Source organism: Trifolium pratense, linkage group LG1, assembly GCF_020283565.1.
Source record: "Trifolium pratense cultivar HEN17-A07 linkage group LG1, ARS_RC_1.1, whole genome shotgun sequence".
NCBI lineage: Eukaryota > Viridiplantae > Streptophyta > Magnoliopsida > Fabales > Fabaceae > Trifolium > Trifolium pratense.
This window is the reverse complement of record NC_060059.1, coordinates 11,539,343-11,654,502: the sequence shown is the minus strand read 5'-3', so window position 1 is coordinate 11,654,502 and position 115,160 is coordinate 11,539,343. Positions and strand designations below refer to the sequence as shown.

The 115,160-nt window shown below is 32.9% G+C and overlaps 13 protein-coding genes across 23 annotated transcripts; 6 read left to right on the top strand and 7 right to left on the bottom strand.

Annotated features, from left to right (window-relative positions):
• Positions 1 to 3,281: 3,281 nt before the first annotated feature.
• LOC123923192 (hydroxyisourate hydrolase-like) lies at positions 3,282 to 7,598 on the top strand. The gene is made up of 12 exons (XM_045975899.1): positions 3,282 to 3,642; positions 4,225 to 4,280; positions 4,360 to 4,435; positions 4,549 to 4,620; positions 4,746 to 4,833; positions 5,182 to 5,440; positions 5,648 to 5,763; positions 5,941 to 6,161; positions 6,415 to 6,443; positions 6,542 to 6,629; positions 6,893 to 6,983; positions 7,129 to 7,598. The coding sequence occupies exons 1-12, from the start codon at positions 3,423 to 3,425 to the stop codon at positions 7,373 to 7,375; spliced, it is 1,563 nt and encodes a 520-aa protein (XP_045831855.1). The 5' UTR covers positions 3,282 to 3,422; the 3' UTR covers positions 7,376 to 7,598.
• On the top strand, positions 3,314 to 12,538 carry LOC123922979 (hydroxyisourate hydrolase-like). 4 transcript variants are annotated; one of them, XM_045975686.1, is made up of 13 exons: positions 3,314 to 3,378; positions 8,620 to 8,889; positions 9,403 to 9,458; positions 9,528 to 9,603; positions 9,721 to 9,792; positions 9,899 to 9,986; positions 10,323 to 10,581; positions 10,771 to 10,886; positions 10,974 to 11,194; positions 11,438 to 11,466; positions 11,564 to 11,651; positions 11,918 to 12,008; positions 12,140 to 12,538. In XM_045975686.1, the coding sequence occupies exons 2-13, from the start codon at positions 8,670 to 8,672 to the stop codon at positions 12,384 to 12,386; spliced, it is 1,563 nt and encodes a 520-aa protein (XP_045831642.1). In that variant the 5' UTR covers positions 3,314 to 3,378; positions 8,620 to 8,669; the 3' UTR covers positions 12,387 to 12,538. The 4 variants fall into 4 exon arrangements, with proteins under 4 accessions (XP_045831642.1, XP_045831603.1, XP_045831691.1 ...); XM_045975807.1 differs by lacking the exon at positions 3,314 to 3,378 and adding an exon at positions 9,268 to 9,322 and having other exon boundaries at positions 8,749 to 8,889; XM_045975647.1 differs by lacking the exon at positions 3,314 to 3,378 and having other exon boundaries at positions 8,526 to 8,889.
• A 27-nt stretch (positions 12,539 to 12,565) lies between these two features.
• On the bottom strand, positions 12,566 to 14,802 carry LOC123923558 (universal stress protein PHOS34-like). Of its 2 annotated transcripts, none has more exons than XM_045976285.1 (4): positions 14,416 to 14,802; positions 14,220 to 14,323; positions 13,398 to 13,519; positions 12,566 to 12,947 (listed from the first exon to the last, which is right to left on the bottom strand). In XM_045976285.1, the coding sequence occupies exons 1-4, from the start codon at positions 14,630 to 14,632 to the stop codon at positions 12,860 to 12,862; spliced, it is 531 nt and encodes a 176-aa protein (XP_045832241.1). In that variant the 5' UTR covers positions 14,633 to 14,802; the 3' UTR covers positions 12,566 to 12,859. The 2 variants fall into 2 exon arrangements, with proteins under 2 accessions (XP_045832241.1, XP_045832302.1); XM_045976346.1 differs by having other exon boundaries at positions 14,220 to 14,314; positions 14,416 to 14,690.
• A 1,796-nt stretch (positions 14,803 to 16,598) lies between these two features.
• On the top strand, positions 16,599 to 20,856 carry LOC123922642 (probable E3 ubiquitin-protein ligase BAH1-like 1). Its single transcript, XM_045975361.1, has 6 exons — positions 16,599 to 17,153; positions 18,244 to 18,488; positions 18,602 to 18,859; positions 19,281 to 19,418; positions 20,137 to 20,195; positions 20,355 to 20,856. The coding sequence occupies exons 1-6, from the start codon at positions 17,000 to 17,002 to the stop codon at positions 20,458 to 20,460; spliced, it is 960 nt and encodes a 319-aa protein (XP_045831317.1). The 5' UTR covers positions 16,599 to 16,999; the 3' UTR covers positions 20,461 to 20,856.
• Positions 20,857 to 22,371: 1,515 nt separating this feature from the next.
• On the bottom strand, positions 22,372 to 23,775 carry LOC123922569. Its single transcript, XM_045975295.1, has 3 exons — positions 23,374 to 23,775; positions 23,156 to 23,277; positions 22,372 to 22,694 (listed from the first exon to the last, which is right to left on the bottom strand). The coding sequence occupies exons 1-3, from the start codon at positions 23,648 to 23,650 to the stop codon at positions 22,578 to 22,580; spliced, it is 516 nt and encodes a 171-aa protein (XP_045831251.1). The 5' UTR covers positions 23,651 to 23,775; the 3' UTR covers positions 22,372 to 22,577.
• Positions 23,776 to 25,872: 2,097 nt separating this feature from the next.
• Positions 25,873 to 32,879, bottom strand: LOC123922500 (ABC transporter C family member 14-like). The gene is made up of 12 exons (XM_045975234.1): positions 32,534 to 32,879; positions 29,960 to 32,167; positions 29,472 to 29,792; positions 29,258 to 29,344; positions 28,536 to 29,165; positions 28,222 to 28,386; positions 27,812 to 28,106; positions 27,410 to 27,624; positions 27,019 to 27,324; positions 26,843 to 26,906; positions 26,503 to 26,742; positions 25,873 to 26,393 (listed from the first exon to the last, which is right to left on the bottom strand). The coding sequence occupies exons 2-12, from the start codon at positions 32,075 to 32,077 to the stop codon at positions 26,293 to 26,295; spliced, it is 4,542 nt and encodes a 1,513-aa protein (XP_045831190.1). The 5' UTR covers positions 32,078 to 32,167; positions 32,534 to 32,879; the 3' UTR covers positions 25,873 to 26,292.
• Positions 32,880 to 46,593: 13,714 nt separating this feature from the next.
• LOC123922436 (uncharacterized protein OsI_027940-like) lies at positions 46,594 to 49,877 on the top strand. The gene is made up of 6 exons (XM_045975172.1): positions 46,594 to 46,756; positions 47,683 to 47,869; positions 48,187 to 48,340; positions 48,435 to 48,469; positions 48,554 to 48,605; positions 49,541 to 49,877. The coding sequence occupies exons 1-6, from the start codon at positions 46,752 to 46,754 to the stop codon at positions 49,642 to 49,644; spliced, it is 537 nt and encodes a 178-aa protein (XP_045831128.1). The 5' UTR covers positions 46,594 to 46,751; the 3' UTR covers positions 49,645 to 49,877.
• Positions 49,878 to 50,986: 1,109 nt separating this feature from the next.
• Positions 50,987 to 54,240, bottom strand: LOC123922368 (sm-like protein LSM4). Its single transcript, XM_045975108.1, has 7 exons — positions 54,046 to 54,240; positions 53,758 to 53,799; positions 53,559 to 53,657; positions 53,369 to 53,446; positions 52,923 to 52,962; positions 52,056 to 52,217; positions 50,987 to 51,527 (listed from the first exon to the last, which is right to left on the bottom strand). The coding sequence occupies exons 1-7, from the start codon at positions 54,046 to 54,048 to the stop codon at positions 51,505 to 51,507; spliced, it is 447 nt and encodes a 148-aa protein (XP_045831064.1). The 5' UTR covers positions 54,049 to 54,240; the 3' UTR covers positions 50,987 to 51,504.
• Positions 54,241 to 56,193: 1,953 nt separating this feature from the next.
• LOC123922295 (DNA mismatch repair protein PMS1) lies at positions 56,194 to 63,670 on the bottom strand. The gene is made up of 11 exons (XM_045975041.1): positions 63,308 to 63,670; positions 62,890 to 63,213; positions 61,136 to 62,389; positions 60,448 to 60,716; positions 60,244 to 60,370; positions 59,912 to 59,980; positions 59,684 to 59,757; positions 59,274 to 59,339; positions 58,082 to 58,185; positions 56,713 to 56,900; positions 56,194 to 56,571 (listed from the first exon to the last, which is right to left on the bottom strand). The coding sequence occupies exons 1-11, from the start codon at positions 63,527 to 63,529 to the stop codon at positions 56,449 to 56,451; spliced, it is 2,820 nt and encodes a 939-aa protein (XP_045830997.1). The 5' UTR covers positions 63,530 to 63,670; the 3' UTR covers positions 56,194 to 56,448.
• Positions 63,671 to 64,705: 1,035 nt separating this feature from the next.
• LOC123922129 lies at positions 64,706 to 77,344 on the bottom strand. 3 transcript variants are annotated; one of them, XM_045974983.1, is made up of 27 exons: positions 77,116 to 77,344; positions 76,874 to 77,027; positions 76,627 to 76,748; positions 73,379 to 73,495; positions 72,990 to 73,136; positions 72,138 to 72,814; positions 71,787 to 71,920; positions 71,608 to 71,699; positions 71,181 to 71,406; positions 70,994 to 71,060; positions 70,548 to 70,696; positions 70,368 to 70,441; positions 70,109 to 70,273; positions 69,932 to 70,003; positions 69,613 to 69,714; positions 69,436 to 69,525; positions 68,721 to 68,796; positions 68,517 to 68,613; positions 68,324 to 68,393; positions 68,053 to 68,232; positions 67,821 to 67,943; positions 67,647 to 67,730; positions 66,430 to 66,614; positions 66,175 to 66,313; positions 66,019 to 66,078; positions 65,611 to 65,715; positions 64,706 to 65,320 (listed from the first exon to the last, which is right to left on the bottom strand). In XM_045974983.1, the coding sequence occupies exons 1-27, from the start codon at positions 77,200 to 77,202 to the stop codon at positions 65,207 to 65,209; spliced, it is 3,708 nt and encodes a 1,235-aa protein (XP_045830939.1). In that variant the 5' UTR covers positions 77,203 to 77,344; the 3' UTR covers positions 64,706 to 65,206. The 3 variants fall into 3 exon arrangements, with proteins under 3 accessions (XP_045830939.1, XP_045830855.1, XP_045830898.1); XM_045974899.1 differs by having other exon boundaries at positions 69,932 to 70,273; positions 77,116 to 77,327; XM_045974942.1 differs by having other exon boundaries at positions 66,019 to 66,313; positions 77,116 to 77,327.
• A 2,915-nt stretch (positions 77,345 to 80,259) lies between these two features.
• LOC123921896 lies at positions 80,260 to 90,628 on the bottom strand. Of its 4 annotated transcripts, none has more exons than XM_045974777.1 (27): positions 90,339 to 90,628; positions 90,031 to 90,250; positions 89,802 to 89,923; positions 88,542 to 88,658; positions 88,204 to 88,356; positions 87,325 to 87,986; positions 86,767 to 86,888; positions 86,591 to 86,682; positions 86,186 to 86,405; positions 86,000 to 86,066; positions 85,334 to 85,482; positions 85,157 to 85,227; positions 84,907 to 85,071; positions 84,751 to 84,822; positions 84,516 to 84,617; positions 84,302 to 84,391; positions 83,777 to 83,852; positions 83,591 to 83,687; positions 83,399 to 83,468; positions 83,081 to 83,260; positions 82,838 to 82,960; positions 82,669 to 82,752; positions 82,127 to 82,311; positions 81,893 to 82,031; positions 81,737 to 81,796; positions 81,458 to 81,562; positions 80,260 to 80,743 (listed from the first exon to the last, which is right to left on the bottom strand). In XM_045974777.1, the coding sequence occupies exons 1-27, from the start codon at positions 90,420 to 90,422 to the stop codon at positions 80,630 to 80,632; spliced, it is 3,741 nt and encodes a 1,246-aa protein (XP_045830733.1). In that variant the 5' UTR covers positions 90,423 to 90,628; the 3' UTR covers positions 80,260 to 80,629. The 4 variants fall into 4 exon arrangements, with proteins under 4 accessions (XP_045830733.1, XP_045830782.1, XP_045830600.1 ...); XM_045974826.1 differs by having other exon boundaries at positions 88,204 to 88,353; positions 90,339 to 90,571; XM_045974644.1 differs by having other exon boundaries at positions 84,751 to 85,071; positions 90,339 to 90,535.
• Positions 90,629 to 94,658: 4,030 nt separating this feature from the next.
• LOC123921809 (heat shock factor-binding protein-like) lies at positions 94,659 to 96,922 on the top strand. Its single transcript, XM_045974528.1, has 5 exons — positions 94,659 to 94,761; positions 94,927 to 94,980; positions 95,628 to 95,651; positions 95,746 to 95,788; positions 96,551 to 96,922. Exons 1-5 carry the CDS (start codon positions 94,759 to 94,761, stop codon positions 96,694 to 96,696), a joined length of 270 nt encoding a protein of 89 aa, XP_045830484.1. The 5' UTR covers positions 94,659 to 94,758; the 3' UTR covers positions 96,697 to 96,922.
• An 8,146-nt stretch (positions 96,923 to 105,068) lies between these two features.
• LOC123921672 (putative indole-3-acetic acid-amido synthetase GH3.9) lies at positions 105,069 to 109,370 on the top strand. Of its 2 annotated transcripts, XM_045974414.1 has the most exons (5): positions 105,069 to 105,442; positions 105,723 to 106,023; positions 106,187 to 106,288; positions 107,025 to 107,848; positions 108,535 to 109,370. In XM_045974414.1, the coding sequence occupies exons 2-5, from the start codon at positions 105,725 to 105,727 to the stop codon at positions 109,101 to 109,103; spliced, it is 1,794 nt and encodes a 597-aa protein (XP_045830370.1). In that variant the 5' UTR covers positions 105,069 to 105,442; positions 105,723 to 105,724; the 3' UTR covers positions 109,104 to 109,370. The 2 variants fall into 2 exon arrangements, with proteins under 2 accessions (XP_045830370.1, XP_045830303.1); XM_045974347.1 differs by lacking the exon at positions 105,069 to 105,442 and having other exon boundaries at positions 105,608 to 106,023.
• The last annotated feature ends 5,790 nt before the right edge of the window (positions 109,371 to 115,160 follow it).

Genomic DNA, 115,160 nt, shown 5'->3' with positions numbered 1-115,160 from the left:
ATTAACTTTTGGTATTAGTCCCTGCACTCTTTTTTGTTTGCTTTTAGTCCCTGCAATTTGATAATAGTTTGCTTTTGGTTCCTCTGTTACTCAAAATGTTAAAAAAATGTTAGAAATAAATGGAGTGCCACATGGCCCAATCAATATAGGCCATGTGGCACTGTAAAAAACTCACTTTTATGAATTTTTTTTTACAAACTTTTATGATTTTTATTTTAAAGAAAAATAAATAAGTGAAAATTTAATATTAATATTTTATTAATAAAAATAAATAATTAAAATAAAATTGTGTTTTTCACAACTTCATCTTCTTCATTAACCACACAACCACCACTACCACCATGAACATCACCATTCACCACTACCACCACCAAAACTGTGTTATTAACCCATGTCACACAACTTTACCTGCCTGCTCAGCCAATTAAAGTCTTTATTACTTTTAAATTTTTATTTTATTAAAATTCCGAAAACACACCTTAAAAAAAAATCACGCCTGTTCGATCGGGTTCTGTGAAACTGAAAAAATATAGTAATCCTTTATTTGTGCTTTCTTCCCAAACAAATTCACAAGACCTTTAATTTCATTCGAGAAAAAAAAAAGTTTAATTTTTGAATCTAAATCTCTCACTTTCCTTGGTGGAAGCTGGTGTTATAATTATCTTCTTATGCTTTGTGCGTCGTCGTTAACCTTTGATAAAATTGCTATATCAAAATTCTAATTTGTTGTGAGTATGAGATCTGCGGGTTGTTATTTTGGATAAATTAGAAATCTTTATTTTTGTTTGATGTGGTAGACCAGAAAAGAACATCAAAGTTATGGCGTGTGAAGTGGTAAGAAATCTCGGTTGTGAATTTTTTATAATTTTATATTAATAAATCTTTACTTATTTATTTTTATTTAAATTTTTTAAAAAAATATCATAAAGTGTGTCTTTTTACTGTGCCACGTGGCCTATATTGATCGGGCCACGTGGCACTCTGTTTATTTCTAACATTTTTTTAACGTTTTGAGTAACAGAAGGACCAAAAGCAAACTGCTATCAAACTGCAGGGACCAAAAGCAAACAAAAAAAAGTGCAGGGACTAATACCAAAAGTTGATGTAATTGCAGGGACTGATCACATATTTAAGCCTAAAGTTTACATATTTAAGGTATATATGGGTGAAATATAAGTTGAGAATTAGATATGATTATAATTTTTTTTAGATACATAAATGATATTTGTACACAATTTTTTGGACAACAATCAGCGACAACATATAAGGAGGGCACTTTTGTAACAACACCATATTCATAAGGGCAATTTCGTAAATATAAATGTGAAACATTCTCAAATTCACGCTTCATTTTCTTCTTCCTCGCTACATCTCTCTCCACTGCAACTTTTTCATTCTCTCGAACCACCAATCCGGTCAGATCCGACAACACCACCACAACTGTCGCCGACCTCACCACCACTATGTCTATCGGTCGTTCTCTCTCTCTCTCTCTCACTGTTCTCTCTCCACCAGATCTCTTTCTCTCACTGCTAACTCTGTCATCGTGGTGGTTGTTGTGGTGAGGACGGATGGCGGCGACGAGTGGTGAATGGTCGAGAAACACAGTGGAGAGAGACGGAAACCAATTGTGGGACAGGTTCCAAACTTCGCCGTGTTCATCGCCCTTTTCTGGGTTTGATTTGAAGTTGGGATTTTTTTGACAAAATAAAAAGGAATTAAAATAAACAGAGAAAGAAAATAATATTTTTTATTCATTGTTTGAAATTGTTGTCAATTGTTGTCGAAAATGTGATGTTAGAATATCACTGCTCTTTTAGATATGATTTTAAATTTTTACTATATATGTAATTTTTACTATATATTGATATTTGTATTGATATGTAATTTGTAAATGTGAGTCCATACTTGAAGGATGATGGTTCTTTTATATGTCTAATTCTTCTTTAAAGAATTCATATGTTAATCATATAGAGGAATTCTTATTTGGGCACCGATTAAAGAAAAAATTATTTAGTCATATACACATGAGTAAACTAAATAAAGAAAAAATGACTAAATGATGTGACAATATTAAATTTTTTTTAATTTGTGAGTGTGTGCCTAAATAATTTGTTCTTGGGTTTGTGACCAAGTAAGTATTTTCAATATATATATATATATAGGAACTTTCAAGTGAGAAATGTTTTAAAATGAGAGGGTTAGAGGGATGAATAATAACCATTAGATTGAAACAAACGGTTGAGAAATTTTCCCTTAATCTTTGTGTCATTGTTTATTGTATTTCCAAGCTATTTTTCATAAACTTAAAAATAAATAATCCAAACGGGCCTTAAAAGAAACATATCTAATTAAATTCAAACTTCAGTGCAAGTGGTTAATGTACTTTATATAAAGGAGTAGATTTGGTGTATCTAAGTTCGATTTTTGACAATGGAAAAATTGAAGTCAGGTCCGGATTATTCACTTTGGTCATCATACAATAGTTCACTTTATTGTATATTGAGTTTAAAAAATGTTGAAGTAATAAAAAAAGAACACTAAAAGAATTAAATTAGTTTTAATATTTGCTTCCGTAATTTCTTAGAACTTTATATGTTTATTTTAAAATGATTAATTTCATAGTGACAATCTTTTTCTTTTATAAGGTTAAAAGGATATATTAAGAATGTTTAAGAATATTTTTTGACTTGTCAACGCATATAGAAGATTTTCTTGACAAGTCAAATGATATGGGATTGGTAAATAGACAAAACATGGAAACAACAATAAACCAGCCATCCTAGAAAGACTTGACACTGTGCTAAACCTTAATTGGAGGATTTGGTTGCCCGAGGTGGAAGTTCATGACCTTCCTTTCTACAAATTTGATCACACACCTTTATTGACTGAATTTGAAGCCCATCCAGATCTAATAGGCATAGAAAAAATTTATATATAAGTAAAAATATAGGTCATCATAAAAATTATAAAAATATAAAAAAATAAAATAAGTACGCGCATCAATATATGAAAAAAGTAGGTACATATATTAATGTATGATTAAAAATATATGTCTTCGTAAAAATTACAACTATAAAAAAAAATATAAACTAATATATTATTTTAGTTGATTATTCTAATATTTTATTGATTTGAAATATTGTAAAAATACAATTATGCCCCTTAATTTAAATATGTGTCTAAAAATAAAAAAATTGAGAAGGGGTTGATAAGTAAATTCATTAGTATCTTCATTTAATAAATTTAAAATTTAAAATGATATTATAAAAATATAAATTAAGGTAATATTCAAACCAGTTAAGTGCTCGACTGTTTATTTCTTATCCTCTATGGGAATGAAGTTCGGTATTGTCTTTTTTTCCACACACCTAAAAAATGGAACCACACAATTGTTTGAGGAATACCAGAAAACATAGAAGATGGAACAAGCAAAATATTTGATCCTTGTTTTCTTTTTGCTTCTAAACTTGGCTGTAGCTTTAGGAGTGTTGTTGAGTAATAATGATGATGATAACTATAGCAGATATGATTTCCCAAATGAGTTTGTTTTTGGGTCAGGCACATCTGCTTATCAGGTAGAAGGAGCTGCTAATGAAGATGGAAGAACTCCTAGCATTTGGGATACCTTTGCTCATGCTGGTTAGTTCTTTTCTTCTTGTTTTTCTTGTTATCATTTTTGGAATTTTTTATGATATGTATTTTAATTTTTTTTATGATATGTATTTAATATTTTTGAGAAAAAACTCAAGTTTCACATTAAGGCCTAAAAAGGTTTGTCTGAATATATGTTTATAAAATAAAGACAATTTTCACCTTACAGACCGATTTTGTATGGTTGACTTAGGCCTAACTCTCAATTCTAAGATGGTATTAGAACCTCTTCCACAATCCGCTAACCCGTTGCAATCAGGTTTCTGATCAGGTCATCCACCATTTATATCCGCAACCCCAATGGTGTTAAGTGGGAAGAGTTTATAAAGAGTGACACTCATTTGTATGTTTAAAAATGTCAGTGAGAAATTAAACTATCATTATATGAAATGAAACTATAATTGTTGATGCAAAACCATTGATATGTCTTAAGTTATAAGCTTTTGGAATAGTCCAAAACCAATTCACATTAATTGAGCATAGTAATGTACAATTTAACTATATCATTCACATTAATTGAGCATTATAAACCAATTCTCATACTTTCATCTAAAATTTTCTTATAAAAAGGGTTTGCGCACGGAGGAAACGGAGATGTAGCATGTGACGTGTACCACAAATACAAGGTAAACAATACACAAAGCTTCTATCTGTCTAATTTTTCCCAGTGATACATTTTTTAATATGATTCATCTGTTCATGCAGGAAGATGTGCAGCTCATGGTTGAAACAGGCCTTGAAGCCTTTCGATTTTCCATTTCTTGGTCGAGATTGATACCAAGTATTCTGCTCAACTTAAACTTTATAGTATAAGTGCGGTGAATTTTAGATTACTTTTATTTCTTTCTGGAGTAAAGAATGAATGTCTTTGAAAATGCTTTTATTTAAACTCAGATGGGAGAGGACCTGTCAACCCGAAGGGATTGCAGTACTACAACAATCTCATCAATGAACTCATTAACAATGGTTAGATACGAGTTTTCTTAATTCAATTTAAGTTAAAGCATGCCTTAATTAAGATTTCATTCAAAATTTATAAACATGAAAAGAATTATATTTTTTTAAGTAATACAAGTCTTTCCCTTATGCAGGAATCGAACCACATGTCACTCTACACAACTATGATCTCCCACAAGCACTTGAGGATGAATATGGAGGATGGCTTAGTCGTGATGTCATGTATGTTCTGTGCAACTATAGTGTATTCCCTCCGTGACACTTTATAAGCAAAATTATGCATTATAATGTATAAAATTATGTGTGGTACTATGTGATTGATGCTTGAAATAAGACTCTTTTCGTTAATCATTAGTTCCCTAAAGTTGGTCACTATGTGGTTAATTATCTTAATTCGAGTTTATAGTTAATATTATGATTCTCCTTGCCTCACTTGCTTGTATGATATTTTGTCAAACACACTTCAATGCTTTGAAGATTTCTTATTCTAAAAAATGTATTTATTATGAAGAAATATCCTTATATTGCAACATTTGACAAATGATAATTATGACTTGAATGTCAATGCAGAAAAGACTTCACAAACTACGCAGATGTGTGTTTTAGAGAGTTCGGCGATAGAGTCAAGTATTGGACTACTGTGAACGAGCCCAATATCTTTGCCTTAGGTAGTTATGATCAAGGAATCACCCCACCTCAGCGATGTTCTCCTCCATTTTGTATTATAGAGAGCACTAAGGGCAACTCAACATTTGAACCATACTTGGTAGTTCATCATATTTTGTTAGCACATTCTTCAGCTGTGAGATTGTATAGAAGAGAGTACACGGTATATCGCCTAATCTTTTTTCACACCAGTACTTTTCTTGTGGATTTGTCACTCTCTAGATGTTTTGATTGGAAAAGGCTTCAAATTATATACTTAACCCTTATTGGGTTCTGAACCTTTTATACTGGATTTTTAATATTTTTCGACATACAGAAACCTTGTAGGAAAATAATGTTCATGATTCCTTAGAGACTAATTACATTGCAGGAGGAACAACATGGATTTGTTGGTATATCTGTCTATACATTTGGGATAGTTCCTCATACAAATACAGAGAAAGACAAGGCAGCTTGTCAACGTTTCCGCGATTTTTATCTCGGTTGGTGAGTTTCTGATTCTAAAATTGATTGAAATATTTTTTCTACTTACTTTAAATATTTAAGTACTCTCGGTTCCTTATATCATTTAAGATCAATTTTGAGGCTTATAATATTTTTTGTTGCTGTTTATGACTATATTGTATAAGGATATGACATTCTCATGTGCCTATTTTATGGCAGGATTATGGAACCCTTGATTCGCGGAGATTATCCCAAAATTATGAAGGCAAATGCAGGTGCAAGAATTCCGGCATTTACAAGTCGTGAATCCGAACAAGTTAAGGGTTCCTACGACTTTATTGGCATAATTCACTACACCAAATTAAATGTCACAGACAATTCTGATGCGCTGAAGACAAAACTGAGAGATTTCTATGCAGACACGGCTGCAAAGCTACTCGGTATGTATTGTCTGTTTAAGCATTGTGGATTTTAAAGATTAAAGCTATATAACCTTGCTGTACTAATTGCTTTTGTCATTATGATTATGTTGTGTTCAACTAGCTGAACCCTAACATCGTTTAGCTTAGCATCTGATTCCCCTTTCCGCAGCGCGCACGTATCACTTGTTGAATAATTGGTGGAGCAAAATAAATCATTTTTCTTTAAACAGAGCAAAAATGAATAATTCCTTTGTTTTCCGTGGTTTTGCAGGTCAAGAGGGTATACTTACAGAGGACGAGGTAACAGTTAAAAAACTAATTATAATGATCATCGTAATTAATTGGTTCAATCACTAGATTACTTCGCTATACCAACCATCTTTATTGACTTGACTCAGTACCCTGTCGCACCATGGGCTTTACGAGAAGTGCTGGATATATTCAAGATTTTTTATGGCAATCCAACTATATTCATTCATGAAAATGGTATGTGTATCTCTCATTCAAGATTTCATTGATTACAACACTCTTTTAGGAAAATCGTATATGGATGTTGATAGATGTATAATAAATTGCATTCTCTGATAGAAGTATAATATACTAACAACTAACATTTGCATGAAATTGTAAACAATGATTTAACAATGATTTTGCGAAACATTTGTTATCATTGTTTAAACTAATGCTGCATAAATAATATCAGTTCCAATGGATTGAATTATTGATGAAAATCGGGTTTGTCTTGTTAGGCCAACGGACAGCAAGCAATGCATCGCTCAATGACGTATCAAGGGTGAAATATTTGCATGCATACATCGGTAGTGTGCTTGATTCCTTGAGGTATATGATTGCAACTCCATCTTACTATCTGTTGAACAATTATATCTCAAAGTTGTCTTTGAAGCAAGTTATCGTCTAATAAATGATACGCGATGCTTTGATACATTATCTGATAAATTTCGTTGTCATGTCTTATTTTCTTCAGAAATGGATCAAATATAAAGGGATATTTTGCGTGGTCTTTCATTGATTCATTTGAGTTGCTGGATGGATATAAATCAATCTATGGGCTGTACTATGTCGATAGGAATGATCAAGAGTTGAGAAGATATCGAAAGCTCTCTGCAAAATGGTACAGCCAATTTTTAAAGGGTACAAGATCCGCTCTAGTTGGTGCTATTGAACTCAAGAACGATCCATTGCTTGTTTCTGTTGAACTCAAGAATGAATAATTTGTATGCTTTAGTGTGGTGCTACATAGTGGTGTTTCTTTTTAAAGTGTTTCAGTTTCTTAAGTTAGTTGGTAGTTGGTTGGGTGGTTAAGAAATCTGTTAGTAAGCAGTTACTCATTATTAGAAGCAATGTGCCGTCTATTTGGGCAATGTAGTACTAGTACAATTTTCCAACTCAAAACTTAATCAATCACAACTTGAGCAACACCTAAAATTTATGGCATAGGATTGAATTAGATAGAACAAAATGTTTAACATAGTATTACATTCTCTTCAAGATTTGGTGAACCACATGCTATGAAGTCATGCATCTATTGACGCACTAAACTTGTGACGGGTGTCTTAAAGAGTACCATATAGTTCTCATCTTACGGATTGATTTTGTAAAATTGAGTTAGGCTTGACCAAAATTTTAATATTTTTTTATTTGTGACACATCAACTTGCCATCTCTATATTTTATGTAATTTTTTCTTTTTCTATCTAGACAATCTCACATCCTATGAAGCACGAACACTTTTATGATTAGGCGTGTCGCGGTGTCCGACACGTGTCGGTGGGTTGTTTAAAAGAATTAAAAAAAATCGCTATTTTAATCTTCGAAATAAAATTTTGGTTCTTCAATTTTTTTAAAGAATTAGAAATTAACCCTTAAAAATCAGTTTCTAAAATATTCTTGTACCATACATATATTTTTACCATTAAATTTATACACTCGTTCCATCATATCTTATTTAATTAATGATGTGATTTATTAATTTAAGGAGAATGTTAACTTGTGCTCTTAAGGTACATGTTAAGGAAGCAAAAATAGAAATTATTAAATGTTAATTGGTCCATTTTAACTTTTGAAGCATTAAATTTCTTGTATCATTAAATGTTGAATTTCTATTTTGGTATATCTTAACATGTGCCCTAAGGGCACATGTTAACAAGACCCTTAATTTAATGATAAAAACATTTGTTTTATGAAAAAAAAAGTTGTCCGAGACATAATCTTATAGCATCTCTAATACATTTCACAAAAAAAAAAAAAAAAATGATATTTATTGAATACTTCCATTGAGAAAAAGAAAGAAAAAAAGAACAGCTATTATATATATATTATTAAAAATATATAAATTAATGTTAAAAAAATTATAAATTAAGGAAATATACAAACCACTTAAGTGCTCCGGTGTTTATTTCTTATCCTCAGGGGCAAGAAATTTGGTGTTGTCTTTTTTTTTTTCTCACACTTAAAAAATGGAACCACACAATTGTTTGAGTTTGAGGAATACCAGAAAACATAGAAGATGGAACAAGCAAAATGTTTGATCCTTGTTTTCTTTTTGCTTCTAAACTTGGCTGTAGCTGTAGGGGTGTTGTTGAGTAATGATGATGATTATAACTATAGCAGATATGATTTTCCAGATGAGTTTGTTTTTGGGTCAGGTACCTCTGCTTATCAGGTAGAAGGAGCTGCTAATGAAGATGGAAGAACTCCTAGCATTTGGGATACCTTTGCTCATGCTGGTTAGTTCTTTTCTTGTTTTTTTCTTATCATTTTTGGAAATTTTTTATATGTATTTTAATATTATTGAGAAAAAACTCAAGTTTCACACCAAGGCCTAAAAAGTAAAAAGTTCGTTAAGAAGTTGACATCGGTTGTTCCGAGATGACTTGAATATACCTTTATAAAAAGGTTGGTTAAGTGAAGATTGTCCTTAATAATAAACACACGTTATAGGACTTTTTAACATCCCGATGGTATTAGAGCCTCTCCACGATCCGCTGCTATCAGGCATCTGATCGGGTCATCCACTATTTATATTTGCACCGCAAGCCCCCAATAGTGTTGGGGGCGAAGAGTTTATAGTGACTGACAATCATTTGTATGTTTCAAAATGTCAGTGAGGTATCAAACTATCATTGCATGTGAAATGAAACAAACTGGGAATATGATATAGTATGTACAATTTAACTATATCATTCACTTTAATTGAGCATTATAAACCAATTCTCATACTATAATTTTCTTACAAAAAGGGTTTGCGCACGGAGAAAACGGAGATGTAGCATGTGATGTGTACCACAAATACAAGGTAAACAGTACACAAAGCTTCTATCTGTCTAATTTTTCCTAGTGATACATTCTTTATCTGTTGATGCAGGAAGATGTGCAGCTCATGGTTGAAACCGGCCTTGAAGCTTATAGATTTTCCATTTCTTGGTCAAGATTAATACCGAGTATTCTACTCAACTTAAAACTTTAGTACACAGTGATAAACAATGAAATTTAATGTTCTTTATGTACTTTTGCAGTAAAGACTGAATGTGTTTGAAAATGCTTTTATTTCTCCTCAGATGGTAGAGGACCTGTCAACCCCAAGGGATTGCAGTATTACAACAATCTCATCAATGAACTCATTAACAATGGTTAGTTACGAGTTTCTTAATTTCATTCAAGATAAAACATGCCTTAATTAAGATTTCATTCAAAATTTATGTTTGTTCAAGTAATACAAGTCTTTCGCTTATGCAGGAATCGAACCACATGTCACACTACACAACTATGATCTCCCACAGGCACTTGAGGATGAATATGAAGGATGGCTTAGTCGTGATGTCATGTATGTTCGGTGCTCCTATAGTGTATACATTATAATGAATAAAATATAGCGCGGTACCCTCAAATCTAGGAAAAACCTTCATCTTAAGGAATAAAATAAGACTATTCGTTACTCGTTAGTTCCCTAAAGTCGGTCACTATGTGATTAATCATCTTAATTCGAGTTTATAGTTAATATTATGATTTTCCTCGCCTCACTTGCTCATATGATCTTTCGTCAAACACACTTCAATGTTTTGAAGATTTCTTATCCTAAATAATGTGTTTATTAGGAAGAAATATCCTTATATTGCAACTTTTGACAGAAATGAGAATTATGACTTGAATGTTGATGCAGAAAAGACTTCACAAACTATGCAGATGTGTGTTTTAGAGAGTTCGGCGATAGAGTCAAGTATTGGACTACTGTGAACGAGCCCAATATCTTTGCCATAGGTAGTTATGATCAAGCAATCACCCCACCTCAGCGATGTTCTCCTCCATTTTGTGTTATAGAGAGCACTAAGGGCAACTCAACATTTGAACCGTACTTGGTAGTTCATCACGTTTTGTTAGCGCATTCTTCAGCTGTGAGATTGTATAGAAGAAAGTACAGGGTATATAACCTAATCTTTTTTCGTACCGTGTACTTTTCTTTGTGAATTTCTTTTGTTATGGTTACTCTACTCTCAAGATTATAGATTCGCAATGGCTTCAAATTATATATACTAGATTTTTAATATTTACCGATATATAGAAACTTTGTAAGAAAATAATGTTGATCATAGAGACTAAATACATTTCAGGAGGAACAACATGGATTTGTTGGTATTTCTCTCTATACATTTGGGATAGTTCCTCTGAAAAATACAGAGAAAGACAAGGCGGCATGTGAACGAATCCGTGATTTTTATTTTGGTTGGTGAGTTACTAACTCTAAAATTGGTTGAAATATTTTCTCTTCTTCCTAATTTAAACATGCAAGTCTTATGTGCCTATTTTATTGCAGGATTATGGAACCTTTGTTGCACGGAGACTATCCCAAAATTATGAAGGCAAATGCAGGTGCAAGGATTCCGGCCTTCACAAGTCTTGAATCCAAACAAGTTAAGGGTTCCTATGACTTTATTGGCATAATTCACTACACCAAATTTAATGGAACAGACATTCCTGATGCACTGAAGATAGAACTGAGAGATTTTAGTTTAGACTCCGCTGCACAGCTACTTGGTACGCGTTTTATTATGTTTAAGCATAGTGAATTTCAAAGATTAAAGAGATATAAACTTGCTGTACTAATTGCATTCACCTCATCTTTTTCATTGTGGTTCTGATGTTTTCAACTTGTGAAACACTAACATCATTTATCATCTGATTCACTTTTTCATTAGTGCACACAACCATGTTTATCACTTGTTAAATAGTAATTGGTAGAGTAAAATGAATTATTCCCCTTTTTCCGTGGTTTTGCAGCTCTACAGGATATACTTGCTGAGGAAGAGGTAACAGTTAAAAAGCTAATTATAATTTTTATCTTAATTAATTTGTTCAATCACGAGATTACTTCGCTATACAACTATCTGACTTGACCTGACTCAGTACCCTATGGCACCACTGGCTTTACGAGAAGTGCTGGATACATTCAAGATACTTTATGGCAATCCTCCTATATTCATCCATGAAAATGGTATGTTTACCTCTCATTCAAGATTACATTTGATTGCAATGAGTCTCTTTTAAGAAATTGTCTTTGGATGTTGATTAAGTTATTGCATATTATGATTTTCAAGTATTTTCCATCTTCAATTGTATGGAAATGTAATTAAGTCTCCAAGGGTTCAACAATGATTTGCTGAACCGTTCATAACGCTTGTTATCGCTGTTAAACTAATGCTTCATAAGCAGAGTTCCAATGGATTGAATTATTGATGAAAATCGTGATTGTCTTGTTAGGCCAACGGACAGCAAGCAATGCATCACTCCATGACGTATCAAGGGTGGAATACTTGCATGCATACATTGGTACCATGCTTGATTCCTTGAGGTATGTGGTTACTTATATCCAATAAATGAAAACAATGTCGAAAAACACAGATATAAAAACAAACACAACTGACATAAACATCTATGCTTTGAAACATTATCTGATCTTTTTTCTCATATTTTTCCCTACAGAAATGGATCAAATGTAAAGGGGTATTTCGCGTGGTCTTTCATTGATGCACTTGAGTTGCTGGATGGATATAAATCAAGCTTTGGTCTGTACTATGTTGATAGGAATGATCCAGAGTTGACAAGATATCCAAAGCTCTCTGCAAAATGGTACAGCCAATTTTTGAAAGGTGGGAGATCCTCTCAAGTTGGTGCAATTGAACTGAAGAACGATTCATCACTTGTTTCTGTTGGACACTTATTCCAGTAGTTGTTTTATAATTTGTACGCATTAAAGTGTTGTTACACAAAGGAGCTGACGATTGTGGCTTACCTCTCTTTCCAGTATTTCCTCGTGTTTTACCAAAATAATGTCAGCAATCAAACTTTCCAATAAGAAATGAAGAGAGAAATATTAGCACATATACGATTCCTCTATTTTGCTTATGTTTAAGACTCGGGGAGTATTATATTTTTCATTCATTCAATTTATCAAGGCAAACAACAGTCAGTTTGCGGGGGGGACAGTTTTTAGATACACATTAATCTAAGAAATTTTCATATACAAAATAAAATAAGGCCCCGGGTAAGGGGGCAACAACAATCCAACACTTACATACTTTCTATCATAAACTGCAAAGCCAAATGCCATAGGATAAACTAAGTCACAAACTTTCTGAGAACATTACTATTTTGCTTTTGCTGAAAGTATATATTTATTTTTGTAGGATATGCCAATATAGATCAGTGCTTGGTTTTTGGCTTCTTCACAATCATCACACTGCAATGAGCATGATGAGCACAATAGTCACTCACACTACCTAAAACTGCCCTGCAAATTCAAAGTATAACTGAATTAGGAGATTATGATGAAAAAGTCAAATGAACTTACAAAACAAAACGTGTTATCGTTGGTTAAAATCGAAATGATCATATGGAGTTTATAAAAAATTATAATTGGTAACATTTCGTAGAAAACTGTATGTGAAAAGTTTATACATATAATATGCAGGTGACACACAAAAACTACTGCTGCCTATCTGATCTGCAGATTATATTAAGTGTGGCAAATTACATTTAATCAAGTTTTTGGCAACATAATTTTGTGTTTGTGACAATATTGTGACGATATATCGGCTTAATTGGAAATGTTAGAACTAAATTCAGCAAAATCAGAGTATAAGCCATTCACAAGTTTCAGAAAAGTGCTTATTATACTTCAATCAAAATCACCTATCATTGCAAACCAAGTACGATAACTGTGACCAGAATGAAACCGTACCTTTTTATAGCCCCATAACCGTGACTTCCGACAACCAAGATTGAAGCATGGTACTTGTCGACTGTATCACAAAGGACATTTCTAGGATCACCTTCCACAACCTCCACTATTACATTATTTACCTGAGAAAATTAAGTTATCAGCTAATGATTGTGCGGTGCAGGTGTATAAAGTAAGAGACATGAATATGGAAACTCAATAATGCCACTCCAAAAGCAAAATATATAAATACAAGATTATACATGTATGTTTGGCTCCGCTTTTAGAGGGGTTCAAATTGATTTAGAGATGTAGATTTTTTTTGAACGGCAAATATATTATTAACTCAGTCTCTGCACCAGACGGACAAAGACTGGTGAAAAAGGAACAACATAACAGTCACAGAGGCGCCATGTATATGACACCGAAAATAAACACCAAAACAAACATCATCTAATCGAGATCCACATCCTAATCCCATAATCAGAAAGACACCCCTCAGCTTCCAGGCCACCAGAGAAGACATCAACCCGACCCAAAAAGTTGTTAATGTAGAATTGATTTCGACATGTTTGGTTTCTCTAGAGTTTGAAGCTAGAAATTGTAAATTTTGATTCCAAAAGTGATTTCTACACTCAAATATGAGTATATTCAAACATAAATCACTTTATCTTCAACTCACTTTTAATTAGAATCACCTTTACATAATCAATTCACTCAAAATCAATTTTTCTCACCGCATCAAACATGTTGTTGCTTCATAGTTCATATGATTAAATAAACAGAGATTGAAAAGCATCAAATTGAAGAAAGTTGAGAAGAAACAAAAATAGAAATGATTACCGATTTCTTAATGCAAAGTTGTTTAGCACTATCAGCAACTCTAGCAGCAATTTTTCTCAAATCAGAATCCACAATTGGTAAAACCTCAGCAGCTCCTGTGTACACTAACCACAAAATCATTCATTCAATTACCTAAACTAAACAACATCAACAATACAAAAGTATAATGAAATTGAAATAGAAGAAATAATTATACCAGGACCAGCGAGACCAACAGAAGAAGTAGCGGAAGGTCTAGCATGAACAAGAACAAGCTTGAAAACAGAATTGTTGCCGGCGGTGAAGAAATGATCAAGAGTCCATTTGAGAGCGTAAGCACTGTGATCGCTCTCGTCGATTGCAACAACCATCACTGGTTGTGGTTGTGGTTGTGGTTGTGCTTTCTCTGATGATTCATCTTTGCTCGTTGCCATAACAGAATTTTTACCAATTACTCTCTCTCTCTACTTCACTTTGCTTATAGACGCAATGCAACACAAACGGCCATATATTATATATACACGTGTTATTTATTTTTAATGATTTATTTATTTGTATTATGTTATTGTTACTTGTGGGAAACGAAAACAGGGTGCTGATTCTGTGAATGAATTGGAAACCGGATGATATGATAATAAAGTAATGATTGTATTGTTATTGAATTGGCTGAAAAGGACGTTGCCAGTTTCTAGATTCTGGTAGAAAGGGTAAGATCAAATGCAAACGCAATGTGTATTTTTGTTGGAAAACCTCTCTTTTGTCTGCTTGCGGTTGATCAAACGGTTCAGATTACAACATAGTTTTTTATTTTAATTTAATATAAAATTTTGAGATAAAATCTAGACTATTCGATCAACATTGAGTGATCTAAAACTCGCTAACTACAAGTACAAGACTGCATCATTTTTTGAATGCACAGAATCTAAATCTCAATTCCACCAACGTGGACTATTTTTTATTTTGGTAATAAGATTTTTATTTTTTCGAATTGAGTCAAGAACTAATACATAAAAAGCTCACAAATAATTTTATGGTTGTGTCCAACAATGCAAAGGATAGATTCGGTATTGTGATTGGATCAAGACGCAATCAAATTGTGTTCTATGATTCATGTTGAGTATCTGTATCTTACAACCGCATATCTATTTCAAACTTAAATCCTTCACATGTCACTCACTTGCAAGGTTGTCAGAACCGGACCGGTCATCGAACCGGCAAGCTCACCGGTTCAAGGTTCAATTGGTCGGACCGGGTTCAACCGGGGTCGAACCGTTTTTAATTAAATATATATTTTAATTAATATATAAATAAAAAATATGAATAATTGTTCAATATTTCATAATTTCACACATTAAAAAGATAAAATATCAAATGTCAAAATAAAATAAAATTTATAATTCAAACCAAATTAGAAATTATATAATAAACTAAGTTCAATAACACAAAATAGCACCATAACATCAATTGACAACATACTGCTTTCAAAAAAAATCAATTGACAACATACTACCAAAACCAAGTGCCAAGTGAAAAAGCAAAAACTAAATGTTCATCAAGTTCATAAAGACTAGTGTCCAAATGCATAGCTAAATGCAACGTAATAATCATTATAATGTTCATCTAGACATAAAAAGTTAAAAACTAATAATCATTATAGTCTTCAAGGTAATAGTAGTACCGCCGGCGCCGGAGCAAGAGGAGGAAGGGGAAGGGTTTGTGGCAAGGTTGAAGAGGGTGGAGGAGAGAAGAGAAAAAAAATTAAGCGTTTTTACGTGATGACTAATGAGAGAAGAGAAAAAAGATGAAAAACAACTTTTCCTATTCCTACGTTATTTCAGATTTTTTTTTTTTTAAAAAAAAAAGAAAAAGATTTTGCCTTGTTTTTTAAAAAAAAAAAAAAAAAAAATTGCAAAATCGTTTGGACCGGCCGGCCGGTTCGCCGGTTCAACCCGGTTCAACCCGGTTCGCCACGGTTTTTTCCCGGTTGGTTTCCTGTCCGGTTTTCGATCATAACCGAGCCGGTTTCATGGCCGGTTCACGGTCCGACCGGTCCGACCGGCCGGTCCGGTCCGGTTCTGACAACCTTGCTCACTTGAATTATACATTTATTCATTGAATTAAACCTCTAGTCTTTGTGTTCCGAATACACAAAAATAGTTTCACATGTTTGATAATTGAGACTAAATGTAGTTTATATACAACACTTACATTTTTTAAACCACCGAGGCGCCTACAAAACCGTGACAGGTTAACCCAAAACGGACAATCTCTCGAATTGTGAACTTGAGGTTGGATCATAGCACCTTGCATAAAATACATCACGTAGCAGCTGTCGTTCTCTGCTGTAGTTTTGGTAAACCCTCTGATTTATATAAGATAAAGCATTTTTTTAACTACATTTTTCCAAAATTAAAAGTTTCAAATATCTTTTTGTTTTTATTATTTTAATTTAATGAAAAGAGGAGTAAGTAGTTTTTGATTGTCGAAACATAAAAAAGGTAGTTTAAAAATTGTGTACCGCAAAAGATATCGTATCTGATCATCCTGGTCGTTCTCCACGCGAATTTGACTTTTTCATTGCAATTTACAACTGTACTCTTTAAAACTTAATCACACGCTAAACCATACCATTTCCGAACTTGTAGGACTTTCAGATAATTACGGGAATCAATCTCACTGTAAAAGCAACAATAAAACTCCTCCCAACAACAACAACTTCAAATTCAAATTCAAATCCATCTTGATCGTGTGAAATTGTATTGTGATTACTGATTACTCCTCCATGTTCGTACCAAAAGAAGATGAAGTTCTGCAAAAAATATCAGAAGTATATGCGAGATCATGAGCAGGAGCAGAACAAGCTCCCTGCCGTTGGATTCAAAAACCTCAAAAAAATCATCAAAAAATGTAGACGATCTTCTCAATTGCACAAAAACTGCCCCGATCAATGCCCAGGTTAGTAGCTTCACCATCCGATTTAGGTCTATTCACTTCTCATTCATCTCTATTCGTGATCGATCATTTAGAATAGTTGTATGATCATAGGTTATAAGATGATATATGAATAATTAAGACTAATGTTGTATTTATCTAGTGTCATGACCAATTTTATTCATGAATCTGTGAAGGTTGAGCTATTTAGGCTCAGTTTGAATAAACAACTTATCTGCAGCTTACAACACAAATGCTTATCGTAAGCTATCATGATAAGCGCTTATGTATTACATAAGCTATTTTTATTTTTTTTGCTTTCACCACGGTTTAATTTGGTTTCTGGCATCAAGTGGTTCCAGCCCCTCCCGATCGCAGTTGCGGGGGATCGAACTTGGTCCTCCTCCTCCCTACCAAGTTCAGCGTCAATGACCACTAAACCAACTAACGATTGGTATTACATAAGCTATTTTTAAATTAAAGCAAAAGATAAATTGTTTCTATACATGCTACAAGCTCTTTTCATAAGTTATATTGGAGAACTTGTGAAAATAAGTTGAAAAAAACTTATGAAAATTATCATAAGGTGTTGTTTTTATAAGTTCTCCCAAACGGTCTCACAAAACTTATGTCGGTAGATAAACTCAAATGAGTCAATCCAAACAGACCCTTAGTATCTAAAATCAAAGAAATTTCAAAACCATTTAAGAAATTAAAAATCCCCAATCACATTACTCATTTTGGTATGTTAATTTGTAAAATTGTCAAGGTGAAATATTAATAGAGTGGAATGGAATAGAATAAAATAACATTCAGTTTTTTAAATCTAACTATCATATTTCATTACATTCCACTTAATTCAGCCCATTCAAATATACTCGAAGGAGGGGCAGGGATATGATCAAGAACTATTATTTTGTGGATCATTTTTGGAGTTAGTTTAAGGAATCAAACCCTAATATTATTTGGAAGACGAAGTTGATGATTCACTAGTATTATGTTATGAGAATTTTTAAGCTGCATGATGAAGTGTCTTATATATGATGAGAATTTTCAATATTCATGCATTTGTCACTACCTCTGAGCTAACTTTGGTGTAATATTTTATTTTCAGTGTGTGATGGGACCTTTTTCCCTTCGCTTCACAATGAAATGTCAGAAATAGTGGGATGCTTTAATCAGCGTGCACAGAAATTGCTGGAAAAACATCTTGCATCTGGATTCAGAAAGTACATTCTCATGTTGAAAGGAAAATCAAAAGGAAATCATACTACTTTAATTCATGAAGGCGGAGATCTAGTTACCTATGCACTGATAAACGCTGTTGCAATTCGCAAAATACTAAAGAAATATGATAAGGTGTTTAAATTCTTCCTTATTTCTTTGGCATGCTAGTTTAAGTATTGACATTACATGTTTTGATTATACGTTATGTTCTTTATATATGACCACCACTACTACTATGACTACAGATTCATTATTCCAAGCAAGGGCAATTATTCAAGTCACAAGCTCAGACTATGCACAAGGAAATTCTTCAGAGTCCTTGGCTTATTGAGCTTATGGCATTACATATCAACTTAAGGGAAACTAAAGTCAACAACTTACGGGAAACTGAAGACAACTCAAGGAAGGCACCTGCATTATTTCAGGAAGATAAACCATCACTTGTTTGTGAGCCCTTTGATTCTATCAAAGTAGACATTGACTTGACATGCTCTATATGCTTGGTAAGTTTCTTGGTTTCTTTTGTTGGATGAATTTCTCTTTTCTGTGCATCACTCCGATTTTGGATGTTTTCATTTGGATTGTAACATATGCAAGACTAGATCAACTTACAGATCTTGAATTGAAATTTTAAAATCAGTCTAGTTTTATGTTTCCACCAAAAATCATATTTACGCTCAAAACTATTTAATTTTTAAAAGGTTTCAAATATTTCATGTATGTCACATGGTTTATTGAATCCATTCCAGATATCCTTGTATTGTCCTAGATTTTCCTAAGCAATTGGTCCAAAGCACTTGACTTTTGGTTTTGTATTACAATGGCAATATCTCCTTAGTTTCAACAGTATCAATATACTTTTCTATGTGAAAGCATCTCTCATAATTTTCTATTGATATTTTTCATCTGGCTCTTCCATGACAGGACACCGTGTTTGATCCAGTTTCTCTAACTTGTGGCCACATATTCTGCTACAGTTGTGCTTGCTCAGCTGCCTCTGTTAGTATTGTTGATGGACTTAAGGCAGCACATTCAAAAAAGAAATGTCCTCTATGCCGAGAGGTAAGCCATAAGCTAACGCATATAGCAAGCTCTCCTATAACTTTGTTTACTTTAATGGGAATGTACATCAGGGTGGATTTCCATACTTACATCTATAACTTTTACTAATTCGTGTATATGATACATGTTAAAACTAGTAATTTCATTCTTTACTGGCCATTCGAGTCAATGAACCGTCATTGAGTCGTGACTGACATTGTCATAATTGAAATGTGGGCATATACTTAATTACTTATGATGCAAATACAATGGCCAAACAAACTTTTAATGTCTAAAAACTGCTAAAATTTAAATAACATTATCTGCGCATGAAACCAGGAACCGGGATTCTGTCCTAAGCTTCATTGTTCCTACAGTTGATGACTACGTTGTATATAAAGTTTGCTTGAAACTTTAGATCTTCTAGAATAAGCTTAATAGCCCTTCTGTTGTAACTGTTTAGCTTCATATTTTAATATTGTGATGATTGATAAATGGCAGTTTCCAGTAAGATCTGTTTACTTATTCTAGGCATCTTAATATAATACAAAATAAGTATGATTGATCGCTTGTTCAAAAAAAAGTATGATTGATCAGTTATTCTCTTTCACTATTAAAGACTTGGGCTGCTAAGAATTGGCGAATCATTATTGATAAATGTCAATCTTTTTATGTTCAAATAACATCACTCTTATTAAACTGATTGACAACACACATACTTTTATACTGTTGATTACAGGCAGGGGTTTACAAAGGTGCTGTGCACTTGGACGAATTAAATATTCTGTTAGGACGAAGGTATGCTTTTTTACTCCATTGGCAAATGAATGAAATTAAAATGAGATGGTAACAAAATCCATTTAAACTCTGTTTTCATTCATCTTAACTGTGATGTTATAGTGTTATTAATATATTATTTCCAAGTATGTTAACCTAATAATTTCAATATGTATACAGATGCAAGGACTATTGGGAGGAAAGGCTTCAGATGGAAAGGGTGGAGAGGGTCAAGCAAGCAAAGGAGCACTGGGAAACACAGTGTAGTGCGTTCATGGGCATCTAAGTAGAATAACTTCTACCAACATAGTGTGACACAAGTGGCAGATACTTGGGACCTTAGCTATTCGATCCTCGGCCGGTGCATATGGAAAAACATTTGTTGAAAGAGGTCAACCTCTTGGATGGATCTCAGTTACCGCGAGGGGATTAGTCTCCGCGGAGGATACCTTTGGTTTACAAAAAAAAATGTAGAATAACTTCTCACGGATTCAATGGTGTAGTTGTAGGATGAAACATCAGTATCCATTTTATACTTTGGCTTTTATGAAAATGTTTGAAGAAAGAAAAATTTATACTTTGGCTTTTATGAAAATGTTTGAAGAAAGAAAAATTTATACTTTGGCTTATGTATCTACTAAAGGACATTTATTTGCTTTTATATAAATAAAGTATCACACTATCGAGATAGACTGTAAACTCCAGCTTATCAGAACCTTGATTAAGAGATTGTTCTATTCCACCATTTGTTTGAGAAATTGTTCTATTATGATAAATATTTAATTACAAATTAAGTTGTCTGATGAAACTAAAGGGGCACATTAATTCATTGTTGTTTAGAGGATAGAACTAACAAGGTAGAAGTCTGTGTTGATTCCAAGACTGTCTGGGCAAGTCTACAAGCTGGGGCGAGATGTACTGTGACAGGAAATACACTGGTGCAGCGTATCCGTCAAATGATTGAGCTTAATTGGGAGGTGAAGGTGAGGCATATTTATCGCCAAGAAAACGGCTGCGCTGACAGCCTTGCTGATATGGCTATTGATTTAGCAACTAATAAGTATATATCCTGAACAAATTAAGGATCGTTTTATTGCTGATTTAACCGGAGTCTCGTACTCCGCTTCTAGTTGTAGTGTAATCTTTTTGGGCTTTTGCCCTCTGCAGTTCCAAAAAAAATAACAAAAAACCTCATGGGGTCAATTGTTGATCCTGACATGACATGAACCATAACAGGGAAAAGTGAAAACCACAAGACAGAACATGTATGATCACAAATTATCTAAGCCATTCCAAACACGTTCCATTCAAAATTACTGTTCTCTTGAATACTTTTGTTTTGTCCACAGCAAGTTAAGAAGACCAGATTACTTCATCTTCCCCAACAAAACTGAAGCATAAACTGAAAACACTTTGTTGTTACAGAAAATGAAAAACCAAATCGAACCGCAAACTGAACCAAAAAAATACAAAACAAACTATTTATCTCAGAAACAGTTCGTTCACCAAACTGTACTTAATTTCCAAACAGAACTGTGTATCATATCATCGAACCATGGGTGTTAAAAACCATTGGTCAACCAAACCTAACAAGCCTCTATTTCATTGTACTATCTCCATACTCTAAGACATTAAAATTGACCTGAAACAACACTATTCATGGATGAGAAGCATCACTAGATTCATCAACATCAAATTCAAATGAAAAATTGAACAAAATTTGGCAGCCCCAAAGCAGAGACAATCTCGTGAACAGGAGAACCAGATAGACTGTTTAGAAGGTGGTTGTGGTGAGGAAGAAGAGCCACTAGCATGAGTGTCATAGTCACGGCAGGGACATTGCACTAGGTTATCAGTGAAACACAAACTGAAAAGGCGTCATTTTTGCAATTTTTATTGTTTTAGATTGGGGGGTGAACAGATTGATTTGTTAAGTTGAATAATTCCCTTTGCAAAGAAACACCACAGTTGGTTCGAAAAACAGTTTCAAGTGAACGGGACCATAAAAGAAGTTCAGCACGAACGATTCAATTCAGTCATACTAAACTATTTTGACAGTCTTGTTCAGTTCATTTTGGTTTCCTTTAAAAACAAAACTATCAACAGTCCTAATCTAAACAGTTCCAAACACATTCCATTCCATCCAAAATTACTTTAATCTACTAATTTCTTACCCAACAAAAAGCCATACAAAAAATTCAAAAGCAACAACAAATTTTATAATGACATTCATATTACATGAGTAACATCCGATGTGTTAAAACACAACTCATCGCAACAAAATTTTATCCATATGAACCCAAATAACAAGAGAAAGCTAGCCATAGATCAACCATTACAACGCACAACCGCACCAAATTTGTAATCTAGGATAGCACCGCACTTGCTCATAGGCAACACATTTCATTTGCCAACAATGAGCGGATTCTTATCTTTATGTATGTAATAGCTCATACACAATTTCTCTAACGTTGCAACCGAATGCTGCATAGGATTTAGCTTTATATCCATCATCATCCTCTGCAAAAGAACCGATAAAACATTAAACATCAGATCAAACAGTCACATAAAATCCTAAAAACTAGTAGAGAACAGAATAATAATGCAACATTTGTGATATATTGTCAACAAATTGCAACCACTCATGTGTGTGGTCAAATGTTCCGCAGATTATTGTATCATTGATTTACACTATAAAAAAATAATCTTCATACTAATCACATGTTTGGATCGACTTATTTTTAAGCTTATAAAAAACAACTTATACAAATAAATAAGCTTTTATGTATTATTTATAAGTTTGTTATTTTATGAAATAATAGCTTATGAAGCTACAATTTTTACTAGCTAAAAATTATGAATTAACATAAAAACTTATTTACGCTGATGATTAAAAGCTTAATCAACACTAGTAGAAACAGAAAATTAAAAAAGTTTAATCAAACCAAATGTCCTAGAAAATCAATAGTGAAAAACCAAACCTGAAAATCAGCTCCATATTTCTCCACTAGCCGACTAATATGAAGACGTTGAATTGAAGTCAAAGGTTGAGGAAGCGAACATTTACCATCTCTACGCCTCTTTCCCAATGCCGATTTCAAATCTACACCACAAAACCAAAATCAATCAAATTATTCAAACAATTCACAAATTCATTCAAATTTCAACTAAATATGAACAATTTCTGATAAGAACATACCGTCTTCTTCGAGATCGCTTCCGGGATCATTGAGGTCATCGGAAACAGACGGAGCTTGAAGTGAATCAGTGAGGGAGTTAGGGTCTGAGACGACGCCGAATGAGGAATAGTTTTTAGTGACGGTGCCTTGGTCGTCCCAATTAGGATCCTCCGTAAGGGATTGTAAGAGTTTTGGAGGAATGGTGAAAGCGGGTTTGTGAAGTTTAGGGTTCTTCTTTGGAAGACCAACACGTACCTTTGTTCGAGATTGCTTGTATTTTCTTCGAGATCTTCCCATTCTGGTTCTCTGTTTGAGTCTGCAATGGGTTCAGCAAAGGTGAAAGGGTTTTTCGAGATTGAATTTAGGGTTTAGGGTATCAAATCAAATGTGTTTATCTCTCACACAGTACTCAAGCCTAAACGCTGTCGTTTCGTTTGGGATTTTAGGGCTTCAATGGGCTCATCTGGCCCATTTATATTTAATTGTAAATTTAAATTTTATATTTATTTCTGCTTGTTACACCGCTCTGATACGTATTATTTAACAATTGTAACAGTAGTTGACAAAAAAAAATGTACTACTTAAAATACATATTAACTTTGTCACTAAATATAAGACATCTTTGAGAATTGAGAAAATCACGAACATTAAGAAAGTCGATTGTGTATTAAATTTGTTAACAATTGCCCAAGAGTATTTAGACGAGATGACGTGAGTTTTTTCTAGTTTAACTAAGGTCCTGAGTTCGATCTCTGACTTAGGTATGTAGTAGTGCTAAAATTCTTAGGAAAAGTTTGCCACTCATTTGAGTCTCGAATGATTAGTCTCTGCAATTGTGCGCAGAAGATACTCGGTTTACACCAAAAAATTGTGGAAATTTAAAAATGGTCTTATAAAAATGGGAAGAAAAAAAAACTCAAGAATATCTTATATTTAAGGACGGATGGAGTATTTTAAGTTAGGGTAATCATCCATTTAGAGGTTTGGAATGTACTTAATTAGGTGAATTGAATTAAAGTACAGGTACGCATGTAGGTTTGGAATGTACTTGGGTGAATTGAATTAAAGTACAGGTACATGTATATTTTTTGAAAACTAAGTTATGTGAGTATATGTGAACTCAGATCATGTATACCCCCTACTTGAATGAAAAGTATATCACATAAAATTTGTCCTCATTTGTTAGATATCCTTATTATTGTTGTTGTTTGCCCTAGCAAGCAATTAGTAATGAATGACAGATCTAACCTACTACTAGTACCGTACGGAAGTAATGGGGTTGCTTACCTGTAAGTGAAGCTCCTAGGAAAAGCAATAAAGAACAGTAGTTAGAAGATGATGGTCAGTACTTAGAAGATTAGTGTATTATCTAAGTATGAGTAGGAATTACACTTTGAAGAAGTTGATTAAGTGTGTGTTTGGTTTGGCGGCGAAGAGAATTGAGTTTGACAGAATTGAGTTTGAGAGAATTGATTTTGGCTAAAAGTGAGTTGAACAGAATTGATTTATGTTTGGATACATTTACTAAAAGTGATTTTCACCAATTTATATTGTTTGGATAGTTTAGATCAAAATTACTTTTGGGATGGCTAATTACCAAAATAGGTTTTAATTTAACTGACAACTAATAGTTAAAAACCACAATTAAATAATTATGAAAAATAAAAAATACTCCATCTTCATTTCTCTAGAACGTTCCCTTTACCATTTCCATTCTCTTCTTCCTTCATCTCTTAGTATTCTTCTGTTCATGTCTCACCATCACAAAATATCACTCTCATCAAACAACTATTCTTCAACGATGATTAATTTCTCAACTTCTTTTTTCTTCACCACAAACCCTCAATCTCCTTTCCAAATCAATGAATGATATTTCTCAATAAATTACCATTTTCACTCTCACAATTCTCTAATTTCAAGTTACAATATCGCCGCCTTGCCGCAAGCACCCTCTCCTCTGCCTTGTCATTTCATCCTTCTTAGTAAATCTATTGATCTTGGGTGAACAACCTCTTATTTTCTCTTCCATCACCGATGGACTTCAAAAGGGCAAAAGAGGCAAAATTGACAAATTAACGGTGACGTAATACATGTGGTGGAGACGCGATTTCCAGAAGCTAGGATTTGGAGCTTCTCCTAGAATTGATTTTGGAGCACAGAATCGATTTGAAAACAGAAAGCCAAACATATTCAAAAAGTGAAAAATCACGTTTATAGCTAAAAACGTGCGTCTGTTGGTTGCAAACGCCTAACCAAACAGACACTAAATCCAAACAATTCATGAACCTTGGAGTAAAGAGTGACTCAGTGAACACATATGTGGGATTGTCTTTTGATGCAATCTTATCATTGTTAACTTTCATAGAATTTTAACATAGGTGTGATGAGATTAAGAGATTTTGATAGGAAAAATAATATTCAAAATTGTCAAATGTGCTTTTATCCAATCAAAAACTCACTCAAGACTTTATCAGTAAAAAATACAGTTTATAGAGAAAAGTACATGGTATGCTTGTGGATGGTGCAAAATTCAAATTATTCAATAATAGATAATCCAAATGCAAATTTGCAACTTATTAGTCATAACAATTTGGTGCAGAAAATCAGGATCTGTTATCCCTACATTTTTTACTACTACTACTACTAACATTACTTTAACCGAGTGCAATTACAATACCATCTCAAAGCGTCGTTACTCACACACTTCGTTCATGGTCAAAATACACCGGCAATGAATCAGCTCATCTTTAAATGATTTTGCAATGGTGCCTGAACTGAACGTTTCTACAAAAGTTGTGTCAACTTTCTACAACAAATAGCCATCTTTTTCCACGCAATATACTCGAGGAACATGTGTTGTTTTCTTGTTATTGTCTTGCTATAAATATTGATGGTGGAGAAGCAAACAGATATATGTGAAGAGGAGCTGAAGTTTTTTTTTACAGTCCGGTAGAACGGTTGGCATACTCTTGAACCAAAGCTGCAAACAGTGATTGCCTCTGGAGCAAGTTTGAAGGTGTGTCAAATTCTTTCGCGCGACCTATTAACAAAAAGCGAACAAAATTTAAGCTACTATACATGATCAAAATAGTATTCAAGATTAATATATATGCACCGACAGTGTAAAAAGAATAAAAATAGATATATACCTGCATCTACAACTAACACTCGATCGCAGTCCATGACTGTTGGTATCCTGTGAGCAATGCTGATGATGGTACGTTGCGCAAAATCCTCTCGGATGATCTTCTGAATTACAGCATCGGTTTGAGAATCGACTGAAGCAGTAGCTTCGTCCATAAATAACAGTCTGCTTTGCTTAAGCATAACTCTCCCTAAACAAAGCAACTGCCTCTGCCCCACACTCCAGTTATCTCCATTGTCAACCACTGTAAATAACATTGCCATGGCATTAGCATAAAGAGAAAGCGAATAATATCGGAAGTGGAATTCAGGTAGTTCAAATAAAATGGTAAGAGTCTTCAATACCTAATGAGTCAAGTTTCTCAGGCTTTGAAGCCACTGCATCTTTCAGTTGACACCGATCCAAACTCTACAATACAAAGCTTATAATTAAGACTATTTGCCGATGATAGCATATATGTATCAATGAAGTTAAACAAAGTTTTAGACCTTACAAAGACAGTGATGGAATTTTTAATTACCTTCCATATATCATCATCTGTATACTGTCCAGTTGGATCAATGTTACTTCTAACGGTTCCTTCGAAAAGGACAGGCTCCTGAGGGATGATACCGAATCGAGATCTGAGATCATGAAGTCCTAAGGCACATATGTCAATGCCATCAATGATTATTTTCCCTCCAGTTGGTTCCACCAGTCTGAAGAAAACTTGAATCAAAGTCGATTTTCCACTCCCCGTTCGACCAACAACACCAACCTTTTCTCCTCCGTTAATGCTTAGAGTAATTCCTTTAAGAACCAAAGGAGTGTTTGGACGATATCTAACCTGTTTTCCAGAAGTTTAATTTATTACCATAAGCAACTAGTGTGTTTCTCAATACAAGATTTCTAACAGGAAATAATATTGGTACCTGCAAGTCTTTGATATCAACATGGCCATGACCGGGCCAATTTGGAGGAGGTGAGCGATCCTTAATGATCCATGCTGCTTCTGATGGGATATTTGAGAACTGTTTTATCCTTTCAACTGATACCATTTTGTTTTCAATGAAACAGCTCATGTATATAGCCCAGAACAGCACCGAATTTAACGACAATCCATATGAGAGAGACAAACCAACATTTTCTACATCAAACACAACAATCCAAGTCAGTTCATCATCTCAATAAAAGAATATTATTGCAATATAGAAAAAGCAATATCATTGTTCATTCATGAACAAATTTTAGTGTTACTTGGCTTGTGAAAAAGTGCGAGCCTCACGGCTTATGACAATGTAACCATTTCACAAATCTCTTTTAAGTAAGCTTACCTGGCTTTATGATATTGCTGGGTAGCGTGACCATGAACAAAGCAGACATGCAGAAAATTAAGCTTCCAAGCAATTCTAAGCGGAAACCCAACCATGCGTTGGAACTGAAGTTGTGAAAATCCATTCGCAAATTAGAATTCACTCGTTTAATGTTTTCTAAACCAAATTCCTTCTGCTTTCTGAATGCGCGAACTGTCATGACTCCGGATATGCTTTCGGAGAAATGAACAATCACCGGTGCTTTTGTAATTGAATCCAGACGTGTTAATTCACGAGATGTAGAAAGAAAATAGCCCTGCAAAACCAAAAGGAAAAAAAAAAAATACATGAAGTTTTAGCATAATGTGCATAAGATATATTTATTGAGTACTATAATGGATTTAATCTGTCAAACAAGTGAGTATTCGTACCCGATACCAAATGTTCAACCAAACAAGAGGAATCAGCAAGAAAGCTGTTGGCCATGAATTCTGGCATGTGACTATGAAGATACTGATCACTGTGATATACATGGCTACCACAAAATTGATAAACAAAGGGATGAAGATATCAACATTGGTCTGATCAGTTGATGCCTGTGGAAATTGAAGAAAAAATAAAATGTTATAATTATACATGCATATTTGAAATATGAAACTAATGTAAAAGTTTATATTAATATGAATTAGTTTATTCCATGTAAACATTAAATTAAAAACAGCATACTTGAGCCTTAAAATCTTACCCTGCTTAGAATCCTTCCAGATGGAGTAGTGTCGTAGAATGCCATTGGAGCATGCAAGATGCTATTAAGAATTTGAGTGAAGAAAATTTGTGCTGTCTTTAATCCAAAGATTGTTACAGAATAGGATCTCAGCACTATCAGTAAAACTGAAACTACAGTGATAATTGCATAGACGGAAATAAACAAAGAAGGATTAAAAAATTCAGCACGTTCGACCGAAGTTTCATATGCCAACCAATAATCACTAGCCATCATAGATGCTTGCCACAAAAATGAAAGAAAGAGTACTGCTGAAATTCCCATCCATCCAAAAGCCTCAGTGCAGTAGAGTTTATAGATATTAAGGCTAACTTTTCCGGTTTCTCTTTCCTCATCTTTGACAAGTTTAGAACTTCCCTTATCAGATTTAGGCTGATCAAGAGAATTACTTTCGCCATTGGCTTCTCTGCTGTTATTAGACGCTGACTTAGATATGATCGGTTTGTTCGCGTTACTTTCGCCATTGGCTGCCCCTTGTTCTACTAGTTCCATAGATGTCTCATGTGCAGCTACCAGAATACCAAAATCCAATCCAGAATCAAGTAGGTCATTGTACCGGCCTGATTGAACTATCATTCCGTCCCTCATCACCTTTTTACAAGCAAATATATATATACATGTTAGAATAACTCGCTATTCACCAAGGATCACATGCGATTAGAAAAATGAAAAAAGAGACTTACCACAATACGATCCACATTATGTAGGAAGTCTACTTGGTGTGTTACAAGAACAATGGTCTTGCCTTTCAATGCCCCCCTCACGCATTCCTGAATAAAAGATAAACGATATGATTGAAGTCAAATATTTTCAGTACACAAACGATTATGATTGATTAACAGTAAACTTAATACTGAGAAGAGGAATCATTAGCACAGAGGATGAGAGGATAAGCACCTTAAATATTTCAGTGCCGGTATGTGCATCGACTGCACTGAAGACATCATCAAGAAGATATATATCACAGTCTTGGTATACAGCCCTAGCAAGTTGTATACGCTGCTTCTGACCTCCACTGAGGTTGATGCCACGCTCTCCGATCTCTGTCTGATCCCCAAATTCCATCATCTCTAAATCTTTCTCCAAGCAACAAACCCTGATAACTTCATTGTATTTTTGTCTGTTCATTGGTAAACCAAACAGAATGTTTTCTTCAATTGTTCCGTTTTGAATCCAAGACGTTTGTGCAACATAAGCAACAGTCCCACAAACTTGAACCTGTGAACAAAATAAATAATCATGGTACAAATTAGTATGCTCATTTTTTGGTAGAGGAAAGAACCCATAAAGTCTGACAAAAAATTATTTCAGTCAGAATGGAAACTTTGGTTCTACAAATTAGTATACTCATAGTAAAGAAATTAATGGCCTTAAAATGAAGATACCTTTCCAGAAGTTTTGTGCATTTCACCAAGAATTGATGCAAGAAGAGAAGACTTTCCAGACCCAACAGTACCGACAATAGCTGTGAGCTCTCCCTTATTAACCTTCAAATTAATTTTTTTCAAGTCTTGTTCTAGGCCATCATCATCCCAAGTAAAGGTACCGTCTTGAACATCCACAGCAGTTACTCCATCACACCCTTCACTTCTCTCAACTGAATCATCCCTCAGTTCCCTGCTAGACATGTACCTATCTAATCTCCCAAGTGATACCAATGCTTGTGAAAGAGCTATCATGGACTGAGGAAAAGTCCTAATAGGCTCCTGCAGGATCTTAAACACAGTTGTTGTAGTGAAAACAGTTCCTGCATCAAGTGGAACTCTAAGCAAAAGTGCGGTACCAAAAGTGAGTGTTGATATCAACATAGGAGAGCTCCACAGCACAATAATGTTTCCACAAATCGAGTACATAAACTTTGAAAGCCACCCAAATTCCGCCTGACGGAAACTCAAGATTCTACTGTTGAAATGATCTTCCCATGCCTGAAACTTGATCACGCGCATGTAATTAAGCATCTCATTCACAGCTTTCATTCTCGAATCACGGCTTATCATAGCTTGAAACTGGTAGCCTTTGTTCTGTCGAGTTGTCACTATGATAAACACAATAACAAGAAGAAGGCAAACAAGTGCTGTAAGCGCGGAAACACCTAGAGAATTGTAAAGCAAAAACAAACCAATACCAACTTGAAACGGCATCATCCAGATGGCATGTAACTGAAGCATCATATCGGATAATTGTTGAGTATCAACAGCCATGTAATTCACAATAGAACCAACACCGTGATCCTGTCTTGCAGAACCAGACAGCCTCAAACCCTTTTTATACAAAGAAGTAATGAGAGTGCTTCTTATAAGCATACCAAGTTTCTGTGAGTTGAAGTTGAAATGATGAGTTGTTAAAACTTCAATAAACTTGGCTACAAGAAGAATCAGCACCAAATAGTAACCTTCATACACAGAACTACCTTTTCCAGAAGTGAAATCAACAAAGTCTTGAATTAAAACAGGTCCAACAAACATAACAGATAGCCTAATAATAGCAAGAACTGCAGTGAAGATTATATCTTTCCAGAAACACCGAATCAACGTGGTTCTAACCGGATGCTTCGATCTCTCATCCGATTTAGGCCATTTTGATTCAAAGATAATAGACATCCTCTCAGCTCTATGTTGTGGAGAAACATGGGGAACGTCATTGAGATTAAGCGGCGACTCATACCCTTTACTCAACAAAGGGTTTAACCAAATCCAAAAGGTCTTAGAAAATTGAGAAGCTGTGGCAAAACCAGTAGTAACAGTTGGTTTATACAAACCATGATCATCATGACCATTTAGTTTTGTTTCTTCACCATTATCATTAACCAATTCAGATTGTTCTCTTGCCTTAATAACACCAGTGGTACCTTTAACACCAACAAAAAGCAAAAAAAGCGAAAAAGGTAGCGAAACGAAAGACACGACATCATCTACCATAAAGCTAAAGAAGTAATTATCTCCCACCAAAGACACCAAACGTATAACACCAGAAGCAGTGAACAAAGAAACAACAACAAAACTGGCAATCCAATAAATTCGAAGTGATAAAGGATAAACAACAGCTTCAAATCTTTTAACATGGATGATTAAAATCACAAGGACTAATTGAGTTATTGCTTGAACAACCCAAAATAGTCCATCAAGTTGTTTCCATGATAATTCAATATTAGAACTGCTAAATACTAAAATGCAAGCGATCGTGTATAACATCGATACAAAAATCGTTGCAATTAGAGTTAGCTTGTACCATAGAGTTGTTCTTGTTCTTAAAGATCTTATGTTACTGATTAAAGGTTTATTGATTTCTTCTGAATTAGTTCCATTGGAACTAGTAAACCTTGGATAGAGCTTTATGATTGCAAAGACTAATAGAGTAAACAAGAGTAAAACATCAACGGCTGAAAGAATAGCTCTTTGAGGACATGGTGAGAGGAAAATGAATCTCAACCATTGAGGTAATGCATCACCTGAAGAAGATGAACATGAAAAGGATGTGATCCAAGTTGAATCTAAAGAAGACATGTTTATGTTTTTTGTGCAATCAATGAATCAATCCCTTGAAGAATATTCAATACTCCTTACTTCAATAATCTTGTTTCTCTACTACATACCCTGAAAGAATCACCAACAATAACAACATCATTAACATTTTTTTGACAGAAATAACATCATTAACATGGTTGTAACAAATTTTTTAAAGGAAATCAAAACAAGTACTAAGGGAAATAAACAATAATGAATATGTAACACAAAATAATGATGATGGTGCAAAAGTAATGAATACAAAAGTACAAGTTGTGAAAACATAAAGGGCCAATTGATTAAAATGATGAGATGAAAATAATGATAAAGTATATGAATATGAATATATGAAAAGTAGAAAGACCAACTGGCAAAAAAACACGTTCTCTCTTTAAGACACAGCATAGTACATATCATATACTGACACATAGCTAGCATAGCTGAAAAAATGATTACCTTTTAGTTTTTTTGGAGATTGTTTTATGGCTTTAATAGAGAAAGAACAAAGGTAGGACTATGCAACGATGTGTAGTTGCTATGGCCTCTGGTTTTTTGAGGAGGTCAAGTTCCTCTCTCTGACCAGATTTTCTTCTCTTAAGGCCTAAACTGCTTAGGACCTCTTCTTCTTCATCTCTTAAGAACTAGATAGCTTTATTATTTGATACAATCTTAATGTTCATTTAATAAAATTATTTATTAGTCTTCAAATTGGACAAAGACATATTTATGAGACAATATTATAGTATTTTTTTATAATGACAATATTATAGTACTCATCGTCAACAAAAAAAAAAATTACTCCCTCCGGTCCTTTTTATAAGGAACAATTTGGAAAAAACAATTGGTCCTTTTTATAAGAAACAATCATTAAATTTATTCTTACAATTCCATTTTTACCCTTATTAAATTGTATTCATTCCAAAGTTATGCATTAATTAGAGTGATATATTCCCTAATGATAAATTAATACACCAAGGTTAGTTTTGGAATAGATTGTAAAATTTTAGAATTTTTATTAAGAAAGATAAGGTTTCTTGGTATGTGTGTTTTTTCCAAATTGTTCCTTATAATAAGAACCGGAGGGAGTATTACAGTACTCGGCTCCCGATCCTGTATATATAATATGATATCTCTATCGATCTAAGTTCAAGCGGACACATGTAATAGATATTATAAAATGGTTTATACAATGTAAGAATTTTTTTATACTAAAACGAATTGTTTGAAAAAGAATTTATAGATGAATTGATAAATATCATTGAAACTTATTCAAACCTAAATAAGGAGTCAAGATTCTCTATATTTTTTATTCACTCCATTTTTACCATTACTTATATTTTGGAAATATAGATGTAATAATATACTCTCTCCGGTCCTTTTTATAAGGAACACTTTGAAAAAATTACACAATCAAGAAAACTCATTTTATTAATAGAAAGTCAGTTGACTGTTTCACGTATGTTAATATTTATGTTTATTTATTAATAGAAAAATATGATTAAAATAATATGTGTGAATAGTACACAATACAGTAGTTAACTGGTTCATTCATCGTGAGACGGAAGGAGTAGTACTTGGGAGAAAAAATGGAGAAAACAAATTCCAACTCCTAAATAAGTCAATCCGTCAAAATAAGTTATGTACATTTATTTTGTAGGCCAATGCTTCCATGTACCAACATATGGTTCATCAAGGACCATGATTTATTTCAACCTAACATTGATATTTTTAATTAATTTAAGACTAAATATAAAAACATATAAAATTGGCTATTAAAAGGAGTATAAAATTTGAGTAAACAAAAATGGGAGTATAAACTTCAACCATAATTAGTAAAAAAAAAAAAAAAAAGCAATCAGAAGTTTCTGAATAGAAAATCAGAGAGGTTATTTAAATACTAAATATTTCATTAATCATTTTAGTAAACGAAACATAAATTAAGAATAATAGTCAATTTTTTTAAAGTTTTTTTGTAGCCCTCTAATTCACAATAGAAAAAGATTCCAATAAACTAAAATTTGGAATAAATAATTAAAATCTGACCTATAATTATTGCATCCATGAATCAAATTTGAATTCTACTCATTATTCCAGTGAAGTTTATTACTAATAACTTGAGTTTAAATACATGATTTTTTTTCTTTTTTTTATAATTTGAATAATACTTCCTTTTTTTAAAATGCCCTTCTTTTGACTAAACAATTAGAAGAATAAAAAAATATTATAAAATAGTTTATACAATATAAAAAATTATATTAAATTTTTTTTTCCTTAAGTTTAGAGACGAAATGATAAATACTAAATAACACATTCATGCATGTATATATATATATATATATATATATATATATATATATATATATATATATATGTGTATAAATAATATTGTAGGACAGGGTGAGCAAAATAATTGTAGGACAGGGTGAGCAAAATAATTGATTCAATTGTCAAACTGCTTGTTAAAATATCTACCTATAAAAAACAAAGAAATGTGATGAAAAATAAAAATAGAGATAAAAAAATACTGGTGTGTTCACTCTTCCACACTTATAAAATCAACCGTATTATATAAAAATATATTACGAGAGAAAATTTAAAAATAAGTAAATTAGTTGAATAAAGAGTAATTAAATAAGGATATATATGAAATAAATTTAAATTTATAAAAGTATTAAATGAAAATAATTATGTTAAATATGATTCCTTGATTTGTGTGATTTTTTTAAATTATTCTTTATAAAAAGGACAGGAGGGAGTAGTAAATTAACTACACACATATACTCCATACTAGTATATGATGCAAGACAAATTGTCAAGTGGAACACATTAACTGGAGAGATTAGTTAACAAATGCCCATTTATCAAGAGAAGAATTAATTAATGTTTTCAAACAAATCAAACAATATTTAAATCTTGATGCATTAGATCTTCAAAATCAAAGTAGAAAATTATTTTATGTATTCCTAGAGTTTTCATATAAAGACAAAGTCCAATGTCCCCATACTGTAGTAGTTCTTTTTCCACGGTTCCACCTACCCATATCTAATCAGTTCTACTCTCTCCCCTTTTTTTTATAGAAGAAAAAACAAATTGTTTCTACATTTTTTTTATCTTAATGCTCAAATTTTAGACATATTTTTTAGAATGTAGGACGGACGCCCTTTTTGAGTACCTCAAATATGACCCTGGATCCGTTCTAAAATATAATAGTTAGTTTGACTAGCGTATGTATGTCAACACACCATTTTGATCATTAATATATTTAACTTTCTATTAGTAAAAATTATAAAAATTTGATATTTTTAAAATACTAATCAAAACAAATCAAACAAAATTTTATATGTTAATATTTATATATATTATTAAAAAATATGATCAAAGCAAATTTAGTTAAAGTATCTCTTATAAAATGGGACGGAGGGAGTAAAATAAAATTTGTGTGATACTACCATTGATCAAATCAAAAGAAAAGTTGTGATGCATATTAGTCAACTAGAAAATCGTGCCATGATCTGGACAGAAACTGAGATAGGAAAAATAAACCAAAAAACTAAAATTCAATTAAATTAAATTTAAAGAAGTTACATGTGAGTTTCCCGTTTTCAGTCAGATTCAATGCCCACGACTAAGAAAGAAATATTCAAAGAAAATACTCATTTGTTATTGCCGACGACGGAACAATAATATATTCAAAATTAAAATTCGGTATTTTAAATTATAAATTAAAAACTTAGTAGTATATCTTTTATATTATAAGCTTGTATATACAAGTAAACCCTAAACTCTAATTTGTTTTCCCAGTTTTTTCTCCATTTTATCATGGAATTTTTATTAAAAAATAATATAATTTTGTCTTGACTAGGATTCAAACCCGCAACCTTTCAATGGGGGGCAATATTTCCAACCACTATGGCAAGTATACCAATTGCGATTAAAATTATGTGCAATAATTGATAAGCACCATCAATTTTAAAAGTATATCGTATCAAAATTATTGTTGATTATATTATTCATCACAAAATATTTTTATGTCTTTCCTGATCAATGATTTTTTTCTACCGGATCATAAATTTAGAGAATAATTGTCATGTGAGATTTGGAAAGTTATTATCACGTGTGATTTGAAAAGTTATATATATATTCTCATACTATGACACCTTCAACAATATTGAAATCTATTAAAAAAAAAACATCTTTCACATTTCAATGTCTCATGTAACATTGTTTATATCACTTTTTAAATTATTTATTATGCAGTTTATTAAATTGTAGTTTTTTAAAATTGGAAAAAGAATTTTGTCAAAAAAATATAATGGAAAAAGAATTGATATTTTTTATAAATACCCTTTATTTTTACGTTAATGTATCCAAACATAAATCAATTCTGTTTAACTCACTTTTAACCAAAATCAAATCTATCAAACTCAATTCTGCTAAATTAATTTTTTTTGCAACCAAACACAACCATAGTCATGTCACTAATCACATTCATTATTTTGATTTTAACATTGCAGATTTAATATTAACCGATGATCAATTGATACGATATGCACTAGCAGATATTGAGATTATGTTACGTAGTTGTGGGAAGAGTTTAAAAGATTATCCTCCAATGCTTAGAGCAGACACATCATTAGTTCCTGATATACAAAATAGTTTAATACACGACGAATTGAATTATAACAAACAATCATTAGCTGAGAAACATGTTAGATTGATGTCAACTATGACTTCAGAGCAACGTAAAGTATATGACACAATCATGACAAGAGTTAACGAAAACAAACATGGTGTGTTTTTTCTTTATGGTTATGGCGGTACAGGGAAGACATTTATCTGGAGGGCCATGTCATCCGCATTACGCTCAAAAGGTGAGATAGTTTTAATAGTTGCCTCAAGTGGGATCGCTGCATTGCTTATACCTGACGGTAGAACAGCACATTCAAGGTTTTGTATTTCTCTAAATGTTGACGAGTTTTCAACATGTACCATAGTTCCTAAAAGCCCTTTGGCGCTATTAATACAAAAAGCAAAACTCATTATATGGGATGAAGTACCAATGATGCACAAACACTGTTTCGAAGCTGTTGATCGAACTTTAAAAGTTATTCTCAAGTATGTTGATGAAAAAATAAACACATTCCTTTCGGTGGAAAAATTGTTGTTTTTGGCAGAGATTTTAGACAAATTATACCAGTATACCCAAAGGTACAAGGCCAGAAGTTGTTCATGCTACTATTAATTCTTCGGTTCTTTGAAATTTTTGTGAAGTTTTAACATTGAGTAAAAACTTGAGACTTCTCGGTGGTGCTTCGAGTGCAGACGTTGAACAAAGAAGATTGTTATCGAAATGGGTTTTTGGTGTTGGCGATGGAGAAATTGGAGATGACAACGATGATGATTTAGAACTTAACATTCCATCAGATTTATTGATTCCAAATTCATGTGATCCTCTTGCTTATATCTTTGAAAGCACTTATCCCCAACTTTTACAAAACATGAACGATATAACGTATTTTCAAAAGAGAGCTATATTAGCTCTAAAAATTCAATAGTCGACACAATAAATGATTATATGTTGGATTTAATTTCTGGCGAAGAAAAAACATATTTGAGTTATGATACTCCACTCACACAAAATGTAGACGGTCAAACAGTGGATGATGTTCATACTCCCGAATTTTTGAACATGATTTCTACGTCGGGGCTTCCAAATCACAAGTTGAGACTCAAAGTTGGAGTTCCAGTTATGCTACTAAGGAATTTGAATAAAAAATTAGGATTATGCAATGGAACAAGACTTATTATTACGAGATTGAGAAAATGTGCTCTTGAAGGAAAAATTATTTCAGGAAGTGATATTGGTGATCAGGTTTTCATACCTAGATTTTCTCTGACACCATCCGACGTAAGAATTCCTTTTAAATTTCAGCGGAGACAATTTCCTATCATGATTTCTTTTGCGATGATTATTAATAAGAGTGAGGGACAATCTTTAAAGCATGTTGGGATATATCTTCCGTCGCCAGTGTTTTCACATGGTCAGTTTGTATGTTACAATTTCAAGAGTTACTTCTAGAAAAAAAATTAAAAATATTGATCATCGATGACGACGGTGAAGATACGACTAAGACTTCAAATGTTGTCTATAAGGAAGTCTTCCGTAATATAACATAATTTTCTTTGTATGAATATTTATCCAAAATTATTGTTGAACTATCGTTCAATATTACTCCACTTTTTTCATATACCTTACATTATTGGAATTATCATATCTTATTTAATCATTATATATCTTACAGCTAATCAGACCCGTGTGCACGGGTCGATGTTCTAGTTTTTATGAACAGTCGAATCAAGATGAATTATGACCAATGTTGTGATGTGAATATGAGATTCTCTAACGCAAAAAATTCACATTCATACAAATGGTATAAAAACAATTAATATGTGAGATTCGGTATATTCTCCTTCTAGACAAAATATATAATAATTCATGAATTGAATTGATGTTTTATAAAATAAAAATGCGTGGCAACCAAGAAAAAGAAAAGTAAACGGTAGAAGGATTAGAGTGGCCGAATGGTATACAACAAGCCAACAAAAAGTAGCTCCAAAATCAACCTGTTTTGGAGCAAAATTGTCATGTAAATTCTACTACTACTAAAAATAATAATATTCCAGTAATGTATTTTTGTATAATACATCCAATTAAAATCAGAGTTGTCAGTAAACCAAAAAAAAATAAATCAGAGTCGTCAGTTGCCTGCGCATATAGTACATTTTTCTGTGAATATACATATATATCAACAACAAAGCATTATTATTTTCTTAAAAAAAAATAAAAAATCCAAAGCATTGTTATTAAAATCTGGCCACACAACACTACACATGTTAAAACTGTGGTAGGTGATAAAATTAGTAGCTACCACCTTTCAAAAAAAAAAAAAAAAAAAAAAAGCTACCAGCTGTGGTAGGTGTGTGACCATGCACTGCACGAGGCAAATATTCTTGTTAAAAAAAAAATTGATTCTGTAAAATAAAAGTATATTTTAATAATTACATATATTAGACAATAAGCTACGCTGCTATAATTTTTTTTAGATGCAAATTCACTACGTAGTTTAGTCTAACTAGGAAATGCGATCATTTGATGCACATTCTTTAAGTTGTTACACCGTCAATTGTCCGTTGCTATACTTACTTGTAATCCTACTTAATAAGAGTTGGTACTTTGCTTGTGATATGTGTGCAACGTTAACTAAGGCCATCAAGGAATGACTAAATACGATGATAATTAATTGACTTATGAAGAAAAAAGTTTTTTTTAAGAATTTAAATAGAAACCAACAATTTCCAAACGTGGTGCTTTCCTTGAAAACAAACTTACACCAATAAATTTAATCTTTATGTTAAATATACTTGGATTTTATTCCTCAAAAAATAACTCATAGAGTGAGGTTGCCCTTACATGTTTATAGTTGGATTTTAAGTACTTCTTGTACTTGGGGTCAGAGGCGGAACTAGGGGTGGCTGCGGGTGGCTACGACCACCTCCAGAAAAATAATAAATTACTAGTATACCCTTGGTAGTTATATAAAATTACAAAGTTATATTTTATATATATATATATATATATATATTTTGGTTTCAGAGTGAAAACATGAGTATTGCAGTCTGACCGAGCGGATAAAGTGGTGCTCACTCACCAAGAGTATCTGGGTTCAACTCTTGTTGAATAGTTTTCTGTTCATATTTTTTCTTTTATGTTTTTATATTTTCTTTTTTTTAAAATAAAATCAATTATGGTGCCAAAATTTTGTCTTAAGCCATAGCAAGGACATTTTTCTAAAAAAAATTAATTTTCATTATATATCAATACAAAAAATGCACAATTTTTTTTCTTCTAAAAAAGACAACTATTTTCAATTAAAAACACAGATTTTCTTTTCAGTATATATGTAACATAATAATAAAGCATATGATTTTCTAATGATAAACTTTGTGTAAGTATTAGTTCAAAATCAATTATTGATTATTTTAAGTCACTTGACACATATGGAATATTATTTTTAAGTATGTAATTTGGTTTTTTGATAATCAAAGTTTTGTACACAATATAAATTTTGTATTTAATTTTTATACTATAACTTTTTTAGTGGCCCCCCGAAAAAAAATTCTCAGTTCCGCCACTGCTTGGGGTTGTTTGCTTTTATAATAATTTCCTTTTGCTTCAAAATATATATATATATATATTCAACATTCACCCTCACGCCTAGTGTGGGCTCGAGTCAAATGCACACATTGCAGTCATTAATCCGACTCTGATACCATATTAGAATTTGGGAGGCCTACAACACTATTTGATTTGGTGCGTAGATATAAATGAGAAAAAAATTTCCTTCCACCCCCAACAATTAACCCTTCACCCATACATTTTTTATGATATAACCCTTCACTCATACATTTTTTATGATATTCCAATTTTACACTTTACTATATTATTATTTTTTTTACCTGAACACTCATGCAGAGTGGTTAGGTATGAATATTCATAACAAAACACTCATACAAAGTGGTTAGATATGAATATTTATACTAGAACACTCATGCAAAGTGGTTAGGTATGAATATTCACACCAGAACAGTACTCGTACAAAGTGGTTAAGTATGAATATTCATATCAGAACACTCATGCAAAGTGTTTAAGTATGAATATTCATACCAAAACAAAGTGGTTAGATATGAATATTTATATCGTCAGAACGAAGTGGTTAGGTATGAATATTCATACCATAACACTCATGCAAAGTGGTTAGATATTAATATTCATTATGAAAAAGTTGAATAGAATTAAGTAAAAAAAAATATTGTAAGAAATAATATAATAAAGGGTAAAATTGAAAACTCGTAAAAAATATAGGGGTAAAAGGTTAATTGCATGGGTGGAAGGAAATTTTTTCTATAAACAGTGGGTGGCTTGATAACAGGTGGTCCAATAAATCTTGGAGAAGCTTTGATACCCTTTTAGAATTGAATATTAAATTTAATTCATTCTTATAAAATCGGCTTGCAAGATGAGAATTACCTCTTAATCATAAATCGTAGTCCGAGCCAACTCACACATTATATAGTGCCTTAGTCATCTAGTGTGTCTATTTTCCATGCATTGATAGTCTCAAATATGTTTATTATTGAAAAAAATCGGTTGAAATCTGCAAGAGTTGCGCAATATTGTAAGTAATTTTTTAGTTTAATGTGATGGTGCCTCCGGTTGTGGTAGTGGTAAATTCAAGATAATATTACCCTTTAATTTGTTTGGGAGCAGCTACGTGAAGTACTCCTTCCGGTCCTTATTATAAGAAATAATTTGGAAAAAACACACATATCAAGAAACCTTATCTTTCTTAATAAAAATTCTAAAATTTTACAATCTATTCCAAAATTAACCTTGGTGTATTAATTTATCCTTAGGGAATATATCACTCTAATTAATGCATAACTTTGGAATGGATACAATTTAATAAGGGTAAAAATGGAATTGTAAGAATAAATTTAATGATTGTTTCTTATAAAAAGGACCAAATTTTTTTTCCAAATTGTTTCTTATAAAAAGGACCGGAGGGAGTATTTCATTTTTAGGCACGGTACTAATATATTTTATAGTTTCATTTTGTAATAAAACTTTTTTTTTGACAATCAAAAACTTAATTCATTTCATCTAACAATAAAAGAGTAATACAAGGAGGTAACAAATCGAAATTATAGCGGCTAGGCCAAGAAACGACCGCCCTAACAAGTGTGTGAGTAACCATGCTTACTTGTCGCTTGATAAACTTAACCACAAAGTTCAAATTTAAAGACATTACATTATCAATGTTACAAATAAAACTTTTATTTAAACTCTTCATTATGCGTACCTTGTACTTTATGTTGAGTTGTTTTATTTTAATATATTGAGTTTATTTTTTTTTTTGTTACAATATATTGGACTCATTGGTTGATTAGAAAAATCTAATATGTGATGAAACAATATCAAAAGTGGCGGCGCTATATTTGGTAATAATAAAAGGGTGTTGTTAACATGTGCATATAGGGCACATGTTAAGGTATCTTAATATAGAAAATTAACATTTAATGATACAAAAATTTAATGCTTAAAAAGTTAAAATTTAATGCTTCAACATTTAATACTTTCTATTTTTGTTTTCTTAACATGTGCCCTTGGTGCACATGTTAACATTCTCCATAATAAAAAATGGTGGGACTACTGCAGGTCGTAAGGAATGACCTCAGCATCTTTTTAAGACTCAGTAATTTGATACGAATTTTCAATGTCAAACAATGCTTCCTTTATTTCCTTATTCGTGAAAAAAATAATAATTTAGAGAACTAAGTGACTAACGTTCAAAAGAAAATTTTATAGGTAACCAAAAGAAATTTAGATGAATTAAAAATAAAAGTTGATATACTTAGAAGTACTTAAACTGTATTTAATTGTATATTTAGGTTTAATTCAATTGGTAGAAATATCATATAGATCGGATATATTAGTTATTCGATGAACTTTACAAGTAAAAATTTACTTATATATAATACTATGAGAGTATAACAGTTGTCAAAAAAATAGCATAAAGAGTATAACAATTGTCTGTGATTATTTTTTAAGAATTTTTTCATTAGAAATACTTTATAACAGGAGGAAATTAAAAAGGAAAATGTTAAAAGTTAGAGCATATGTTATGGATTCTACAAATATTACTTGTTTTCTTAGACAAACAATCTTTTACTTTTAAAAAAAAAATACTAAAATATATATAATTATCAATACAAATTTTTTATTTTTTGTACATTAACATGTGCCGTAAAAGTATATCCATAATGATGAGTATCTTTTCTTCAAGCATAGGTATTTTTATCGGAGGAAAACAAATTTGAGTATCTAATAAATCAAGATATTGAACTTAAGTTGCTAATGAGCTCTTCATATGATGAATTGTTTGAGAGAATCCGAGTTCGATTCTTGGTGGGAACAATTATTATTCAGACTTTACTTATATCGCGGCCATTTTTATTTTTTTTAAGGGTTTTTCACCACTAGTTGAATTTGGTTCGGGGTCAGTTCTGGCATCAAGTGGTCCCAGCCCCCTCCCAATCGCAGTTGCGAGGGATCGAACCGCAGTCCTCCCTACCAAGTTCAGCGTCAATCACCACTGAACCAACTAACGATTGGTATATCGCGGCCAAACTTTAGATTACTAGTGACCCATCCCGGATGCTAATGCACACCCACTTTTTTTTATGAAGATGTGCATTAGCAACATACACCTTAAGGTGTATTTAACTACTTTTTAGTTATCATTTGCTAACACACACCTACTAAAAATTAAGTAGGTGTATTATAGCAAATGCCTATAGGAGTTGCTAACGTACACCCACTCATTTTTAAGAAGGTGTGTGTTAGCAAGTTATAACTAAAAAGTAGTTAAATACACCCTAAGGTGCATGTTTCTAATGCACACCTTCTAAAAAATAAGTTGGTGTACGTTAGCAACTCCTATAGGCATTTGCTATAATACACCTACTTAATTTTTAGTAGGTGTGTGTTAGCAAGTTATAACTAAAAAGTAGTTAAATACACCCTAAGGTGCATGTTTCTAATGCACACCTTCTAAAAAATAAATTGGTGTACGTTAGCAACTCCTATAGGCATTTGCTATAATACACCTACTTAATTTTTAGTAGGTGTGTGTTAGCAAATGATAACTAAAAAGTAGTTAAATACACCTTAAGGTGTATGTTGCTAATGCACATCTTCATAAAAAACAGTGGGTGTGCATTAGCAACCCTATGTATATACATAGGAGTGCTAGCAACACACTCTAACACACTCTCTTCTATTGGTTAAAATTTATATGGGTCCCATAAAAGTTATATGGGTCCACATTTTTTTATGGGACCCATGTGAATTTCAACCAATAAAAGAGAGTGTGTTGGAGTGTGTTTGTTAAAGAGTGTGTTGCTAGCATTATTCATATATACAAATTGGGGGGACATATACTTAACCCATGCGTCCAAAACAATAAAATATACCAACTTCTAGTTAATCCTAAAGGACAAAATAGAAGTACTAGAAAAATGAGGCAAATGAACTGACCGCCAACACGGAAATGGTCCACGTACCCACTACTCCCTGCAGCAATGATGCTTTTTCAAGCAATACAGTCCGAAATCAATCAGTGATACAAATATTAAAATATCAATCCCTGACGAAACAAATCTTGTACTTCTTTCATTGTAACTCTAATACACGTTAATTTAAATTGTAACTTCTTACTCGTTGTGTTAATAGCAAATAAGATCGCATACCAAATCATCATGCCAAGTAAAAATTCAAAAGTCTCAAGTGAATTTGCCTACTTAGCTTCACTTTTTGTTTTAGCATCATCACCACTTGAATTATACAGTTCTAACAAAGCTAACCTTGATTTAATTGTTGTTTTATTACCACTTTTTACTCGACTCTCCCATCAAAGTATTACGCACAGACTTTAACACCTAAGAATTTTGGTATTTATTTATTTATTTTATTTTTTGCCATATATATATATATCCTAATTTTTGGGACCTAGAGCGGTCGTCCTTTTTGTCCTCCTCAAATACGCCCCTGTTCTCATGCATATTTTTAATGAATTTGTTTCTCTTTGCTGTTGAAAAAAATCCTAACAAACACCGAATACAAAGAGAAAAGTTGTGCCACTAATTAATTCCTCTCCATACCAACCAATAATAAATCGACTCATTCATGTTTTGATTAAGCGCACCTCTCTCTTACATTACGCACTACGTAGTTATATATTTTCCCATAAAACATCATCAATGATAGTAACAAGCATATACTCAAACGTGTAGAGTTCGTAGTCATTATTATTCATCCAACTAGTCACTTTTTGTATTTTTATTTATGTCGATTCGTATTGGAATGATACTATATGTTAATCTCCATTTCATTTATGATGTTTATGGTTCACATTCATTGGAAGTGTTCTACAAACAATCACTATTTTTCTTCTTCTTTATTATTATTATTATTATTATTGGGTACAAAACAATGACTACACCCAAACTTAAGTCGCATTCTAATCTAGCGTGCGTGGACCAGTTTATTTATAAGATTCGGTATGAAAACAAAGCATGTGGGAGCCCTCCAAATTAAGTTAACCATTATTTTGAGGGATTTGAATCTTTAAGTTGAGGCAAATAGTGTAACGTGGACAGTGACTGACCGATAATTTCAATTAGTGAAGACAAAATTATACCACAAATAAATATGTACATAAAAAATATACTTTAGTATAAGTGATAAAATAGTTAGATGAGTTAAGATGCACTGGACCACTATTATATTTCTCACGTGTTTTCTTGTTTTAAAGTTATTGTGTTTTATTTTTTACTTTTAAATTCAACGTTAACAAATACTAGTATATATTGTTTTGGATGAATAAAAAATATTCATATTATTTTAGGCTTAAATATAAGCAAACCTAAAAAATACATTTCATTCTATCTACTGATGTATATTTTAAATTTAAAGTACCCTTCAATTAATAGTTTTGCATTATGTCCCAGTTTAAAAATGTTAAGTCATACATTTTATATAAAATAAACAAGCTAACCACAGTCTTAGAAAGCTTTGCCTATATTATAAAAAATTAAGAAGGCTCTGCTTGTTATAAAAAAAAAACCTAGTAAGAGATAGATGAGACAACAAACATTTAGGCATTAGCATTAAAAAGACTACAAAGGTATTCCAGGCCGACTACAATACAAGTCATGAGCGATAGCGAAGCCGGATAGGCTTTTTTTATTTATGTTGAAAGCCCCAAAACTAGCTATCTTATAGCAGACAACTCACGCAAGCCTACTCAATGAATCTCATAGCATTTTCTCTTATCTAGCTATCGTGGTTCTTAAAAACCGCTCTTATTATGTTTTGCTTATTTAGATGAGAAAAATAAATAAAGAAACATACAATTCATTAATGTATTAATTCATCAAGCCGTGAGAACAAATTGTGATTTTTCTATTGATAAATTTAGAGAAGCGTATTTTTCTTAAAACTATACTGAAGGTAAAAGCAACTCTATAAACTAGGCTAGATTTCTAAAAACTCCAATTCAACATGACATGTGCTTTAAATTTGATCTTTTAAACTTAATTTCTGCCTCTGTTATTATTCGCAAACATGGTAACCGAATTTAGTTGAAGAGCACAATTTAATTTCGTTTGGTCAGAAGGACATAAACTGAGGATTTCTGAAAAATAAAATAAAAATTTGGATCTGAAAATCAAATTTCATAAAGAAATATTTTGAAAAAATAAATAAAAAGAATGTGTGGTGTATGAAGTAAAAAGGGTGGCGTAGTTAGCATTTATAAATCCTTAATAATGGAATGGGCCATGGATCACATAATCTTAGTTAGGAATGTTCTTCAATATATATAAAAAAAAAAAGAACATTCCAGAGACAACACAGGTTTTGTTTTGCATCATCATCATCATCAAAATCCGAAACGACGAGGTACAACCTTAAACTCAGAGTGGTGTTTCTACTGTCTTTGTCACTCAGTTACCGAAGAATCTAGGGTTTCACAGCTTCTTCTCTCAAACAAATATGAGGTAGTAATTTTACATAATTCATGTTTCTCGTTTCTTTTCACATTCATGTGTGTGATGCTGCATTATTCATCAATTTATGCAATAACATTTTCTGAGTAGTGCATGCAATTATTTTTCCCCTTAATATGATGTTTCACGTTTGATGTTTAGTTGTAAATTTGTAATGTTGTATTGGATGTTTGTTTCATATGGTTGAACAGAAAACAGTGTATTATTATTATTGTTGCATGTCTTGTATGATTCTTAAATCCTAATCCTGAATAGTTTAATTGCAATGGCTGTTTGTATAGATGAAATTAAGTGCATGTTTAGATTCGTGGTGAGTTTGTCATCGTGATTTTGCAAAAGCTACACTTTTGAGCTTCAACAAATCACGGCGGGCAACCTTGATGCCAAACACACTATGTTTGATTTAGCGGTGAGAAGATTTTGAGTGAATTGATTCCGACTAAAATTGAGTTGAAAGTAAAGTGATTTATGTTTGGATACATTCATGTAAAGTGAGTTGAACAATAAATTTGAGTATAAAAATCAATTATATAATCAAAAGCTACAATTTTTAGCTTCAAGTAGAATTAATTTTGGAGGCAAAGAGAAATCAAACATGTCAAAATCAATTTTGGCCTCTCTAGAAGTGGAATCAAACATACTTATATGCCTTCGGTGGTCCTATTTTCTAGTAGTGTCTATTCAAAGGTGCCCTTTACATAATTGAATGAATAGTTTTAGTTGGTTAAAGTTGTTCATTTTAAAATTAAAAATAGGCATGGTTGGTAGTACAAAAAAAATATGTCAACACAGTTTATGATAAAAGATTTGGTGGGTCGACTAGTTTCGTATCTGATTTTCAATTCCTTGAATGCATGTCAAAAACCTCCGTGTTCTATATGTTCCCCTCGTTATTTATTTATCGTATTGTGATGCAGTCGTCATCCAGAGATCAAGTGGGCGCAAAGGTTTGACAAGGTCTATATCACGGTTCAGTTGCCAGATTCCAAAAATGCAAAAGTGGACCTTACTCCTGATGGTGTTTTTACTTTTTCTGCCACTGCTGGTGCTGAAGGTCACCTGTATGAGCTCACGTTACCACTCTTTGACAAGGTTAATGTAGAGGTGAGAAGACATTACCAATTATTCGATAGCATTGGCACATTCACATAATTTTAAGAATGTTTATACTTCTTTTCCAATGAATTAAATAATGGCATTGTCTGATATATGCACGATGTTACGGGCATTATTTAACGGCCCTTACCTTCATATTCATATTCATTCTCATTTCTATAGTCTTTGTGCCTATGTTTATTGTTAATTGTTTAATATTTTTTCTATAACTAACGTTTTATGTTATGCTTCGTTTGCAGCGTATTTTTTTATTTCTTTGATATTTTTCAACGTGTTTCATTTATCAATCTCTGCTGCTGTTTCAGGAGAGCAAAATTAATGTAGGGGTGAGAGGCATATTCTGTGTAGTTCAGAAGGCAGAGAGTGAATGGTGGAAAAGGTTACTGAAAGCCGAAGGGAAGACTCCACATTATGTGAAGGTTGATTGGGATAAGTGGGTGGATGAAGATGAAGATGCTGGTATGTACACGTTTAAACCATACTGTTCTACTTAGTTTTCGATGTTATAAAGGGTGTTTTTATTTTATGCATTAACTGATTGCCTGTTTGTTAGGTGGTGATGTGGACTTGGGAGGGATGGATTTCTCGGTATGTAATGTGTTCATGTTATTATCAGTTTCAACCCCTCTATTTGAGTATAGTTGTTTATCCTAATTATTTTTTGTGCTGCAGCAATTTGGTGGTGATGATGCAGTGGGTGATGATTTTGATGACTTTGATGATGGTAAGTATGCCGCACAAGTTATGTTCATCAATTTGACAATTTTTGTGTCTTAAGTACCCGACTATTAAAACAAGGTTGATGGTACTTGCCTAAGTTGTCGGCTTGTGGCATGTACTTCTTGCATTTGTAGATCACATTGGGTGGTATATTGTTTAAAATACTCTTGGAAAAACTTTCATTAGTTTCCTGTTCCATCTTTCATGTCTTGCTGACACTATATCTAATGGTTTTAGGAGTAGCTATAAGTTATATTAATATTAATTTATTCTTGGTGGGAAATTAAATATTTAATTTCGGTTGATAAGATGGTTTTTAGTAGACATTGGGAGAGTTGAAGTTGACTGTAGGGCAACTATAAGCTAGAGTTTGTGGCTTTTCTAATGACTTAGAGAGTAGCTTATAAATAATTGAGCATGCCATTGAAACTTATTAAGTTATTCAATGTATACCTTATAATTGTAAGTCTTTTGGAAAAGAGAGACATACACTCAATAATTCAGTGCTTTTCTAGTGAAAACTTAGTAGCCTACGTAGGTTTGGTTATCTGCATGTGGCTGTTGGCTGCTTGATATCATATCTTACCCCACTCGGGTAGTGAAGTGGCTTCCACGTCAACCCCAGTTGCTTCATTCTGCCCCCCTTGAGTGATAGAATAGCTATAAGCCGTCCCACTGATCCTCACCTTGATGCATCATATAAACCTTTGAAGTGACTCTTGCAACTAATACCTCAAAAGCTACTTATAGTGCGATGCAGCAATGCATGGATTAAGTAATAGTACAAAACTTACAGTGATACTGCATCAAAAGTAAATTCTATCGAATATTCAGAATTGACATTTCTACTGTTGTTTATAGTGCCTCAAGTTGAAGTCTTCTGTAACTTATTTTCATATTGTTGGCCTAATTAAATATGTTTGCTTGCTAATTGTGTAGCACCAGACTTTTCAAATTCAAAGCCTGAAATACAAGATGGCAATGATAAGGAGGGAGAACAAGCTGGCAAAAGCGCCGTTGAGAATGCACCTTCAAGCACATAATATCATTGCAGTTCAAGATCTTATACTCGAAAAATGCGTTTAGACACTCAGTGAAATTTCAGTGTTACTGTACTATCAATTGGTAGCTGTTTAAGTAGAGATATCAATATTACTATTGTTGTGTCTCTAAACATTAGCTCTTATTATGTGTCAGCTCCTTCAATTTGAAAGTAGGATGTTGTACAATTGAGGTTTTTATTTATTGAAGGAAACGCGGTATCTGGATTTCTATATTTTTCGACCTTGCATTCGCCTTGAAAATAAACACGCTGTTGCTTCTGGTATTTTTCTTTAAAAGTAGATGACTGCTTCATTTTGAGAAGAGATATTGGTTGGATTGTTTTTGCCTATTGCTCAAATTCTCAATAATCAATATCTCTTTTATGTTTTGGATATTTCTCTTAATAGTGTGTAGAGTTAGATCATGTCTTCATCATACTACTTTCATCAAAGTTTGATGATAAACTACACTTTCATGGCTTTGTGTAAAATGAAGGACATGGTAGAGCCGATTTAGGATTGCTGGATATCCTGTTTGTTCTCAAAGAAAATTTGAAGTTATTTTTTTTCTCTCACATGTAAATGTTTTATAGAACAAATTTCAAAAACAAAATACAATTACAATTAAATAGACCCTCTAATTGTTTCATAGTTTAGTTGGTAACTACTACATTGATATTTCGCTTATATATGACTACTACATTGATATTTCGCTTATATACGGCGCTTTTGGTAACTACTACAAATATTTTTGGAGGGGTTGGAATTTGAATTTTGGATTTTTCACTAGGTAATTTGACAAGAACAAGAAAATAGACCCTATGATTTCCTCTTCTTTTTTTTGAGGCAATAATAGGTATTTTGAGAAAGAAAAAAAAGAAAAGGGAGAGCAATAATTTTTTTTTGCAAACAAGCAATAATAGTTATTTTCTATCCTTTTGCTCACATTATGAAGAAGGAAAGAAAGAAAAACAATGTTTTTTTAGTAGATAGACAAAATGACAATAGCTATTGAAAATTCTTACATGAATGGAGCTAGAATTTCGACATTTTCAATAGTGGGCTAAAATTTATAGACAAAGTGATTTACTATTATGCCCTTGAAAGAAAGTTAAGGAAAAAAGAAAAGAGAAAGGAAACATAAACTTGATTAATATAACTTGGACTTGCTGAAAAACTCTTAAATAAAAACGAAGAAGTCTCAATTTCCTTCCATTCTCTTTTAAACTTATGAACCAAATGATGAGTTATACTTAGTCCCCTCACATTCCAACAAATTAAACCATTAGCTAGCATTTTTCATTTAAAACATCAATCAAAATTTACACAATGACCAACTGAATGATTCTAATTCCAATAACGAGCTATAAAAACAAAAATGTTTTGGTTACTCAATTTTTGCTTAAATCCTAACCCCCTTAAAAATAAAATTTTATAAAAGAACAAAATATATACCATATCCTATAAACTAATGATTTCATGATTACTTCAGGCTGCAGTCTTCATCAAATCATCAGGCAAGTATCAAAATTCAACATGAGTCACATGACAACAATTTAAGGTTTGAGAGATACTTCGTATTTACTACTATTAAACAAAAGAACATGTTCTGGTACCGCCGGCATTGCTTTTCAGTGATGAAAAGGAATGCAGATAGCTAAGACATTAGAAAATGTAGCATAAAAACTTTGTTGAGGTCTATAATATCACCATTTTGGTGACTGTATAAGCAAAATAATTGGAAACCTATATTGCACAGGAATCATAAACAATAAATCTTCTGAGCGGGCACTAATGCCTCTAAAAGCAGCAACTGGCCCATTTGATGTAGTTAGTTCCATATCACACCTATTCAAAAAATCAACCTCTACCTCGCCCTGCACCTGGCACAAGAAGAACAAATGTTGGATATTGATATGATTCAATCACAACATCTACGATATATAGTAAGTTGGTTGCGAAGTAAAAATGAGGAAAGATATTGTTATGATCAAATCACAACATCTATGCTATATAGTAAGTTAAAAGTGCGGTAAAAATGAGGAAACTTCTGTTTAGGAGACATTGGGGAAGCAAAGCCACCTACTTCCCATGGAATTGGAGGTAACCATACGGAGTAATATCCACACATGTGTTATTAAAACATGAATTATATATTGGCAATTTAATTTCATAATTCGTTACTCATCTTTAATACAAGTTGAACTGCCACATTCCTCTTTTCATTAAACATCTGAACAAGAGTAAGATCAGAGTTCCTTCAATAATAATTTAGTATTTAAATTGAATTTTATTTTTTTGGCCCAACAGGAGATAATCTAGGTGAAAATAAAAGCACAACAGTAAACTCTTCCAGAGTAAATTTGAAACAAATTAATACGCACTTTGAAATGATACAAGGTATGATTTACCTCTGTTTCCACCAGGCTTTCCACCTGGACCAGCCCTTCCTCGGCCTCCTCCTTTAGCACCACCTTCTTCAAAGCCACGCCCAATTCCTTTTACTTGACGTCCAGGAGGACCATCCTCTCTACCTCTTCCTCTTCCACGTCCCACACCAGGTGGTTTGCGATCTGAAAAGGGTAACATTAATCAATAGCATTCTAGTTTAATGCAACTGAAAAAGACTACATGAGCAGCAATTCAACTTCATAACAATAATTCACAGTGATGAAATTGTTCCTTCATTTATTTGCTGATTCAGTAAAGTACAATCACGTTCAATGATGTAGGAGGATTTCTTCTGTATATTATTATTTTAGTTAGATTTAGTTTTATTATATTTTAGGTTGATTTCTTATTTTTATATTTCACCTAGGTTAGTTATTTTTATATTTTAGGTAGATTTGTAATTTTTATTTAGCTAGGTTTGTTATTTTTATTTTTACAATCTTTTAGAAGATTTGTTATTTTTATTTTTCACTACTATTTAAGCTAAATTATTGTAGTCTTGAAGGCAACTTTTGATTCAATAAAAATACAGAGATTTTTCTCAAGTTTGGTGGATTCCAAATTCTTCCTTCTGGTGGATTCCGGAAGTCTAGTGGATTCTAGATTAGTTACTTTTTCTGGTGGATTCCGGAAATCTGGTGGATTCCAGAGCTTTTATCTAATAGGATTAGCGCTTGCTTTTCCTTCACGCTTCCGTACTGCGTCATTCAAGAAGAACAAAACAAAATGTATCTTTGTTTCTCTTTTTGTTACTTCATTTTGCCCCTTTTAACAAAGCCAATTTAAAAACCAGTACGAATAAACAGCTTAATGTTGAAACAACTTACCAGTGCGACTCTTGGTTTCTTCCTGGACTTTGTCAATAACCTAAATCAATAGCCATCAAAGCTAGATTAGTGGACAAACACAAACAAGTCTAAGATCTTATGTTGTTCACTACATAGGGCCTATTTGGATTGAGTTATTTGACCTTATCTACTAGCACAAACATTTGTGAGACTGTTTGAAAGAGCTTATAAAAACATGACATGCCCGTAAACTGTTTTCGGCTTATTTTCATAAGTTTTGTAGAATAACTTATAAAATGCAGCTTATAGCTTACATATAAAACAGGTTCACCTCATTTTATCTTTTATTATAGAAATATATTTATACATACTTATATGATAAACACTTATGTCATAAGCACTTAATTAAACTGTTTATCCAAACAATGCTATAGTAATCAATCTATCTATTCACTTAAAGAGTAAAAAAAACCACGACTACGCACCTCATCAGGAACTCGAAGATACTTAATAGTATTCCCACGAATGTAGCATTCAGGCATACGCCAAAATCTATCTCCATCCTACATTGTCAAATTCAATAAAACAGTGTAAGTTATGACAAACAACAAATGACATAATCATAAAAGATTGATTCTATGAATGAAAACAAGAAGGGTTATAAAAAAACATTACTTTAGAAGTACAAATGACTTCTCGGAGATGAATGTTCATCCATGTATCACAATTAACCAAATGGCCGTTATAAGTCTCCCCATTTTTCAGTTCAACCAACTGTTACAACATGTCAGAAAACAAACAAAAGTTGAATTTTTTATATATATATTTATATAAATAAGGTAAAATAAAGTAAAAGGGTTTTCTCTTCACTCACCATTGGGTGGCCTTGAGCAGTCTTGAGAAGGGAAAGTGGCAGCTGCAAAGAAAGAGTGAATTGGTCAGAGAATGAGGGATAAAATTAACAGTGAATGGAACCCTAAACCTAACCCTAACCCTAACCCTAAACATATTGGTATGATTAAATTTAAAGGTGAAATGAATGTAATGAAATTGAATAACTCTCCTAACAAAAAAGAATGGAACTTGATGAGATATATCTAGGTATTCATTCATTCAACACAATCGGTGGAAGAAAGATAGACAGAGAGAAGTGGTAACTTACCATGTTGTGAATCGGTGGTTGTTACGTTTGTTTGTCGTTGAGGAGAGACCAATGATGAATGATTATGTTTGGGTTTATACTTCAGACTTCAGAGTGAGTTCAGAGTCAACGTTTTATTTTTTGTAAAAACACTTGAGATTCAATTCTGTCTTTTTGTAGATTCTATTTTTTGGCTTTTGTATCTTTTTTGTCCTTACTCCATTTTTAGGTACTTCCTCAGTATATATATCACTTTGCAAAAAAAATTTGTACCACAATACATGTCTGTTAATATTATCATTGAAGTAAATTCAAAAAAAAAAAAATTATCATTGAAGTATTTAATGTTATTCTTCTTATTATATTCTAAATTATTTATAACTCTTTCTTCTTTTAATTCTTTAATTTATTTTTTTCATACTATAAATGAAGGATAATTTTGTAAATCAACTCAAAATCTCTTTTTTTTCATACAACATTAATTATCTTTTTTAATATATGTAAAAGTGTCAAAGCGACGTATATTGTGGTATGGAGGAGTATATTTTTTGGGTCAGAAATTTTTCCTTAAAATAAGAGATGTGTGTCATGGTTCGAACTCCGGTCCTATATACTCCCTTCGTCCCAAAATAAATAACTTAATTTTGACTTAGTGTACTATTCATATTGTTGGATATAAATTTGGTATTTATCAATTAAATATAATTGGTGAGTCCAACATTTATTTGAAGATTATATTGTCAAAATAAACTTTCAAATTTTGTGTCGAGGTCTAATTATATCGAAGCAAAGGAGCGCCTCGAAGGCTTTGCGAGGCACATTTGGTTTTGGGTTTGTCAGGAACCTGTCGAAAGCACAGAATCGAGTCGAAGGGCAAGTTGGGCCAGACCCAAAAAAGAAACAACAACGGCCCAATAAGCATTGATGCGCGCGCTGAAGGAATGAAAGATGAAAGTGGAGAACGTGGGTCGACGTGACGAATCGAAGACCGTCCAGATGATCAAAGAGCAGTTACAACTTTGTCTTAGTATTTATAGTAGTTTTTCATTCAGAACAAGAGTCACAAAATTTTACATAAAACTTTCTCTGAAATTCTAAGTACTCAGCGTTCGAACGAAAGGAATACCTGAGAAGAAATGTATGTTTTGTGAACCATCTATTTGTAATTGTTTTACATTCAATGCAATTTACTTTCCAGCGATTTTCTTTAGTTTAATTTGAATACTTGTTTGAGAAACTGCTGTTTCGAGGCGATTCGAACTAACAAACGCCATTGAATCGACTTTTTTCACTCGAAAAGAAGATCGGATTATATATCTTCATTAGGCCTAACAAACAATTATATATCTCCATGTCCGTACAGTTGCAATTGCAGCATCATACGCCACTATGTATTATTCTTTTTTTGGAGATAGGATTTTTAAACCCGTCTTTTCCAATCTGGATGGAAACAGTCACTTGGAGTTGGACATTCTCAAAGAGATGGGGTCCCATGTAAAGTCTGCTACTTCTGATACTTCTGAGATTAGTGAAAAATTAGAGAAATTAGAAAATCGAATTTTTTCACTGGAAAAAAAAAGATAGGTTGAATTGGGCATTTTTATGTGACAGCCATATCCGTTCACTTGCCATTGTTGCATCCTATTCCACGATGTATCATTCACTTTATGGAGATAAGGGTTTTCAACCTACCTTTGAGCTCATCAAAAACATCAAGTTTCTTCTGCAGTTTTAAACTTGTATTTGAACAAGTTGTCTAGTCAATTGAACTCGAGTCAAGTCAATATTATTATGTTTTGGTTTACAATGAGTGAAAATCGAACTCATGACCTATTGCGTATTACCCAAACCCCTCACCACTAGACTAAACCTTGCGGCTTCGTATCAAGTCAATATTAAATTAGTGTTAATATTATTATTATTAACACACTCATCTAAAGACCCACATCTAGACTTTCAGGTAGACTTGAAAGTATATCTAGATTGATTGATTCAAACACCTCTAAAGTCGAGATAATTCAATTTCAAATGTATTAACTTAGATATTAACTCCAATTGTTCCATCTTCATTTTAAAGTCATTAGAACTAAAATTTGTTAGATTTGTAACCGTATTCATCCGATTATTTAGATGTATCACAACATTTCAAAGCAATAACATTGTTATTATGGTTAAAGACTTATTATAAGTCGCTCCTTTTTCTGATAACAAGTTTTGTTTTTTCACAAGACCATCATCAACATCATTTGGCTTTTTGGTGAAGGGTGCACAAAAAGAATTTGAGAATCAATGTCCATTGTTTTTAAACCAACATCATTTAGTGCAGCACATCATGCATGCTTATGTACATTGAATTTGTACAAAATAATTTACATGATCCCTTCCAATATAAAAATGAGGCTTGAAGCAAAAGTCCATAATTAATTACATCTCCATTGTTAGTTCTGATCTCTTGTGAATTTTTGTCAAGTCAACTAAATGGCGCATGGTCGGCCTGCCATGGGGACAATTCCACGGGGATTTCAGCTCCGCCAAATGATCAAGTATCTGAAACAATTAGAGTAAGCTAAAAACTCAGCCTGTAGGGGTGAGAATTTTAAAATTCAATTTCCTTACATTTAGTGTCTACTAAACCAGATAATTAGTAAAAGTATGTGTATCTTTAATCAGGGCAAGGGGCAATGCTACCTTCTGCATTTCATTTCTTCCAAGTGCATCACCAATCATAATTGATGATCGGCATGCTCGAGATGCCAACATTGCACGAACTCTTGGAGGGCAAAGTGAATCTGAGGAATCTTGTTTATAACTACCGATTATGGAACATTCCCCATGGCCATCACCATCAGATAGGGTTGAGATCAGCGCCTTAACATCTGTTTGGAGAAAAATGCTTATCATTAATCACTCAATACAATTTTTATTTCTTAATCATGATCTTCATTTCAATACATCATTCTATGCACAAGTAAGTCAGTGATTAAACAAAATCTCAAAAAAAATAGTTGAGACAAAAAAGGTCCCTTGCCAATGCCATTCACAAAATTCAAATATGCATATGTCAATCTTTAGATCCATGTTTCGGCCCAACGGTTTATTTGGAAAAACAAAATATTGGTACCATGGAATGGACAAAATCTCAATTCAAAGGACACTAGTACGAGCATCACCATGATTTCCAAACCGAAGCAAGCTAGCAACCACGGATCTTTAAGGAGGAGAGGCCTTAAGTTTAATCACAATGTGAGTGTCATATAACTTCCTAAAGGATAGCCATACAGAACACAGTGGACTTAATATCTAACATAAGTTAGTTGAGGATGTTAGCAATCCTTTAGTTGCTGTTTTTGTCTTCTGTTAGACCTCTTATAAGTGCATAAAAAAAATTCTAGATGATTGTGAAGATCGTTAATTGTCTTCTGTTAGACCTCTTATAAATAAATAATAAAGGAGGGGCCCTGGGCCAATGGGCTGGATTTATGTTGCAAGTTAATTATGTTAGCTGCAACTGTTTATGTTTGTAACTGTCTCATTCAAATAAATTGGGAAAAAGAAAAGAAATGGAGGTTAGGCGGTTATTTTTGGGACTGGTTTTAGGAGTCGATCAAGCTCTGTAATTCTCGGAAGGGAACCACTTTTTAACCTTGAAGTTTCATTTTCTTATCTCTAATTCTATTTCTGGTGTGTTACACTTCATGTAACATTACTGGCCCTCTGTTTTTGAAACATAATTTCTACTACTTCAGTGTATTAAATTTGTTGTTTGTCTTGTAATTTTATCAATAAAGATACCAGTTTCTATCATACTCTTGATACTAGCCTATGTGAATGACATCCAAAATCAACTAAAGCCATGTAAAGTCAGCTAGACTTTCTAGCTTGGCCTGAACCATCTTCCGAAATGAATGCAAAATTCGAAAACTAAAAAGAGTACCACGCACAGAGAATTACATATCCAATGCACACAGATGTTTTCCATTGACCAATCATGATTATATAACCCAACAGAGCACTTAAATTAACCACAGATAAAATCCAAAAAATTCAAAGATTCTACCTTCAATTCCAAACATAGTGTTTTTACTGTAGGGGACGGACTTTAATTTATAACGACATCCAGGTGGTGCAATTGGATCCTCTTCCAAAGCAAATCCATTCTTCCTGAAACATATATAATGCAAATGCATGTTACTAACTACTCTAGACCTTAATGATACGAAAAAGAACACAAAAAGCAAAGCACAAAATATTGCATCTAGAAAATTTAACTCAATTTCAATGATAACCTCCACAGAAAATAGTATCTTTCTGTAAGAGTGACTGAATCAACTATAATGACGTTTCCAACAACCTATTATAAATTATGCAAATGCTTTAATTTCCAACGTGCATGAGACAATTATAGTAAACACTGACACAACCATTGTTAAAGACATTAGTTTAAAGGAAACGACTAGTTGAACAATTTGGGGGCTCTCAAGTTCAAAGTTCAGATCACAACTTTGATTTTTGTTTCTACATGCGCTGGTCAGTCAAGCTTTGCCAACTTGACAATATATGGAAAAACGCATTCTCTTTTTTCAGCAGCCAGCACATCAAAATGCATCTTAAGATTAATGAGCCTCATACTTTCTGAATATGTTATATGAAATTAATTAGGTATTTGATGGTTTAAATATATAAAATCTTATGTCCGCATTTTCACGTAATTAGGATCCAAGTAATGATATAAAACATATAATAAATCCAATATACATATGCCTGATTTGTTTAAATATCATTGAATTAATATAAAATTATCTATTCATTATCAATTAATGCAGCACAAGTCCGCCATTGAATTGACTTTAGCATTGACACAATGCGGTGTCCTGAGCACAGGTGAGTTTTATGTAGTTGAGAAATTTGTGACTAGGTGTATTAGGAATTTTTTTTTAGGGTGACATTAGTTATTACCAAAAATGATCCTTAAATACACAAAGAAAGATAACCAATATGGTCATTTTTCAAAGCTGATCATCTGAGGCAACTCATTATAACAATCATACTAATTAAATGAGAAAGTGAATAAGAGATCATAGTGCAGCATCATTTCTGTTGCTGGCTATAGTAAACAAGAAATACAAACAGTCTGATTGATGATGAAGCATTGATATTAGAATCCTGCTAATGAAATCTAGTTTCTGACAATAACCCAAAGTAAGGAAAATCAACATATCGCCACATAATAAATATGGCTTTAGTTATACCTGATTATGTCCATATGAATTGAAGCAACTATTTCTTCCTCGGGGGATAACTCCAATCTTATTGGCCTACATAAGCAAATTTTATTAATAAAATTTAGATCGTGAACAAATAAAGAGAAGAAGAAAAAATTACTTTAAGTGTCATCTAAATATATCATCTGTTTACATTAAGCGATTGTTCTTTTACAATCAAAATAGTCTAAGCATCTCGTTCAAAAAAAATAGTCTAAGCATCCTTTGTAACTTGAGCTCAACAAGTCTTCTATCTTCACCACAAGTTCGCAGCAGAATAAGTAATTTCCATTTACAGAGTTACCAAGTTACTATTGACAGTTTCCTCAAGTTCGGAAGGGAAAAAAGGAATACTTATGTATGATGATCATAACAGAACAATGATGTAAAGTCCTCACCTGAGCAGAGGTTGTTGGTTTAATATGGTTGATTGGGACAGACACTCAAAATTGTATTTCTCGTCAGCAGCATGCTGAAAATAAATTACTCTCCATCATAAATTATTTTTAAATAAAAAAAAAATATATGAAATCACGCAAAAGAATGCATTTATATGGATTAATCATTCAAGGGGACAGTGGAAGAAACTCCAGAATCTGTAGTTCCAAGAAGATAGTGGAAGTTACCTGATCCACAATGAATAAATCTTGATCCAATTTACCAATGATAAATCCAAGATTGAATTGTCCAATCACCTATTATAACATAATATCAAAGTAATAAGCCAATAACACGACGTATTAAATATGATTTTAGTATGGTAGAGTAGATATGTGAATTTTGTATTCCAGAAACACTGATTTGGCTTTATGGTGAACAAAAAAAACTTAGAAAAGCCTAACAATTTAGTTGCACTTTCCCCAAATGCTAAAATAGCATTGAGTATTGACATGTGGAATACCGATCAGTACAGCGACATCCAATTTTATAAAAATGCAATAGGAATCATACTAATAACCTTCATTCTGCTGAAGTCTTCCTTCTTGAACAATCTTTCCAGTTCGGTGGCTGCTGCTGCCAAAACCCTTTCTTTCTGCTGTTCAATTTCTGGCTGTGAAAGCTCCAAAGTTGCAGCCGTATAATGACTAAAAATAATTATGAGAAAGAGTAAGCATATATATGATTTTCCTATTTTATAAAGAGACTACTGAAATAAAAAAACCTTTGGCCATTAGCTTTTCCATATCTGTATTTGCTGGATTGCATCAAAGAAAGTCTCTTATCTCTCCTACTCTTAAGGTCTTGAAAAGAAAATTGCATGTTGGAGAATATCTTCTGACCAGAAGACTTGGGAGAATCTAATCGTACAGGCGATGAACGAACTGGAGTGTCTGAGACCAAAACATGATCTGTAGTATGGATCAGATCGTCGCTAGATGGTGTAACTGATGCTGTATCAGCTAGATCTGTTTTATTCTCTTGATGTAGTTTCTGCAAAATATTATATGCAAATATGAAACTAAGATAAAGTGGCAATTTTTATTTTTCACCCCTTTATTTTTGGATAAAGAAGAAATTTTCTTGGAAAGAAAGAGGCAGTATAATAGAGAGGAGGATTGTTGTTCTCCTTTTGACAAAGCAATATAAAAATGCTCAATGAATATGAGGTAAAGACACTTATATAATTTTCTGCTTTAGTAACTGGTTATTTAATAAAAAATTTCAACTTAAATAATCTCAAACACATTTCAAAAAATGGCATTTTTAATGAAAGAATGTCAAATAATTCTATAAATCAATAGTTAGTACAATAGCATGCAAAATTGTGCTTCGAGAACTATAAGTGTAGATATATGAAATTTTAGAAATTCAAACCAATCTTTGGAATGCTTGACTGCAAACCAACATACCGTGTTAGGTTCTCTGTCAGTAAAGTCATCTTTATAAGATGGCGAATTTACACTGTTGTGGTAGACGCTATCAGGATTAAGTTGCTGCAAATTGTCAATCTCACTCAGCTTAGAAGTTTCATTAATTTGGTCCAAATGAAGATATGATCTTGTTGTTATCAAGTCATTTGTTTCTGTATTTGAAGTCTTCAATTTACATTGTGGAGCATGATTTCTAAGGACAGGCACTTCAGATAAGGCTGTAATGACGTCATCACGTTTTCTTTTACTCACAGCAACAAAGTTGTTAAGAGTTGACTGCACATGTCTTGATGAATCGGATGAATATTTATTAGAGGACACCCCACTCTCAATTGACCTTGACACCGGAGTAGCACTATGAGTAGATGCCGGCTGTCTTCCACTCTTATCACCCTTTAATGTTTTGTGCGCTCCGAGTGTGAACTTCTGTCCCATTAAACCCCCATCATTCTCATGAATCAACCCTTCTTCAACATCGTCATCATCAGACTCAGAAGCATTTTTAGAATCAGTAGTAGCGTGTTTATCCTTACGCTCGTTCTGAGATATACTTTTATTGTTGCGGTCAGTATGATTCTTATCCCGAGAAATACTACCAATTTTGCACTCAGTATAATGCTCTTCCTGAGCAACCGCATCATTCAGGGAGGATGGTTTTGTTACCATAGGAGACTTTTTATGAGAGGAACACAAATCAAAACGGTCTTCTTTTACGGAAGGCTGCATAAATTCATTGACAGCATAAGAGGCATTATCGGGGGAATAAATTTGTTGTAACCCCTCTCTCAAGGCTTGCAATAAGGAAGTTTCTTCAGAAAAGAATATTTTCCTCTTATCAGGAGTCACATTGACATCATATGCTTTCGTTGGAACTGTAAAATTCAAGATTGCAATGGGATATTGTTTAGAGTTTGCACTTCTATACAACTCATTCACAAGTTTACCGATTTTTGGCATATCTACTGGTCTACCGTTTATGAAAAAATACTGCCTATCTCCCAAATTCCTTCCATTACCCAATCCAGGTTTGGAAAGAAAACCCTCAACTTTGCAACTCTCAGATATACATAATGCCATGGGCTCCAAACAATTGAAAGTGTTCATGCCAAGCACTGTTATGACGTTATCTTTTAGAGAATCATTTCCTTGCGTTTTAAGTACCACAGACTTTACATTCTTGCCAGTCGTGTTGGTACAGCAAAATCGAACGCCTTTTGCTATAAGAGCATATGCCTGAACAGTATCCGACAGAACAAATACAACATATTAGCAAACTCATTTAAACGGGAATTAAAAAATGCAAGAATTCAGCTGAAAAAATAAAAATAAAGAAATTCCAAAAGAAATGGAAAAGGGTAAATAACTAAATATCCATATTAGTCCTTAAAATTGTACGATTGCAGCAACTTGTCTCCCACATTATCAATATGCAAAAATCATCACTGAAATAGTGATATGCTAATCAACTTTGTCCCTTTGTATGTAACCGATATCAATGCGTATCTGACATTATGCACTTAGTTTCAAATTAATCCCCGATAATACCAACTTAATGTCATATAGTCCTACAAATTTGATTAAATTTTTGTAATTTTTAGTTCATTTGGAATATCGATAACATGATGTACTAGATTGACACAATCATACAATTTGAAATACCAATTTAGGAATCTACTCTAATGGAAAAACATTCACAACAATGAAAAGATAGAAACACACACACAATCACTCACATTTAATAGAGAAACCAACTTGCCATATTCCTTGCGAATATTCCGCTTAAACTCTTTACTTCTTACAGGAAGACTGGAGAACAATTTTTTAACCGTAACAGTTGTCCCAATTTGTCGCGCAGTTTTCTTTTCGGCCACCAAAACACCAGAATGATTAAATGTCAAGTGCGTCGCAACCGGTTCATTCACCGTTCTCGTTTCAATTGTCAAGTCTCCCAAAGCACAAAGAGAACTCAGTGCCTCTCCTCTAAAACCAAAAGTAGTCAGAGACTGAAGATCATGAAATTCCGATAATTTCGACGTATGATGCTTCAGTGCAAGAACCTACAATAATGATAATAATCTCAAAACCCTAACACAACTTTATTAGATTTTTATGTTTCAGTGAGTGGTGAAAATAGTAGTATTGTAATAATACCTTGAAACTGTTTGGTGAAATGCCGCAACCATTATCGGTGACTTGAAACCATTCTTCGCCGAAGTCTTTAAGAGAGATTTCGATGCTGGTGGCGGAGGCGTCTAAGCTATTTTCGACAAGTTCTTTAACGGCGGAGGAGAGGTCGAGAATAACTTGACCGGAACAGATTCTGTGAACGATTCCTTTAGCGATAGGTTTGATGATTTGCGATTCAATCGGCATCGCTGCTTATTACAATAATCGATTAACTGAGAAAGTGAGAATCCACAAAGAAATTTGGGAAGAATACTTGCGAATTTTACCGCCAAAATTGGAGCGGGAACGAAACCCAATAAAGAGGAAAATAATTTTTTTTGAGGTGGTCGTTTGGGAATCTGGCTTTTTTTTTTTTTTGAACCAATGGGAATCTGGCTTTTATGAAAGTAAAAAAAATTATTTTAATCAGTTAAAATTATTTGGATTTAGATGATGTGATGAGATGATAAGAAAAATAAATTAATCAATAAATATAAGGACATTTAAAATTTGAATATTTTTTTTATTTACCAAAAAAAAAATTGAAATTTTTTTCTTCCTAATCCTTAAAAAAGTTAAGGGTTAAATAATTTAGTCCCTATAAATATTGAATTTTTGGTTTTAGTCCTATAAAAAAGAGATGTTAGCGTCCTGCAAAATTTTCTAGCATGGGGTTTTAGTCTCTATACTAAATTTTTGAATATTGTTTAAAAAAATTTGAATGATTTTTTGACATATTTTGAACATTATATAAACTTCGTATTCGTTATAGCGATATCACTAACTTGTACACCATGGATGGTTGTGCATGTTAGAATTGGCCTAGAATAGATTAAAATAAGTTCAATTTTACTTAGGCACTACTTGCCAAGGCCAATGCACTAACTTGAGTTTGTGCATAAGTGATATGATGAGAACATCTAGGGTGTATTTTCTTTTTCACAATAACAAAAGGTACCGAGCAATACTAAACAAGAAATCGAATCTCTGACCAAACTTTTTGTCATGTACGATTGTTTGATGGTGAATCCTTCAATTAATATTATTTTTTTCCCCTTTGTTTATAACCAAATGTGACAATATAATGGAATGACCAAGAACAAGTATATATATTATATCAAATAACAGCAATTTCTACTCAATTTTGTTTTTCAGTTTACAGTCCATGCAAATCAGCACCATCTTTAACCTCATCTAGATGGAATCTTATCGCCACAAACACAATACAAATTCCAATCCGACCACCACAGAGGCAGATTAGACGAATACAAACCGCAGGCATGTCTAATAAAAAGCAAGTACTGTACCAAAAACTTGATCCTCGGATTCGCAGTTGCAGTTGCATTCACATAAACACTCCACAAAAAATAATTGCAGGGAATATTAAATCAAATTGAACGTGAAAATTCAGCATATTCACTTGATATAATGGATTTTCAGTAAGCACCACATCAAACATAATTATTGTGTCTGATTTGCCATATTGAAAAATGGAAATCACAGTTACAATACCATAAAATATATTTATGAAATTAGAAAAAATAATAAATATTATATTATCCGTCAAGAAAGAAAAAGAACTATCTTGTTTTCTATATAAAAAAACTGGGTATATACTAATTTAGTATTTACAAGGAGAAAACCCAGCATAGGGCACCCCACAATGCCAGGAGAAAGGAAGAGTTGGATCAGTAGGGTCACTAAAAATAACCTTTATCTCCAGTTAGCTAAGGAGAAAGATGATGGTTGGGGGAAGAAAGAAAGGGAAAACCTATGGTATGATACAATAAAGGCATGACCAATGATGGAATTTTCCATCCCTTGTGACACAATATAGGTGATATAATAATAATAGCCTAAGCAATAAATTCTACATAGATAGCTTTACATGAAATAGCTCAAAGATGTCTTTTTTCTTGATCCACCTTCACCGTAGAGGTCATTCCATTGGACTAATTCATTCATATTATTTGAATCCGATGACACGCTTGCGCACACCTGTGTACATACACAAAACATTACACATTATTCTTTACATGCTATAAAAATACTTGATCATGTAATAGGTAAGCGGCTCAATTCATGAGGCTCCTACCACAGTCTAGGGTAGGGAACGATCATGTCATATATACACAACCTTGGCCTCGTGTCTGGAGGTTGTTTACGAGACTAACCACAACCACTAGGTCACAAGGCAGCAATCGTGATGTTTTGCCAAGCCCCGCCTTTTACTCCAAAAGGAAGACGGTAAATGGAAAAGCCTAAACAGCGAAATGGAGTGAACATACCTGCTCGTGTGCATATCTAAAATCTTCCATCTTTAAAGGACGAATGTCGGAACTGCTACACAACCCAGGTAGAGGTTTGTTCTCAGCCAACGCAGAGCTTCTATCCTGGAAGACATTTCATGTAAAGGTGAGTAAGAGATCACCGGGCCCTGAACTATTATGCCAGCATATCAAAGTGCACAGATTCTCTATGCAGAATAAATTTGTCCCAAGAAAAAACTAGCTTATTCAATCAGCACTCAACTGACAAAGATTTCCAACTTCAAGCACAGATTATTATATCTAAAGATTTAGACACGAGTCATACAACATGTAATGAAACTTAAAGCAATCCTCAAAGACAGCCAAGACAAAACAATGACGATAAATTATGGAGACTTCAACCAAGAAAACTACATATGAACTAACCTTCTTTTCCTTCTCCAAGATCTCTCGTATTGGACAGTGCGCTGCTGTGACACATAGATTCTGCAATAAAAAAATAACAATTAAGAATATTTTATCTAGAATTATGTGCAACCTTCTTAAGTAGGAATGAATGATTAAGATATATTGAAATACAACCTTTAGGTCACTTCCAGAGTATCCATCAGTCATATTTGCCAATGCTTCTAAATCAACATCAGCCGCCAAATCTTCTTTTGCTAAAATGACTCTCATAATTTTTGCTCTGTTTGCTGCATCTGGCAAATTAACCATCAATCTACACAATAAAAATAAAAATGGAAGACAGTGTGTTAGAATAATGATTTTCAACTTCAAGCACAGATTAGTATATCTAAAGATTTAAAGAAACAAAATCAAACAAAACATATTTACCTTCGCGGAAGCCTCCTAATAACAGCTTCATCAAGATCAAAAGGCCTATTTGTGGCAGCAAGAACAAGTACACGCTCTCTATCTTTTGTACGTAGACCATCCCAATTAACCATAAACTCATTCTTCATTTTACGCATAGCCTCATGCTCACCAGGATTTTCACGTCTCCCTAACATACTATCAACCTGCCACAAGTACCACAACAATAAAACACATATAGCTGAAACTAATAAAACAGTAGTGACAACCATAAGAAATTCGAAACATGGGGCAGGTTTTATTAACTGCCTTCGCAGTAAACAATCACAAAAACTATATAATCATTCTAGGTGTTCAGTAGTAAGAGAATAAGCTAAAATTTTGGTTCAAATCAGTTTGGAGTTCACTACAAATCACAAACCCCAGCTTTTCTTCTACCTAATGTATCAGTGCCTTCACAAACACTGTAGGACGTATAGCTGCCAAAATATATTGACCAATAGCCGACTTAGCACTTTGAAGCCTACTATAATTAATTGCACCCATCACAATGCAAACCATTAAACCTTCTGTACATCCAGTAAAGATATCTACTTGTTTCCCAATTTCATGAGCCTGATATCCTAAACCAATCCATCAATTTGAAAGCCATTGGCCCTTTGGTAAAATACAATCTATTTGGATTCTCTTAATCAAGAATGGGTCTTTAGGTAAGGTAGATGAGAGAACCGAAAACTCTTGTGTAAATTCAACCTAGCCAAATAGACCTTACAGTAGTTAATACTTTTGGAGGGTCAAGGTCAGGACATTGAGGTATTTGTAAATCAAGCGAAGAACAGTTGAATTACATTATATTTTGGTAAAATAATTTAAAAAAATTATGAACTTCAAGCAGCAGTAACATTTGTTAACAAACACCGCTAAGATTCCCAGTTGCGTGTTCTTGAGAAGGAACTCGCAATTGACTTCTGTAGTAAGATATATTGTGTGGTAAGCTACCCTTTTAGAGGCTCAAAGAAGAAGCTAAAGAAATAGACGAAAATTGTGATAAGGAGATTATGTACGCACTAAAACGTCTCCAAGTCACATATGCGACATATGTATGCCGTGTGAATGACCACTACTTAGATAAGCATACACTACCATCTAAATGGTCAAAATGTATGAAAACAAAAATGTTTAAGACAAAGGATAGGAAAACACCAAAGATATAAATGAAAAGTTATACTTATACCAACCTCATCAACAAAAATAACGCTAGGGGCAATTTTGCTGGCTAGAGAAAAGACTGCTTTGACATATTTTTCTCCTTCACCAAACCACTGCAACAAACAAAATAATAGTTGCATGTCATTGCATTATAAAAAATATCAACACTACAATAAAAGTGTTTCAAGTTACAACATTAATACCTTCGAAGTAATGCTAGACATGGAGATGTTAATAAAATTTGCTCCTGCTTCAGTTGCTACAGCCTTTGCAAGCATTGTTTTACCCGTGCCAGGGGGGCCAAAAAGCAATATTCCCTTGCAAGGCTATACAAAAAGCAATATTTCATAAGGTACAGACATTTAAAATGTGCTTCACAAATCATTTTAAGTAAATATAAATCATCATTAGTAACTAGAATGAAAATCTTTCTACCTTAGTTAGTTGTCCTTTGCAAAATAATTCAGGCCTTTGAAGAGGAAGCATAACCAATTCTTTTAAGGTTTCCTTTACATTTTCTAAAGCTCCAATATCATCAAATGAGACCCCAATATCAGTTGGTGGAATAACATCACCAAGCAGTTTTTTCTCAAATTCATTCTCAGTAACTACGTCCTGGATAAACAATTCAATAGATTTGGGTATTAATCCCATGTGCTCTGCAGCAGTGAAAGGTATAAAATTGTAGTTGTCTAAGTTAAATTACCTTCAGTGACTTTTTTAAGCTCTTGTTCTCATTTAGAATGCCCTGTAGAATGTTGAAGCCATAGTGAATACTGCACAATTGAAAAGTAAAATAGTGTTACAAAAACTAAGAAAACTTCATTTTATTGTTTTTGCTCAACTTATTAGGATTCCCACTTCACATTAAGAAAATTATCAAAGATGAAGAGAACAACCTCTCTGCAGATATCACAGGCTTTGATTCTTTGGTAGAGGTTTCAGATGAATGCATAAAATGGTAACTTATAGCCCAGCCAATAATCTTCTCCACATCTAGTAAAAGGAGTTGACAAAATATAATCAGTAATGTGGTACCAAATCTGAATATTTCACATTTAGCAGGAAACATAACCTCAAACATTTAAAATAAAAAAACTTACTTTCAGTTGTCAGAGTTTGATCTTTGATTGAAAGAGTCTCAAGGTCAGGGCAATCCAGTCCAAACCTGTTGAGGACCTGAATCATTAGAAGAATCGCATTAGAAGTTTGACAAATGGCAATGCAAAAAAATATATTTAAGTAAAGCCGAAGTTAAGTTATAGGTATGTTTTATTTGATCTCTTCGTTCTGTTTTAAAAAGCAACATCAAGTGGATCATTTCCTTGTTTGCAGAAAAGATTTTTGTATATCTTACTGTAGGACTAAAGGGTGCTGGAAAGAGCTTATTTAGTACTTTTTTTTTTTTTTTGGTTTACAATGAGCTTATTTAGTATTTTTTTTTTTCCGTCTTCCAAGGATAGCTTAAGATGCATCTATAAGCTGTTTTGAGTTTTTTTTTTTTCTTTCTAAAAGCTCCTGTGTAGTAATAGCTTATGATAATTTACCCTTATTTTGTCTTAGATTATATTATAGAAACAACTTGTACATAAACTTTTATATGATAAGTGGTTAATCAAGTTTTGTTGCCTAAATGCCAAAGATGAGCAAAGCCTATGAATGTGAGGCCACGTTAAAGGCACCCAATAACTAATCTCATACTCATCCAAGAAGCATCACAAGAATCGACAACATAATAGCAGCAACAAGAGGAAACATAGAATGATAAAAGAATAAAAGAAACAAGAAAAATTATCAAGAGGTACGGGCAAGACTCACTAAGCGAATGCTGACAACATTGGACTGAGCTTTCATAGTTTCTATGTCACGATCTAGGTGCTGCTTCCAATCAGAAAGTAAAGTCTCATCCTGTACAAAGTTGCACATAGAAAAGATATATGAACTGTGCATACACAGAAAAATCATAAATTATACAGTAAAATTAATCTAAGATACCTGAGGTAGCTGTATTGTAACTTTGTTTGGGAAGAGCTTGTTGAGTTGCTTCATTACTTTGGGGGTTTCTTTGCTCCTATCATGCAGTCTAGTAAAGTTATCCTAAACAAACCAAATTGTAGTATAGATGATGATTAATTCATGAAAGAACCAAAAACAACTCATCTAAAATATTGTCTATTGTTATTAACTACTATTAAAAAATTCATCCATCTAAAAGCCATAAAAAAAGAGGGTGCAAACAAAGATAAACACTATAACTTCCATGCAAGAACTACACCAATCAAGATACGAGGAACAATGCATATGATTACTATACCGGAAAAGCAAGATCGAGTAGTGCTGTCTGGTTGCCTCCAAATTTTGTAAACAGAAGGCTGCCAGGTTGTGTCTGGAAGTATAAATATGCAATCATCAGATGCAGTAGCAAAAACTTCCCTCTAATCATGATATCATTACACTCAAATGCTTGCTGACAAATATAATCAAACAATACCTTCTCCTTACGACTGTCCGGTTGGATATGTGAACCAATTACTACAACATTTTGCGGCAAGCTTCCGAATTTACTTTTCAAAACTTCTGAGTTCCCAGCTACACCCTTCTCTATATCTTTAATCAACAACACTAGTGCTCCACTTCTACTCAGAAAAGAGGCAATCTATGTTCACAACAGAAAAAAAGGGTGTTTGTTATGTAAACGACTTCAGGAGTGAATTTATACAACTTTTGGACAAGTATAGAACTGGGGCAACCTCAAAGATTTCATTAATCGCAACTTTGCCAGAATCATCCCCTCCAACACCATCTACTAGTACCAAATGATTGGCTGCAGAACAAATTATTTAAATTTTTAATGCATGGGAAAATTATAGCATACAATATACTAATATGCAGCAAATGGAACAGTAGATCAATCAAATACTGTGAATTACCGGAACAAAAGAAGCCACGGTCATTTTCGCAAATGCCTCCAAGATCATTTCCACCTGGAATTGATTTCTCAAATCTAACTCCAATTTTTGAAGATCCGTTATTTTCAAAAGCAAGGAGAACTTTGCCCCGGCAGCCATAACTTGGTCCCCTGCTCAATATAACAGACAGAAAAAATAAACCATAATTTCCAACAAAAATAAAAAGTAAACTAAATTAAAGGTAAAAATAGACAAAAAAAAATTAGCAGTCAAATAAAGTATCCACCAAAATAGAAAATTAAAAACGTGAAAGTGAAAAACCTAAATAAATAAACAGCAAAGCCAGCATAACTAAATTGAAACTGTCTTCTACAAAAATATTATCATCTCTCTACAATCAGATCAAGCTCTTCTACTCATTAACTGTAAAAATGTAACGACGTAAAAATTATCCATAAAAAAATTACCTTGAAGGAAAAACTTGTGGTGATGAGACAGCAGAAGGGAAGTCACCGACATATTTTACCCGATCACCTGCAAGTGATGTAAGCATCATAGTATTGAAGGCGTCAGCAGAATGTCATCTAACATACAAAACAAAAAGGAAGTAAATTGTCAACTAGGTGCTAATGTTTTAAGAATACAACAGCATACCTGTTTTAAAAGTACTGCCTTTTGATGATGCCGTAGAAATTTCTTGCTTCAGTATAAACCGTGAACTTGATGCGGATCCACCTATAATTTGGGCATCAACACTAGAAGCCGGTTTCTTAGAGGGTATAGGTATTGTACCAGCCGGAATACTTCTCTTAGTAAACACAGAAGGTCTTTCAGGCCTTGAACTTACTTTAATAGAATCAACTTCCTTCAACGGTGTTCTCTGAAAATTCAATTGCACAATCAATTCAACTGTGTAAAATATTGCTGATTTTAAAATGAAACAATCTCAACAGAATCAAACAGATGAGAAAGCCAATAAAGATCATAGTCAATGAATGAATCATAAAATTAGACTAGAATGGGATAATCCTACAAAACCTTCATAAACATAAAAAAAAAATGATATCTTAGAAAAACATACACCGGGAGGTGAAAGAGAATCCACAATTAGTAGCCAAGCACCAAAATGCTTTGCAAGTGCCTTGCATAGAGTCTCCTGATATATTTCAGAGCCTACAAAAGAATCAAATAGTAAGACAGCACTCTTAATCTAGGAAAAAAGAATTTAATGAATCATACAAACAAGAATGATGTGGCTACCTGCAGGACCAGATAACAAAATCCGTGGGGACAACGATGGAAGGTACGACGGAAGGTCTGAAACATATTTTCCAGAGGCATTGCACTTCAAGTGAATGTATGCAGAAGCGATCAAAACATTCTTTGTTGTATCACTGTAATAGAGCAAATCATCATAACCAGTAGAATAAATTATTTTTTATCTATCTCAAGGCAGTAACTACAAGCCATCCTACCACGCATGATATAAACAAAGAATATCAAGGTAATTGTAGCTTACATCTAACTATGACCACACAGTAGGTATGTATAATTAAGGTAGCATACAACAGGAAATCAAATAAGAAAAAATTAACAAGCAAGTATTTGCACCTTAGATAGTATGGGAAATTTTCAAATGAAACATCAATATTCTTAGCATTGAGAATTCTCATCGGTAAGCTATCTTTCAAAGCTTGTTGCTTGGGCGATGCCAGTATTGTTGAGGTACCGACATCTTTAAGGAGATCCTTTAATCCCTTGCGTTCTTCCATTATCTTGGCAATGTTGCCACTCAAATCAAATTCAGGACATGATCCAGAAAGCTTTTGCAATAATGGACTCAATTTGCAAGTAGCAGCAGTCATCTTCCCAACATCTTCATCCACACTGGCGTTGACTTCTACAGTGTCATCCTTAGGATCTTCGTCAACAGTAGTAGAGGACGGACAGCCAGTTTTATCGGCAGAAGAAACTCCATCTGGTCCGTTATTAATGGTGTTGTGCTTTATATCAACGATTGTCTTATCATCCCCGTTGCCGGCAGGTAGTGATGAAGCGTCAGTCTTCTGTTGCATGTTCGCGTCAATGTTAACAGAAGGTGGCATGATAGATGAATCTTCGTTAAGATTTGAAAAAGCGGCCAATATTGAATCTTCAGCAACAGTCGACAGGTCACCAGATCTTGCATCAACTTGCGTTCCAGTTATTGAAGCACCCTGGGCTTCTAAAATGCTCACAGGAGAAGGTATATTGGGAGTGGTGATATTATTATTGAGCTGCTGAAAGATCTAAATCCAAGCTAAGGATCGCATTACATATCCAATGGAAGAAATTTAAGAATGAAAAGCACTGGAGTTTGTAATGTAAATACAGAGAACACATGACTAACTGGTTATTTTGCAAAAGTGACCACAGAAACATGCAAAAACAATAATGAAGGAGCAAGAAGAGACTAAAGGATACATAAGCCTGCTTGCCAGAAACACCGAAGACGACTTCATCACCTCCTCTTAAAATAACGCGGGTTTTATTCCCATAGGTCTTTCCGTTGACTTTAACAGCACCTTTACTCCCTATGACTTCCAGCAACGCAACAGACGGACCTCCATACTGTGCAGAATTACAAATAACAACTATGGTTAGTAGTCTATAAAACATAGAAATGGTTACCGGTAATTTTCTTATGTTGGGACAGTTTTATGAACATCTACAATACAAGAATTTAAGTACAACATCTATAGTAGATCTGAATTTTGTTTGAGAAATTACTTATTTTCCATAACAAAGTTGTAAAGATCTTATCTCTTCAGTTGGTTGTTTTAAGTTTAAAAAGATAAAGGAGGAAACTCTACCTCTATGTGGCTCAATTTGCACAAAACATTACTAAGAGAAGGATCTTTAAGCCATAAATTACAGTGACCACCTTGACCAACAGTGTAGATAGGATCGCACATGGACAAGTGAGGATTCTGAAAAAGCATGAACAAACAATTAATTCCAAACATATAACAGAACAATCTGAAAAATGGAAGATTAAATGAGAAGACAGAACCATAAATTTGCTAAAAACTCTCCCATATCAATAAATTGATTATTCTTCAAATTAAATGCAAATTTTACTCTGAGGAGTCATGTTTAACATCAATGCTATAAATTATTTTGAAAAAGAAAAAAAAAAAATATCGAAGTAATTGTTTTCAACAAGCATTATGAAAATAACTAGAACGCAGGTTGTCCTAGATCTGGAGACCTGTCGACTGTTGCTGGAGATTCAATATTGGCCTCGTTTTCAAATCCTAATGAAGATTTATCTATCATGCCACCTTCTGTTAACATTGACGCGAACATGCAGCAGAAGACTGACGTTTCATCACTACCTGCCGGCAACGGGGATGATAAGACAAGCGTTGATATAAAGCACAACACCATTAATAACGGACCAGATGGAGTTTCTTCTGCCAATAAAACTGGCTGTCCATCCTCTACCACCATTGACGAAGATCCTAAGGATGACACTGTAGAAGTCAATGCCAGTGTGGATGAAGATGTTGGGAGATGACTGCTGCTACTTGCAAAGTGAGACCATTATTGCAAAAGCTTTCTGGATCATGTCCTGAATTTGATTTGAGTGGCGCCATTGCCAAGATATTGGAAGAACACAAGGGATTAAAGGAACTCCTTAAAGATGTCGGTACCTCAACAATAATGGCATCACCCAAGCAACAAGCTTTTAAAGATAGCTTACAGCTGAGACGTTTAATTTTTGCATGGTAGAAGTCAACGCAGTGTCCATCCTCTACCACCGCCGTTGTTATTTGTAATTCTGCACAGTATGGACGTTTATCTGTTGCATTGCTGGAAATTATTGGAAGTAAAGGCGCTGTTAAAGTCAATGGAAAGACATGGGAATAAATCCCGTCTTATTTGAAGTGGAGGTGACGAAGTTGTCTTAGGTGTATTCGGCAGGCAGGCTTATGTGTTTTTTGGGTATGGAGATGTGCAGCAGCGGCAAGTAGGTTGCCATAGTAGGAGATCAGAGGTTGTACACAAAGGGAACTAGCTTTAGGGTGTATTTATAATGCGCGTTTTTTTAGGGAGGCACATTGGGCTTTTTAAAAAGTCCAATCATGGGCCTTAGTCTCGTGAATGAAGAACTGCTTCTCTCATTGGGCCATTGCCTCTATGACCCCTTTTTCCTAATTTTGTTAACTATGAAAATGAAAATAAATGGATCTTCCATACACAGTATTAATTATGTAATAAAGATTAAAAAAAAAATCACCGAACAATTTAGTTTTAATTATTTTAAATATTATAATTTTATTAAAAAAAGTACAGCATGTGTTCGTGATATTTGCGAGGTTTTGGTTCGTCATATATAGCACAGCTCTGATTATATTTCTAAATTCTAATCAATATATTAAGTAAGAACTTAAAACATTAAAATGAAATGAAGAGAGTAAATAATAAATCTTATCCTTTTGGATCTCACTCTTTCTGAAGCCCAAGATGAAGCAGATATGCAAAGTTACAAATTTCCCAATTATGGCAATTTATTTCAAAATTTATGTTGTCTCCTGGGTAATAACATAAGCAACAAGCCATGAGGTCTGCACTATTAATACAGGCCCAGTTTTGCGGCAGACAATAGGCGACTCCTCATCTCCCTTGTGGCCACTCTCTCTAGGCACGTCAAAGGAAACCGACCCGTAAAAATCACATGGCACAGCAAATATCTTTAAATTGAATGAGTTTACGAGTTAACCAACAATTTTAACTACCTTGTTGTTGCTGACCTCATTACCAAGGTCCGACAAGGCTATTACACAAACATTGTTTATCGAGAAGAAATTTTGAAAGCAGACAAGGTGACCACAATTTTATGAGAAAATGGAAAATATCAAAAACATTGTTTATCGAGAAGAAATTTTGAAAGTAGACAAGGTGACCACAATTTTATGAGAAAATGAAAAATATCAAAAACTGAGAATCATAGTGACAAAGATTGGTTAGAGAGGAGCCAGAGAGAAGGAGGAAGCAATCAAAGACACATGGTGGGCTGAAAGGAAAATCACAATCAAAATCACGATCCAATGAGATGAGTAATGTGAAGTGGTACTATTGTGACAAGGGTCACATCGAGCAATGTGTAGACAAATGAGGGTGCACATAAAGAGATTAAAGAAGTGAAGATGGTGTGTGTTTGGCAACAAATGAGAAGTTCATTCAATCAAAATGGTTGATGGATTCATTTAGCTCAATGCTTATTTGATGCAGCTGTGTGATATTTGACACCTGGAGAAGCCTAAAGGAGTGTTTGGAAATTTATTGCTTAGGATATGACGAGAAAATGAAGGTTGAAAGCATTGAGAAAGTAAGATCGAATTCAATATTCACTCCAAGGGTATATTTTGATTGGTTACATTCTCTTGTTTGAAGGAAGATACTTAAAGTTTGATAGACCTTGAAAATGTGAGGAACAACTAATTTATACTAATTCATTTTAGGAAGAAGCCACTCGTGACCACACTACATGTGCGGTGAGATTGTTTCTTACGAGTGAATAGATTAGATATGCTACTTGGACAGGGTTTTTTGTTTTTACATTTCCACAAAACATTTAATCTTGTTTAAGAAAGTATGAAAGTGATACTTTCATAAAATGCGCTTTTGTAGACGTGGAATCGTAAATAATTAATTAATGTTGAACCACATAAATTTTGCATTTTGTCGTTACGTGTCCGTCGTGTGTTCACAACACATTTTCTATCTTTGATGTGTGTGACTCTTTTCCCAACATGGATAATCCATAATATACAAGTCATACATACACTACGTTGAAGCTGTCATTAACCTACACTATACAATGAAACATGATGCATGTAGAAAATCTATCCTGTCGGACGAATTCTGAGCCTCGAATTCAAAAAGCATTACGAATATATTACTAGTCAAAATCACTAGTTCTACTTGGTTCAAGTATTAATTAAAATAAACCATGCAATGCATCCTCTCCCCGAATTTTAAACCTAATTACTCTAAGACAAAGAAACAAGCATGCAAATTGCAAACAAATACACAACTAAGTTTAGAACTAAACCTCAGAAGATTGAGAAATAAGCTTCCCCCAAGCAGCAGTCTTAGGATTCGATTTCGTGCAGCGTTTCTTCGACCGAGCAAGTGGTGGTAACATCCTTGATTTCTCCTCAATTTCACCTGATTCTGTCACAAAAACCATAAATCTCACCAATCAATAAAAGTAATAAAAACAACACATGTATGCTTAGATTGAATAAAATAAACCAACCCCATGAAAGAAACAATGAAAAAGTTTATAACTTTGATACCTAAACACTGAGGTGGAGACACCAAAGTCTCAGAAGACTTGTTGTTATCACCATCAACAGCCTTTTGAGGCAGATCAGATGGCCGTATCTCTCTTTCTCCAGATTCGTTGACCGGTGGTGAAGGATTAGAAGCAGATGAGACATCACCTGAGACCTATTTCATCACAAACAAATCTAAGAATTAAGACAAAAATTTACAAACCCTATTGAGGGAATTGAATTTGGTTTGTATAAACAATAACCTTGGATCGTTTTGTGTTTGAAGGAGTAGATGAAGGAGAAGAGAGAGCACGTTTGGAAGAAGAGGAACTGCTTCTAGTTTCAACCATGATGATGATGGATTCTGTTAGCTTGTTTGAAGGAAGAAGAGATAGATACAGAGATTGAAGATGAGAATGTGTTGCAACAAAAAAAATTGACACTGGTCACGTTAATGTTAAGGTTTGTGTTTGTGTTGTATTGTGTGTCGCTGCTTTTTATTTATACTAGGTAGGATGAAGTAAAAAACCGAATGAGATTTTTTTTTTTTTTTCATATCCGGTTTACTACACCGCTTAATATATTGTATGAGAATATTTTTTTTATTTAATCTTTATTTTTTTTTTGGTTTCATAATCTATATCTATCTATATATAAAGAGAATATAAAAAAATTTATTCTAAACTTTTTATAATATCAACAATAGTCTTAACTTAAGTCAAAAAAAAAATAAAAAATACTCTTAACTTCGCATAAAAAAAACAATACTCTTACCTTTTTTTCTTGAGAAGCAAAATTTTTTTATTAACAAACTCACAATAATATAAGAGATGTCTTTTTTTTTTAGCGTCAAAAATCTTTTATTAATAAACTCAACATAACATAACATAAGATGTCGTTTTTATTTACATAAATTTCCATAATAGACACAGACTATCGCGAAACGTGTCTGTGTAGCTGCTAGTGAAAAATAAATTTGAATAATATAAAATGTGCTCCAGAAAAATAATAATATATAAAATGTGTTTACCGTCATCAAGTAGGAGAAGGGCTAGCAAGTTGGGAAAAGGATTTCCTACAACTCTGGATCTGAATTAACAGCTCAGATTGTTTTGCAGCGTGAATCATCTGAACCGTCTGATCTCAAATGAACAGCCCAAATTTACTCCTGCGTGGTTATTGGACTGCAGGAAATTCGGGTTCAGCTAGTTGCTAGCATTTGTCTACCGTCAAACTATGGAGCAGAGACATATATGCGGCATGAACATTTATACACATCGATATTGATAATAATTAAAAAATATAATTTAAGATAATTGTAAGTGAAAGTGTTACTGGTGTTTAACATCGCATGTATTTGACTCTGTGACACGTTTAATTTGGAATTCAATAGAGATAAACAAAATTCTAAAACAGAAAAAAATGAAAAAAAAAAAGAGATAAACAAAATTTGATTAAGAATTATTTTTGACAATGGCAGAAAGAAAAAAAAACAAAATGTGTTTAATTTGTTTTATATATACTTCAGTCAACCATTTATATAAACCACATTTTGATTAATAAAAGTTGAGGTATTTAGTTATATGCTAAAGAAAATGAATTCAATAATATATATAGATTAAATACATTAATTTTTATTAACTCGTCTCTAATAAAAATTATTAAAAAGAGTCTCGCAAGAGTAATCCAATTGGTAGTTTTATTTTAACTAAAATAAAATATATTCATTCAAATCAGTAGAGTAAATCGGAAAGGATGAATCTGCGAACAAACTCGCAGTATCCAACTTAATAGCATAAAACGACATATTTATGCCTACAAATAATGTGATAAAATCAAAGTAACCGGAATAAATATGTCTCAGAATCTGCATTGTTGACGAACTTAATCACTGTGTGAATCAATAGTTGACCGAAGTTAACCTGCTCTTTCAATCAAACGTAATGAAAAGCAAACAAACATCACATTAAGAAGATTATTAGAGGGGTTGACTTAGAACCTCCAATTTATCATTTCTCCACTGTTAATATATTTAAACGATTTTGACTATTAATTAAAATTGAACTATTGATAACAATAATAAGTATGTAAACAGCAAATCCAATTCCGAGAAAAAGTGAGTGGAGTGAAGTGGAGAATAGAGCATGAAAAAAGTAAGTGAGGAACGTGTAATAATAATTGGAGATAGATAGAAAAATACTCCCTTCGTCCCAAAAAGAATGACCCATTTTGAATACATGCACTATTCATATATATTGTTTTGACCATATTTTTCTACTAATAAATAAAAATAAATATTAACATATAAGATGTTGTTAGATTCGTCTCGATGAGTATTTTCAAAATATCAATTTTTTATAATTTTTACTATTATACAATTAAAGATATTAGTCGCCAAAGTTATGCATTGGCATGCGTGTTTCGGTCAACTGGGTCATTCTTTTTGGGACGGAGGGAGTAGATGTAGTTGGTGAAAGTAACAAGAAGTAACAAGTGGATTTAGTTTGTCGTGTATGTATGATTGAAAAAAGGAACTACTGAATGCATGCATTGCAGTTGCAGCCAACTAAACAGTGAGTAAGCTCAACTTGTTTGTTTGTTTGCATCCTCGTCAAGTCAACCGACGAGAATCTAATAATATTACAATCTAATTTAAGTTGCAACCAACCCACTTGTTCAATACTCATGTTACAAGCAAAGAGAGACAGCCAAAATAACATGTTGGAAATGTTGTTCAAGTTTATGTTAATATGATAATATTGGTTGATATAAACACTTCAATAGTTGAGAGTGCACAAACAATAAATTAATTAAAAGGAGCAATTTTGAAGATGAGAGAAAACATCGATGGACGACTGAGATGATGGCAAAACGCACAGCATGAGACATTGAACTAAAGAGAATCTATATATCATTTTAATGTATCAAATTTGTCTACAACCTCTTACTACCAAATACATGAGTTGTAAAATAAAAAAAACATAACACTGATCATTTTATCTCTTACACTTGGTTTAAGGCAGCTAAACTTCAATGATAGCTTCGAAGCACAAAATATGCAATTCAATGGGGCAATTGAGGTGTGTGTGACTATAAGTTAACAAATCAATATGGCGATGTGCATACAAGTAGGGATGTCAGTTTACGTAAGGTTCCCTATGTGGACTGCTCTATAGGTAGGGAATTTTTCCCCACCGATATTAGGGTAAGTCTCCTAGGGGTAGTTCGGATATGAGCTTACCAAAATATATAATATATGTGCATATAACAACTCAATCAATTCACCTATGACAACAATATTCACTTTTCTGGGATTTTCATACTGGAATTCGTTTTCCATATGGCGGCAATACAAACAATGTATGTGCATGCATGAACATTACAAACAGACATGCAAACATACATACTGGGGGGAGAAAGAGGGGTTGTTGCCACAAATCACAAATACAATGTCATACAATTAATTTACGGAATTATCAGAAACAAAAATGATTTTATTTTTATTGTAAAAAGAACTAGGTATTTACAATCAGAAGCAAGGGGAAAGATGGATCAGCTGGGGGCCTAAAATAAGCTTTTATCCCCAGTGAAATTATCAAATTCTTCTAAGTATGAAAAAATGTGAAGAGGGTGAGGATTGGAGAAAGATAAATGGAAAATTTATGATATAATACAAGCCTCATATGGAATTTCCATATCAACTGGTGGCTGACCTTGTTGCACATTTTAGGTGATAGAAGAATAATAGCCTAAGCAGTAAATACTCTACAGAAAACTTCACATGAAGTAGCTTAAAGATCTCATTTTTCTTGATCCGCCTTCACCATAAAGGTCATTCCATTGTTGTAGCTCATTCATATTTGTTGACTCCGATGACACGCTTGCACACACCTGCATAATGAAACATTATAAACATATTCAATCCCTACAATCTAAATGTAGCTTATTATTCAATGGGAAATGCTATAAAATGGTAAGTTTTTTATGGAAAATTGTGGATTCAATGCATTGGAAATTGAAATACTTCTTTTTCAATAAAGAATTTTTTTAGTTAGAATCCTTAAACAATGCCCTTAGGGCACTAACTAGCAAGACCCTTATTTAATTAAATAACAGCTCTATTTTAAAACTTCAACCCTTGTTAGGCTTCCCCTAATTATGCATACTTCAATCCATACTCACATCTTACAATTCAATAGACAACTGACACTACACTTCCATTTGCCTCTGTCACAGACATATTGTAATTTTTAAAGGTTCAATGAGCTGATTGACAAGACTACTCCCTAAACAAAAGATCTCATCAATACCGCAAAACCATGCAGACTTAATGCAGCACCAATATCGTGTTTTAAACAGGAGGAAAATGTATGAGAGACTTTCAGGTTTACATTCATACTAGGTTTAGTTTAAATTTTGTAAACATAAGACAAAGAACAATACACCACTTTGGGCAAAACCCCAATCCCAAATTGAAATCCTAACAAAGTTGAGACATCCTATAACCACAAGACATCAATTTTACTGTTCTATGATAAGCTAACCGTCTACTACAAAGTGAACAACATTCAAAAGAAAAAACATGGAAAAATGAAATTAACATACCTGTTCATGTGCATATCTAAAATCCTCCATCTTTAAGGGACGAATGTCTGCACTGCTACACAATTCAGGTTCAGGCTTGTTCTCGGCCAATGCTAAGCTTCTCTCCTGAAAAAGATTTCATTTCAATGTAAGGAAACTTAAACCAGACCTGAACTGTTATGCCGACATATTACAATGAACATTGTCCTATTTAGCACTGAACTAAAAGAATTTTGTACCAGACATTTCATCAATGCACATTAATAAATATATAAATATCAATTTGCGTGTGTAACTAACCTTCTTTTCCTTCTCCAAGATCTCCCTTATTGGGCAGTGAGCTGCTGTTACACACAAATTCTGCAATCACAGTGAAAATATTTTACATTGAATCAGATTCACTCTTCTCTAGCAACCAAACAAGTTAAAATTTTCAAAGATATATAGAACAACCACCTTTAAGTCACTTCCTGAGTATCCATCGGTCATATTTGCTATTGCTTCCAAATCAACATCGGGTGCTAAATCTTCTTTCGCTAAAATGACTCTCAAAATTTTTCCTCTATTCGGAGCATCCGGCAAATCAACCATCAATCTGCAATATTTTTTTACAAAAGAGCGAATTAGAATACACATCATTTGCAAAACATGAAAATAAAAGAAGTTTCCATCAAAATATATTATGTTTACCTCCTTGGAAGCCTCCTAATAACAGCCTCATCAAGATCAAAAGGCCTGTTTGTAGCAGCAAGAACAAGTATACGCTCTTTTTCTTTTGTACGTAGACCATCCCAATTGACCATAAACTCATTCTTCATTTTACGCATAGCCTCATGCTCGCCGGGGTTTTCACGTCTCCCTAACATACTATCAACCTGCCACATGTTACCCAAAGTAACACCCTTAGTTTCCTCTCTAAGTAAAATGGCTTGAAAATTCTGGACCCACTAGTAAAACAATCTATTTTGTTTCGACGGTTACGAGAAAATGTGAAGTGCAAAATTTTATGCTAATAAAATGGTCTAGCCTTTACAAAATCGCTGACCTTGACATTTACAATTGTTATTGTTATTTAATACCAGCAACAAGCAAAGTTGCATATTCAAGATTAGGAATTTATAATTGATTTCTGTACTGAGATTTATTGTATGACAGACTACCCTTTTTAAGGGCACAATGAATAAAGCAAAGGAAGAAACTGCAGAGAAATAAATATGACACGTAATACCAACCTCGTCAACAAATATAACACTTGGAGCAATTTTGCTGGCTAGGGAGAAGACTGCTTTGACATATTTTTCTCCTTCACCAAACCACTGCAACAAAAGCATATTTATCATGTGGCTAAAATATATTTGGAAACCGACAACAGAATTTTTTTCCAATATGCAACGCTGATACCTTGGAAGTAATGCTGGACATTGAAATGTTAATGAAATTTGCTCCAGCTTCAGTTGCTACAGCCTTTGCGAGCATTGTTTTTCCCGTGCCAGGGGGGCCGAAAAGCAATATTCCCTTGCAAGGCTACATCCAAATAAAATAGACAATAAGGTGCTAGTGCTACACACATTGCATGATTGCATCATCTACTAAATATTATTATTTGTTACACAATTCATTGAAAGTAATGAGAGATATTTCTACCTTAGTTAGTTGTCCTTTGCAAAACAGTTCAGGCCTTTTAAGAGGAAGCATGACCAATTCCTTCAAGGTGTCCTTCACATTTTCTAAAGCTCCAATATCTTCAAATGTGACCCCAAGTTCAGTTGGCGGAATAACATCACCAAGCAGCTTTTTCTCAAATTCATTCTCGGTAACCACATCCTGGAGAAACGATTCAAAAAATACAGGTATTTATTCCATGATTCAAATCATGACAGTGTAAAGAAACCAGATGGAAGTCAGTACCACTGGCACAAAATGCATACTCCACAAAATGGGGTGGGAAAGGGTATTAATTACCTTCAGTGACTTTTTTACGTTCTTATTCTCATTTTGGATGCCTTGAAAAATGTCAAACCCATACTTTATGCTGCACAATGAAGAGTAAAACAATGTTAAAAATAAAAATGGAAAGTTAGAAAAGTAGGACTTGTTTTTTGCTCAATTATTAGGGTTGACATTATGAAGATGTCCAAGAATGATGAGAAAAACCTTTCCGCAGATATCACACGCTTTAAGTCTTTGGTGGAAGCTTCAAATGAATGCATAAAATGGTAAGTTATAGCCCATCCGATGATCTTCTCCACATCTAGGCAAGGAGTTCACAAGATATTGTCAGTACTATTGCACCAAATCTCAATATTTCATGCATAGATATAATTGCTAAAAAAAACTAACTTTCAGTAGTTAGGGTTTGATCTTTGATGCAAATAGTCTCAAGGTCAGTACAATCCCATCCTATTCTTTTGAGAACCTGAACCATTAGAAATATCTCGTCAGAAGATTGACAAATAGCAAGACAAAAATAAATGTTAATATAGAATAAACAAGAACTAGGGAATAGAGACATGATAAGCGGAGCTATGCATACTGTTCCAAAAATTACTATTAATGCATACCAAAAACATCCGATATGGATGGCTAGGACAGAACAAGAAAAATAAAATTCCAATAAACATGTAAAAAGACATTAAGGGTTGTTAATCCCACTGGGGAAATTTTCAGAAAAGCAAATGCATAAGATAAGATGCCACATAATCCAAAGGCACGCACTAACTTATATCATCTAAGAATGAGCACAAAATATTGAAAACATACAAAAAATAAGTTCAGCAACAGAGAGCATTGAATAAAAGAGGTGAAAAAGTAATTAATACCGCAAAAAAAAAAAATAGAAGTGAAAAAGGAACAAAAGAAACTCACCGAACGAAGCATGACAACATTGGATTGTGCTTTCATAGTTTCAATATCATGATCTAACAGCTTCTTCCAGTCAGAAAGTAAAGCCTCTTCCTAACAAGTTTGAAAGTATAATGTGTATATATGAATTATACATTATTTTTTTGACATAATATATGAATTATAATTAAAAACAATAAATTGGAAAATTAAATTAATCAAAGATTATAATGTATACCTGAGGCAGCTGTATTGTCACTTTGTTTGGGAAAAGGCGGCTGAGTTGCTTCGTTACTTTGGAGCTTTCTTTGCTCCTATCATGTAGTTTGCTAAAGTTATCCTAAACAAAAAGACCAAATTGGAATAGATTGATAGTTAATTCCTGAAGGAACACTCAAGCTACAATGTATATATAATAATACAATAATGATATTAAGCATTTAAAGAAGTGGAAATGGCAATGATTATAATACCGGAAAAGCAAGATCAAGTAGAGCTGTCTGATTGCTGCCAAACTTCGTAAACAAAAGTCCCCCAGGATGGGTCTTGAAGCATAAAAAGACAGTTATCAGATACAGAAATACAATCTTTCTTATAATCATGAGATCACATCTACCAAATGCTAATACCTTCTCCTTACGACTGTCCAGCTGAGTATTTGAGCCAATTACCACAATATTCTGTGGCAGGGTTTCAAATTTACTTTTCAAAACATCCGTGTTCCCAACCATTGCCTTCTCTATATCTTTGATGAACAAAACAAGTGCACCACTTTTACATTGATTAGAGGCAACCTATGTGCACAACAGCAGATAAGAGATTTAAATATATTGCTTCAGGGATAGAGACAAATTTTGACAAGTTTAGAACTGGGATAACCTCAAAGATTTCATTAATTGCAACTTTGTCGTCATCCCCCCCTGAACTCTCTATTCGTTGTAAATGGTTTGCTGCAGTATAAGACATCAACGAATTAAACATGCCAAATTTATAGCACACAATATGCTACTAATATGCAGCTGAGGAAACAGAAGTTCAATAAAAACAAGCAAATACCAGAACAAAAGAACCCATGATCATCTTCGATATGGCCTCCAAGATCATTGCCATCTGGAATTGATTTATCAAACCTGACCCCAATTTTTGAAGACTCGTTGTCTTCAAAAGCAAGTACAACTTTGCCCCGGAAGCCATAGCTTGGTCCCCTGCCAGATATTAAAAAAAATATATTAAGTTACCGCAAGAATGACAAAAGGTTAAACTAAAGGATATGATATAAAAGGTTTCATGGATGAGTAAATAAATACGTAAATATAACAAACTGAAAATGAAACATGGATGAGTAAATATGCAAAGAAGGCGCAAACAGAATTCTAACCCAAAGCAAATTAGAGATTGAGTTCTGTGCATTTGCCCTCGATGAAAAGAAAAAAGTTAAGGGCTTGTTTTGTTGGGGAGAAAAACGTTTCTGGCATTTCTATATGTTTTCACTGTTTTAGTTAAATAATCACAATGTCTTTTTGCTTCGCGAAACGTTTACACAAACCAAACATTTATTATTATTTATAAAAGATTCAAAATACTTTTTCAAGCCATAATAGAAGAATTTTCATGCATAACCTTCTCAGTAAGACTAGAAAAACCTTGCCAGATCATATCAGCCTTTACCAATAATAAACATAAAAATATTGTAAGGTATAATTCTTCAATACCATAAATTACCTTGAAGAAAAATTTTGTAGTGACGAGACAGCAGGTGGAAAGTTACCGACAAATTTTACTCGATCACCTGCATTTTACATAAACATCATATAATTAAAGCCTTCAAAATGTCAACTGGCATCAATATTAGAACAAGACATTAGGAATCGTAGATAGATGCTTATCTATTAGGACACAACAACATACCTTTTTTAAGAGCAGCGGCTTTTGATGATGCAGTAGAAACCTCTTGTTTCAGCATAGCCTGCGAACTTAAGGTAGAACCACCAACAATTTCAGCATCAACACTAGAAGTGGGTTTCTTATGATGTAATATAGAAGTCTGGCCACTTCTCTTAGACAAAACAGATGGCCTTTCAGGCTTTGAACTTTCTTTGGCAGAATCAACTTCCTTTGATGGTGTTCCCTGAAAACAAATTACCCATTAACAACAATTGCGGATGTATAGTAATAATTATTACGCATGAAACCATCTCAACAGAAGCATGTGACACCAAAAAGATAATGAAGCGAAAGAGTCAACAGTTCTTAAACTAGAAAGATACAATCTTACAAAACTTTTAACAAATGAAGTTTATCTTAAAAACATACACCGGGTAGCGAAAGTGAATCCACAATCAGTAGTCTAGCACCAAAATGCTTTGCAAGTGCCTTGGACAAAGTCTCCTGGTATATTTCCGAACCTACACAAGAATCATATGGAGGCTCTATCACTTCTATGTTATAGAAGGGAGAAATAGAAGCATAAATGAGAACAACCAAATTACCTGAAGGACCAGATAACAATATCCGTGGGCACACCGACGGGAGATCTGAAGCATATTTTCCAAAGCCATTGCACTTCAAATGAATATATGTAGAAGCAATCAACACATTCTTTGTTGTATCGCTGTAATAATGCCACACATCAGATCTAATTAGCCATAAGTTATTTGTTATCTATTCCAAAGCAATAACTACTAACTATAGTCTATAAGTCACTAAACGAGCAACAAGGAATATTAAGGTAGCTGTAACAAAGTAGACTACATCTAACACTGACCATGCTAGAGGTACTATAAGTTAAGGTAGCATATACACCCTTTGGTTCTACTTATAAAGAACCAAATACCCTTAATCCTCATTAAATAAAACCCACTTACATAGAGAAGATGGATGTCTTGTAAAAGAAATTTCAATTTTTAGTACACTAGAAAAAGTGTATAATGTCAGTTATTTTTAGGATAAAAAATATATATAACCTAATTGTCTCTTATATATATAGGACCAAAGGTAGTATTAGAAAATCGAATAAAAGATAAGTCAACATCAAGAAGCTTTTGCACCTTATATAATATGGGAAAGTTTCAAAAGAGACATCAATATTCTCAGCATTGAGGATTCTCTGTTCTAGGCTATCTCTAAATGCTTGTCGCCTAGTGGATGCCAATAATGTTGGATTATCAACATCTTTAAGTTCCTTTCGATCTTCTAATATCTTGTTAATGCTGCCACTTAAATCAAATTCAGTTCCTGAGCCAGTAAGCATACACAGTAACGGCCTCAATTCGTAATTAGCAGCAGTCATCTTCCCAACATCTGTGCCCACATTGGCATCCACATCCATGGTGTCAAGGCTAGGATTTTCATTACCAGTGGTAGAGGATGCAGCAGCATCTTTACCAGAAGAAAAAAATCCCTCCGATTCATCATTATTTGTGGTATCTTTCATATCACTGTCCGGACCATTATCCCCATGGTCAGAAGGTAGTGATGAATTATTATCAGCACTCTGTTTCTTGCATGCTTTAGCTGGAGGTGAAATGAGAGATAAATCTTTGTGAATATTAGATAGAGAAGCCAATATTGATGCTCCTGCAACAGCTGACGGGTCTCCAGATCTAGCTTCAACTTGCATCCCATTCATTGCAGCACTCTGGGCTTCTAAAATATTCATAGGAGGTATACCAGCACTAGAAATATTATTACTTTTGAGCTGCTGAAAGATCTGAATTTCATGTTAAGGAACCCGGAAAAATCAATAAAAGAAATTTAAGAATGAAAAGATACAGCAATTCATAATGTATATAGATAGATACATAGGACACGTGACTATGCCGTTTCCTTTTAAAACAGCCGAAACGACAGAGATGCATAAAGACAAAGGAGGAAGTAGTAAGAAGGAACTAAAAGAGAGAAATGATAAATTCTTGTGTAAAGGATACATAAGCATGCTTTCCTGAAGCGCCAAAGATCACCTCATCGCCTCCATTTAAAATCAGTTTGGCATTCCTTCGGCAAGTCTTGCCGTTGACTTGAACAACACCTTTACCCCCTGCGGTTTCCAGTAGGGCAACTGATGAACCTCCATGTTGCTGCTGCACAAAGTTCAAATGTCTGTTATCATCTAGCATAAAAAACAAATATTTCGTATTTTACACCAAAAATCTAAAAAACATTTATTTGTTGTCTGAGAAATGGCTTGTGTCATGATTCATTATAAAGCTGTAAACCAGATGGTTTCTTATTGTTTTAAGTTTCATAATAAAAGAGAAAAGTCTACCTCTATGTGGCTCAACTTGCACAAAACATTACCAACGGTAGGATCTTTAAGCACCAAATTACTCTGACGACCTTGGCCAACAGTGAAGATTGGATCACTAATGGACAGGTGAGGATTCTGGACAAGCAGGAATAACAAAAAGATTAATTCCAAACCTACAACATTACAGTCACAAATGCAAGAGTTAATAAGAAGACAGAAGCATATATCCGCTAACTGTTCTCCCCATCATAAGCTAACGTGACAAATAAAAAAATTCTTAGAATGATATTTGGATATGTGAATACTACTCATGTCTACTTTAAAAAAATAAAAATAAAATATTTGATTTCATCAAGCAACAGCCAATCCTCTATGGCCTGCATATAGTTGATGATGAAACCTATAATATGATAGTAATTTCTTTGTCTATCTGATACTAGCATAAAGCAATATCTTCTCTTGTTAGAAATTCAAATTTTTCCAAGTTACAAAATAAAAGAAGATCAATACTTACTGCTACATTACTTATTTCTGTGTAGCAAGCCCCACAATATGCTTCTCCTATATGGATTGTTGTTTTTTAACAGCAAAGAAATATTAAGCTAGTCCAAACAAATATGACTAACTTAACTAATTAGATCTGATTTTTCTACTAAAAAAGTAGGAGACCTAGAAAATCTTAAAACCTAGTGGTACTTACATCAACTTCCCCTAATGCGAATGTACTAGTCACACCCAACACCCCTCTTGTTTTGGAAATTAAACCTATCACCCTTACCTTTAGACTCTTCCTACACCATTCACTCTTCAAAATAACAAATCAACGGAGACCAGTGTAATTTTTGAAAGAGGGGTGTCAGTCGGTGTAGTGTATTAAAGGCCAAATTTATATTGTAATTACCCTACACTCTAACAATACAGCAGGAGATGCATAACATATTGGAGTTGATTCATATACACTAATCATAACCATCATATTATATCAAGCGTTTGACATTAATCATAACCGCTATAAATAAAAGTTTGAATCATTGCAATTTGTTGCCAGTGTAAAAAGTTAAATTCAACTCTAACATATCATCATCTACACATCCATCAATCACATAATTCATCTGTTATCAAAATTCAATGATCAAATTAGACTATGCATTCTCTCTACCCTAAATGTGAAACCTTTATTACTCTAGACTCTCTCTATACCCTAAATGTGAAACCTTTATTACTCTAGAACAAACAAAAACCACATAAACACTCAACTAACTAAGAGTAGAACTAAACCTGAGAACATTGAGATATAAGCTTCCCCCAAGGAACCTTAGGAATCAGTTTAGCCACCGTCCGTTTTTTCCTAGAAGAAACAACCGGCGCAACCGCCACCTTCGATTTCTCAGCAGTTTCACCTAATATTCCAATAAAAAAAAAATCATCAAATTGAAAAACATATGCATGCATAGAAAATTAAACAGCCCATGAAAGAAAAGATAAAAAAAAATTTAATCTTTAAGACCTGGACACTGAGAAGACACCAAAGGGTCATCTTCAATTGGCACAGAAGGTGTCTTATCTTTATCAGCATCAACACCGTTCAACGACGCCGTTTCAGGTAGATCAGAGGGTTGTTGCTGTTGTTGTTGTTGTTGTATAACAGGTTCACCAGATTCGTTTGTTGGTTGAGATTCTTTAACCGGAACAGAAGGTAAGGTGGTAGATGAAGCATCTTCAGAAACCTAAAAAAAATTGATCAAGAATTGAAAAACCGAATATTGAATAATTTAGAATTGAGAAAACAGAGAGTAAAGAAGAAGAAAAAGAAACCTTGGATCGTTTGGTGTTGGAAGGAGAAGGAGAAGAAAGAGGACGTTTGGAAGAAGAAGAAGAACCGCGACGGGTTTCAACCATGATTGGATTGGAAGAAAAAGATGGAGGGTTCTTCTCTCTTCTGGTTGTGTTCGGTTCGGAGAGAGAGAGATGACTAAGAAGAAGGAATGGAATGGAATGATTGAGTCACGTAAATAAATTAATGTTATATTAAGGTTCGTGTCTTTGGTGCTTTTATAAGGAGACCACAACGATCCAATTAAGGTCAAATGCAAAATACTAACACTAGTACTAATCTTATTTTTATTACTAATCTTTTTATTTATTTAGTCAAAAAATTATTTAGTCAAAAAAAAAAAATACTATTATGTTTTGGTCAAAAAATTATTTAGTCAAAAAGAAAATTATTCCATACAAAAATATTTCATGAATATATTGAGTAATTTTATTATTTTTTAGTGATAATTGAATTAATCTTTTACTTATTTAAATTTAAATTATCAATATTCTTTTATGGGTATTTTTGGTTGTCATTAAATCAATTAAATGTTCTGTAAAAAAATAATAATATATAAATGTGCTTATTCCTTATATGGATAGTCACTTTGTCAAAGTCAAATGTCTAAATATAATCTGACTGTCATAATTATAAAAAAAAATATATATTTTCTTTAATCATTTTTATAAGAAACTTTTGATTTTTTAGGTTCATTCAATAGTTATTGTATTTGGTTTATATTATGGACCAAATACGTTAGTCATTCAATGAACCAAAAAAATTGATTGTTTTTATAAAAAAGACCAGAAGGAGTATATAAAACTTTGTCAAAGTCAAATGTCTAAATATAATTTGACTGTCATGATTGTAAAAAAAAAAAAATAAACCATGTTAACAACTACTATCTATCAATCGTTAGTTGGTTCATTGGTGATTGATGTTAGACTTGATAGGAAAGACTATAGTTCGATCCCCATAACTGCGATCAGGAGGGGACTGAAACAACTTGATAACAAAACTGTCCCGAAGTAGATTAGGCGATTCAGTGGGCCAAATACTGATGGTGAAAACAAAAGAGAAAAAAAAATGTCTAATTTCATTTTCCTTAACTTTATTTTCTGAGCTTGATTTGTAATTAGCTTCCACTCTTTTTATTATTGATAATTTTTTATTTTTTTTAATACAAAAGAGGACATAAGCCCAAAAATAGAAACTAAACAGATATGACTCTAAGGTAGAAATCCCCAATATTACATCCATAAGTAATAGACTACTCAAACTCGTCGGACATTATTCATAAACACATAGTCCATGCTCATATCCTAAGATGCTAACATAGTTGATGTGTCTATTTTGTCGATACTTTTGCACTCTAATTTTTAATTACAAAAATGTCATAGGAAAAATAATATTATGGCACTTGAGAATACTTTTGCTGTTGCTTTATCCGAGACTGAATATGAGATAGTGAAACTGAAACACATAATCAACATTGAAGTCTTAGAAGAATTAAGCTTAGTTGAGTGTAGCATCTATAAAGTTCCTCCAAATCTTCGAAAAGTGAAACAAGAAGCTTACACTCCTCGAATAATCTCAATTGGTCTGATTCACCTTGGCAAACAAGAAATTCAACCAATGCAACAACACAAAAAAAGGTACTTCCATTTTTTTTTAGCGTCTATCGCAATTCAATCAACGATCAAGAATTACAAAACCTATCTCGAAAACAAAGAACAAAAAATAAGAAACTCTTATGCGGAGAAATTTCCATTAGCAACTTCTCATTTTTAGCTATTTTTTGATTATTTTAGATTATATTTTTTTTAAATCTATAACAAACGAATGCAATATTTTTAAGTGATTATTTTTCTAAAAAAGAAAAATAACAAACAACCTCAAAATAAATAACAAACAGCCTCTAAAAAACAATTTTTTAACCGCAGAGGTGCCAAATTGGTGATATCTCTTATATTTTAAGCTTGTTCCAAAAAGCTATTTTTACCCTAATTTTATTTTCTCTCTCTTTTTCTATGTGGTCCCCTAACTCTTCTTCAAATCTCAACCGTTTAATTTAATTACTTTTTTATGTGGTCACTTAATCTTCTTCTAATCTCAACCGTTTAACGAAACACATCATTATGAAAAAAATATATATAATAAAAAAAATTTATTGTCTTCTTTTTTGTACAACAAATACTAGCTCAAAAATATATAATAAAGATCTAAGTTTAATTTTTTATTTTTATAACCGTTTAACGAAATAAGTCCTGTCCATGTACTTTTAATATATTACACCCATCATTATTTGATTACAATACATCATTATTAAAAAATATATAATAAAAATCTAGAATGACCATTATTGTCACGTTAGTAAAAATTATAATAAAATAATTTGCAATGTTCACATTATTGTCGTATTATTGGAGAACGAGGACAAGAAGTTGAAGATGCAATGTTCACATAATTCAAAATATTAGCAAAAAATTTAGAATGAACATTATGAAACGAATACGTTAAGGTATAATATAGAATCGATATTGTATTCAAAATAATTTAAACCATTCCAATTAATTTTTGAATTGTTCGCTACGAAAATATTATTGTCACGTTTCAATTACTATATTTATATTATTGACGCATTTATATTTTCATATTTCTTACCTTGAAATTTAATTAATATATTTAATGTCGTTTATTTTCATAAGTTAATTGATACGTCAATTATTGTCACGTTTCAATTAGTATTTTTATATTATTGACACATTTGTATTTTAAATTAGAGGAGGGATCCGTTGACTCCACGAGTAAGTCTCCATTGACCTACTCCGCTTAATAACTCGATATCGATATTATATTTCTTCAATCCAACCGTTGAATTCAAAGATCTCATTGAGTAGATCAACTCCACAATTTTTTTATAAAAATTCAAAACCGTTTGATACTTTTGTTGATAACTTCAATTGAACGTACGATAAATTTTTTAAAAAATCGTTGAATTTCAATAGTCTGAATACATAACTACACGTGTCAGTGTGTACAAGTGTCCATGTGTCTCTCCACATATGTAAACTGGCTGCCACATGTGATAAAATTGACGGAAAGGACAACTTATGCGAACGGTAAAAACGTAAGTGACCAAACTGATACTTTTTAAACACAATAGACTAATTACAACCTAAAATAAATATAAGAGACCAAATATATAGTTAAATCCATATATTATTACATATTAGGCTAATTAGACCGGTCACCGTACCGGTCAATGTTATAGTATAAAATAAAATTGAAACCCAAAAAAACCAATAAGGGCTCGTTTGGTGCACAAGATAACATAGTGACAGGATATGATATAAAACAGGGTAATGATAGGATATGATAACAGCAGGATAACAGTTATACTCAGTTATCATATCCTGTGTTTGGTGCACACAAGATAACAAACATGATAACTATTATATTTTGTTTTTAATACATACTTGCTCATAATAATATGATAAGATATATAACATATTTAATTGACAAAATTACTCTTGTAAAACAATTTTTATTTTTTTAAAATTATTTTGTAATACTTTGAATTTTATAAATAAAAAATATAAATAAGTAAACAAATAACTTTATATAATTTAAAATAAAAATCATGAGAAAATAATCAAGTTTAATTTTTTATATGAATCATGATCAAATAAATAACTCAATAATATATACATGTTAGATAAGCCAAATAAATATATGATATATCTCATACGTAAATAATAAAACTACTATTGCAAAAGAATTATATTTAATTTTTTATAAAATTTAAATTAATATCCCTATTTGTCAATTTTTTAATAATCGTTTTACTTTAAAATATTGTAATTTTAGTAAAATTTTGATTTTTTAGAATATATAAATTACAAAATTACCCCTGTGAGAAAATCACATATATATTTAAAAATTAATTGTTTTATTATTTATATTTTAGTAATTTTATTTTATGTATTTTAAAATATATTTTATAAAATAAATTAATTTTTTTTCTTATCCTATCCTGCTGGTAACCCAGCTCAAATTCAGGATAAGAATTATAACTAAAGAGACAAGATAGGATAAGCTTCAGGATTAACTTATCATATCCTGCTGTATTACCAAACACTGGATTGCGGCAGGATATAATACAATTATCCTATCATGTCTTTTATCCTGTGTACCAAACGGGCCCTAAATGAGAGCGCATGGACTTTGAAATCTGAATGGCAATATTGTAATTACAAAAATATCACTGATTAAATTAAATAAAAATAAATTAAAGTTTCTATAAAGTTTAAAATTTAAACGGTTCTTCTCATTTTCATTTCATTTTGAAAACTTAGTTTTGTGGAGCCGAGTAATTACCAGCTACATCCATCTTCATCATCATCACCACCAAATCTCATGGTTAGTTAGGGTTTTTCTTCAAATTATTTTACATCTCATCGTTAAATCTTTTTCATTCCATAGTTTCATCCAATAATTTGCGTATTTGTAGAATTAGGGTTTTCCAAATTTGGGATCTCGTTCCGTTTCATTGCATTATCTCATCTGTTTCCTTTATGATTTCAGGATACCGGCGATTCTCAAGACGCAAAGCAAAGTCCTGCTGATATGACAGCATTTGTAAGTTCTTCCGTCGTTTTCTCGAATCTCTTGCTGTATCATCTTGTTTACTAATTCGGATCTTCGATGTGTTCTTGTAAAATTTTGAATCTAGATATTTTATATTGAAATTTCAAAATCTATTATCAGAATATGTGAAGCATAGAAACTTACAATAATTTAAGAAAATGTAAGTGATTCTATTTAACTATAAACTCATATCCAAAATAGAAGAAGATCTGTTTGGTAATGTATTTTTTTCACCAGCTTATAGCTTATTTTTACTAGTTTATACAGCTTATATTTATCATTTTTTTTTTCCTAATTTTACCTCTGTCATTTTACTTGAAAAAATTGAAGATATATTTTTTCATTGCATTTCATATTTATAAATTAGTTCAACCGCTAATTTTATAAAACACTACAAATTCTATCAGATAGCTTATCCGCCATAAGCTATAAGCCATCCACTATGAGCTACCTTATTAGCTATCCACTATTTTTTGCCAAACAGAGTCAATATGTGTCGGTGTCGGAGTCAAAACACTAATTGAAGTGTCTATGGTATATATAGATCTGAGTGCAATATGTAAATTTTTGTGTGCTTAGTTTCAGGATGATTTTATAAAGTTTCTGATTTTTGTTTATCATACTGTTACCCTTTTCAGGTGCAAAATCTTCTTCAGCAGATGGTGAGTTGTATGGTCCAGAGTCATTGAGCTGCTTTCCCAATTTTCAGAATATATTTTGATTGCTGCTAACTATTTTTTTTGTGTGTGCATGCAGCAAAGTAGGTTCCAGACCATGTCTGACTCCATTGTTACAAAAAATATCCTTTTTGGCATGCTTTCAATTTTGTTAAGTAAGCTAATCTCAGATGCAAGTTTGCTAAATAATTAATTTCAGAGTGGCGATTAATCCTTTTGAACTTTTTTTTTCGTACTTATGAAATAAGACTAGGTTTAAAGAGCACCCTCTGGTCAGATGATACTAGATCTTAACTGGCTTACATTTTGTTAAATTATATACTTTTACCTCACAATCACAATCTTGCTAATGATGACTTTTGATATTCAGTTCAGAATTCAAATGGAACCTGTTTAATTATTTGATGCCTAAATCGTAGTCTGTGTTGGCTTCAATTTGCATTGTTTTATTTCTCTGCCTGTGTTGTTAGTGATACACAAATCTATTTCTATTTGTAATTCTAAGCCAAAATCTATATTACCCACTAAAATGGTGTATCCATAATATACCAATAACACGATGCATGTATATGATGGCAGAAATTTAATATAAGCATTCACATGCCTTAATCAGTCAACTAATAGATTCTATTGTTGTTGAGATAATTTGACATAACAATGGCACATGTGGTAATTAATTACAGCTGCGAATACTGTATACTGCCAATTTTTTGGAAACCCATACAATTGCCAATCACCTGTGAAGTTGTGCATAATATATTTCTTGATTTAGGCAGTTTGTATGGGACAAGCATGCTTGTCTATCAATTTTAGTATAATATGGTTAGTATAGAATTTCTCAATACTTAAACTTTGAAGTAATGTTTTTCTTGACACCAATGCACTTGATGATATGGGAACTCGTATAAATGAGTTGGAGCAGAGCATCAATGACCTGAGAGCTGAGATGGGTGTGGAGAGCTCACCATCACCAGCGGGCGCCGAGAAGCCAAAGGAAGAAGAGTTGAAAAAAGAAGAGGGTTCAGATTAAAGTGACGTTTTAATTTCAATCTCTCATTGTTCTTGTCTTGCATTGCACAATGATTGATTGGTATGGTGCATCAACTATCTTTGTCTAAGTAGTGTTCAGAAAATTAACGTGTTGTGTTGTGTTGTGTGGCTGAGTACAGCTGATCATTTGTAGCTAAATCACCTTATAGTTTTTATGATTTAGCAATACTCCTACAATTTTATATTACAGTCACTTTGTTGCTCTAGTACTTTCTATTCCCCCAACATGCTGTGTGTCTATGAATGAAAGAGTATGTGACTCCATTTTTGGTACTTCATTGCATGTTTTATTCTAAGTTTCCAATATTTTTGATAAAGTGGTTCTATAAATTCAATTAGTTATTTTTTTTCTCTCAAACTTTTGAAATGAGTCAAGTTATTTCATGAACATGTTACATTGTGCAGAATGCTGAGATGCTATTTTCTTGGATTTAGTTATTATTCCATAATAATGCCCATTCCATAAGTTTTTTTTTTCTTTCCTCTGTGCATGATGATCCAAAAGTTGTGTACATCATCGAAACATTTTTTCTTTGGAAGATCTATACAAAATCTCGTAGAGATTTTCTTGATCACACCTTTTGTTATTATGCACTCTAAAGTTGTGTTCCAGAGAGAAGATTTCAAAACCATAAAATTATTATCTGATGTTTGGCAGATCCAAACTGACTTGAGAAATTTTTATCGGTCTCAGTGTTTTGTCAATTGAGTTTACCCAGTACATTTTCCTCCTAATTGTGAAATAAGCGCACAAAACATTGACATCCTTTTATCTAAGCATTGCAGAGCTTTTCTTCTTGGGAAATGCATCCAGTGTATAATATCAAAATGAAACTGAATCACCTCTTCTTAATTGAATTTATTAGCATAGAACAAGCTGTTCTGGAGAATAACAGTTGTTTTTTTTTTTTTTGACAAAAGGAGAATACCAGTTAAGTAACTCAAAACTGGTCACTATAGCCTACTCATCTACATGGTCAATTATGGACTCACCCTAGTTCTAGTGGCTGCCTCCACTTTTAGACGAGGTTGTTTAAGAAAAATAAACTCCGGAAATGGCAGAGAGAATTGAGTTGGAACATTTGCACAAGTATATCAGTCATATGTTGTTATCCTATAGATGTCTAGTTTACTATAATTTTTGGTCAAATTTGGTTGGGAGAAAATTCATCTTGTGTGTCTCATAGATTTTCCGATGAAGTGCCCCTCAACCCAAACTTACAACCCGAAAAGAGGTTGAAGTCACCACTGGGCTGCTTCACGCACCCCTCACAATTTTTCTTCGAAAATACACTTGATCATGAGTATACTTTTGAACATTGGTGGAACAATTTACTTAGCATTGTTCTGGATTTACCCTTCCGACCTGATATGCAAGTAAGATACACATTTGTATTCGTAAAAAAAATAAATTTAGATTCAATGCTTAGACCACATCAGTACTTTGAGGAAAATGCTATTCTCTTTGAACAATCTGCATTCATCTTTTTAAAATTAAATTTTTTTGTTTACTATTTATTTTAATATAGTTTTTTTATGTTTAGGAAACAGGTTAGCACGATCTGTTCAAATTATATTATACTTTGACATTGCGCATTTATTTGGACCGACTATTTAACATCATTACTAAGTGCACTTTTTAATACAATAACAACATACATAAGATAAGACACACACACAAAGATTATCATTCTTTGCTGTTAAAGAAAATAAGGAGAGGGGCATGGTGAAAATTTCCATAGGCCAAGGGATCAAGTACCACATGTGTATCATTGCATGCGAAATTATAATTTTCCTGTTGTTGCTGTTAAAGCAAACAAAGTGGTCACAAGGTTATCCTAGTTGGCTGGAAGCCTCGATGCATGGGTGGATCAAGCTAAATTCAGATGGGTCGTGTCGAGATAATGGCATAGCTGGGTGTGGTGGTATTATCTGGGAAAGTGATGGAGAGTGGTATAGTCATTGTGCTAAAAATATTGAAATGTGTAGTGATTATATGACGGAGCTTTGGGGAGTCTTGGAAGGTTTGTAGTATGTGTTGGAATTTAGGTATGTAGAGGTGGATTTGAATTCTCTTCATATGGGGAATGCGCTTAATATATAATTGCAGAGACAGGAGAGTCCGATGGGAAGATCATTTATATAGCAGATCGAATGTCTCTTGCTTTTGAAGTGGGATGTGGTGGTGCGTTACTCTCTTTGAGAAACAAACCAGTGTGTTAATGCATTGACTAGTTAGTTAATAGAGTGTCTTTAAATTCGAACATGTTGTTCTTTATGGTTTGTTCCCCTCAATTTAATCATTTACTAGTAGCTAATATTTTGGAGATTACTGTTGTCGGTTTGATCCCTTTGTATTTTTTTTCGGGGGCTTTTAAGCCATCTTGAAATTTAAAAAAAAAAGAAGATTATCATTCTTAATATGTAAAAAAGATATAAAAAACGTCTAGATGAATTAGCGGTGACATCACAATCAATGAGATGCACTAAATTTAAAGGAAGATTTCTCTCAAATGTAGTTTCTACATTTTTTGGACTTAAATATAGTTTCTACATGAGAAAGTAAAATGCGATCTTGCACCATTTAAATTTATGCCATTTAAAAATTTCATTATTTTTCGTTCCTTTTGAATGGTGAGAGATACCTTACTCTCACATATGGAAAGAGAAATTACACATGAAATAATTCATTCTCTCAAATCCATACATGTTAGGGACATGACGACTATGAGTTTGTGCAAGCTGGGCTACAACATAGGATGATCTCAAAATTTTTGGAGTCCAACTTAAACTTTGGATGCGTAAAAATCCTAAAGATGTATTTTTTCCACGGTTAAGTTAATGTTGTTTAAATCCTCAAAATTTATGCATATACCAATTTTTAAAGATTAGAACAATAACTCTAAAATGTTTAGGATGCGTTTGATTCGTAAAACAGGAAAAACTGGACAAAATAGTATAGGACAGAACAAGATAATACAGGACAGACAAAACTGTACCGGAGAGATATAAGACGATAATATTTTTATTTTCGAAAATAAAATTGATATTTTCGTATTTTTTATAGTTGTACTGTGGACAAAAAGTTGTCTTGTGGTTCTGTGAGGGACAAAATATCTTGTTTTTGTCATGTCACTTGCTGCCTAATTTGTCCAGTCCCATAACCAGTTTCAAATCAAACATGGTACAACAAAAGTTTATTCCGTCCAGTCCTCTATTTTTTAGCGGATCAATACTTGAGTTTCACGCACAAGGGCAATGCTTAATTTTTACCAACTTTATATGAGACACATCCATGATAAAGCAAAGAGTAAGCATGTATTTATCACATTATAAAAAGTAATGGCACATGCGTCATATGCACCCAAATTTCATAACAAAAAAATTTGGATAGCTCCTTTTCTCTTTAAAGACTGCCACAATTTTCATTTCTCACAAGTTTCCTTTCCTTACATGCACGAATATTCTGTCTTAACGTTACATCCACTAAGCTAGTTGCGGACAATAATGCTAACCCATTCATCAATATTGTACGGTCTGTTTTTGTAATTTTGTTTTCAAAGTTGAAACATTATATTAGTGATGCTAATCAATGTGCTCTCAATGAGCCATGGAAAACTAACTCCTTATACCGTCAATTATATATATAGTCTAGTCCCTTGAAATATAAAATATATTCTATAGTGTACCTTACTATTATTGTTTGTTTCAAATTTCATTTGTTATTTTTTCACTATTTTTCAATATATCATAAGTGAATTGTATTAAAAAAAGGTAGTATAAGATGAGGAGCTTTAACCAAAGCTTAATTTGTATATGTTTTTTATCTCACCTTTTTTAATCATAATTATATTTTTATCTTTGATGTAAAAAATTATTTTTCTCGCCATAGTTTTCATGTGGATAATGATCAAAGCAACTTTATCTTTTTGACTTAATGATCAAAACACCTATTTCACTCATGTGTCATTCACATATATATGGTGTACTGTATATAATAGAAAGCATAAAAACACTAACGAGTATAAAGGCACCGATATGACGTGCATATATAGCGATACGATACTTTACCCTGCTGACGTCTTGAAAGTGGCACTTATGGATAAGGATATAGAGCTTGAAAGTTGCCTATGGATGTTTGGGACCTCTCAAATAGAAAAGAATTTAGGAGAATAATGTGGAACATAGGCCATTCAAATTGTAAAAAGAGGATATAGAATTGTAATTTGAAAAAAAATAAGAGAAGTTGATTAAGAGTTGAGACCTAAAATTTGAGAGAAAAATCGAAAAGAATTCATTCTTCAATGTTTGATATGATGGCTGATGCTACGGTGGACCACCTTTACAAGTGGTCCATCGTGGACAAGTGGTCCATCGTGGACAAGTGATCTACCGATTATGAATTTTACGAAATTTATTATTGGATTGAAAGTTTATATCGTATAGATCATCTATAAATTTTTTAAAATTTTTTGAAATTTTTTTGATATGTTATTGAGACCCATCAAGATTTACGTGATTTAATAAACCGTTAATCTTGATTTGTCTCAATAACATATCAAATGATTTTCAATTTTTCTAAATTTTTCTATGGATGATCTATATGATATAAACTTTCAATCCAACGGTGGATTTTGTAAATTTCGTATTCGTTATAATGTTATTCATGACTGGTCCACCATGAACCACTTGATGAAGTAGTCCATATTAGAATTTACCTTGATATGATTATCAGTAAAAAATAAGATTTCATTGTGTTAAACTTTGCAAAATTGAAGTTTGGTATATCATTGACTTATTTTTAAGTGTGAGTCTTGTTAGTAAATAATAACCACAACACAAAAATATAACGTAAAAATTTTAAAATTAGAGAAAAACTTTACCCCTTGCTTTCAACACACTAAGTAATGTGAAATTTCTCCGATAACTAATTTTTAACTTCTTCTTTATTTAAGAGATTGGACAATGTGAGACTTGACAATCAACCCCAACAATCTCCACCTTGATTGTAAGAGTTTCATCTCCCGCTTTCATTGTCTATACCGACAATCACACTCCACCAAAAGAGTACACACTTCACTTGAAAAGTTGAATCTGAACCATTCCAAGAATTTCTTCATGTTTCGCCTTGCTGAAAGATTATGATGCAACTCCCACATTGGCTTTCAGGAAGTTCATCAGCCATCGACACATCTCACCACACACCTTGCATCAATGCCAACCAATACTTGTGTGTTGTTCTGAACCCACTATAGCAATAACTTGTCACTTTGCATGGTATAACAGAAATACAATAAGGACATACTTTATCTTCAAGATAAGATCACCATCATCTCCCAAAACAAGGGAGACGTTGCTAGCACTTGCCTCAAAGTCTTTTTCGAATGCTGCTCCACCTGGACAATTTCTCTTTACATGCCCAGACTTTCCACTTTCAGCACGCCAAATTATTTGCATGGATCTTCTTCCCATTAGCCTCACTTCTAGTCAGAAATAATTTTAGTTGCAACTTTTTCAAAACTCAAACTTTCTTTACCATACACCAAAACATGTTTGAGATGAACATAAGAAGGTGGAAGGGACAAAATGAGTCTTAAAGCTTTATATTCATCATCAATCTCACTTTTAATAGATTCCAGCTCATAAACAATATTATTCAAAATACTAAGATGATTAGAGATTTTCGTATCCTCATCCATGCGCAAATTGTCCTTTGCATTATATAACCCTTCGAACAACCGCGATTTGAGATGTCCTTTGCATTATATAACCCTTCAAACTTTTCCTAGCTAGAGTTCCTTGGCTGATTCTGCACATTCGCAAGAACATACTTTGCCAAACACAGACAAATTGCACTTGCAGCTCTTAAGTCTATTTCGTCCCACTTGTCGGCCTCCATGTTGAAAGTGTTTCCTTTCAGCGCCTTGTGTAATCCAAATTGTATCAGCACATCCTTGACTTGTACTTTCCACAAGCCAACTTCATAGTGCTGTGAGACTTGACAATCAACTCAAACAACCTCCACCTTGAATGTAAAAGTTTCGTCTTCCGCTTTCATTGTCTATACCGATAATCTCACTCCACAATAAATAACACACTTCACTTGGATTTGAACTATTCTAAGAATTTCTTCACGTCGAAACCTGGCTAAAAGATTAGGGAATTCTTCAGTCATCGACACATCTGCCACACACCTTGCATCAATATATGTCAACCAATGCTTGTGTATTGCTCTGAATCTGCTAGCAATAACTTGTCATTTTGCATGGTATAGTAGAAATACCGTAAGGACACGCTTTATCTTCTAGATAAGATCACCATCATCTCCCAAAACAAGGAAGACATTGCTAAAATTTGTCTCAAGAGTCTTTTTCAGATATACTGCTCTGCCTGAACAATTTCTCCTTACATGCCCAAACTTTTCACACTTTATTGCATTGTGTAATCCTGATTGTATTAGCACATCCTTGACATGTACTTTCCACAAGCCAAAGTTGATTCTTCCGTCAAACTTCATAGAGCTTGAATAAGACATAACATAATAGCTGCACGCATACTTTTCACGAAGATAATATTGTTTCTCCAATAGTGAAATCAAAGAATAGAGTTACTTTTTGTAGCTTGTATGCTATGCAAGAATAACCTTTTAATTAATGGGGGTTTGGAATGACCTTTTGATGCTATTACAAATTTTCGTGATGATGTGATTTTGCACTAGCTAGCATCAAGTTACATACACGCCTGATTATTGAAAAAAGAAGGTTTTAGTGGTTCAATTTGAATGGAGAACACAAACATATCATTTGTATATATTCTTATCCCATTTATTATATGCTTTAAGTGCAGAAAAGAATAGAACCAGAAACATGCAATTGGTAGTGGTAACAGAGTTTGAAGAATAGACATAATAACTTCCATATATTATAATAACAACCACCAATAACCAATCCACTAGTTATGATAAGTAAGTTTTATAACGATAGAATATGAAATGCACATACTAAAATCTTACATGTCCTGTATTTGATGTGCACCGGAGTATATATTTTAGATAATTTTTTTTTACCAAATATTTTAGATACATATAATAATATGATATACTGTAAATTATACGTAAATACATCGAGTCCAGCGAAATAAGTTATACTCCTTCATTAGTCAAAAAAGTTATCCTCCTTCAATTAAGTTACAAAAAAAAAAGTTATACTCCTTCAATATTTTTGATAGCTTATATTCCTTCAATATGACAAATAAAGATTGGAATTTCGACTAAGAAATATTCATAAATATATACCATCTTAGAAATAAGTATTAGACCTAACCCAACTCAATAAAATTGGTTTATAAAGCGAAAATTGTCTCTTACTTATAAAAAACTATGTTCAAGCGAACTCACATCTGATGTGAGACTTCTTAATAATTTTTAAAAATAATTGTAATTTTGTTTTTTGTTTTTTTTTTAATGAAAAAAACAAGTTTTTTGACGAAAAAACAACAAAGATATTCATTCATTCAAATCGAGAGAGTAGATCAATAGAAATTATTACATATTCAAATTCGCTAAAAAAACTAAAAAGAATGAATATGCGAACAAGCTCACATCATCCGAGTTAATAGCATAAAATGACTCAATATCTACAAATAAGACAAAATCCACAATTGATATAATACAATCCAAGTGTCTGAAATAGTCATGCCTCCGGATCTGCAACGTTGACCACTCTAAAATCATTGAATATTCGCTGAATTTGAATTGAAACAAATCGGCAAATTTAAACAAAACAAACACCGTACAAAGACGGGACAAACACCGTACGAAGACAGGATAACAAACAACTCTACACTAAGACGAGAATAAATCAACACCAGACGAAGAAATCACAAAGGAAAAACTCAAATGAAACATAAAATTATGTGTAAATCACTTATTGAATTAAAAAAAAAAACAATCAAGAGGGGTGATTCTAGATGAAAGTTGATCCTAAATCACACCTCTCTAATGGATGAAACAAGAAAAAAACAAAAGAGAAATTAGGGTTGCCAATAGTGGTGGCTGAGCGGAAAAAGGAGAGCACGATGATATTATGGTTTTATCGAAAAATATTTCTCCATTAGTCTGAAGATTAGTGGTTTTTCTACAACAAAATAAAATTTATTATACAATTAAAAAAATTCTTTTAAAAATAATGAAATTTCTTTTAAAAATACTTTAGTAAAATACTATTTTCTATTTTATTTATACATTTTTTGTAATGTGCGTGAAATTGTCATATCATCCATTTTGGGGTCCGATCCTCTCTAGTGACATGAGAGGTCCAATGAAATCTCTCTCGAGTCTCAACCATCTAAAATAAAGGTTTTAATATTAAAAAGTGGAGAGATAATATATTTAAGAGTGGAGATTAACCACGAGAGGGAATCCTTTTCCCTCATTCTAGGAGAGAGAGTATAACAATTCACAAGTTCTCAAATGAATTTACTATGAGTTAGCCTGAGTTTACAAGAGACGCTCATCGCCTTAAAATTCAGTTTTGTAAGGTTGAATTAGACATAACCCCAATTCTGTTGGATCACTCGCTATTGAGCCACCCACAATTTATATCCACGCACCATGTCCAATAATGTTGGGCATCTATGAACCATGCCCAATAATGTTGGGCGTGGGGGTGTGTTAAGAAGTCCCACATCAGAAGTGAGTTAACGTTGGCTTGAAGATGATTTTATAAGTAAGAGATAATTCTCACTTTACGAACCGATTTTATAGGGTTGAGTGGTCTAAGATTTATGTTATATAATTCTCCTCAATAACATATTCCTATATATATATATATATATATATATATATATATATATATATATATATATATATATATATATATATATATATATATATATATACACACATGTTTTTCAAACCATGTGAACAATAAGTGCTATAAATACTCTGTACACCACTGAGTTCTGCTATACAATTGATCAATCTTCGGTTCTTCTCTTTTTCTGTAGACATGAATGGAAAGAAATTGGAGTACAAAGGTGAAGAAGCACTTAAGGAGATAGGGAAGCTAACAAAAAATGCTGATGAGGTTCAAGAAAGCCTTTTGAAACAGATCTTAACTCAGAATAGAGAAACTGAGTATTTAAATAAGTATATGAAGGGAGAAACATATATAAGTGATTTACAAGAGTTTAAGCGTTGTGTTCCAGTAGTTAGTTATGAAGGAATGTTTCCATATATACAGAGAATTGCAAATGGTGAAGATTCTTCTCTCATCACCGGTAAACCAATAACAGAAATGTTATGCAGGTAAAGTTTTCGACTCTACTGAACCCCGACTCCTGCATATATTATACAATGTTCGTACAAATTGAGATAAACTCACGGAGAACTGACTCTGCTACTGTTATTAGTATTTAATTTGTTTAATTAATTTAGTTAACAATTTCAATCATATGGTATGTGCATGCAGTTCAGGAACATCAGCCGGAGAGCCTAAATTGATGCCAACAATTGCTGAAGATCTTGATCGACGTACCTTTGTCTACAATCTTATCATGCCAATCATGAATCAGTTAATATAAATTACAAACACACAACTTTCTTCTTCTTATTTTTTTGGATAGATATTTGCCATGATTATATGCATATACACTAGAATTAGGCTATTAGTCTTATCCTTTCCTAGCTTGCATTTAAATTCTCATTAGTTACTTAAGATTCCAATATAAATTAATAAAATCTTTTTCCACTCCCGTAAACTTAACCCAGTTGGCAGAGATATTGCATTATATATGCAGGCATGTGGTAATAACTAAATTGTGGTGTTTAATATAATTAGTCCCACTTATGTTTGTCATCCATTTTAGGTAAGTGGCCAAAGAAAAGGATAAGATGAAAAGATATGATATCAATAGGAGTTGATATGAGTGGATGCATGGCCCCATCACCATGCATTGGTTACTTTTTTGTTTGTTATATAGTATTAGTATATACTACTATTTGCACTATACAAAAGGATCATGATATATTCACTACTATAGTAGCTAGTAAGTGGGACTTGACAAGTGCTACATGTATTTAGATCATCAGAACTTCTATGGTACATTGATAAATTGAAGTGTTAACTTCTAATTCCATAAATTAATGATCATTCTTTATAAATAAAAAAACTATTTGTCGATTATTATATTTTAGAGAAAATAATTTCTTAAGAAAAAACACAATATCTAGTAACAAGATTAAGATTTAATTCATATACACATAAACATTTTTTACATTGTTGATCAATCATAATCGTGAACTGTCAGGTATGTTCCTGATCTCGACGAAGGCAAGGCCATGTATCTCTACTTTGTGAAAGCAGAGAAATCCACACCATGTGGTTTACCAGCAAGAAGTGTATTAACAAGTTACTACAAAAGTAAACACTTCAAATGTAGAACACATGATCCTTGGAATGATTTCACAAGTCCTGACCAAACCATTCTCTGCCATGACATCAACCAAAGCATGCATTGCCAACTACTTGCAGGCCTAATTCACCGCCGTCAAGTTCTAAGGCTAGGCGCCGTCTTTGCTTCAGCACTTCTCCGAGCAATTTCATTCCTCGAACGTAATTGGAAAAATTTATGCAATGACATAAGAAATGGACAATTAAGTTCCTTTATAACAGACCCTTCATGTTGTTCATCAATGTCCACACTTCTTTCATCTCCTGATCCATATCTTGCTGATGAAATTACCAAAATTTGTAGCCAAAAGTGTTGGAAAGGGATTCTGTGTAAGCTTTGGCCTAAAGCAAAGTATATTGAAGCAGTGGTTACAGGTTCTATGGCTCAATATGTTCCTGCTTTGGATCATTATTGTGAAGGGAAATTGCCTTTGGTTTGTACTATGTATGCTTCTTCTGAGTGTTACTTCGGGGTGAATTTGAAACCTTTGTGTGATCCTAATGATGTTGCTTTTACACTGTTGCCTAATATGGGTTACTATGAATTCATTCCTCTTGGACATAATGGGACACTTTTGATGAATTTTGATGAAAATGAACATGTCCCTAATGATAAGCTTGTGGATTTAGTGAATGTTAAGCTTGGTTGCTTTTATGAGCTGGTCATCACTACCTTTGCTGGTAAGTAACCTCCCAATTAATTTAGACATTTGTGTTTTTATGTTTAAAGGATTTAATTTTAGTGCAAATTTATAAGGGTTTTCAATAAAGTTATGCATCCGTCATCTAGGCCGCGATGTTGCCAAAACGGCAACGCGACCGCAGCTAAGACTGCATTGGCTGCATTTGACTGTGATTCTCCGTAATTGTTAGAAACGGTTGGAGATTTATTAGAATTAGCTTAATATTGGTTAAGGTAGTTACAAGTTAGTTATGATTTGTTGCAAGTTGATTTTAAGGTAGTTAGAAGTTAGTTATGATTAGTAGTAACTACCTTAAACCAGGGCTGACCCAACATAGTTAGAGGCCTAAAACAAGTTTTATTGCAAGGTCTTATAAAACAAAGAATTACATGTGATTTTATGAAGAAAAAAAAAAAAAATCTAAATATTGCTAATGCCAAAGGTTAAACTTGTATTGAGACCTTTTTTTAGTCAAAAGTTTTGAGACCTAAAGCTCTTACTTGGGTCGCTTGGCCCTCTGGCCGGCCCTACCTTAAACATTGTACAATATCAAACTGATTTTAACAAATCTTCAACCATACGGAGTATTTAACAAATAATATCAAAATTTATGACACAACTGCAACCATTACCGCAACCACTATTTAAAACCATTTCATTAACATCATTCCAATTAATTTACAGGACTTTATAGATACAGAATTGGTGATGTACTTCAAGTGGTTGGATTTTACAACAAAGCCCCACAATTTCGATTCATCTGCAGAAGAAACGTAGTAATAAGCATAGACAGTGAAAAGACAAATGAAGAGGATTTACATAGAAGTGTGACAATGTCCAAAAAATTGTTAGAACCTTATGATGCACTCTTAGTGGAATACACTAGTTATGCTGATACTTCATCAGTACCAGGACACTATGTATTGTATTGGGAAATTCTTCATTATGGCTTAAAAGGGGACTCACTTGACCCAAAAGTGCTTCAAGAATGTTGCATTGCAGTTGAAGAGGAATTGGATTATGTATATAGAAGATGCCGCACCAATGATAAATCTGTTGGGCCATTAGAGATATGTGTGGTGGAGCCAGGAACTTTTGAAGCATTGATGGATTTGTTTATTGCTAAAGGGGCTTCAATTAATCAGTATAAAACACCAAGGTGTATTAAGTCTAAGAAAGCACTTAAGTTACTTAAGTCTAAAGTTATGGCTTCTTTTTTTAGTCCTAGAGATCCTAAATGGACTTTGAATTAATTTACTATTACTTGGTGTTTATGATATAACTTTGATGTTTTCTTCAACCATAAAGTTGGTTGTTGTAAAATAATTTGCGTTTGATCAACCAATTTGTAGTACTCTTTCTGATTTTATGAAGAAAAAGTGTGCATGCAACATGTCCATCTTTTATGTAAGCTAAAGTAGCAACTTTTATATTCTAATATTATAATGTCCATCCTTGAAATTGTAATCGCCCGTTAATTTAGTCTCTTATATTTATGAAATAACAAAGTCATTTTAATTGAGCATTTGTCAATTTAATCATTCCTTCAAATTTTAATTGAACATATATAGAGCCAGAACCCGCCAAAAGAAATCCACCACACTGGCACCATGCGAGTCACCACTTCTATCCATTAATGGGTCAACACTATTAATTCTTGTGCACAAAGGAGAAAAAATACAGTGACAAAGAATCGCATTGCCGAAGACCTCTCTCTATCTTAGTTGATGGTCCTTCGGCCTCTTGATTAATCATCACATAATAATTAACTGACTCAACAAACATCATAATCTATCTGATCTAAGTCTCATTAACACCATATAACGCCATAACTACCGAAACGAAACCACAATCAATTCTATCATACAGTTTCCTCATATATTTTTAGGGCTACCTCCCCCATACGTCCACATAAATATTCTTAACTAAAGCTTGGCCTGATTTACTTTTAGAAATACCTGTCTTAACAACCCGAGCAACCACACTAGAATCAACAGACAACTCAACTTTATTAAAACCTAACCCATGCGCATAATTTAAGCCTTGAAAACTCCCTATAATTCAGATACACACGCACTACGTTCTTAATGATTTTGCAAAATCTCCAATCTATCGACCATTACTACCTCTAATAACTCGACCACAACCAACTTTCCTACCTTCTTGCATGCACCATCACTAGCTTGATTTGCAGCAGCATAATATGGTGTCCTGGATGTTGTGGTCTTTGAAAAACTCTTCATGAATTTCTTGATTGTGCCAAGTCCACAATCTATGGCATACCATTGTCCAATAATCACTCCAATGAATACCATTAACACCACACCACTCATTGTCCAATAAGGACACATAGATGTCCCTAAAAATGTAAATTGTCTCATCTCAAATTAATAGGTGAAATTCCTTGCAACATAAAATCCATATAGCAGGGAATCTAGCTAGCAGGTTGATCCTACTAGTACTACTACACAAGATCTAACATACAGTGTATGTATCTACTTATCGACTCAGTCATATGAGGCGTGCCGACTATGATTACACTTACACACACAAGTACGTACCTGAAGTACCACTAGGTTGTACGCAAATGAGAGCATTATTGGCCCATTCATTCCATTTTCATCACTAAACAAGTGTATTGTCTTATTGAAACCATCTCATTCTCATTCACTCACTCACTCTTTGGTCTTCAATCATCATCATCACCCACTTTCCGTACGTACTGCTAAGTGCTAATTGAATTAGAGTCCAAAATAACATGAAATGAAACGCACATAGCCATATAGGTAAAGAAAGAAGAATACCATACACTGTGGTCGGTAAGGCAATCTAGTACGGAACATTAATATTGCATCTCTAACATACAAAAAGTGATAGAGGGATTTGATTTTATATTCATTGTATATTATTTATGTAAAATTTTATACAAATTTTAAACTATTTGAAATGTTATTAAAATCAATCAAAATTAGCGGTGTTCGATAAAACTGCAATTGAGCTGAGGTCCATACTCGCTAACTTGTTTGACCCAGTAACGCAAAGGCTCAATAAGCCAACTCCAATATACCCGAGCTGTGTCGGAGTCACTAATGGTTGAATCCTTCAATTTTTTAAACGTCTCTATTGTCAATAATTTTTTTGGCTTAAATGCAGTTTTACCTCCCATATTTTGATTGAATCGAAATTTTAACCCTCCCATTTTATAATCCGAAATTTTAATCATCCTATTTTATAATTTTTTTTGTTTTGTTTTGATAAGCCTATTTTATAATTCTTTGAATTTTACTCCCTCCGTAAGCTTGTTTTGGATAAGGTCGTTACATGGTTGGGGACTACTATAAAAGGTGAAGTATAGTCATATACATACTTTAATGTGTAAAAGATAAATCTACTGGAAATTAATCATTCAAATATATATATGTGCATGTGCATAGCTAGTGCTGCTTCCGATCGCAGCATATTAAAATCTTGGCGTGTGGTAGCTCATATGTTTTGGTTCTTTGAGACAAAAACATGTTGAAATATACTTGTATACGTGTGAATCCACTATTTGTGCTTTCTGGTAATAATGCCATTACTTTTCAAAATAAAGTAGAAAAGCTTTGTACACTTCCTTTTGTCGTCTCACTCTCTTTACAGAGAAATTAAGGTGATAATATCATAATACTCGCATTAAAGTTAAGCACCAAGGGACAAGACCCAAAAAAGATTTCATACATGAAGACACTCAACTCATTCATCACTTTATCAATACACTCTCATTCATATAGATTAGATTGATCCGGGTTGGAAATGAATCAAGCCAAATTTTTGTTTGATTTTGATTTAACTCGATTCGATAAAAATTGGTTTAACTCAAAATTTGGTTAAATTTAACATAAACTCTTTTTTCAACCCGAGTTCGGCTCATTTGAAGTTTATGAATAGTTGAGTTTGGCTCGTCATGTTCAGTTCATTTTTAGCTCGCACTCGACTCCATTTGAGTACACGAACAATTTGGTTCAGCTCGTTAGCTCAAACCACATAACTCAAAAGTAAAAAAAATAAGATCATGAATAAATTGAAATTTATACCATTTTTTAATGAGAAACTAGATAAGGATATTACATAGTTTCCCACAATATGTTATTTTTGTACCAAAAAAAAGAGAGGATATTATGTATAATAATTAATACTAGGATGCAACCTCTAAATTTAATTTTGGTTTCCTCTATCTTATGTTGCTCTTATTATAGATAATCTTATTTTCCATTTTTCGTATACATTCCGACATAAGACTATTTATTTTTAAAATAATTAATGAACTACAATACTATGCATGGCGTTGTCTATCTACGTTGTCTAACATTTATCAAAGAAAATTACGTTAAGAGGAGAAAGTTCATCTTGTGTTCCCAACAGATTTCTCGAAGAAGCTTAGTCACCTCTAAATGGTGGTAAAAACTTCGGAATTATAACATGTGAATAAAATTAAAAATCATATAGCATTTCACCAAATTTATATAAGACTCACATAATTTGGTGGGACATGTATGAATTTTAACAAATAACAAAGAGTGTGTCGATAAATGTGTATTAAAGAGGTGCGTTCTACTTTAAGATATTTCAAAAAGGATATAGTAATTAAAGACTCTTTTATTATAGTATCTTAAAGTTTCATGTCGGTGAAGCTAATACGTTAATTTTAGCTGATCGACGGACAACGATGCTCATTGGTCGTCACCCTTCTAGTATCATTGTAGTCGAGACAATCATTCAATTGATCCATTTGGTCCCCTTGTTGTAGTATCTAGATGTGGTTGTGCTAGAATCCAGATGTCTTAGCCATTGTTAAACCGCGGATAATACTACCAGAAAGCATTTTTGTATTATTCCGTTGTGTTAATCCTATTAATATTGGGTTCAAAATATTCTGCACGATTTAATCGTTGCTAAACGTCCGAAAATCTTTTTTCCAAGTGTTTCAGTTTGTAATTTTGATTATCAGAAAACTTAAATTCAGTGTTCTTAATTATTTTGTGGGGGTGAAGTAAAATAATGAAAGAGGTAAAATTTAAAATAAAATTTATTCGTAAGAGTGAAGGTATAAATAATACGAGGGGAATTTTTCATTATATATGATAGCTCTGACTCAACAAGAGTGAATCATTAGCGTTAATATGTGTGCAAATAGTAACTCCATTGACCTAGGTTCAAATAAATTGGTCCAAATCATACGCTGTTTGAGAAGTGAAATGGGCCACATATGCAAGGTTTATATAGTTATGAAAATTACACCCCCTGCGTTTATTCGTTTACCCTACAAATTATAAAAAAAAAAAAAAAAAGGTAAATAAATTAACGGACTGCAACAAGACAAATTCAAGAGGTCGTGGAATTCATGAAAAAAAAAAACAAGCAAATTCATAGTTTAAAATTACACCAGAAAATGACAAAAGGTAAACCAAGCCTGAATAAAGTCTTATATGAGACATGCAATGCAAGAGGAGAACAAGGAACAATCTAATTACAAGATACATCATAACATTATACAATATATACAATATTATACAATATATAACATTATACGATATATTTTTATATCGCCATAACATAACATGTATTAACATGAGACTATTAGAATATTTCATTCAATTTTCACCCAATTTATATAGTAGGAGTTTTATTTATTTATTTTTTAACACAAAGGAAGGTTCCAATTAATGAATCAAATATTGATATGACTCATGTATGATTCCAAGTTCCCAAGAACATCAAAGTTCTAATGGGGTCTTCAGCACGGTGGCTCCATCTCCGTCTCTCAATTTGATGATACGTTTGAGCTCTACCTTGTTTAGAAGCGTCACAATTGATTGTCATCACATCGGCCACATCAACTGGATGGAGTTTCTCTCCGATAGGTTTTTTGAACTCGTTTGCCGGAGAACTTTCGCCGGAGACATGGATATGGGGTTTCATCCTATACACACACACACTCTTTTGTGTGTGACACAATTAATAATGTGAGAAGTGAGGCTAAGATATTAGAACTTTAAGGAAAGGAAGTGCGGCTTTATATAGAAAAATGTTTGGAAATTAGAGGATGTTGTGCACATTTTAAATAAAATTTGATTCTTAAAGTAAACATCATGAAATATTTTAAAATATGTTTTTAGAATGCCAACTAATGAGATTCTCTACAGTAAAATCAACTTGGCAATATGAAAGCATATAATGTCTCGTTCTGATCGATTGAATTTAAATAAAAGTACATATATTCTTTTAGATAAGATGCAAAATGTTATGAAAAAAGTTATATGAAATATAAAAGATTTGAAAGAGCATATTGTTCAAGGCACAAAAAGAAACTGGGAATGGAAATATCTTTAACAATTAACTCAATTAACAATATCAACATTAAAATTTTATAATTGTATGTCTGAGATTTAGGTAGTATTTTTTTTTTATAATTATTTTAGTAGTATTATTATTTTTTTTTACTAAGATTTTAGTGTTCACCGGTTAATTTGTCTTAAAATATAATGATCATTCTAACATATATGAATACTTTAAATAGTAATTACCTCTTAAATAAAACAATTTTTTTTTATATAGAACAATTTTTATTTTTAAATAGATAAAATATACAATTATACTGTAAATACAAAAATACTATCTATATCTTATGGAAAAAAAAAATACTATCTATATCTTGTTAAAAAAAATTACTATCTATATTACATTAACTTCCGCCAAAAAAAAAATCTATATTACATTAAGAAATGCCTGAATGACACATGTAAGTTTTTTTAAAGAATAATTGGAGCCGGGGAAAAGCAAAAAAGTAAATTGGGGGAATATATGCTTTGTTGGAAAGCTATAGCATAGCCTTACCAAAAAAAAGAAGGAAAATGTTAATATGTGCACCAAGGGCACATGTTAAAAATATAAAAGTAGTAATATTTTCTTGTAACTTGTGCATTATATTTTTTAAACATTAAATTTTTTTATGTTATTAAATGCATATTTCTATTTTTAGATACCTTAACATGTGCCCTTGATGCACATGTTAACATGATCCAAAAAAGAAAGCTATAGCATGGGATACTTTTGCCAACCTACTTTTTCATTTTTTGGATTAATCTAAAATAAAAGATTAATGAATATGCACTATAGTGTAAATCTTTACATTAATATTATATGCGGTTACTTGAATTATTTGTTGTGTTGATAAATGATAATTGGTTATCACTTATCAAGTGTAAAACAATCTCACATATGTAGGGCCACATGTCATATTTGTAACATTATTATACATGCTCAATAATACT

What these genes read in the sequence shown, in the direction of transcription:
- LOC123923192 (XM_045975899.1), top strand. Translation starts at nt 3,423, where the DNA reads ATGGAACAAGCAAAATATTTGATCCTTGTTTTCTTTTTGCTTCTAAAC. An exon ending in CACGGCTGCAAAGCTACTCG is followed by an intron (nt 6,162 to 6,414) that starts GTATGTATTGTC and finishes GTGGTTTTGCAG; the next exon opens with GTCAAGAGGGTATACTTACA. An exon ending in AGTGTGCTTGATTCCTTGAG is followed by an intron (nt 6,984 to 7,128) that starts GTATATGATTGC and finishes TATTTTCTTCAG; the next exon opens with AAATGGATCAAATATAAAGG.
- LOC123922979 (XM_045975686.1), top strand. Translation starts at nt 8,670, where the DNA reads ATGGAACAAGCAAAATGTTTGATCCTTGTTTTCTTTTTGCTTCTAAAC. An exon ending in CGTGATTTTTATTTTGGTTG is followed by an intron (nt 10,887 to 10,973) that starts GTGAGTTACTAA and finishes ATTTTATTGCAG; the next exon opens with GATTATGGAACCTTTGTTGC. An exon ending in ATATACTTGCTGAGGAAGAG is followed by an intron (nt 11,467 to 11,563) that starts GTAACAGTTAAA and finishes GACCTGACTCAG; the next exon opens with TACCCTATGGCACCACTGGC.
- LOC123923558 (XM_045976285.1), bottom strand. Translation starts at nt 14,632, where the DNA reads ATGGCAACGAGCAAAGATGAATCATCAGAGAAAGCACAACCACAACCA. An exon ending in TGTTGGTCTCGCTGGTCCTG is followed by an intron (nt 14,324 to 14,415) that starts GTATAATTATTT and finishes TTTTGTGGTTAG; the next exon opens with TGTACACAGGAGCTGCTGAG. An exon ending in GGTTATGGGGCTATAAAAAG is followed by an intron (nt 12,948 to 13,397) that starts GTACGGTTTCAT and finishes TTGAATTTGCAG; the next exon opens with GGCAGTTTTAGGTAGTGTGA.
- LOC123922642 (XM_045975361.1), top strand. Translation starts at nt 17,000, where the DNA reads ATGAAGTTCTGCAAAAAATATCAGAAGTATATGCGAGATCATGAGCAG. An exon ending in TGACATGCTCTATATGCTTG is followed by an intron (nt 18,860 to 19,280) that starts GTAAGTTTCTTG and finishes CTTCCATGACAG; the next exon opens with GACACCGTGTTTGATCCAGT. An exon ending in AATGTCCTCTATGCCGAGAG is followed by an intron (nt 19,419 to 20,136) that starts GTAAGCCATAAG and finishes TGTTGATTACAG; the next exon opens with GCAGGGGTTTACAAAGGTGC.
- LOC123922569 (XM_045975295.1), bottom strand. Translation starts at nt 23,650, where the DNA reads ATGGGAAGATCTCGAAGAAAATACAAGCAATCTCGAACAAAGGTACGT. An exon ending in AAGCGATCTCGAAGAAGACG is followed by an intron (nt 23,278 to 23,373) that starts GTATGTTCTTAT and finishes TTTGTGGTGTAG; the next exon opens with ATTTGAAATCGGCATTGGGA. An exon ending in AATATGGAGCTGATTTTCAG is followed by an intron (nt 22,695 to 23,155) that starts GTTTGGTTTTTC and finishes GTTCTTTTGCAG; the next exon opens with AGGATGATGATGGATATAAA.
- LOC123922500 (XM_045975234.1), bottom strand. Translation starts at nt 32,077, where the DNA reads ATGTCTTCTTTAGATTCAACTTGGATCACATCCTTTTCATGTTCATCT. An exon ending in GGTTGAACATTTGGTATCGG is followed by an intron (nt 28,107 to 28,221) that starts GTACGAATACTC and finishes TTGGTTTTGCAG; the next exon opens with GGCTATTTTCTTTCTACATC. An exon ending in TGAGAAACTTGACTCATTAG is followed by an intron (nt 26,743 to 26,842) that starts GTATTGAAGACT and finishes TGTTATTTACAG; the next exon opens with TGGTTGACAATGGAGATAAC.
- LOC123922436 (XM_045975172.1), top strand. An exon ending in TTGACAAGGTTAATGTAGAG is followed by an intron (nt 47,870 to 48,186) that starts GTGAGAAGACAT and finishes CTGCTGTTTCAG; the next exon opens with GAGAGCAAAATTAATGTAGG. An exon ending in TGGGAGGGATGGATTTCTCG is followed by an intron (nt 48,470 to 48,553) that starts GTATGTAATGTG and finishes TTTGTGCTGCAG; the next exon opens with CAATTTGGTGGTGATGATGC.
- LOC123922368 (XM_045975108.1), bottom strand. An exon ending in CTGCTCAAGGCCACCCAATG is followed by an intron (nt 53,658 to 53,757) that starts GTGAGTGAAGAG and finishes ATGTTGTAACAG; the next exon opens with TTGGTTGAACTGAAAAATGG. An exon ending in AAGTCATTTGTACTTCTAAA is followed by an intron (nt 53,447 to 53,558) that starts GTAATGTTTTTT and finishes TTGACAATGTAG; the next exon opens with GATGGAGATAGATTTTGGCG.
- LOC123922295 (XM_045975041.1), bottom strand. Translation starts at nt 63,529, where the DNA reads ATGCCGATTGAATCGCAAATCATCAAACCTATCGCTAAAGGAATCGTT. An exon ending in AAGACTTCAGCAGAATGAAG is followed by an intron (nt 59,981 to 60,243) that starts GTTATTAGTATG and finishes ATGTTATAATAG; the next exon opens with GTGATTGGACAATTCAATCT. An exon ending in ATTCATATGGACATAATCAG is followed by an intron (nt 58,186 to 59,273) that starts GTATAACTAAAG and finishes TATATGTTTCAG; the next exon opens with GAAGAATGGATTTGCTTTGG.
- LOC123922129 (XM_045974899.1), bottom strand. Translation starts at nt 77,202, where the DNA reads ATGGTTGAAACTAGAAGCAGTTCCTCTTCTTCCAAACGTGCTCTCTCT. An exon ending in AGGCAGTACTTTTAAAACAG is followed by an intron (nt 71,061 to 71,180) that starts GTATGCTGTTGT and finishes CATCACTTGCAG; the next exon opens with GTGATCGGGTAAAATATGTC. An exon ending in GCAAAGGACAACTAACTAAG is followed by an intron (nt 67,944 to 68,052) that starts GTAGAAAGATTT and finishes CTTTTTGTATAG; the next exon opens with CCTTGCAAGGGAATATTGCT.
- LOC123921896 (XM_045974644.1), bottom strand. Translation starts at nt 90,422, where the DNA reads ATGGTTGAAACCCGTCGCGGTTCTTCTTCTTCTTCCAAACGTCCTCTT. An exon ending in TGACAATACAGCTGCCTCAG is followed by an intron (nt 84,392 to 84,515) that starts GTATACATTATA and finishes CAAACTTGTTAG; the next exon opens with GAAGAGGCTTTACTTTCTGA. An exon ending in ACTCAGGAAGTGACTTAAAG is followed by an intron (nt 81,797 to 81,892) that starts GTGGTTGTTCTA and finishes CTGTGATTGCAG; the next exon opens with AATTTGTGTGTAACAGCAGC.
- LOC123921809 (XM_045974528.1), top strand. An exon ending in CTGCTGATATGACAGCATTT is followed by an intron (nt 94,981 to 95,627) that starts GTAAGTTCTTCC and finishes TACCCTTTTCAG; the next exon opens with GTGCAAAATCTTCTTCAGCA. An exon ending in TGACTCCATTGTTACAAAAA is followed by an intron (nt 95,789 to 96,550) that starts ATATCCTTTTTG and finishes ACACCAATGCAC; the next exon opens with TTGATGATATGGGAACTCGT.
- LOC123921672 (XM_045974414.1), top strand. Translation starts at nt 105,725, where the DNA reads ATGAATGGAAAGAAATTGGAGTACAAAGGTGAAGAAGCACTTAAGGAG. An exon ending in ATAACAGAAATGTTATGCAG is followed by an intron (nt 106,024 to 106,186) that starts GTAAAGTTTTCG and finishes ATGTGCATGCAG; the next exon opens with TTCAGGAACATCAGCCGGAG. An exon ending in ATCATGCCAATCATGAATCA is followed by an intron (nt 106,289 to 107,024) that starts GTTAATATAAAT and finishes GTGAACTGTCAG; the next exon opens with GTATGTTCCTGATCTCGACG.